Below are 144,179 nucleotides of genomic sequence, written 5' to 3'. Positions count from 1 at the left end.
GTAGTATAGTATATTGACATGGTGGTAGTATAGTATATTGACATGGTGGTAGTATAGTATATTGACATGGTGGTAGTATAGTATATTGACATGGTGGTAGTATAGTATATTGACATATATTGACATTGTGGTAGTATAGTATATTGACATGGTGGTAGTATAGTATATTGACATGGTGGTAGTATAGTATATTGACATGGTGGTAGTATAGTATATTGACATGGTGGTAGTATATAGTATATTGACATGGTGGTAGTATAGTATATTGACATGGTGGTAGTATAGTATATTGACATGGTGGTAGTATAGTATATTGACATGGTGGTAGTATAGTATATTGACATGGTGGTAGTATAGTATATTGACATGGTGGTAGTATAGTATATTGACATGGTGGTAGTATAGTATATTGACACATAGTATATTGACATGGTGGTAGTATAGTATATATTGGTAGTATACATATTGACATGGTGGTAGTATATTGACATGGTGGTAGTATATATATTGACATGGTGGTAGTATAGTATATTGACATGGTGGTAGTATAGTATATTGACATGGTGGTAGTATAGTATATTGACATGGTGGTAGTATAGTATATTGACATGGTGGTAGTATAGTATATTGACATATAGTATATTATATAGTATATTGACATGGTGGTAGTATAGTATATTGACATGGTGGTATAGTATATTGACATGGTGGTAGTATAGTATATTGACATGGTGGTAGTATAGTATATTGACATGGTGGTAGTATAGTATATTGACATGGTGGTAGTATAGTATATTATATTGACATAGTATATTGACATGGTAGTATAGTATATTGACATGGTGGTAGTATAGTATATTGACATGGTGGTAGTATAGTATATTGACATGGTGGTAGTATAGTATATTGACATGGTGGTAGTATAGTATATTGACATGGTGGTAATATAGTATATTGACATGGTGTGAGAATAGTATATTGACATGATATGTAGTATATTGACATGGTGGTAATATAGTATATTGACATGGTGGTAGTATAGTATATTGACATGGTGGTAGTATAGTATATTGACATGGTGGTAGTATAGTATATTGACATGGTGGTAGTATAGTATATTGACATGATATGTAGTATATTGACATGGTGGTAGTATAGTATATTGACATGGTGGTAGTATAGTATATTGACATGGTGGTAGTATAGTATATTGACATGGTGGTAGTATAGTATATTGACATGGTGGTAGTATAGTATATTGACATGGTGGTAGTATAGTATATTGACATGGTGGTAGTATAGTATATTGACATGGTGGTAATATAGTATATTGACATGGTGGTAGTATATTGACATGGTGGTAGTATATTGACATGGTGGTAGTATAGTATATTGACATGGTGGTAGTATAGTATATTGACATGGTGGTAGTATAGTATATTGACATGGTGGTAGTATAGTATATTGACATGGTGGTATGTAGTATATTGACATGGTGGTAGTATAGTATATTGACATGGTGGTAGTATAGTATATTGTAGTATAGTATATTGACATGGTGGTAGTATAGTATATTGACATGGTGGTAGTATAGTATATTGACATGGTGGTAGTATAGTATATTGACATGGTGGTAGTATAGTATATTGACATGGTGGTAGTATAGTATATTGACATGGTGGTAGTATAGTATATTGACATGGTGGTAGTATAGTATATTGACATGGTGGTAGTATAGTATATTGACATGGTGGTAGTATAGTATATTGACATGGTGGTAGTATAGTATATTGACATGGTGGTAGTATAGTATATTGACATGGTGGTAGTATAGTATATTGACATGGTGGTAGTATAGTATATTGACATAGGTGGTATTGTATAGTATATTGACATGGTGGTAGTATAGTATATTGACATGGTGGTATAGTATATTGACATGGTGGTAGTATAGTATATTGACATGGTGGTAGTATAGTATATTGACATGGTGGTAGTATAGTATATTGACATGGTGGTAGTATAGTATATTGACATGGTGGTAGTATAGTATATTGACATGGTGGTAGTATAGTATATTGACATGGTGGTAGTATAGTATATTGACATGGTGGTGACATGGTGGTATAGTATATTGACATGGTGGTAGTATAGTATATTGACATGGTAGTATAGTGTATAGTATATTGACATGGTGGTAGTATAGTATATTGACATGGTGGTAGTATAGTATATTGACATGATATGTAGTATATTGACATGGTGGTAGTATAGTATATTGACATGATATGTAGTATATTGACATGGTGGTAGTATAGTATATTGACATGGTGGTAGTATAGTATATTGACATGGTGGTAGTATAGTATATTGACATGGTGGTAGTATAGTATATTGACATGGTGGTAGTATAGTATATTGACATGGTGGTAGTATAGTATATTGACATGGTGGTAGTATAGTATATTGACATGGTGGTAGTATAGTATATTGACATGGTGGTATAGTATATTGAGTATATTGACATGGTGGTAGTATAGTATATTGACATGGTGGTAGTATAGTATATTGACATGGTGTATAGTATATTGACATGGTGGTATAGTATATTATATTGACATGGTGGTAGTATAGTATATTGACATGGTGGTAGTATAGTATATTGACATGGTGGTAGTATAGTATATTGACATGGTGGTAGTATAGTATATTGACATGGTGGTAGTATAGTATATTGACATGGTGGTAGTATAGTATATTGACATGGTGGTAGTATAGTATATTGACATGGTGGTAGTATAGTATATTGACATGGTGGTAGTATAGTATATTGACATGGTGGTAGTATAGTATATTGACATAGTATATTGACATGGTGGTATAGTATATTGACATGGTGGTATATAGTATATTGACATGGTGGTAGTATAGTATATTGACATGGTGGTAGTATAGTATATTGACATGGTGGTAGTATAGTATATTGACATGGTGGTAGTATAGTATATTGACATGGTGGTAGTATAGTATATTGACATGGTGGTAGTATAGTATATTGACATGGTGGTAGTATAGTATATTGACATAGTATATTGACATGGTAGTATAGTATATTGACATGGTGGTAGTATAGTATATTGACATGGTGGTAGTATAGTATATTGACATGGTGGTAGTATAGTATATATATTGACATGGTGGTAGTATAGTATATTGACATGGTGGTAGTATAGTATATTGACATGGTGGTAGTATAGTATATTGACATGGTGGTAGTATAGTATATTGACATGGTGGTAGTATAGTATATTGACATGGTGGTAGTATAGTATATTGACATGGTGGTAATATAGTATATTGACATGGTGGTAGTATAGTATATTGACATGATATGTAGTATATTGACATGGTGGTAGTATAGTATATTGACATGGTGGTAATATAGTATATTGACATGGTGGTAGTATAGTATATTGACATGGTGGTAGTATAGTATATTTACATGATATGTAGTATATTGACATGGTGGTAGTATAGTATATTGACATGGTGGTAGTATAGTATATTGACATGGTGGTAGTATATTATATTGACATGGTGGTAGTATAGTATATTGACATGGTGGTAGTATAGTATATTGACATGGTGGTAATATAGTATATTGACATGGTGGTAGTATAGTATATTGACATGGTGGTAGTATAGTATATTGACATGGTGGTAGTATAGTATATTGACATGGTGGTGTATAGTATATTGACATGGTGGTAGTATAGTATATTGACATGGTGGTAGTATAGTATATTGACATGATATATAGTATATTGACATGGTGGTAGTATAGTATATTGACATGGTGGTAGTATAGTATATTGACATGGTGGTAGTATAGTATATTGACATGGTGGTAGTATAGTATATTGACATGGTGGTAGTATAGTATATTGACATGGTGGTAGTATAGTATATTGACATGGTGGTAGTATAGTATATTGACATGGGTGGTAGTATAGTATATTGACATGGTGGTAGTATAGTATATTGACATGGTGGTAGTATAGTATATTGACATGGTGGTAGTATAGTATATTGACATGGTGGTAGTATAGTATATTGACATGGTGGTAGTATAGTATATTGACATGGTGGTAGTATAGTATATTGACATGATATGTAGTATATTGACATGGTGGTAGTATAGTATATTGACATGGTGGTAGTATAGTATATTGACATGGTGGTAATATAGTATATTGACATGGTGGTAGTATAGTATATTGACATGGTGGTAGTATAGTATATTGACATGGTGGTAGTATAGTATATTGACATGGTGGTAGTATAGTATATAGTATATTGACATGGTGGTAGTATAGTATATTGACATGGTGGTAGTATAGTATATTGACATGGTGGTAGTATAGTATATTGACATGGTGGTAGTATAGTATATTGACATGGTGGTAGTATAGTATATTGACATGGTGGTAATATAGTATATTGACATGGTGGTAGTATAGTATATTGACATGGTGGTAATATAGTATATTTACATGATATGTAGTATATTGACATGGTGGTAGTATATTGACATGGTGGTAGTATAGTATATTGACATGGTGGTAGTATAGTATATTGACATGGTGTAGTATAGTATATTGACATGGTGGTAGTATAGTATTGACATTGACATGACATGGTGGTAGTATAGTATATTGACATGGTGGTAGTATAGTATATTGACATGGTGGTAGTATAGTATATTGACATGGTGGTAGTATAGTATATTGACATGGTGGTAGTATAGTATATTGACATGGTGGTAGTATAGTATATTGACATGGTGGTAGTATAGTATATTGACATGGTGGTAGTATAGTATATTGACATGATATATAGTATATTGACATGGTGGTAGTATAGTATATTGACATGGTGGTAGTATAGTAGATATAGTATATTGACATGGTGGTAGTATAGTATATTGACATGGTGGTAGTATAGTATATTGACATGGTGGTAGTATAGTATATTGACATGGTGGTAGTATAGTATATTGACATGGTGGTAGTATAGTATATTGACATGGTGGTAGTATAGTATATTATTGTATAGTATATTGACATGGTGGTAGTATAGTATATTGACATGGTGGTAATAGTATATTGACATGGTGGTATATAGTATATTGACATGGTGGTAGTATAGTATATTGACATGGTGGTAGTATAGTATTGACAGTATATTGACATGGTGGTAGTATAGTATATTGACATGGTGGTAGTATAGTATATTGACATGGTGGTAGTATAGTATATTGACATGGTAGTATAGTGGTAGTATACGGTATATTGACATGGTGGTAATATAGTATATTGACATGGTGGTAGTATAGTATATTGACATGGTGGTAGTATAGTATATTGACATGGTGTAGTATATTGACATGGTGGTAATATAGTATATTGACATGGTGGTAGTATAGTATATTGACATGGTGGTAGTATAGTATATTGACATGGTGGTAGTATAGTATATTGGTGGTAGTATAGTATATTGACATGGTGGTAGTATAGTATATTGACATGGTGGTAGTATAGTATATTGTATATTGAGTATATGGTGGTAGTATAGTATATTGACATGGTGGTAGTATAGTATATTGACATGGTGGTAGTATAGTATATTGACATGGTGGTAGTATAGTATATTGACATGGTGGTAGTATAGTATATTGACATGGTGGTAGTATATATATTGTATATTGTATAGTATATTGACATGGTGGTAGTATATATATATTGACATGGTATATTGACATGGTGGTATATAGTATATTGACATGGTGGTAGTATAGTATATTGACATGGTGGTAGTATATTGACATGGTGGTATATAGTATATTGACATGGTGGTAGTATACATGGTGGTAGTATATTGACATGGTGGTAGTATAGTATATTGACATGGTGGTAGTATAGTATATTGACATGGTGGTAGTATAGTATATTGACATGGTGTATATTGACATGGTGGTAGTATAGTATATTGACATGGTGGTAATATAGTATATTGACATGGTGGTAGTATAGTATATTGACATGGTGGTAGTATAGTATATTGACATGGTGGTAGTATAGTATATTTACATGATATGTAGTATATTGACATGGTGGTAGTATAGTATATTGACATGGTGGTAGTATAGTATATTGACATGGTGGTAGTATAGTATATTGACATGGTGGTAGTATAGTATATTGACATGGTGGTAGTATAGTATATTGACATGGTGGTAGTATAGTATATTGACATGATATGTAGTATATTGACATGGTGGTATAGTATATTGACATGGTGGTAGTATAGTATATTGACATGGTGGTAGTATAGTATATTGACATGGTGGTAATATAGTATATTATATTGACATGGTGGTAGTATAGTATATTGACATGGTGGTAGTATAGTATATTGACATGGTGGTAGTATAGTATATTGACATGGTGGTAGTATAGTATATTGACATGGTGGTAGTATAGTATATTGACATGGTGGTAGTATATTGACATGGTGGTAGTATATTGACATGGTGGTAGTATAGTATATTGACATGGTGGTAGTATAGTATATTGACATGGTGGTAGTATATTGACATGGTGGTAGTATAGTATATTGACATGGTGGTAGTATAGTATATTGACATGGTGGTAGTATAGTATATTGACATGGTGGTAATATAGTATATTGACATGTAGTATAGTATATTGGTAGTATAGTATATTGACATGGTGGTAGTATAGTATATTGACATGGTGGTATATTGACATGGTGGTAATATAGTATATTAGTATAGTATATTGACATGGTGGTAGTATAGTATATTGACATGGTGGTAATATAGTATATTGACATGGTGGTAGTATAGTATATTGACATGGTGGTAGTATAGTATATTGACATGGTGGGTATATTGACATGGTGGTAGTATATTGACATGGTGGTAGTATAGTATATTGACATGGTGGTATATAGTATATATTGACATGGTGGTAGTATAGTATATTGACATGGTGGTAGTATAGTATATTGACATGGTAGTATAGTATATTGACATGGTGGTAGTATAGTATATTGACATGGTGGTAATATGTATATGACATGGTGGTAATATAGTATATTGACATGGTGGTAGTATAGTATATTGACATGGTGGTAGTATAGTATATTGACATGGTGGTAGTATAGTATATTGACATGGTGGTAGTATAGTATATTGACATGGTGGTAGTATAGTATATTGACATGGTGGTAATATAGTATATTGACATGGTGGTAATATAGTATATTGACATGGTGGTAGTATAGTATATTGACATGGTGGTATATAGTATATTGACATGGTGGTAGTATAGTATATTGACATGGTGGTAGTATAGTATATTGACATGGTGGTAGTATAGTATATTGACATGGTGGTAGTATAGTATATTGACATGGTGGTAGTATAGTATATTGACATGGTGGTAGTATAGTATATTGACATGGTGGTAGTATAGTATATTGACATGGTGGTAGTATAGTATATTGACATGATATGTAGTATATTGACATGGTGGTAATATAGTATATTGACATGGTGGTAGTATAGTATATTGACATGGTGGTAGTATAGTATATTGACATGGTGGTAGTATAGTATATTGACATGGTGGTAGTATAGTATATTGACATGTATAGTATAGTATATTGACATGGTGGTAGTATAGTATATTGACATGGTGATATGGTGACATGGTAGTATAGTATATTGACATGGTGGTAGTATAGTATATTGACATGGTGGTAATATAGTATATTGACATGGTGGTAGTATAGTATATTGACATGGTGGTAGTATATTGACATGGTGGTAATATAGTATATTGACATGGTGGTAGTATAGTATATTGACATGGTGGTAGTATAGTATATTGACATGGTGGTAATATAGTATATTGACATGGTGGTAGTATAGTATATTGACATGGTGGTAGTATAGTATATTGACATGGTGGTAGTATAGTATATTGACATGGTGGTAGTATAGTATATTGACATGGTGGTAGTATAGTATATTGACATGGTGGTAGTATGACATGGTATATTGACATGGTGGTAGTATAGTATATTGACATGGTGGTAGTATAGTATATTGACATGGTGGTAGTATAGTATATTGACATGGTGGTAGTATAGTATATTGACATGGTGGTAGTATAGTATATTGACATGGTAGGTAGTATAGTATATTGACATGGTGGTAGTATATATATTGACATGGTGGTAATATAGTATATTGAGTATGGTGGTAGTATATTGACATGGTGGTAGTATAGTATATTGACATGGTGGTAGTATAGTATATTGACATGGTGGTAGTATAGTATATTGACATGGTAGTATAGTATATTGACATGGTGTATAGTATATTGACATGGTATAGTATATTGACATGGTGGATAGTAGTATATTGACATGGTGGTAGTATAGTATATTGACATGGTGGTAGTATAGTATATTGACATGGTGGTAGTATAGTATATTGACATGGTGGTAGTATAGTATATTGACATGGTGGTAGTATAGTATATTGACATGGTGGTAGTATAGTATATTGACATGGTGGTAATATAGTATATTGACATGGTGGTAGTATAGTATATTGACATGGTGGTAGTATATTATATTAGATTGACATGGTGGTAGTATAGTATATTGACATGGTGGTAGTATAGTATATTGACATGGTGGTAGTATAGTATATTGACATGGTGGTAGTATAGTATATTGACATGGTGGTAGTATAGTATATTGACATGGTGGTAGTATAGTATATTGACAGTATAGTATATTGACATGGTGGTATATTGACATAGTATATTGACATGGTGGTAGTATAGTATATTGACATGGTGGTATAGTAATATAGTATATTGACATGGTGGTAGTATAGTATATTGACATGGTGGTAGTATAGTATATTGACATGGTGGTAGTATAGTATATTGAGTATATTGACATGGTGGTATATAGTATATTGACATGGTGGGTAGTATATTGACATATTGACATGGTGGTAGTATAGTATATTGACATGGTGGTAGTATAGTATATTGACATGGTGGTAATATAGTATATTGACATGGTGGTAGTATAGTATATTGACATGGTGGTAGTATAGTATATTGACATGGTGGTAGTATAGTATATTGACATGGTGGTAGGTATATTGACAGTATAGTATATTGACATGGTGGTAGTATAGTATATTGACATGGTGGTAGTATAGTATATTGACATGGTGGTAGTATAGTATATTGACATGGTGGTAGTATATTGACATGGTGGTAGTATAGTATATTGACATGGTGGTAGTATAGTATATTGACATGGTGGTAGTATAGTATATTGACATGGTGGTAGTATAGTATATTGACATGGTGGTAGTATAGTATATTGACATGGTGGTAGTATAGTATATTGACATGGTGGTAGTATAGTATATTGCATGGTGGTAATATATTGACATGGTGGTAGTATAGATTGACATGGTGGTAGTATAGTATATTGACACGGTGGTATATAGTATATTGACATGGTGGTAGTATAGTATATTGACATGGTGGTAATATAGTATATTGACATGGTGGCGGTATATTGACATGGTGGTAGTATAGTATATTGACATGGTGGTAGTATAGTATATTGACATGGTGGTATATAGTATATTGACATGGCGGTATAGTATAGCATGGTGGTAATATAGTATATTGACATGGCGTAGTATAGTATATTGACATGGTGGTAGTATAGTATATTGACATGGTGGTAGTATAGTATATTGACATGGTGGTAGTATAGTATATTGACATGGTGGTAGTATAGTATATTTCGATCACGTATATTGACATGGTGGTAATATAGTATATTGACATGGTGGTAGACATAGTATATTGACACGGCGGCAGATATAGTATATTGACACGGCGGTAGTATAGTATATTGACATCACGGCGGTAGTATAGTATATTGACATGGTGGTAGTATAGTATATTGACATGGCGGTAGTATATTGACACACGGTGGTAGTATAGTATATTGACATGGTGGTAGTATAGACGGTGGTATATTGACATGGTGGTAGTATAGTATATTGACATGATATGTAGTATATTGACATGGTGGTAATATAGTATATTGACATGATATATAGTATATTGACATGGTGGTAGTATAGTATATTGACATGGTGGTAGTATAGTATATTGACATGGTGGTAGTATAGTATATTGACATGGTGGTAGTATAGTATATTGACATGGTGGTAGTATAGTATATTGACATGGTGGTAGTATAGTATATTGACATGGTGGTAGGTATATTGACATGGTGGTATATAGTATATTGACATGGTGGTAGTATAGTATATACATGGCGGTATATAGTATATTGACATGGTGGTAGTATAGTATATTGACATGGTGGTAGTATAGTATATTGACATGGTGGTAGTATAGTATATTGACATGGTGGTAGTATAGTATATTGACATGGTGGTAATATAGTATATTGACATGGTGGTAGTATAGTATATTGACATGGTGGTAGTATAGTATATTGACATGGTGGTAGTATAGTATATTGACATGGTGGTAGTATAGTATATTGACATGGTGGTAGTATAGTATATTGACATGATATGTAGTATATTGACATGGTGGTAGTATAGTATATTGACATGGTGGTAGTATAGTATATTGACATGGTGGTAGTATAGTATATTGACACGGTGGTATAGTATATTGACATGGTGGTAGTATAGTATATTGACATGGTGGTATATAGTATATTGACATGGTGGATAGTATAGTATATTGACATGGTGGTAGTATAGTATATTGACATGGTGGCAATATAGTATATTGACACGGCGGTAGTATATTGACATGGTGGTAATATAGTATATTGACATGGTGGTAGTATAGTATATTGACAGTGGTAGTATATATATTGACACGGCGGTAGTATAGCATATAGTATATTGACACGGCGTACGATATAGCATGGTGGTAATAGTATATTGACATGGTGGTAGTATAGTATATTGACATGGTGGTAGCAGTATATTGACATGGTGGTAGTATAGTATATTGACATGGTGGTAAGTATAGTATATTGACATGGTGGTAGCATATGACGATTACGGCGTATATTGACATGGTGGTAATATAGTATATTGACACGGTGGCAGTATATTGACATGGTGGTATATAGTATATTGACATGGTGGTAATATAGTATATTGACATGGTGGTAGTATAGTATATTGACACGGTGGTAGTATAGTATATTGACATGGTGGTAGTATAGACATACTGACATGGTGGTAATGACGGTATAGTATATTGACATGGCGGTAGTATAGTATATTGACATGGTGGTAGTATAGTATATTGACACGGTGGCAGTATATTGACATGGTGGTATATTGACATGGTGGTATATTGACATATGACATGGTGGTAATATAGTATATTGCATGGTGGATATAGTATATTGACATGGTGGTAGTATAGTATATTTACTGTATATATTGACATGGTGGTAATATAGTATATTGACATGGTGGTAGTATAGTATATTGACATGGTGGTAGCATATGACGATTGACGGCGGTATATTGACATGGTGGTAATATAGTATATTGACATGGTGGTAGTATAGTATATTGACATGGTGGTAATATAGTATATTGACGGCGTATATTGCACATGGTGGTAGTATAGTATATTGACATGGTGGTAATATAGTATATTGACATGGTGGTAGTATAGTATATTGACATGGTGGTAGCATAGTATATTGACATGGTGGTAGTATAGTATATTGACACGGCGGCAGCATAGCATATCGACACGGCATGGTGGTAATATAGGACAGTATATTGACATGGTGGTAGTATAGTATATTGACACGGTGGTAGTATATTACATGGTGGTAGCATAGACACGGCGGCAGTATATTGACATGGTGGTAATATAGTATATTGACACGTAGTATAGTATATTGACATGGTGGTAGTATAGTATATTGACATGGTGGTAATATAGTATATTGACACGGTGGTAGTATAGTATATTGACGACACGGTAGGCAGTATATTATAGTATATTGACACGTATAGTATATTGACGGCAGTATATTGACATGGTGGTAGTATAGTATATTGACACGGTGGCAGTATAGTATATTGACATGGTGGTAGTATAGTATATTGACATGGTGGTAATATAGTATATTGACATGGTGGTAGTATAGTATATTGACATGGTGGTAGTATAGTATATTGACATGGTGGTAGTATAGTATATTGACATGGTGGTAGTATAGTATATTGACATGGTGGTAGTATAGTATATTGACATGGTGGTAGTATATTGACATGGTGGTATATAGTATATTGACATGGTGGTAGTATAGTATATTGACATGGTGGTAATATAGTATATTGACATGGCGGCAGTATATTGACATGGTGGTAGTATAGTATATTGACATGGCGGTATAGTATATTGACATAGTATATTGACATGGTGGCAGTATAGTATATTGACACGGTAGGACAGTAATATAGCATATTGACACGGTGGTAGTATAGTATATTGACATGGTGGTAGTATAGTATATTGACATGGCGGTATAGTATATTGCATAGTATATTGACATGGCGGTAATATAGTATATTGACATGGTAGTAGTATAGTATATTGACATGGCGGTATAGCATAATATATATTGACACGGCGGTATAGACATGGTGGTAGTATAGTATATTGACATGGCAGTATATTGACAGTAGTATATATTGACATGGTGGATAGTATACGTAGTATAGCGGTATATTGACATGGTGGTAATATAGTATATTGACATGGTGACACGGTATATTATAGCATATGACATGGTGGTAGTATAGTATATTGACATATGATAATACGGCGGTAGTATAGCATATTGACATGGTGGTAATATAGTATATTGACACGGTGGTAGTGTAGTATAGCATATTGACACGGTGGTAGTATAGCATATTGACACGGTGGTAGTATAGTATATTGACATGGTGGTAGTATAGTATATTGACACGGCGGTAGTATAGCATATTGACACGGCGGCAGTATAGTATATTGACATGGTGGTAGTATAGTATATTGACATGGTCAGTATAGTATACGGTATATTGACATGGCGGTAGCATAGTATATTGACATGGGTAGTATAGTATATTGACACGGTGGTAGCATAGCAGTATATTGACATACCGATTGACGGCGGTGTAGTATAGTATATAGCATAGCATATCGATTGACGGCGGTAGTATAGTATATTGACGGCGGCATATTGACAGCAGTATAGTATAGTATATTGACGGCGGCATATTGACATGGTGGCATTTAGCATATTGACACGGTGGTAGTATAGTATATTGACACGGCGGCAGTATAGTATATTGACATGGATACGGCGGTAGTAGCATATTGACACGGTGGTAGTATAGTATATTGACATGCATATGTAGTATATTGACGGCGGTAGTATAGTATATTGACATGGTGGTAGTATAGTATATTGACATGGTGGTAGTATAGTATAGCATATGGTAGTATAGTATATTGACATGCGGTAGTATATTGACAGTATAGTATATTGACATGGTGGCAGTATAGTATATTGACACGGTGGTAGTATAGTATATTGACATGGCGGTAGTATAGTATATTGACACGGCGGCAGTAATATTACATATGGTGGTAGTATAGTATATTGACGGTGGTAGTATAGCATATTGACATGGTGGTATATAGTATATTGACATGGTGGTAGTATAGTATATTGACATGGTGGTAGTATATATATTGACATGGTGGTAGTATAGTATATTGACATGGTGGTAGTATAGTATATTATGGTGGTAATACGGCGGTATATTGACATGGTGGTAGTATAGTATATTGACATGGCGGCAGACATAGTATATATAGTATAGTATATTGACATGGTGGTAATATAGCATATCGATATTGACATGGTGGTAGTATAGTATATTGACATGGTGGTAATATAGTATATTGATTGACATGGTGGTAATATAGTATATTGACATAGTATATTGACATGGTGGTAGTATACTATATTGACGGTAGTATAGTATATTGACGACACGGTGGTAGTATAGTATATTGACATGGTGGACACGGCGGCAGTATAGTATATTGACATATGTATATTGACATGGTGGTAGTATAGTATATTTACATGGTGGTAGTATAGTATATTGACATGGTGGTATAGTATAGTATATTGACATGGTGGTAGCATAGTATATTGACATGGTGGCAGTATAGCATATGGTTGACATTGGTGGTAGCATAGTATATTGACACGGTGGTAGTATAGTATATTGACATGGTGGTAGTATAGTATATTGACATGGGCGGTAGTATAGTATATTGACATGGCGGCATGGTGGTATATATAGACATATATGACATGGTGGTAATATAGTATATTGACATGGTGGTAGTATATTGACATGGTGGTAGTATAGTATATTGACATGGTGGTAATATAGTATATTGACATGGTGGTAGTATAGCATATTGACATGGTGGTAGTATAGTATATTGACACGGCGGCAGCATAGTATATTGACATGGTGGTAGTATAGTATATTGACATGGTGGTAACATGGTGGTAGTATAGTATATTGACATGGTGGGTATAGTATATTGACATGGTGGTAATATAGTATATTGACATGGTGGGTATAGTATATTGACATGGTGGTATATAGTATATTGACATGGTGGTAGTATAGTATATTGACATGGTGGTAGTATAGTATATTGACATGGTGGTAGTATAGTATATTGACATGGTGGTAGTATAGACATATACATGGTTGTAGTATAGTATATTGACATGGTGGTATGTAGTATATTGACATGGTGGTAGTATAGTATATTGACATGGTGGTAGTATATTATATTGTATATTGACATGGTGGTAGTATAGTATATTGACATGGTGGTAATATAGTATATTGACATGGTGGTAGTATAGTATATTGACATGGTATTGGTAATATAGTATATTGACATGGTGGTAGTAATATAGTATATTGACATGGTGGTAGTATAGTATATTGACATGGTGGTAGTATAGTATATTGACATGGTGGTAGTATAGTATATTGACATGGTGGTAGTATAGTATATATTGACATGGTGGTAGTATAGTATATTGACATGGTGGTAGTATAGTATATTGACATGGTGGTAATATAGTATATTGACATGGTGGTAGTATATTATATTGACATGGTGTAATATAGTATATTGACATGGTGGTAGTATAGTATATTGACATGGTGGTAGTATAGTATATTGACATGGTGGTAATATAGTATATTGACATGGTGGTAGTATAGTATATTGACATGGTGGTAGTATAGTATATTGACATGGTGGTAGTATAGTATATTGACATGGGTATATAGTATATTGACATGGTGGTAGTATAGTATATTGACATGGTGGTAATATAGTATATTGACATGGTGGTAGTATAGTATATTGACATGGTATATAGTATATTGACATGGTGGTAGTATAGTATATTGACATGGTGGTAGTATAGTATATTGACATGGTGGTAATATAGTATATTGACATGGTGGTAGTATAGTATATTGACATGGTGGGTATATTGACAGTAATAGTATATTGACATGGTGTATATAGTATATTGACATGGTGGTAGTATAGTATATTGACATGGTGGTAGTATAGTATATTGACATGGTGGTAGTATAGTATATTGACATGGTGCATATGACATGGTGAAGTAGTATAGTATAGTATATTGACATGGTGGTAGTATAGTATATTGACATGGTGGTAGTATATATATTGACATGGTGGTAGTATAGTATATTGACATGGTGGTAGTATAGTATATTGACATGGTGGTAGTATAGTATATTGACATGGTGGTAGTATAGTATATTGACATGGTGGTATAGACATATAGTATATTGACATGGTGGTAGTATAGTATATTGACATGGTGGTAGTATAGTATATTGACATGGTGGTAGTATAGTATATTGACATGGTGGTGACATGGTGGTAGTATAGTATATTGACATGGTGGTAGTATAGTATATTGACATGGTGGTAGTATAGTATATTGACATGGTGGTAGTATAGTATATTGACATGGTGGTAGTATAGTATATTGATATGGTGGTAGTATAGTATATTGACATGGTGGTAGTATAGTATATTGACATGGTGGTAGTATAGTATATTGACATGGTGGTAGTATAGTATATTGACATAGTATATTGACATGGTGGTAGTATAGTATATTGACATGGTGGTAGTATAGTATATTGACATGGTGGTAGTATAGTATATTGACATGGTGGTAGTATAGTATATTGACATGGTGGTAGTATAGTATATTATGGTGGTAGTATAGTATATTGACATGGTGGTAGTATAGTATATTGACATGGTGGTAATATAGTATATTGTATGGTATATGTATAGTATATTGACATGGTGGTAATATAGTATATTGACATGGTGGTAGTATAGTATATTGACATGGTAGTATAGTATATTGACATGGTGGTAGTATAGTATATTGACATGGTGGTAGTAGTATATTATATTAGTATATTGACATGGTGGTAGTATAGTATATTGACATGGTGGTAGTATAGTATATTGACATGGTGGTAGTATAGTATATTGACATGGTGGTAGTATAGTATATTGACATGGTGGTAGTATAGTATATTGACATGGTGGTAGTATAGTATATTGACATGGTGGTAGTATAGTATATTGACATGGTGGTAGTATAGTATATTGACATGGTGGTAGTATAGTATATTGACATGGTGGTATATATGGTGGTAGTATAGTATATTGACATGGTGGTAGTATAGTATATTGACATGGTGGTAGTATAGTATATTGACATGGTGGTAGTATAGTATATTGACATGGTGGTAGTATAGTATATTGACATGGTGGTAATATAGTATATTGACATGGTGGTAGTATAGTATATTGACATGGTGGTAGTATAGTATATTGACATGGTGGTAGTATAGTATATTGACATGGTGGTAATATAGTATATTGACATGGTGGTAGTATAGTATGGTGGTATAGTATATTGACATGGTGGTAGTATAGTATATTGACATGGTGGTGACAGTATAGTATATTGACATGGTGGTAATATAGTATATTGACATGGTGTATAGTATGGTGGTATATAGTATATTGACATGGTGGTAGTATAGTATATTGACATGGTGGTAGTATATTATATTGACATGGTGGTAGTATAGTATATTGACATGTGGTAATATAGTATATTGACATGGTGGTAATATAGTATATTGACATGGTGGTAGTATAGTATATTGACATGGTGGTAGTATAGTATATTGACATGGTGAATATATAGTATATTGACATGGTGGTAGTATAGTATATTGACATGGTGTTGGTATAGTATATTGTGGTATATTACTGTACATATAGAGAGATAACTTGTGAAAATCTGTCAATTACACATTATACTTATGGCTCTTCCCAAGACAGAAATAAATCACCCCTAGTCTTAAATCTTCATGGTTGAAACTTTGTCTAAAACAAGAAAATTATCTTTTGAATAGCAGCAAACAGTATCTGTTTTTGCGTGAGATTGTGCATGTTGTAAAACAGTATTCACTTCTCAACTTGACATCTGAGAAATGGGAAAACCACAGGTGAGACTTCAGCCCTGATGAGAAAGGACCAGGGATAGAGAGAGGGAGGGGGGAGATAGAGATAGAAAATTAAAGACAGAGAGAGAGGGGGATGAGAGAGAGAGAGTACAGCTGCTCAGTCAATGATAAAGAGCACCTTGAAAGCTTCATGACGAATGGCCTGTATACACTGAATATACAAACATTTAGAACACCTGCTCTTTACATGACAGACTGATCAGGTGACTCCAGATTAAAGCTATTATCCCTTATTGATGTCACTTGTTGAATGGACTTCACTCAGTGTAGATGAAGGGGAGGAGGATTTTTATGCCTTGTGACAATTGAGACATGGATTGTGTATGTGTGTCAGTCAGAGGAAAAATGATAGAAAATATTTAAGTGCCTTTGAATGGGGTATGTTAGTAGGTGCCAGGTGCGAAGGTTTGTGTCAAGAACTGCAACGCTTCTGGGTTTTTCATGCTCAACAGTTTCCCGTGTGTATCAAGAATTGTCCACCACCCGAAGAACATCCAGTCGACTTGACACAACTGTGTGACGCATTGGAGTCAACATGGGCCAGCATCCCTGTGAAATGCTTTCAACACCTAGTAGAGTCCATGCCCCTTCGAATTAAGGCTCTTCTGAGGGAAAAAGGGGAGGGAGGGGGCACAACTCAATATGAGGAAGGTGTTCCTAATGTCTGGTACAGTCAGTGGACTGACTGAAGAACCAGCTTTATGTCTGTAGAACAACACACGTAAAACTCCTCTACAAAACACATTTCCTTCATGTCTCCTCTTTTACTCATCCCATCTTTTCTCTCATCTCTCTTTATGACATTTTTATTTTTGTTCTACTGCATTTTCTCTCTCTCTCTCTCTCTCTCTCTCTCTCTCTCTCTCTCTCTCTCTCTCTCTCCTCCCTCTCTCTCTCTCTCTCTCTCTCTCTCTCTCTCTCTCTCTCTCTCGCTCTCCCTCTCTCCCCCTTCTCTCTCTCTCTCTCCCTCCCTTTCTCTCTCTCCCTCTCTCCCTCTCGCTCTCTCTCACCCTTCTCTCTCTCTCTCTCTCTCTCTCTCTCTTTCCCTCTCACTCCCTCCCTCATTTCAAATGTAATATTATGTATATATACAATGTGCAAATAATTAATGTACAAAAGGGAAAAAAAATAAACATAAATATGGGTTGTATTTACAATGGTGTTTGTACTTCACTGGTTGCCCTTTTCTTGTTGCAACAGATCACAAATTATGCTGCTGTGATGGCACACTGTGGAATTTCACCCAGTAGATATGGAAGTTTATCAAAATTGGATTTGTTTTCAAATTATTTGTGGGTCTGTGTAATCTGAGGGAAATATGTGTCTCTAATATGGTCGTATATTTGGCAGGAGGTTAGGAAGTGCAGCTCTGTTTCCACCTCATTTTGTGGGCAGTGTGCACATAGCCTGTCTTCTCTTGAGAGCCAGGTCTACCTACGGCGGCCTTTCTCAATAGCAAGGCTATGCTCACTGAGTCTGTAAATAGTCAGAGCTTTTCTTAATTGTTGGTCAGTTACAGTGGTCAGGTATTCTGCCACTGCGTACTCTCTGTTTAGGGCCAAATATCATTCTAGTTTGCTCAGTTTTTTTGTTAATTCTTTCCAATGTGTCAAGAAATTATTTTTTTGATTTCTCCTGATTTGTTTTGGTCTATTTGTGTTGCTGTCTTGGGGAGCTGTTTATATTTTTTAACAGAGCCCCAGGACCAGGGACTCTTCTCCAGGTTTATTTATCTGTAAGTGATGGCTTTGTTTAGGTGGTTGTAGAATTTAACGTCTCTTTTCTGGATTTTGATAATTAGCGGGTATCGTCCTAATTCGGCTCTGCATGCATTATTTGGTGTTTGTTTTATGTTGTACACTGAGGATCTTTTGCAGCATGCCCCCTTAGACACAACTACGACAGCATAACCAACAAAAACCTGCAGCTCTGTCGCATGCTGGGGATGTACATAGTCAATGGTAGGCTTCGAGGGGACTCCTATGGTAGGTACACCTATAGCTCATCTCTTGACAGTAGTACTGTATATTACTTTATCACTGACCTCAACCCAGAGTCTCTCAGAGCGTTCACAGTCCACTAACACCCCTATCAGATCACAGCAATATCACAGTCTACCTGAACAGAGCAATACCCAATCATGAGGCATCAAAGCCAAAGGAACTGCACAATATTTAGAAATTATATAGGTGGAAGATAAATACTGTATAAACCTATCAAAAAAACAATTAGGCAACAAAGAAATTCAATCCCTTTTAGGCAACTTCCTGGACAAAACATTCCACTGTAATAGTGAAGGTGTGAACTTGGAAGTAGAAAACTTAAACACCTTATTGGACCTATCAACATACATTTAAGTCATTTAGCAGACGCTCTTATCCAGAGCGACATACAAATTGGTGCATTCACCTTATGACATCCAGTGGAACAGTAGTGCATCTAAATCTTTTAAGGGGGGGTGAGAGGGATTACTTTATCCTATCCTAGGTATTCCTTAAAGAGGTGGGGTTTCAGGTGTCTCCGGAAGGTGGTGATTGACTCCGCTGTCCTGGCGTCGTGAGGGAGTTTGTTCCACCATTGGGGGGCCAGAGCAGCGAACAGTTTTGACTGGGCTGAGCGGGAACTGTACTTCCTCAGTGGTAGGGAGGCGAGCAGGCCAGAGGTGGATGAACGCAGTGCCCTTGTTTGGGTGTAGGGCCTGATCAGAGCCTGGAGGTACTGAGGTGCCGTTCCCCTCACAGCTCCGTAGGCAAGCACCATGGTCTTGTAGCGGATGCGAGCTTCAACTGGAAGCCAGTGGAGAGAGCGGAGGAGCGGGGTGACGTGAGAGAACTTGGGAAGGTTGAACACCAGACGGGCTGCGGTGTTCTGGATGAGTTGTAGGGGTTTAATGGCACAGGCAGGGAGCCCAGCCAACAGCGAGTTGCAGTAATCCAGACGGGAGATGACAAGTGCCTGGATTAGGACCTGCGCCGCTTCCTGTGTGAGGCAGGGTCGTACTCTGCGGATGTTGTAGAGCATGAACCTACAGGAACGGGCCACCGCCTTGATGTTAGTTGAGAACGACAGGGTGTTGTCCAGGATCACGCCAAGGTTCTTAGCGCTCTGGGAGGAGGACACAATGGAGTTGTCAACCATGATGGCGAGATCATGGAACGGGCAGTCCTTCCCGGGAGGAAGAGCAGCTCCGTCTTGCCGAGGTTCAGCTTGAGGTGGTGATCCGTCATCCACACTGATATGTCTGCCAGACATGCAGAGATGCGATTCGCCACCTGGTCATCAGAAGGGGGAAAGGAGAAGATTAATTGTGTGTCGTCTGCATAGCAATGATAGGAGAGACCATGTGAGGTTATGACAGAGCCAAGTGACTTGGTGTATAGCGAGAATAGGAGAGGGCCTAGAACAGAGCCCTGGGGGACACCAGTGGTGAGAGCACGTGGTGTGGAGACGGATTCTCGCCACGCCACCTGGTAGGAGCGACCTGTCAGGTAGGACGCAATCCAAGTGTGGGCCGCGCCGGAGATGCCCAACTCGGAGAGGGTGGAGAGGAGGATCTGATGGTTCACAGTATCGAAGGCAGCCGATAGGTCTAGAAGGATGAGAGCAGAGGAGAGAGAGTTAGCTTTAGCAGTGCGGAGCGCCTCCGTGATACAGAGAAGAGCAGTCTCAGTTGAATGGATCAAGAAGGTCATTCTGAGAGAGATAGCGGGAGAGCTGGCCAAGGACGGCACGTTCAAGAGTTTTGGAGAGAAAAGAAAGAAGGAATACTGGTCTGTAGTTGTTGACATCGGAGGGATCGAGTGTAGGTTTTTTCAGAAGGGGTGCAACTCTCGCTCTCTTGAAGACGGAAGGGACGTAGCCAGCGGTCAGGGATGAGTTTATGAGCGAGGTGAGGTAAGGGAGAAGGTCTCCGGAAATGGTCTGGAGAAGAGAGGAGGGGATAGGGTCAAGCGGGCAGGTTGTTGGGCGGCCGGCCGTCACAAGACGCGAGATTTCATCTGGAGAGAGAGGGGAGAAAGAGGTCAGAGCACAGGGTAGGGCAGTGTGAGCAGAACCAGCGGTGTCGTTTGACTTAGCAAACGAGGATCGGATGTCGTCGACCTTCTTTTCAAAATGGTTGACGAAGTCATCTGCAGAGAGGGAGGAGGGGGGAGGGGGAGGAGGATTCAGGAGGGAGGAGAAGGTGGCAAAGAGCTTCCTAGGGTTAGAGGCAGATGCTTGGAATTTAGAGTGGTAGAAAGTGGCTTTAGCAGCAGAGAGAGAAGAGGAAAATGTAGAGAGGAGGGAGTGAAAGGATGCCAGGTCCGCAGGGAGGCGTAGTTTTCCTCCATTTCCGCTCGGCTGCCCGGAGCCCTGTTCTGTGAGCTCGCAATGAGTCGTCGAGCCACGGAGCGGGAGGGGAGGACCGAGCCGGCCTGGAGGATAGGGGACATAGAGAGTCAAAGGATGCAGAAAGGGAGGAGAGGAGGGTTGAGGAGGCATAATCAGGAGATAGGTTGGAGAAGGTTTGAGCAGAGGGAAGAGATGATAGGATGGAAGAGGAGAGAGTAGCGGGGAGAGAGAGCGAAGGTTGGGACGGCGCGATACCATCCGAGTAGGGGCAGTGTGGGAAGTGTTGGATGAGAGCGAGAGGGAAAAGGATACAAGGTCGTGGTCGGAGACTTGGAGGGGAGTTGCAATGAGGTTAGTGGAAGAACAGCATCTAGTAAAGATGAGGTCGAGCGTATTTCCTGCCTTGTGAGTAGGGGGAAGGTGAGAGGGTGAGGTCAAAAGAGGAGAGGAGTGGAAAGAAGGAGGCAGAGAGGAATGAGTCAAAGGTAGACGTGGGGAGGTTAAAGTCGCCCAGAACTGTGAGAGGTGAGCCGTCCTCAGGAAAGGAGCTTATCAAGGCATCAAGCTCATTGATGAACTCTCAGAGGGAACCTGGAGGGCGATAAATGATAAGGATGTTAAGCTTGAAAGGGCTGGTAACTGTGACAGCATGGAATTCAAAGGAGGCGATAGACAGATGGGTAAGGGGAGAAAGAGAGAATGACCACTTGGGAGAGATGAGGATCCCGGTGCCACCACCCCGCTGACCAGAAGCTCTCGGGGTGTGCGAGAACACGTGGGCAGACGAAGAGAGAGCAGTAGGAGTAGCAGTGTTGTCTGTGGTGATCCATGTTTCCGTCAGTGCCAAGAAGTCGAGGGACTGGAGGGAGGCATAGGCTGAGATGAACTCTGCCTTGTTGGCCGCAGATCGGCAGTTCCAGAGGCTACCGGAGACCTGGAACTCCACGTGGGTCGTGCTCGCTGGGACCACCAGATTAGGTGGCCGCGGCCACGCGGTGTGGAGCGTTTGTATGGTCTGTGCAGAGAGGAGAGAACAGGGATAGACAGACACATAGTTGACAGGCTACACAAGAGGCTACGCTAATGCAAAGGAGATTGGAATGACAAGTGGACTACACGTCTCGAGTGTTCAGAAAGTTAAGCTTACGTAGCAAGAATCTTATTGACTAAAATGATTCAAATGATACAGTACTGCTGAAGTAGGCTAGCTGGCAGAGGCTGCGTTGTTGACTATGTAGGCTAGCTGGCAGTGGCTGCGTTGTTGACACTACACTAATCAAGTCGTTCCGTTGAGTGTAATAGTTTCTACTGTGCTGCTATTCGGGGCTAGCTGGCTAGCTAGCAGTGATGATTACGTTACGTTGCGTTAAAAGAACGACAATAGCTGGCTAGCTAACCTAGGAAATCGCTCTAGACTACACAATTATCTTTGATACAAAGACGGCTATGTAGCTAGCTATGTAGCTAGCTACGATCAAACAAATCAAGCCGTTGTACTGTAATGAAATGAAATGAAAAATGTGATACTACCTGTGGAGCGAAGCGAAATGCGACCGGGTTGTTGAGTGCGGAAGTTCTGTTCGGTAGACGTTGGCTAGCTGTTGGCTAGCTAGCAGTGTCTCCTACGTTAAGGACGACAAATAGCTGGCTAGCTAACCTCGGTAAATTAAGATAATCACTCTAAACCTACACACTCTAAACTACACAATTATCTTGGATACGAAGACAGCAAAGACAACTATGTAGCTAGCTAACACTACACTAATCAAGTCGTTCAGTTGAGTGTAATAGTTGTGCTGCTAATCGGTAGACTGTGGACGTTAGCTAGCTGGCTAGCTGCAGGGCAAATAGCAGTGTAGACTGCGTTAGGACGACGAAATACGATAATTACGCAATTATCTATGATACAAAGACGGCTATGTAGCTAGCTAAGAAGAAATTGCTAAGATTAGACAAATCAAACCGTTGTACTATAATGAAATGTAATGAAATGTAATACTACCTGCGGACCGAGTGCGGATGCGACCGCTCGACCGCTCGCTTAACCTAAGTGCATTTTAAACAATGACAAATGGTTTTGATGAAGAATCGAAAAGCCTATGAAAGAAAATGACAAACCTGTCCAACCAAAAACATAGATACCTAGAAAATCTGAGTCTAAGCCTTCACTATGGTGAATCACTAAAACTATACACTACGGAAAAAGAAGGAACAGCACATCAGATATTAGTATTGAAGAATCCATAGACTCTAACCATTTCTGGAAAAATTGGAAAACACCAAACAAACAACACAAAGAATTATCTATCCAAAATGGAGATGTATGGGTTCACCACTTCTCCAATCTTTTTGTCCCTATAACAAAGAACCACACAGCAAAACATATACATGATAAATACAAATCTTAGAATCAGCTATTAAAGACTCCCAGAACCAACTGGATTCTCCAATTACATTGACCCGAACTACAGGGCAAAATACAAACTCTGGAACCCAAAAAGGCCTGTGGTGTTGATGGTATTCTCAATGAAATTATAAAATATACAGACCACCAATTCCAATTGGCTATACTAAAACTCTTTAACATCATCCTCAGTTCTGGCATCTTCCCCAATATTTGGATCCAAGGACTGATCACCCCAATCCACAAAAGTGGAGAAAAATTTGACCCCAATAACTACCGTGGGATATGCGTCAACCTTAGGAAAATCCTTTACACTATCATTAACAGCAGACTCCATATTTCAGTGAAAACAATGTACTGAGCAAATGTCAATTTGGCTTTTTACCAGATTACCTTACGACAGACCACATAATCACCCTGCACACCCTAAATGGGAAGAATGACGAGACATGTCCGTTCATTCCAGACGGCTAAAAACATCCCCAAGAAACAGGAAAAAAAGGAAAGAAAATGAGTTGAGGAGAGGAGGATAGGATGAGAAAGTAGAGTTCATTTTTCGTCTAATAACTCCCTGACAGGAGAATGTTATCCCCGATGACAACGACAACAACAACAACAATTCCAAATCACTCAAACAATAGAAGATGGTGGAAGGAAGGAAGGAAGGGAGGGAGGGTGGGAAGGAAGGAGAGAGGGAGAGAGGAAGGGAGGGAGGGAAGGAAGGAGAGAGGAAGGGAGGGAGGGAAGGAAGGAGAGAGGGAGAGAGGAAGGGAAGGAAGGAAGGAAGGAAGGAAGGAAGGAAGGAAGGAAGGAAGGAAGGAAGGAAGGAAGGAAGGAAGGAAGGAAGGAAGGAAGGAAGGAAGGGAGGAAGGGAGGGAGGGGGGGGGGAATGGCACCTCCAGTAAATGGAGCTAAAAAGGGAAGGCTGTAAAAACGTGCTTATCCATCTTAAACACTCTCTAGAGGACAGGATGACAGACTGTGTGTGTGTGTGTGTGTGTGTGTGTGTGTGTGTGTGTGTGTGTGTGTGTGTGTGTGTGTGTGTGTGTGTGTGTGTGTGTGTGTGTGTGTGTGTGTCTGTCTGTCTGTGTCTGTGTGTGGGCTGATAAAAATGTCATTCACTGTAGAGGATTATAATAGACATTATTATTATATTATGAAATATTTGTCCACAAATACCAAGAGGACAGAGATAATATACATATCATCTGAATAGAGGGTAATGTACAGGTTATAATCTAGAGGACAGAGATAATATACATATCATCTGAATAGAGGGTAATGTACAGGTTATAATCTAGAGGACAGAGATAATATACATATCATCTGAATAGAGGGTAATGTACAGGTTATAATCTAGAGGACAGAGATAATATACATATCATCTGAATAGAGGGTAATGTACAGGTTATAATCTAGAGGACAGAGATAATATACATATCATCTGAATAGAGGGTAATGTACAGGTTATAATCTAGAGGACAGAGATAATATACATATCATCTGAATAGAGGGTAATGTACAGGTTATAATCTAGAGGACAGAGTAATGTACAGAGTCATTACAGCTGTGAGTCTTTCTGGGTAAATCTCTAAGGGTCATTACAGCTGTGAGTCTTTCTGGGTAAGTCTCTAAGAGTCATTACAGCTGTGAGTCTTTCTGGGTAAGTCTCTAAGAGTCATTACAGCTGTGAGTCTTTCTGGGTAAGTCTCTAAGAGTCATTACAGCTGTGAGTCTTTCTGGGTAAATCTCTAAGGGTCATTACAGCTGTGAGTCTTTCTGGGTAAATCTCTAAGGGTCATTACAGCTGTGAGTCTTTCTGGGTAAGTCTCTAAGAGTCATTACAGCTGTGAGTCTTTCTGGGTAAGTCTCTAAGGGTCATTACAGCTGTGAGTCTTTCTGGGTAAGTCTCTAAGAGTCATTACAGCTGTGAGTCTTTCTGGGTAAGTATCTAAGAGTCATTACAGCTGTGAGTCTTTCTGGGTAAGTCTAAGAGTCATTACAGCTGTGAGTCTTTCTGGGTAAGTCTCTAACAGCTTTCCACACCTGGATTGTGCAACATTTGCCCATTTGTCTTTTAAAAATTCTTCAAGATCTGTCAAAATAGTTGTTGATCTTTGCAAGACAACCATTTCCAGGTGTTACCATAGATGTTAAACACTATTATTATACACATAGTCAATGCAATGTTTTATGTGACTTGTTAAGCACATGTTAACTTCTGAAGGTATTTTGGCAATAACACTAAATTGTCTTCCCTTATTATTCTACAATGTAGAAAGAAGTGGAATTAGTAGGTATGTCCAAAACATTGACTGGTACCGTGTATATACATACAGTGCATTTGGAATGTATTCAGACCCCTTGACTTTTTCCACATTTTGTTACATTATTAAAGCCTTATTCTAAAATGGAATAAATGAATTTTGTTCCTCATCAATCTACACACAATACCCCATAACAATAAAGTGAACACAGGTTTTGTAATTTCTTGCAAATTTACATAAGTATTCAGATCCTTTGCTATGAGACTCGAAATTCAGCTCAGGTGCATCCTATTTCCATTGATCATCCTTGAGATGTTTCTACAACTTAATTGGAGTCCATCTGTGGTAAATTCAATTGATTGGACATGATTTGGAAAGGTACACACCTGTTTCTATAAGACCCCACAGTTGACAGTGCATGAGGTCGAAGGAATTGTCCGTAGAGCTCCAAGACAGGATTGTGTCGAGGCACAGATCTGGGGAAGGGTACCAACAAATATCTGCAGCATTGAAGGTCCCCAGAACACAGTGGCCTCCATCATTCTTAAATGGAAGAAGTTTGGAACCACCAAGACTCTTCCAAGACCCGGACAAACTGAGTAAGGGCCTTGTTCAGGGAGGTGACCAAGAACCCGATGGTCACTCTGACAGAGCTCTAGAGTTCCTCTGTGGAGATGAAAGAACCTTCCAGAAGGACAACCATCTCTGCAGCACTCCACCAATCAGGCCTTTATGGTAGAGTTGCCAGACGGAAGCCACTCCTAAGTACAAGGCACATGACAGTTTGGAGTTTGCCAAAAGGCACATAAACAAGATTCTTTGGTCTGATGAAACCAAGATTGAACTCTTAGGCCTGAATGCCAAGAGTCACTTCAGGAGGAAACTTGTCACCATCCCTACAGTGAGGCATGGTGGTGGCAGCCTAATCAGAATTGAGAGAAAGATTAACGGAGCATGGTACAGAGAGATCCTTGATGAAAACCTGCTCCATAGTTCTCAGGATTTCAGACTGGATTGAAGAGGACAACAACCTAAGCACACAGCCAAGACAACGCAGGAGTGGCTTCGCGACAAGTCCTGAATGTCCTTGAGTGGCCCAGCCAGAGCTCAGACTTGAACCCGATCCAACATTTCTGGAAAGACCTAAAAATAGCTGTACAGTGACGCTCCCTGTCCAACCTGACAGAGCTTGAGAGGATCTGCAGAGAAGAACGGGAGAAACTCCCCAAATACAGGTGCACCAAGCTTGTAGCGTCATACCCAAGAAGACTTGAGGCTGTAATCGCTGCCAAAGGTGCTTCAACAAAGTACTGAGTAAAGGGTCTGAATACTTATGTGAATTAGATTTTTCAAATTTGTAATACATTTGAAAACACTTCTAAAAACCTGTTTTTGCTTTATCATTATGGAGTATTGTGTGTAGATTGATGTGGGAATAAAATGTTTAATCCATTTTAGAATAAAGCGGGAGTATATAATAATAACGTAAGAAAATGTGTAACAACTAAATGGCTCTGAATACTTACATACAGTACCAGTCAAAAGTTTGGACACACCTACTTTTTCTTTATTTTTACTATTTTCTACATTTTATAATAATAGTGAAGACATCAAAACTATGAAATAACACATATGAAATGTATTGTTCACAATGCAAAACATGGTGGATGAGATGGGATAGTGTGGGGGTGCTTTGCTGGTGACACTGACAGCGATTTATTTTGAATTCAAGGCCCACTTAACCAGCATGGCTACCACATCATTCTGCAGCGATACGCCGTCCCATCTGGTTTGCGCTTAGTGGGACTATCATTTGTTTTTGAAAAGAACAATCACCCCAAACACTCCTCCAGGCAGTATAAGGGTTAACATTACAATTTGACCAAGAAGGAGAGTGATGGAGTGCTGTATCAGATGACCTGGCCTCCACAATCACCAGTGTGTGTGTGTTGAAGTCATAATTTTACATAGGTTAGGTTGGAGTTATTAAAACTTGTTTTTCAACCACTCCACACATTTCTTGTTAACAAACTATAGTTTTGGCAAGTCGGTTAGGACATCTACTTTGTACATGACACAAGTCATATTTCCAACAATTGTTTACAGACAGATAATTTCACTTATAATTCACTGTATCACAATTCCAGTGGGCCAGAAGTTTACACTAAGTTTACTGTGCCTTTAAACAGCTTGGACATTTTCAGAAAAGTATGGCTTTAGAAGCTCCTGATAGGCTATTTGACATAGTTTTAGTCAATTGGAGGTGTACACTTTGATTTGATGACCATATTAGAGACACAAATATCCCTCAAATTACATAGACCTACGAAAAATTTGATAACAAATCAAATTTTGATGAACTCCCATATCTACTGGGTGAAATACCACAGTGTGCATCACAGCAGCAATAATTGTAACCCGTTGCCACAAGAAAAGGGCAAACAGTGAAGAACAAACACCATATTTATGTTTATTTATTTTCTATTTGCACATCGTTATAACACTGTACATAGCCATAATATGACATTTGAAATGTCTTTATTCCTTTAAAACTTTTGTGAGTGTAATATTTACTGTTTATTTTATTTTGTTTATTTTTTTGTCTATTATCCAGTTCACTTGATTTGACAATGTAAACATGCTTACAGTCAAATGCTGAATACAACAGGTGTAGTAGACCTCAAAGTGAAATGCTGAATACAACAGGTGTAGTAGACCTTACAGTGAAATGCTGAATACAACAGGTGTAGTAGACCTTACAGTGAAATGCTGAATACAACAGGTGTAGTAGACCTTACAGTGAAATGCTGAATACAACAGGTGTAGTAGACCTCACAGTGAAATGCTGAATACAACAGGTGTAGTAGACCTCACAGTGAAATGCTGAATACAACAGGTGTAGTAGACCTTACAGTGAAATGCTGAATACAACAGGTGTAGTAGACCTTACAGTGAAATGCTGAATACAACAGGTGTAGTAGACCTCACAGTGAAATGCTGAATACAACAGGTGTAGTAGACCTCACAGTGAAATGCTGAATACAACAGGTGTAGTAGACCTCACAGTGAAATGCTGAATACAACAGGTGTAGTAGACCTCACAGTGAAATGCTGAATACAACAGGTGTAGTAGACCTCACAGTGAAATGCTGAATACAACAGGTGTAGTAGACCTTACAGTGAAATGCTGAATACAACAGGTGTAGTAGACCTTACAGTGAAATGCTGAATACAACAGGTGTAGTAGACCTTACAGTGAAATGCCGAATACAACAGGTGTAGTAGACCTCACAGTGAAATGCTGAATACAACAGGTGTAGTAGACCTCACAGTGAAATGCTGAATACAACAGGTGTAGTAGACCTTACAGTGATATGCTGAATACAACAGGTGTAGTAGACCTCACAGTCAAATGCTGAATACAACAGGTGTAGTAGACCTCACAGTGAAATGCTGAATACAACAGGTGTAGTAGACCTCACAGTGAAATGCTGAATACAACAGGTGTAGTAGACCTTACAGTGAAATGCTGAATACAACAGGTGTAGTAGACCTTACAGTGAAATGCTGAATACAACAGGTGTAGTAGACCTCACAGTGAAATGCTGAATACAACAGGTGTAGTAGACCTTACAGTGAAATGCTGAATACAACAGGTGGAGTAGACCTCACAGTGAAATGCTGAATACAACAGGTGTAGTAGACCTCACAGTGAAATGCTGAATACAACAGGTGTAGTAGACCTCACAGTGAAATGCTGAATACAACAGGTGTAGTAGACCTCACAGTGAAATGCTGAATACAACAGGTGTAGTAGACCTCACAGTGAAATGCTGAATACAACAGGTGTAGTAGACCTCACAGTGAAATGCTGAATACAACAGGTGTAGTAGACCTCACAGTGAAATGCTGAATACAACAGGTGTAGTAGACCTTACAGTGAAATGCTGAATACAACAGGTGTAGTAGACCTTACAGTGAAATGCTGAATACAACAAGTAGACCTTACCGAATACAACAGGTGTAGTAGACCTCACAGTGAAATGCCGAATACAACAGGTGTAGTAGACCTCACAGTGAAATGCCGAATACAACAGGTGTAGTAGACCTCACAGTGAAATGCTGAATACAACAGGTGTAGTAGACCTCACAGTGAAATGCTGAATACAACAGGTGTAGTAGACCTCACAGTGAAATGCTGAATACAACAGGTGTAGTAGACAGTGAAATACTGAATACAACAGGTGTAATAGACCTCACAGTGAAATGCTGAATACAACAGGTGTAGTAGACCTCACAGTGAAATGCTGAATACAACAGGTGTAGTAGACCTCACAGTGAAATGCTGAATACAACAGGTGTAGTAGACCTCACAGTGAAATGCTGAATACAACAGGTGTAGTAGACCTCACAGTGAAATGCTGAATACAACAGGTGTAGTAGACCTCACAGTGAAATGCTGAATACAACAGGTGTAGTAGACCTTACAGTGAAATGCTGAATACAACAGGTGTAGTAGACCTTACAGTGAAATGCTGAATACAACAGGTGTAGTAGACCTCACAGTGAAATGCTGAATACAACAGGTGTAGTAGACCTCACAGTGAAATGCTGAATACAACAGGTGTAGTAGACCTTACAGTGAAATGCTGAATACAACAGGTGTAGTAGACCTCACAGTCAAATGCTGAATACAACAGGTGTAGTAGACCTCACAGTGAAATGCTGAATACAACAGGTGTAGTAGACCTCACAGTGAAATGCTGAATACAACAGGTGTAGTAGACCTCACAGTGAAATGCTGAATACAACAGGTGTAGTAGACCTCACAGTGAAATGCTGAATACAACAGGTGTAGTAGACCTCACAGTGAAATGCTGAATACAACAGGTGTAGTAGACCTTACAGTAAACCAGAAATGCTGAATACAACAGGTGTAGTAGACCTTACAGTGAAATGCTGAATACAACAGGTGTAGTAGACCTTACAGTGAAATGCTGAATACAACAGGTGTAGTAGACCTTACAGTGAAATGCTGAATACAACAGGTGTAGTAGACCTTACAGTGAAATGCTGAATACAACAGGTGTAGACCTTAATGTGAAATACTTACTTACAGGCTCTAACCAATGGTGCAAAAAAGGTGTTAGGTGAACAATAGGTAAGTAAAGAAATAAAACAACATTAAAAAGACAGGCATTATACAGTAGCGAGGCCTCATACAGACACTGGTTAGTCAGGCATTTGTCATACATTTGGCAGGAGGTTAGGAGGTATCTTTCTCTCTCTCCACCTCCATCCTTATCTTCCTCCATATCTGTCCCTCACGCCCTCTCTTTATCTAAGCCTGACATTTTGGTTTTCATAGTCACATTGTTATTCAGAGCTGACTCAGAATGCTCTGCCTTATATAGCATTGGTCACTTGTCATTGTTTTGCATACAAACGCATACATACACACGCTCACACATGCACACACACATTGTTCTGAATGGTGATTGACGTCATGTTTGTTATTAATCCTGCCATGTTTGGGACAGCCGTTTGTGGCAACATAATTTCTAATACATTTGTATAACGGTTGCGTAATGTTTGGCTAAAGAGAGCTGATCCCAAACAGATGTGTGTCCCAGTCACCCCTGACACCATAGTGTGGGAGCTATGGGAGAACAGAACGCACAAACACACACACACACACACACACACACACACACACACATCTGATGCACTAGTAATATCTCTCACAAAGCTTTGGGGCACCAAGAGAAACAATGGTACAGGGTGATAACAATCTCCATCTCAATATCAATGTCAACAGTCTCAATGTCATCCAGCAATATAGGATTTAATATTGGAGACGTGATACATATATTAAACCAGAGAATCAAGGGAAACAGGGAAATCTCAATGTGGAGATGTTATATATTAAACCAGAGAATCAAGGGAAACAGGGAAATCTCAATGTGGAGATGTTATATATTAAACCAGAGAATCAAGGGAAACAGGGAAATCTCAATGTGGAGATGCTATATATTAAACCAGAGAATCAAGGGAAACAGGGAAATCTCAATGTAGAGATGCTATATATTAAACCAGAGAATCAAGGGAAACAGGGAAATCTCAATGTAGAGATGTTATATATTAAACCAGAGAATCAAGGGAAACAGGGAAATCTCAATGTGGAGATGCTATATATTAAACCAGAGAATCAAGGGAAACAGGGAAATCTCAATGTAGAGATGTTATATATTAAACCAGAGAATCAAGGGAAACAGGGAAATCTCAATGTAGAGATGTTATATATTAAACCAGAGAATCAAGGGAAACAGAGAAATCTCAATGTAGAGATGTTATATATTAAACCAGAGAATCAAGGGAAACAGGGAAATCTCAATGTAGAGATGCTATATATTAAACCAGAGAATCAAGGGAAACAGGGAAATCTCAATGTAGAGATGTTATATATTAAACCAGAGAATCAAGGGAAACAGGAAAAGGATGTTATATATTAAACCAGAGGGAAAAATCTCAATGTAGAGATGTTATATATTAAACCAGAGAATCAAGGGAAACAGGGAAATCTCAATGTAGAGATGCTATATATTAAACCAGGGAATCAAGGGAACAGGGAAATCTCAATGTAGAGATGTTATATATTAAACCAGAGAATCAAGGGAAACAGGGAAATCTCAATGTAGAGATGTTATATATTAAACCAGAGAATCAAGGGAAACAGGGAAATCTCAATGTAGAGATGTTATATATTAAACCAGAGAATCAAGGGAAACAGGGAAATCTCAATGTAGAGATGCTATATATTAAACCAGAGAATCAAGGGAAACAGGGAAATCTCAATGTAGAGATGTTATATATTAAACCAGGGAATCAAGGAAACAGGGAAATCTCAATGTGGAGATGTTATATATTAAACCAGAGAATCTAGGGAATCTAGGGAAATCTCAATGTGGAGATGCTATATATTAAACCATAGAACCAAGTTTCTCTTGAATGTAATATTCTCTGGAGAGATAGTTTAATTATAATTTGCATACTGTATATTATATTATCCTCTATCGGCAAGGCTATTCTGTACATTGACTTCAGTTTATTTACTTTACATACGGTGTGCAGAGAGAATGCTAATGATGTTATGTATTGTTTCTCTGCAGAGAAATAAATAAATGGGGGGATAATTTCAGATAATAAACGTAATTGTATTGGCTTCATCTGTAGAGGAGTAAAGAGATGTTATTATAGAGCCTGTGTCTCTCCCGTATGTGAGTGTGTGTGTGTGTGTGTGTGTGTCTGTGTGTGTGTGTGTGTGTGTGTGTGTGTGTGTGTGTGTGTGTGTGTGTGTGTGTGTGTGTGTGTGTGTGTGTGTGTGTGTGTGTTTAGGAGTTAGGTTTAGAGTTAGGAGTTAGGTTTAGGAATTAGTTTTAGAGTTAGGTGTTGGGTTAGAGTTAGGAGTTAGGTTTAGAGTTAGGGGTTAGGTTTCGGAGTTAGGGTTAGAGTTAGGTTTAGAGTTAGGCTTAGAGTTAGGTTTAAAGTTAGGTTTAGGAGTTAGGGTTAGAGTTAGGTTTAGAGTTAGGTTTAGGAGTTAGGTTTAGAGTTAGGAGTTAGGATTAGAGTTAGGTTAGAGTTAGGAGTTAGGTTTAGGTTTAGAGTTAGGAGTTAGGTTAGAGTTATGAGTTAGGTTTAGAGTTATGAGTTAGGTTTAGAGTTAGGAGTGAGGTTTAGAGTTAGGAGTTAGGTTTAGAGTTAGAAGTTAGGGTTAGAAGTTAGGGATAGGAGTTAGGAGTTGGGGTTAGAGTTAGAAGTTAGGGTTAGGAGTTAGGAGTTGGGGTTAGAGTTAAAAGTTAGGGTTAGAGTTAGAAGTTAGGAGTTGGGAGTTGGGGTTAGAGTTAGGAGTTGTGAGTTGGGGTTAGAGTTAGGGGTTAGAGTTGGGAGTTGGGTTTAGAGTTAGGGGTTAGAATTAGGGGTTAGAGTTAGGGGTTAGAGTTGGGAGTTGGGGTTAGGAGTTGGGAGTTGGGTTTAGAGTTAGGGGTTAGAGTTGGGAGTTGGGGTTAGAGTTAGGGGTTAGAGTTAGAAGTTAGGGTTAGAGTTAGGGGTTAGAGTTAGAAGTTAGGGTTAGAGTTAGGGGTTGGGAGTTAGGGGAGTTGGGAGTTGGGGTTAGAGTTGGGGTTAGGAGTTAGAGTTAGAAGTTAGAGTTGGGGTTGGAGTTAGAGTTAGAGTTGTGAGTTGGGGTTAGAGTTAGGGGTTAGAGTTGGGAGTTGGGTTTAGAGTTAGGGGTTAGAATTAGGGTTAGAGTTAGGGTTTAGAGTGGGGGTTAGGGTTAGGAGTTGGGAGTTGGGTTTAGAGTTAGGGGTTAGAGTTGGGAGTTGGGGTTAGGAGTTGGGAGTTGGGTTTAGAGTTAGGGGTTAGAGTTAGAAGTTAGGGTTAGAGTTAGGGGTTAGAGTTAGGACTTGGGAGTTTGGTTTAGAGTTAGGGGTTAGCGTTAGAAGTTAGGGTTAGAGTTGGGAGTTGGGTTTAGAGTTAGGTGTTAGAGTTAGAAGTTAGGGTTAGAATTAGGGGTTAGAGTTGGGAGTTGGGTTTAGAGTTGGGAGTTAGGTTTAGAGTTAGGGGTTAGAGTTGGGAGTTTAGAGTTAGGGGTTAGAGTTGGGAGTTTGGAGTTGGGGTTAAAGTAAGGGGTTAGAGTTGGGAGTTGGAAGTTGGGTTTAGAGTTAGGGGTTAGAGTTAGAAGTTAGGGTTAGAGTTAGGGGTTAGAGTTAGAAGTTAGGGTTAGAGTTAGGGGTTAGAGTTAAAAGTTAGGGTTAGAGTTAGGGGTTAGAGTTGGGAGTTGGGGTTAGAGTTAGAAGTTAGGGTTAGAGTTAGGAGTTAGGAGTTGGGTTTAGAGTTAGGGGTTAGAGTTGGGAGTTGGGGTTAGGAGTTGGGAGTTAGGTTTAGAGAGTTAGAAGTTAGGGTTAGGGTTAGAGTTAGGGGAGTTGGGGTTAGAGTTAGTTGGGTTTAAGTTAGGGTTAGAGTTGGGAGTTGGAGTTGGGAGTTAGGGTTAGAGTTGGGAGTTAGAGTTAGGATAGGAGTTAGGAGGAGTTAGAAGTTAGGGTTAGAGTTGGGAGTTGGGTTTAGAGTTAGGGGTTAGAGTTGGGAGTTGGGGTTAGGACTTGGGAGTTTGGTTTAGAGTTAGGGGTTAGAGTTAGAAGTTGGGAGTTGGGGTTAGAGTTAGGGGTTAGAGTTGGGAGTTGGGAGTTGGGTTTAGAGTTAGGGGTTAGAATTAGGGGTTAGAGTTAGGGGTTAGAGTTAGCGGTTAGAGTTGGGAGTTGGGGTTAGGAGTTGGGAGTTGGGTTTAGAGTTAGGGGTTAGAGTTGGGAGTTTGGAGTTGGGGTTAGAGTTAGGGGTTAGAGTTGGGAGTTGGGTTTAGGAGTTGGGAGTTAGGTTTAGAGTTAGGGGTTAGAGTTGGGAGTTTGGAGTTCGGGTTAAAGTAAGGGGTTAGAGTTGGGAGTTGGGGTTAGAGTTAGGAGTTAGAGTTAGAAGTTAGGGTTAGAGTTAGGGGTTAGAGTTAAAAGTTAGGGTTAGAGTTAGGGGTTAGAGTTGGGAGTTGGGGTTAGAGTTAGAAGTTAGGGTTAGGAGTTAGGAGTTGGGGTTAGAGTTAGAAGTTAGGGTTAGAGTTAGAAGTTAGAAGTTGGGAGTTGGGGTTAGAGTTAGGGGTTAGAGTTGGGTGTTGGGAGTTGGGGTTAGAGTTAGGGGTTAGAATTAGGGGGGTTAGAGTTAGGGGTTAGAGTTAGGGGTTAGAGTTGGGAGTTGGGGTTAGGAGTTGGGAGTTGGGTTTAGAGTTAGGGGTTAGAGTTAGAAGTTAGGGTTAGAGTTAGGGGTTAGAGTTAGGGGTTAGAGTTAGAAGTTAGGGTTAGAAGTTAGGGTTAGAGTTAGGGGTTAGAGTTAGGGGTTAGAGTTAGAAGTTAGGGTTAGAGTTAGGGGTTAGAGTTGGGAGTTGGGGTTAGGAGTTGGGAGTTTGGTTTAGAGTCAGAAGTTAGGTTTAGAAGTTAGGGATAGGAGTTAGGAGTTGGGGTTAGAGTTAGAAGTTAGGGTTAGGAGTTGGGGTTAGAGTTAGAGTTAGAGTTAGAAGTTAGGGTTAGGAGTTGGAAGTTGGGTTTAGAGTTAGGGGTTAGAGTTAGAAGTTAGGGTTAGAGTTAGGGGTTAGAGTTAGAATTTAGGGTTAGAGTTAGGGGTTAGAGTTAGGTTAGAGTTGAGGAGTTGGGGTTAGGAGTTGGGAGTTGGGTTAGAGTTAGGGGTTAGAGTTAGAAGTTTAGAGTTAGGTTAGAGTTAGGAGTTAGGAGTTGGGTTTAGAGTTAGGGGTTAGAGTTGGGAGTTGGGGTTAGAGTTGGGAGTTGGGTTTAGAGTTAGGGTTAGAGTTAAGTTGGGGTTAAGTTAGGGTTAGAGTTGGGAGTTGGGAGTTGGGAGTTAGGTTTAGAGTCAGGAGTTAGGGTTAGAGTTAGGGTTAGGATTTAGGAGTTGGTGTTAGAGTTAGGAGTTGGGAGGGTTAGGAGTTGGGGTTAGGGAGTTGGGTTAGAGTTAGAGTTAGAAGTTAGGGTTAGGAGTTAGGAGTTGGGGTTAGAGTTAGAAGTTAGAAGTTGGGAGTTGGGGTTAGAGTTAGGGGTTAGAGTTGGGAGTTGGGGGTTAGAGTTAGGTTAGAGTTGGGAGTTTTGGAGTTGGGAGGGGTTAGAGTTAGGGGTTAGAGTTGGGAGTTGGGGTTGGAGTTGGAGGGGTTAGAGTTAGGGTTAGAGTTGGGAGTTGGGGTTAGAGTTGGGAGTTGGAGTTAGAGTTGGGAGTTGGGTTAGAGTTGGGAGTTGGGAGTTTGGAGTTGGGGTTAAAGTAAGGGGTTAGAGTTGGGAGTTGGGGTTATGAGTTGGAAGTTGGGTTTAGAGTTAGGGGTTAGAGTTAGAAGTTAGGGTTAGAGTTAGGGGTTAGAGTTAGGGGTTAGAGTTAGAAGTTAGGGTTAGAGTTAGGGGTTAGAGTTAGAAGTTAGGGTTAGAGTTGGGGTTAGAGTTAGAAGTTAGGGTTAGAGTTAGAAGTTAGGGTTAGAGTTAGGGTTAGAGTTAGGAGTTAGGAGTTGGGTTTAGAGTTAGGGGTTAGAGTTGGGAGTTGGGGTTGGGAGTTGGGGTTAGAGTTAAAAGTTAGGGACAGGATTCCAGAATGGGAATCAAATGTTGGTTCCCAAAAAGTCCTCACAAGTATGGTAAGATATAACTGTGTGTGTCTAACTGGTTGTGTGACACTTCCTACTCTCAACACCAAGATCTCTTGAGTCTCATGATACAAACCTCATCTATGAGTAGGAATAATGTGCAGTTCATTTCCTGTGTGAAATTGTTGCACCAATGTCATTTGTTTCCCAACAACTCCCATGGGCTATGTGGTATAGTGTTGTTAATGCTGAGCGATTAGTGCTTTTTAAGGTAGGTTTGGTTTCGGTTCGATTGTAAAAAACATTAAAAAACATTAAAAAACATTAAAAAACATTAAAAAACATTCTCGCTTTTGATGATTTGGGTTGAAGGCTGTAACAACACAGAATAAAACAACTATTAACCGTCCCATGACGGTAGTGACTGTCCATTACTGATCACTTATTAACCATCATTTATTCACATGAAATACTTGAATAACATATTTATTTTATCTGATGACTTTATTATTACATTCCAAGTCATCGTCTCATCTCTGTAGAACGGTGCTGCCTCTGCTGTACGGCAAAGTCACTGTTTTTAGGTGTTCTTCAAATTAAATAAGAAATGCCTTTATGACAGCTGAATAACACCGATCAGTTACTTAGATTATGTCTTTTCAAGTAGAGATTCCCCACAATGCAATAGCTGCTCTCTAAAGTGCGTGAGGAAAGGATTCAGACCCTTTGACTTTTCACACATTTCTTTTTTTACATTACAGCCTTATTCTAAAATGGATTTTAAAAAAGAACAATCCTCATCCATCTACACACAATACCCCATAATGACAAAGTGAAAAAAGTTTATCTAATTTATTAAAAATTTAAAAAGAAATACCTTGACATACTGGTCCAACAGTCGACACATGCTCGGTGTGTGCCAGGTAGCGTTGTAGTGATATGGTTTTCCTGACTTTCTCTGTGTGTGTGTGTGTGTGTGTGTGTGTGTGTGTGTGTGTGTGTGTGTGTGTGTGTGTGTGTGTGTGTGTGTGTGTGTGTGTGTGTGTCTAATACAGGCTAGAGTCGTGTCGGCTACACTTGTTCCTGACAGGCAATACAGATGGTAGTGCACGCACACGCACACACACACACACACACACACACACAGCATACTGACACCCTACTTTTGACCACAGGCCGTTGCACTCCCTTCAGTAGTAGTGCTCTGTGTAGGGAATAGGGTGTCACTTGGGGATGACATGGTGAGAATGTTATTCAACGGAGTACATTATACTCACTTCCTAATACAGTACATTATACTCACTTCCTAATACAGTACATTATACTCACTTCCTAATACAGTACATTATACTCACTTCCTAATACAATACATTATACTCACTTCTCAATACAGTACATTATACTCACTTCCTAATACAGTACATTATACTCACTTCCTAATACAGTACATTATACTCACTTCCTAATACAGTACATTATACTCACTTCCTAATACAGTATATTATACTCACTTCCTAATACAGTACATTATACTCACTTCCTAATACAGTACATTATACTCACTTCCTAATACAGTACATTATACTCACTTCCTAATAAAATACATTATACTCACTTCTCAATACTATACATTATACTCACTTCCTAATACAGTACATTATACTCACTTCCTAATACAGTACATTATACTCACTTCTCAATACTATACATTATCTCAATACTATACATTATACTCACTTCCTAATACAGTACATTATACTCACTTCCTAATACAGTACATTATACTCACTTCTCAATACTATACATTATACTCACTTCTCAATACTATACATTATACTCACTTCCTAATACAGTACATTATACTCACTTCCTAATACAGTACATTATACTCACTTCTCAATACTATACAATATAGTCACTTCTCAATACTACACAATATACTCACTTCTCAATAATATACAATATACTCCCTTCTCAAAACTATACAATATAAACACTTCTCAATACTTTACAATATACACAATACACACTTCTCAATACTTTACAATATACTCACTTCTAAATCCTATGCAATATATTAACTTCCAAATAATATACAATATACACACTTCTCAATACTTTACAATATACACACTTCTAAATCCTATACAATATATTAACTTCTAAATAATATACAATATACACATTTCTCAATACTTTACAATATACACACTACACACTTCTCAATACTATACAATATGCTCACTTCTCAATACTTTACAATATACACACTTCTCAGTACTATACAATATATTCACTTCTCAATACTATACAATCTCCTCACCTCTCCTCCCCTCACCTCTCATCTCCTCTCCTCACCTGTCCTCCCCTCTCCACACCTCTCATCTCATCTTCTCTCATCTCCTCACCCCATCCCTCCTCCTCTTCCTCCTAACATAAGTTAATTGGGGGAGGCAGCCCTCTTCTCTTCTTCCTCCCTTGAGGATTCTGTCCTGCCTGATGTCCTTGGACCACAATTTACCTTCCTACCTCTCCAGACCGTACCTTACCGTACACACACACTAGGACCTTAAGTTACCTCTAATCACTTCTTATTCAGCTCACCTAAGACAAAGTGAATGTGTGGGCGTCAAACTAAAAAAGTTAACTTTGAGAGAGAAATCTTTTCAGAAGGTGAGAACTGTTACAGTCTGGATAAAGACAATTAGGGGAAATGAAACTTTGAGTTGGAGTAGGATACAGAGGAAGAGGAGCATGTATTTAAAGAAGTTAGATTAAAAGTATGAAAAACAGAGGAAGTAGTATTCTTTCTGTTTATTAAAGTTTTGTGAAGTTATGTTCCCTCAGCTGCCAACAGGAGTAGAACATCTGTCGATGTTTACTGAACAAAAATATAAACGCAACACGCAACAATTTCCAAGATTTGACTGAGTTACAGTTCATATAAGGAAATCAGTCAATTGAAATAAATTCACAAGGCCCTGATCTCTGGATTTCACATGACTGGGAATACAGATATGCATCTGTTGGTGACAGATACCTTTTAATAAAAAGGTAGGGACATGGATCAGAAAACCACAATTTGCCTCATGAGGCACAAAACATCTTCTTCGCATTGGAATTGTTCAGATTGTTGATTGTGGCCTGTGGAACGTTGTCCCTCTCCTCTTCAATGGCTGTGCGAAGTTGCTGGATATTGGTGCGAACTGGAACACACTGTCGTACACGCTGTCCAGAGCATCCCAAACATGCTCAATGGGTGACAAATCAAATCAAAGTTTATTTGTCACGTGTGCCGAATACAACAGTTGTGTAGACCTTACACTGAAATGCTTACTTACAGGCCCTAACCAACAGTGCAATTTTTAAGTAAAAAATAGGTATTAGGTGAACAATAGCTAAGTAAAGAAATAAAAACAACAGTAAAAAGACAGTGAAAAATAGCAGTAGAGAGGCTATATACAGTAGAGAGGCTATATACAGTAGAGAGCCTATAACAGTAGAGAGGCTATATACAGTAGCGAGGCTATATACAGTAGAGAGGCTATAACAGTAGCGAGGCTATAACAGCAACGAGGCTATAAAAGTAGCATGGCAATATACAGGCACCGGTTAGTCGGGCTAATTGAGGTAGTATATACATGTAGATATGGTTAAAGTGACTATGCATATATGATGAACAGAGAGTAGCAGTAGCGTAAAAGAGGGGTTGGTGGGTGGTGGGAGACAATGCAGATAGTCTGGTTAGCCAATATGCGGGGGCACCGGTTAGTCGGGCTAATTGAGGTAGTATGTACATTAATGTATATTTAAAGTGACTATGCATATAAGATAAACAGAGAGTAGCACCAGCGTAAAAGAGGGGTTGGGGAGGACAATGCAAATAGTCCAGGTAGCCATTTGATTACCTGTTCAGGAGTCTTATGACTTGGCTTTCCCGGTACCGCTTGCCATGCGGTAGCAGATAAAACTGTCTATGACTGGGGTGGCTGGGGTCTTAGACAATTTTTTGGGCCTTCCTCTGACACCGCCTGGTGTAGTGGTCCTGGATGGCAGGCAGCTTTGCCCCAGTGATGTACTGGGCCTTTCGCACTGCCCTCTGTAGTGCCTTGCGGTTGGAGGCCGAGCAATTGCCATACCAGGCAGTGATGCAACCAGTAAGGATACTCTCGATGTTGCAGTTGTCAAACCTTTTGAGGATCTGAGGACCCATGCCAAATATTTTTAGTTTCCTGAGGGGGAATAGGCTTTGTCGTGCCCTCTTCATGACTGTCATGGAGTGTTTGGACCATTCTGTTGGTGATGTGGACACCAAGGAACTTGATGATCTCAATCTGATCCACTACAGCCCCGTCAATGAGAATGGGGGTGTGCTCGGTCCTCCTTTTCCTGTAGTCCACAATCATCTCCTTTGTCTTGATTATGTTGAGGGATAGGCTGTTATTCTGGCACCTCCCTATGGTCTGTCTCGTCGTTGTCGGGGATCAGGCCTACCACTGTTGTGTCGTCTGCAAACTTAATGATTGTATTGGAGTTGTGCCTGGCCACGCAATCTCGTCACGGTATCTCTGTGCATTCAAATAGCCATCAATATAATGCAATTATGTATGTTGTCCATAGATTATGCATGCCCATATCATAACCCCACCGCCACCATGGGCCACTCAACATTGACATCAGCAAACCGCTTGTCCACACGACACCGTACACATGTTCTGTGATTGTGAGGCCGGTTGGACGTACTGCCAAATTCCCTAAAATTATGTTGGAGGCGGCTTATGGTAGAGAAATTAACATTTAATTCTCTGACAACATCTCTGGTGGACATTCCTGCAGTCAGCATGCCAGTTGCACGCTACGTCAAAAATGTAGGCATTTGTGGCGTTGTGTTGTGTGTCCCCAGCCCAAGGTGCACCTGGGTAATGATCATGCTGTTTAATGAATTTCTTGCTATGCCACACCTGTCAGGTGGATGGATTATCTGGGCAAAGGAGAAATTCTCTCTCAGAGATAGGTGAAAACTGATCCTAGACCAGCACTCCTAGATGTGTCATTTCCCCCCCCCCCCCATTTCCCTTTCCTTTTTGCTGAGAGTTTTTAGTCTGCGCTGAAATGTTTTTTTGCTTGTTGTGGGTGAAATAACAAGATTATGTTATAGTACTATTATTGCATCAAATGATTGCATCAAATGATTGCATCAACTCACATACATAATTATATGTATGTGACCCGTTTCAGGAAACTAGGCATATGTCGCAAGTCACGACTTCACAGGAGAGCAGGAGAGTTTAACATCGCCGTGCGTTGCTGCTACTATTTTTTTGTCATCCTGCTGCTCAGCCACTTTACCCCTGATTGTACGCATATAACTACCTCGTCTATCACTGATATTGGGGCGGCAGGGTAGCCTAGTGGTTAGAGCGTTGGACTAGTAACCGAAAGGTTACTGACAAGGTACAAGTCTGTCGGCAGTTAACCCACTGTTCCTAGGCCGTCATTGAAAATAAGAATTTGTTTTTAACTGACTTGCCTAGTAAAATAAAGGTAAAATTAAAAAATATATATTGTTCTTGTACATACTGCATATTGTTTTGTTTATACTGACACTATTTCTGATATTGCTACTGTGTAAGGAACCGTTTGGCTGCTCTATTCACACCTTCTGTAGAGATCCATCCACTTAGCAAAACTTAGTCAAATATTTATATATAAAAGGAATATTGTTATGTGTGGCCGTAACATGATTTTGACATACCGCAACAATATCATGTGACCGTATCATGTGACCACCACATAAATATATGGCGCATGCATCTGTTCATGTACTGTACATGTGCAGCTCACTCAGGTTTCTACTCAAGGTGCATGGTCATAACTTATGTATGGAATACTATGTGATAAGTGTGTGTGTAACAGTATATAAAGTATGTTAATGTTGTGTGAAGGCATTTGGGCAGTGGTGTAAAGTACTTCAGTAAAAATACTTTAAAATACTACTTAAGAATTTTTGGGTGGGTACATTACTTCACTATTTATATTTTTGGAAACCTTTACTTCACCACATTCTGAAAGAAAATAAATGTACTTTTTACTCCATACATTTTCCCTGACACCCAAAAGTACTTGACAGGAACATTGTCCAATTCACACACTTATCAAGAGAACATCCCTGGTCATCCCTACTGCCTCTGATCTGGCAGACTCACTAAACAGAGAACATTCCTGGTCATCCCTACTGCTTCTGATCTGGAGGACTCACTAAACAGAGAACATCCCTGGTCATCCCTACTGTCTCTGATCTGGCGGACTCACTAAACAGAGAACATCCCTGGTCCTCCCTACTGTCTCTGATCTGGCGGACTCACTAAACAGAGAACATCCCTGGTCATCCCTACTGTCTCTGATCTGGAGGACTCACTAAACAGAGAACATCCCTGGTCATCCCTACTGCCTCTGATCTGGAGGACTCACTAAACAGAGAACATCCCTGGTCATCCCGACTGTCTCTGATCTGGCGGACTCACTAAACAGAGAACATCCCTGGTCCCTACTGTCTCTGATCTGGCGGACTCACTAAACAGAGAACATCCCTGGTCATCCCTACTGTCTCTGATCTGGAGGACTCACTAAACAGAGAACATCCCTGGTCATCCCTACTGTCTCTGATCTGGAGGACTCACTAAACAGAGAACATCCCTGGTCATCCCTACTGTCTCTGATCTGGAGGACTCACTAAACAGAGAACATCCCTGGTCATCCCTACTATCTCTGATCTGGAGGACTCACTAAACAGAGAACATCCCTGGTCATCCCTACTGTCTCTGATCTGGAGGACTCACTAAACAGAGAACATCCTTGGTCATCCCTACTGCCTCTGATCTGGAGGACTCACTAAACAGAGAACATCCCTGGTCATCCCTACTGTCTCTGATCTGGAGGACTCACTAAACAGAGAACATCCCTGGTCATCCCTACTGCCTCTGATCTGGAGGACTCACTAAACAGAGAACATCCCTGGTCCCTACTGCCTCTGATCTGGAGGACTCACTAAACAGAGAACATCCCTGGTCCCTACTGTCTCTGATCTGGAGGACTCACTAAACAGAGAACATCCCTGGTCCCTACTGTCTCTGATCTGGAGGACTCACTAAACAGAGAACATCCCTGGTCCCTACTGTCTCTGATCTGGAGGACTCACTAAACAGAGAACATCCCTGGTCATCCCTACTGCCTCTGATCTGGAGGACTCACTAAACAGAGAACATCCCTGGTCATCCCTACTACCTCTGATCTGGAGGACTCACTAAACAGAGAACATCCCTGGTCCTCCCTACTACCTCTGATCTGGAGGACTCACTAAACAGAGAACATCCCTGGTCATCCCTACTGCCTCTGATCTGGAGGACTCACTAAACAGAGAACATCCCTGGTCATCCCTACTGCCTCTGATCTGGAGGACTCACTAAACAGAGAACATCCCTGGTCATCCCTACTACCTCTGATCTGGAGGACTCACTAAACAGAGAACATCCCTGGTCATCCCTACTGCCTCTGATCTGGAGGACTCACTAAACAGAGAACATCCCTGGTCATCCCTACTGTCTCTGATCTGGAGGACTCACTAAACAGAGAACATCCCTGGTCATCCCTACTGCCTCTGATCTGGATGACTCACTAAACAGAGAACATCCCTGGTCCCTACTACATCTGATCTGGAGGACTCACTAAACAGAGAACATCCCTGGTCATCCCTACTACCTCTGATCTGGCGGACTCACTAAACAGAGAACATCCCTGGTCCCTACTACATCTGATCTGGAGGACTCACTAAACAGAGAACATCCCTGGTCATCCCTACTACCTCTGATCTGGCGGACTCACTAAACAGAGAACATCCCCGGTCATCCCTACTGCCTCTGATCTGGAGGACTCACTAAACAGAGAACATCCCTGGTCATCCCTACTGCCTCTGATCTGGAGGACTCACTAAACAGAGAACATCCCTGGTCATCCCTACTACCTCTGATCTGGTGGACTCACTAAACAGAGAACATCCCTGGTCATCCCTACTGCCTCTGATCTGGAGGACTCACTAAACAGAGAACATCCCTGGTCATCCCTACTGCCTCTGATCTGGAGGACTCACTAAACAGAGAACATCCCTGGTCATCCCTACTGCCTCTGATCTGGAGGACTCACTAAACAGAGAACATCCCTGGTCATCCCTACTGCCTCTGATCTGGAGGACTCACTAAACAGAGAACATCCCTGGTCATCCCTACTGCTTCTGATCTGGAGGACTCACTAAACACAAATGATTCGTTTGTAAATGATGTCTGAGTGTTGGAGTGTGTCCCTGGCTCTCTGTAAATGATGTCTGAGTGTTGGAGAGTGTCCCTGGCTCTCTGTAAATGATGTCTGAGTGTTGGAGTGTGCCCCTGGCTCTCTGTAAATGATGTCTGAGTGTTGGAGTGTGCCCCTGGCTCTCTGTAAATGATGTCTGAGTGTTGGAGTGTGTCCCTGGCTCTCTGTAAATGATGTCTGAGTGTTGGAGTGTGTCCCTGGCTCTCTGTAAATGATGTCTGAGTGTTGGAGTGTGTCCCTGGCTCTCTGTAAATGATGTCTGAGTGTTGGAGTGTGCCCCTGGCTCTCTGTAAATGATGTCTGAGTGTTGGAGTGTGTCCCTGGCTCTCTGTAAATGATGTGTAAATGATGTCTGAGTGTTGGAGTGTGTCCCTGGCTCTCTGTAAATGATGTCTGAGTGTTGGAGTGTGTCCCTGGCTCTCTGTAAATGATGTCTGAGTGTTGGAGTGTGTCCCTGGCTCTCTGTAAATGATGTCTGAGTGTTGGAGTGTGTCCCTGGCTCTCTGTAAATGATGTCTGAGTGTTGGAGTGTGTCCCTGGCTCTCTGTAAATGATGTCTGAGTGTTGGAGTGTGTCCCTGGCTCTCTGTAAATGATGTCTGAGTGTTGGAGTGTGTCCCTGGCTCTCTGTAAATGATGTCTGAGTGTTGGAGTGTGTCCCTGGCTCTCTGTAAATGATGTCTGAGTGTTGGAGTGTGTCCCTGGCTCTCTGTAAATGATGTCTGAGTGTTGGAGTGTGTCCCTGGCTCTCTGTAAATGATGTCTGAGTGTTGGAGTGTGTCCCTGGCTCTCTGTAAATGATGTCTGAGTGTTGGAGTGTGTCCCTGGCTCTCTGTAAATGATGTCTGAGTGTTGGAGTGTGTCCCTGGCTCTCTGTAAATGATGTCTGAGTGTTGGAGTGTGTCCCTGGCTCTCTGTAAATGATGTCTGAGTGTTGGAGTGTGTCCCTGGCTCTCTGTAAATGATGTCTGAGTGTTGGAGTGTGCCCCTGGCTCTCTGTAAATGATGTCTGAGTGTTGGAGTGTGCCCCTGGCTCTCTGTAAATGATGTCTGAGTGTTGGAGTGTGTCCCTGGCTCTCTGTAAATGATGTCTGAGTGTTGGAGAGTGTCCCTGGCTCTCTGTAAATGATGTCTGAGTGTTGGAGTGTGCCCTGGCTCTCTGTAAATGATGTCTGAGTGTTGGAGTGTGTCCCTGGCTCTCTGTAAATGATGTCTGAGTGTTGGAGTGTGTCCCTGGCTCTCTGTAAATGATGTCTGAGTGTTGGAGTGTGTCCCTGGCTCTCTGTAAATGATGTCTGAGTGTTGGAGAGTGCCCCTGGCTCTCTGTAAATGATGTCTGAGTGTTGGAGTGTGTCCCTGGCTCTCTGTAAATGATGTCTGAGTGTTGGAGTGTGTCCCTGGCTCTCTGTAAATGATGTCTGAGTGTTGGAGTGTGTCCCTGGCTCTCTGTAAATGATGTCTGAGTGTTGGAGTGTGTCCCTGGCTCTCTGTAAATGATGTTGGAGTGTGTCCCTGGCTCTCTGTAAATGATGTCTGAGTGTTGGAGTGTGTCCCTGGCTCTCTGTAAATGATGTCTGAGTGTTGGAGTGTGCCCCTGGCTCTCTGTAAATGATGTCTGAGTGTTGGAGTGTGTCCCTGGCTCTCTGTAAATGATGTCTGAGTGTTGGAGTGTGCCCCTGGCTCTCTGTAAATGATGTCAGAGTGTTGGAGTGTGTCCCTGGCTCTCTGTAAATGATGTCTGAGTGTTGGAGTGTGTCCCTGGCTCTCTGCAAATGATGTCTGAGTGTTGGAGTGTGCCCCTGGCTCTCTGTAAATGATGTCTGAGTGTTGGAGTGTGTCCCTGGCTTTCTGTAAATCATGTCTGAGTGTTGGAGTGTTCCCCTGGCTATCTGTAAATCATGTCTGAGTGTTGGAGTGTTCCCCTGGCTATCTGTAAATAATGTCTGAGTGTTGGAGTGTTCCCCTGGCTATCTGTAAATCATGTCTGAGTGTTGGAGTGTTCCCCTGGCTATCTGTAAATCATGTCTGAGTGTTGGAGTGTGCCCCTGGCTCTCTGTAAATCATGTCTGAGTGTTGGAGTGTGTCCCTGGCTATCTGTAAATGATGTCTGAGTGTTGGAGTGTGTCCCTGGCTCTCTGTAAATGATGTCTGAGTGTTGGAGTGTGTCCCTGGCTCTCTGTAAATGATGTCTGAGTGTTGGAGTGTGTCCCTGGCTCTCTGTAAATGATGTCTGAGTGTTGGAGTGTGTCCCTGGCTCTCTGTAAATGATGTCTGAGTGTTGGAGTGTGTCCCTGGCTCTCTGTAAATGATGTCTGAGTGTTGGAGTGTGTCCCTGGCTCTCTGTAAATGATGTCTGAGTGTTGGAGTGTGTCCCTGGCTCTCTGTAAATGATGTCTGAGTGTTGGAGTGTGTCCCTGGCTCTCTGTAAATGATGTCTGAGTGTTGGAGTGTGTCCCTGGCTCTCTGTAAATGATGTCTGAGTGTTGAGTGTTGGATGTCTGAGTGTTGTCCCTGGCTCTCTGTAAATGATGTCTGAGTGTTGGAGTGTGTCCCTGGCTATCTGTAAATGATGTCTGAGTGTTGGAGTGTGTCCCTGGCTATCTGTAAATGATGTCTGAGTGTTGGAGTGTGTCCCTGGCTATCCGTCAATAATACATTTTTTTTATTTATTTTTTATCTGGTTTGATATAACAAATTTGAAATGATTTATACTTTTACTTTTGATACTTAAGTATTTTTAAAACCAAATACTTTTAGACTTTCACTCAAGTAAGTATTTTACTGGTTGACTTTTACTTGAGTCATTTTCTATTAAGGTATCTTTACATTTACTCTAGTATGACACTAATACGTTTTCCACTGCTGGATGTGGCTGGAGGTTACAGCATTTCTTTCACATGACCCATCAATTTAGACTGTCTGGGTAAGCATCATCTAAAAATTATTACATATTTTTATCCGGACACTTTCCGTTTTCCTGGAATTTTTCCTTACTATAGGCTACTACTTTTATGTCTCTTAGTCTTAATCTTTACTACACTACTCACTGTTTAGCACATTACCTCACATGTGAATACTTAAAGAGATGGCTCCGGTTTGACTGGAGGGTACCAGGAAGAGATGGCTCCGATTTGACTGGAGGGTACCAGGGAGAGATGGCTCCGGTTTGACTGGAAGGTACCAGGAAGAGATGGCTCCGATTTGACTGGAGGGTACCAGGGAGAGATGGCTCCGGTTTGACTGGAAGGTACCAGGGAGAGATGGCTCCGATTTGACTGGAGGGTACCAGGGAGAGATGGCTCCGGTTTGACTGGAAGGTACCAGGAAGAGATGGCTCCGGTTTGACTGGAAGGTACCAGGAAGAGATGGCTCCGGTTTGACGACTGGAGGGTACCAGGAAGAGATGGCTCCGGTTTGACTGGAGGGTACCAGGAAGAGATGGCTCCAGTTTGACTGGAAGATACCAGGGAAAGATGACTCCAGTATGGGTTTCTACAAAATGAGAACAGTCTTGAATTATTAGTATGAATTATTAATATATTTCATACAAATTGTGACCCATTCCATACATCTGTTGTTTGTCATGAACATTCAGGAGGATGTACTTGGCTATAAACTGCTGTGGCTCAAATCCACTCGTTGGACTCTCAACTAATCATCTAGGGGTGGGTCGTCAACCAGCTTCATTATTGCAATAATTAATCGATGCTATTAATATGTTGTGAATAAAGTAATATCCTGATTGGTGATTGACCTCTCCTCATTATTGATTCGAATTTCCACGACACGCTGCGGATGGCTAACACTGCACCAGTAGTATTACTAGTTCTTCATGTAGATTGTATTACTTTTCTCTCTCTGAGGAGTCCTTATCAGAGAGAGAACAACCTCTAGCACGTGTCTGTGTGTGTGTGTGTCTGTGTGTGTGTCTCTGTGTATGTGTGTCTGTGTGTGTGTCTCTGTGTATGTGTCTGTGTGTGTGTCTCTGTGTGTTGTGCTCTTCTCTTATGTACGAGACAGCATAGCAGATTAAACAATATACTATCCCTGAGGTCAACAACATTAATGGTCTCTCCATCATCTCCCTCACTCTTTCGCTCTCTCTCTCTTGCTCTCTTTTTTTGTCTCTCTCTGTTTTGTCTCTCTATTCTCTCTGTTTTGTCTCTCTCTATGTTCTCTCTCTCTGTTCTCTCTCTGTAACTCTGTTCTCTCTGTTCTTTCCCTCTCTTATTCTTCTTCCTCTCTTTTCCTCTGTTTTTTCTCTCTCTGTTCTCGCTCTCTGTTCTCTCTTCCTATATGTTCTGTCTCCCTCTATTCTCTCTGTTCTCTTCCTCTCTGTTCCTCTCTGTTCTCTCTGTTCTCTCTCTGTTCTCTTCCTCTCTTTTCCTCTCTGTTCTTTCTCTCTCTGTTCTCTCTTCCTCTCTTTTCTCTCTTCCTCTATGTTCTGTCTCCCTCTATTCTCTCTGTTCTCTCTCTGTTCCCTCTGTTCTCTCTCTGTTCTCTCTCTGCTCTATCTCTATTCTCTTTGTTCTCTTCCTCTCTGTTCTATCTGTTCTCTCTATTCCCTCTGTTCTCTTCTTCTCTCTTCCCCTCTATTCTCTCTGTTCTCTCTCTCTCTCTCTCTCTCTCTCTGTAACGGTTTTCTTGACTTGAAGGAGAGGAGGACCAAAATCCAGCGTGGTTACTATTCATGTTTTTTAATAAGACAACTAAACATGAACATAATACAAAACAACAAACGTGGAAAACCGAAACAGCCCTATCTGGTGCAACAAACACAGAGACAGGAACAATCACCCACAAACACACAGTGAAACCCAGGCTACCTAAGTATGATTCTCAATTAGAGACAACTAATGACACCTGCCTCTGATTGAGAACCATACTAGGCCGAAACATAGAAATACCCAAATCATAGAAAAACAAACATAGACTGCCCAACCCAACTCACGCCCTGACCATACTAAATAAATACAAAACAAAGGAAATAAAGGTCAGAACGTGACACTCTCTCTCTCTGTCTCTCATTCCCTCCCTCTCTCACCATAAATCCATCTATTTTATTCCTGTAAGGGTGAAAGCCATCTGTTCTCTCTCTCCATAACTCCATCTACGTTATTCCTGTAAGGGTGAAAATCATCTGTTCTAGAAATCCATTAAGCCCACAGTGTGTAAATAAAAGCATTTTTACCCCAGAGTTTATGCTGATATTAGAAGGCCTGGCTGCAGCGCTTGTAGACTCGTAAATATTCCCGACGTTCCCACAAGAATGGAAACTAACAGAAATTCCACGAACTGGGGATTATTTCTAGGAAGTTTATGGTTAGAATTAGTGTTAGGGTTAGGGGTTAAAGATTAGGTTTAGGGGTTAGGTTTAGGTTTATGGTTAGGTTTAGGAATTAGGGTTAGGGTTAGGGGTTAAAGATTAGGTTTAGGGGTTAGGTTTAGGTTTATGGTTAGGTTTAGGAGTTAGGGTTAGGGGTTAAAGATTAGGTTTAGGAGTTAGGGTTGGGTTTATGGTTAAGGTTAGGTTAGGTTTAGGAGTTAGGGTTAGGTTTATGGTTAAGATTAGGTTTAGGAGTTAGGGTTAGGTTTATGGTTAAGATTAGGTTTAGGAGTTAGGGTTAGGGGTTAAAGATTAGGTTTAGGAGTTAGGGTTGGGTTTATGGTTAAGGTTAGGTTTAGGAGTTAGGGTTAGGTTTATGGTTAAGGTGTATGTATGTGTGTGTGTGTGTGTGTGTGTGTGTGTGTGTGTGTGTGTGTGTGTGTGTGTGTGTGTGTGTGTGTGTGTGTGTGTGTGTGTATGTGTGTGTGTGTATGTGTGTGTGTATGTGTGTTTGTGTGTATGTATGTGTGTGTGCGTGTATGTGTGTATGTATGCGTGTGCCTGTGCCGGCGATCCAAATGTGGAAACAACCTAAGTGGCTTTTATTCATGTTACCATTAAACACTGATCTAGGATCAGTACCTGTCACTCAATATAACCTTGACCATTTGGGTGGGGGGGAATATAGCTGACCTGTATCAGTGGATTAGGGGGCCAACTTGTTTCTAATCAGTAGCTGAGGCTCACTCTAGATACTCACTTCACTTGATATGGATTTGTCATTGGACAACCAGTGGACAACCAATGGACAACCAATGGACAACCAGTGGACAACCAATGGACAACCAATGGACAAGCAATGGACAACCAGTGGACAACCAATGGGCAACCAGTGGACAACCAATGGACAACCAATGTACAACCAGTGGACAACCAATGGACAACCAATGGGCAACCAGTGGACAACCAATGGGCAACCAGTGGACAACCAGTGGACAACCAATGGACAACCAATGGACAACCAATGGACAACCAGTGGACAACCAGTGGACAACCAATGGACAACCAGTGGACAACCAATGGACAACCAATGGACAACCAATGGGCAACCAATGGACAACCAATGGGCAACCAATGGACAACCAGTGGACAACCAGTGGACAACCAATGGGCAACCAGTGGACAACCAATGGACAACCAATGTACAACCAATGGACAACCAATGGACAACCAGTGGTGAAGCTCAATAGGTTGTTCAGGAGACTTGGTATCGCTGAATGGAGGCATCACCACGGTCGCTACACTGTACCAACACAGTCTCATGGATGAATACCCTGTGAAGGTGGCACTTCCTCATACGTCCGAGGTCACATCCGGGGTGACGTCCGGGTTCACGTCCGGGGTCACGTCCGGGGTGACGTCCGGGGTCACGTCCGGGGTCACGTCCGGGGTCACGTCCGGGGTGACGTCCGGGGTCACGTCCGGGGTCACGTCGGGGTCACGTCCGGGGTCACGTCCGGGGTCTTATGATTATCATCAACTTCATGAAAACGTTTCAGATATAAACTTACATTCCTGTTTAGGTTTAGTCAAAATATTTGAAGCTCAAGATGTAAGACACATTACACAATTACAAAATTATATAATAATTGACTTGTTTACTGTTCTAATTACGTTGTTAACCAGTTTATAATAGCAATAAGGCATCTCGGGGTTTGTGGTGTATGACTAATATACCACGGCTAAGGGCTGTGTCCAGGCTACACTCCACTTCGCGCCGTGCCTAAGAACCACCCTTACCCGTGATATATTGGTCGTTATACAACACCCCCTCCTTATTGGTTCATGAGAACCTCCCGCCTAAATTGATTTGGTTGCTACGACGACCGTGAATCATCACTGAGACAGGAAGGATGAATGACTGTCTGTCATTATGATACAGAGATCACACACACACACACACACACACACACACACAGACACAGACACACACACACACACAGGATGAATGTGACTGACTGTCATTATGATACAGACTTCAAATTGATAGAGACATCAGACTATCAGTTTGTGATGCTGTCGCAGGAAGAGAGAGGGAGATAGAGAGGGGGGGATGGAAAGAGAGAGAGAGAGAGAGAGAGAGAGGGGGAGAGAGCGATAGAGAGGGGGGGGAGAGAGAGAGGGGGAGAGGTGGGAGAGAGAGATGGGGAGGGGGGAGGGGGGGAGATGGAGGGGGTTGGAGCGAGAGAGAAATAGACACCATGATGAATCATGGTCATCATTAAGCTACAGTATGACCCCAAGGTTGGCTCTGTATGTCTCCCTGTCTCTGTCTCTATCTCCCTCTATGGCCCTCTACCTCTCTCCCTTCTCTCCCTCTCCCTCTTTTTCTGTCTCTTTGTCTCCATATATCTCTCTCTCTCTCTCTCTCTCTCTCTCTCTCTCTCTCTCTCTTTTTTCTCTCTCTCTGTGTCTCTGTCTCTCTCTTTCTCTCTCTCTGTCTCTCTCGCTCTCGCTCTCTCTCTTTCTCTGTCTCCCTCTCTTTCTCTGTCTCTGTGTTTCTATCTCTCTCTGTCTCTGTCTCCATATCTCTCTCTCCTCCCTTTCTTTGTCTCTTTCTGTTTAGTTTTGTTCCCTTCTTATCTATTTCTTTTAATATATATCTTAAATGGCTGCATTTTCATGACTTTGACAATGCAAATTCAAGGCTTATTCTTAGCCTGTTAAACAAGGAATAGGGATGTTAAATTCACGTCACTGGCACATCGTATAACTATAATACAGCTGGTAGATCTCTTCCTCTTTAGTTGTGTGAATCTACAGTATCTCTGTCTCTCTCTCCAAGAGTGTGCAAAGCTGTCATCAAGGCAAAGGGTGGCAACTTTGAAGAATCTCAAATATAAAACATACTTTGATTTGATTAACACTTTTTTGGTTACTACATGATTCCGTATGTGTTATTCGATAGTTTTGATGTCTTCACTAATATTCTACAATATAGAAAATCGTAACAAATAAATAAAGATTAACCCTGGAATGAGTAGGTGTGTCCAGACTTTTGGTTGGCACTGTACATATTGAATAGTTTTTCTCTTGTCATCTATTTGATCCTTTCTATCCTGCTGTTTTACAGCCCTGTTTACCGCCCTGTAGGGCTCTGGCAGTCTGGGACATATTGCCTGAACAACGCCAGGGCTGCTTCTCAATATGCGCACTATTCCCTATATAGTGCACTACTTTTGACCACGGCCCATAGGGACAATGGAAAAGGTTCCATTTGGAATGCAGCCCATATAAGTGTATCTCATTACATTATTCTAAGCCTCCCGAACTGCATTAGTTTTATAGGCATTCGAGGCTGTAGGCTGTTTATCTCAAGTAAACAGATACACACACATAAACACACACAGCCTTGTATAACTTTTTAAAATGGTGTTTATTTAACCTTTATTTAACCTTTATTTAACCTTTATTTAACCTTTATTTAACCTTTATTTAACCTTTATTTAACCTTTATTTAACCTTTATTTAACCTTTATTTAACCTTTATTTAACATTTATTTAACATTTATTTAACCAGGCAAGTCAGTTAAGAACAAATTCTTATTTACAATGAGAGACCTAAGAAACAACACAGCATGGCACGGGGATTAAAAATAAATATAAAATCAAATATAAATATAGGACAAAACACACATCATGACAAGAGAGACAACACAACACTACATAAAGAGAGACCTAAGACAACAACACAGCATGGCAGCGACACATGACAACACAGCATGGTAGCAACACAACATGACCGCAACATGGTAGCAACACAACATGACAACACAGCATGGTAGCAACACAACATGACCGCAACATGGTAGCAACACAACATGACAACACAGCATGGTAGCAACACAACATGGTAGCAGCACAAAAATATGGTACAAACATTATTGGGTAAAGTCAACAGCACAACGGGCAAGAACGTAGAGACAACAATACATCACACAAAGCAGACACAACTGTCAGTAAGAGTGTCCATGATTGAGTCTTTGAATGAAGAGATTGAGATAAAACTGTCCAGTTTGAGTGTTTGTTGCAGCTCGTTCCAATCACTAGCTGCAGAGAACTGAAAAGAGGAGGGACCCAGGGATGTGTGTGCTTTGGGGACCTTTAACAGAATGTGACTGGCAGAACGGGTATTGTATGTGGAGGATGAGGGCTGCAGTAGATATCTCAGATAGAGGGGACTGAGGCCTAAGAGGGTTTTATAAATAAGCATCAACCAGTGGGTTTTGCAACAGGTATACAGAGATGACCAGTTTACAGAGGAGTATAGAGTGCAGTGATGTGTCCTATACGGAGCATTGGTGGCAAATCTGATGGCCGAATGGTAAAGAACATCTAGCCGCTAGAGAGCACCCTTACCTGCCGATCTATAAATTATGTCTCTGTAATCTAGCATGGGTAGGATGGTCATCTGAATCAGGGTTAGTTTGGCAGCTGGGGTGAAAGAGGAGCGATTACAATAGAGGAAACCAAGTCTAGATTTAACTTTAGCCTGCAGCTTTGATATGTGCTGAGAGAAGGACAGTGCACTGTCTAGCCATACTCCCAAGTACTTGTATGAGGTGACGACCTCAATCTCTAAACCCTCAGAGGTAGTAATCACACCTGTGGGGAGAGGGGCATTCTTCTTACCAAACCACATGACCTTTGTATTGGAGGTGTTCAGACCAAGGTTAAGGGTAGAGAAAGCTTGTTGGACACTAAGAAAGCTTTGTTGTAGAGCATTTAACACAAAATCCGGTTCGGGGCCAGCTGAGTATAAGACTGTATCATCTGCATGTAAATAGATGAGAGAGCTTCCTACTGCCTGAGCTATGTTGTTGATGTAAATTGAGAAGAGTGTGGGGCCTAGGATCGAGCCTTGGGGTACTCCCTTGGTGACAGGCAGTGGCTGAGACAACAGATGTTCTGACATTATACACTGCACTCTTTGAGAGAGGTAGTTAGCAAACCAGTCCAAAGACCCCTCAGAGACACCAATACTCCTTAGCCGGCCCACAAGAATGGAATGGTCTACCGTATCAAAAGCTTTGGCCAAGTCAATAAAAATTGCAGCACAACATTGCTTAGAATAAAGGGCAATGGTGACATCATTAAGGACCTTTAAGGTTGCAGTGACACACCTTGTTGGGACACACAATTCAGTACCATTCAAAATCCTATTTTCCCTAACCCCTAACCATAACCCTAAACTTAATGCTAACCTTAACACTAATTGTAACCTTAACTCCAAACCCCTTAGAAATAGCATTTGACCTTGTGGGGACTAACAACATTTTTGTTTGTTTACTATTCTTGTGGGGACATCTGGTCCCCACAAGTATAGTTAAACACGTCCACACACACATGCACACTCACACAGAAACATGCACACACAGCAGCAGGGGCAACAGGTAGCCTAGTGGTTAGAGTGTTGGACTTGTAACCGAAAGGTTGCAAGGTCAAATCCCCTAGCTGATAAGGTAAAAAACTGTCTCATTTCCCCTGAACATGCAGTTAATCCACTGTTCCTGGTCTGTCATTGAAAATAAGAATATATTCTTAACTAAATTTAAAAAATACACACAGTCCAGCTCACTGTTGTCTTTCCTTTTCTCTAGAGCTTTCTGGACATGGAGAAGAAGAACCGATGCTTCTTATCTCAAAGAGGAAAGTAACCAACAACACAAAGGTCTTCGAAAGAAGACCTTCCTGGAAAACCACAGTGGACTCTTCCTACAAGACTGTGCTGGCCTGCTGAGCTAAAGCTAGAGCTAAAGCCTACACTCAGCTTAGGGTCAGGGGCGTTGTCCCCAGAACCATTTGGTGCTCTACTTCAAAAGAACACTACAATCACCATGAGCATCAGAGGACTTCCAAGTGGACCTTAACTGGAGTCTGGACTGGTTCATTTTGTGAACGTAATGAGACAACACCAGAATACTATTTTACCCTAGAACCCAGACCAAGTCGACCCACAACTCTCTGAATGTCCCGATAGGACTTTCTAAGTGGATGAACTTGGACTATCCACAACTAGAAAACACCTTTTAACCCCCAACCAAGCCAATCCCAAGTATCCTGATGACCTGTGGGCCTCTGGGTGGGTCCACTGCCCCCCTCTGGTGGTGACTGGGGTGTAGTCCAGGTCCAGCCAGGACCTCCAGACCCCAGGGGACCATCCCAGGATGGGAACCCCAGGAGGAGTAGCCTTACTGGGGGGCTTTGGTTCTTCCACCACGCCCTCTCTGGAGATGGGGGGCTGGATGGTCTGGCCAGGGGGGAATAACTCCACCTACCGTGGACTAAACCAGAGTCTACCCTGGGGGGCCGGGACTGGGGGAGCGGACAGCAACCTGTCATTGGGATCACAGGCGGAGGCGGTGTTGAGAGCATCGCCCATGAAGGTCAGACGGTTTAACTGTTTTTTTCTATTGTTTCTATTTATCTCTGTTATTAATATTATGATTATAGATTGTTAATGCTGTTGCTACGGAAAGTGCTATATATAGAAAAACAATCACTTCAATACCAGGGTAGGTATTTTGAGTGTACCCATTAGTTTACCAGTTATCTGCCATGGTCAAAGGTTCAGATGTTCTATGACTGCTTCAGTCATCAAATCAAATCAAATCACATTTTATTTGTCACACATACACATGGTTAGCAGATGTTAATGCGAGTGTAGCGAAATGCTTGTGCTTCTAGTTCCGACAATGCAGTAATAACCAACGAGTAATCTAACCTAACAATTTCACAACAGCTACCTTATACACACAAGTGTAAAGGGATAAAGAATATGTACATAAAGATATATGAATGAGTGATGGTACAGAACGGCATAGGCAAGATGCAGTAGATGGTATAGAGTACAGTATATACATATGAGATCAGTAATGTAGGGTATGTAAACATTATATTAAGTGGCATTGTTTAAAGTGGCTAGTGATACATTTTTTACATGTATGGCAGCAGGCACTCAATGTTAGTGGTGGCTGTTTAACAGTCTGATGGCCTTGAGATAGAAGCTGTTTTTAGTCTCTCGGTCCCTGCTTTGATGCACCTGTACTGACCATTCTAGTCATTCTATTTCTATGGTGCTAGCTATACAAATCACGTTTGGTTGTATTTTGAAGGAGAAGAACTGGCCGGCGCTTCTCATCCTCGTCATCATCGCGCTGACGGTGGGCGGAAACATCCTGGTGATTCTGGCCGTCTCACTAGAGAAGAAGCTTCAGAACGCTACAAACTTCTTCCTGAGGTCGTTGGCCGTGGCCGACATGCTGGTGGGGATACTGGTGATGCCTATATCACTGATCAACATACTCTATGGTGAGTACAACTACTTCAGTCATAAACCCCTCACCTGAATTTAAAACTCATCAGCCCTTATCATGGGGAAACTACAGTACCCATAGACATGCTGGTGGGGATACTGGTGATGCCTATATCACTGATCAACATACTCTATGGTGAGTACAACTACTTCAACCCCTCACCTGACTTTAAAACCCATCAGCCCTTATCATGGGGAAACTACAGTACCCATAGACATGCTGGTGGGGATACTGGTGATGCCTATATCACTGATCAACATACTCTATGGTGAGTACAACTACTTCAGTCATAAACCCCTCACCTGACTTTAAAACCCATCAGCCCTTATCTTGGGGAAACTACAGTACCCATAGACATGCTGGTGGGGATACTGGTGATGCCTACATCACTGATCTATATACTATATCCCACATACTCACTGGTGGGGATACTAGTGATGCCTACATCACTGATCTATATACTATATCCCCCATACTCACTGGTGGGGATACTAGTGATGCCTACATCACTGATCTACATACTATATCCCCCATACTCACTGGTGGGGATACTAGTGATGCCTACATCACTGATCTATATACTATATCCCCCATACTCACTGGTGGGGATACTAGTGATGCCTACATCACTAATCTACATACTATATCCCCCATACTCACTGGTGGGGATACTAGTGATGCCTACATCACTGATCTACATACTATATCCCCCATACTCACTGGTGGGGATACTAGTGATGCCTACATCACTGATCTACATACTATATCCCCCATACTTACTGGTGGGGATACTAGTGATGCCTACATCACTGATCTACATACTATATTCCCCATACTCACTGGTGGGGATACTAGTGATGCCTACATCACTGATCTATATACTATATCCCCCATACTCACTGGTGGGGAAAGTAGTGATGCCTACATCACTGATCTACATACTATATCCCCCATACTCACTGGTGGGGATACTAGTGATGCCTACATCACTGATCTATATACTATATCCCCCATACTCACTGGTGGGCAGCGGTCCGGATCTGGACCCAGAACCCTGGTCCCAACTATTTTTTTTGTTGGGGGGGCTGGGTCTTCGTCCCCTGGCATCATATAAACACACACGTGTGTCGAACTGCAGGAAATGAGCTTTAAAACTGCAACATTTTCTCTGCGCCAACAAGTGGTGTGTGAACAGTTTGGCGTGCCATGGGTTGTGAGGTGGGGGTTTGTTACTAGGCCGTTACATGACAATATCCATCCGGACCTTGGACACCTAGGAAGTTTGTGTGACCAGACCTTCTCAAATAGTACTTGAGAATCCCTGTAATACATGGTTAGAATGACTACAATACCCATAATCCCTGTAATATATGCTTAAGGACTACAATACCCATAACCCCTGTACTATATGGTAAAGAGGACTACAATGCCTAGCACCCCTGTACTATACGGTAAATAAGGACTACGATACCCAATACCCACGTACTGTATGGTAAAGGACTACAATACCCATAACCCCTGTACTATATGGCAGAGAAGGACTACCATACCCATAACCCCTGTACTATATGGTAAAGAAGGACTACAATACCCATAACCCCCTATCTCTCTCATCTGATGGCACATTCACATTGTCCTTGGTCCATCTCGTATTTTCCAGTTGGGGGATTTGTAAATGCGAGATTGAAGTGCTTTTGAAGTTGGAACAACTCTTCAACCAATGAGATTTTAGTTGGCTAAGCTAACTAACTAAGCTAACATCGTAAGTTAGCTAGCTTGCTCTCTTTGTCAATGTGTCAAACCAACTTCCGTCAATACTTGGACGCAGTGTGGGTGAGTAAAGGCCGTTGCCCTAGCCATATCTCTTCATCTCAGCCAAAAGCATTAGGCTAAATTAGGATGTGATCCTTTGCCTAGTCAAAACAGATCAGTCTGTTGGAGGATTACCTGTGGTGGCCCTGCTAAATGTTAGACTTGGGAGTACTCTGTTGTGTGTCAACTGTCTGTCTGTGTCTCTCTCTGTAACTCTCTGACTGTCTGTGTCTCTCTCAGTATCCCCCTGTCTGTCTGTCTGTCTGTCTGTCTGTCTGTCTGTCTGTCTGTCTGTCTGTCTGTCTGTCTGTCTCCCTGTCTGTCTGTCTGTCTGTCTGTCTGTCTCTCTCTCTCTCTCTCTCTCTCTCTCTCTCTCTGTATCTCTCTGTCTCTCTCTCTCTCTCTCTCTGTATCTCTCTGTCTCTCTCTCTCTCTGTCTCTCTCTCTCTCTCTCTCTGTATCTCTCTCTCTCTCTCTCTCTCTCTCTCTCTCCCAAATTCAATTCAAGGTCTTTATTGGCATGGGAAACATCTGTTAACATTGCCAAAGCAAGTGAGGTAGATAATATATAAAGTGAAGAAAAACAATCAAAATTACAGTTTTTCTCAGTCGCTTTGGTGCATTTCTTAGATCAAAAGTGCAATTCTTGAAACTACTTGTACAAATTCCAAATCCTCTAGTCACTTGTGCACATCATTAAAGCAATTTCTTATTCCTTTAGAGCAAATTGCAATTGATAATGTACAAGTGTCAGCTTTTTTCCACATTATCAATTGCTCATGTCATGTTGATCAAAATGTAGTAGTAGTGGTTCTCTGTTGAATAGTCTTACCCCTCAAAACATCTAGGCATTAGTTCCTTGCATAAGCAATTACATGCAAAATTGTTGAACTATTTGTCATAAACTGTCAAGCATAGTTTTACACATTTCTATTAGACCTTTTGTACAAAAACGTGAATTGATGAATCGTGCAGGTGAAATTGACCCTCACTCATGAAGGAATGTAAAGTGTTAGTTCAACCAACAATCAACCAGTTGTCTAAATTTCTCAAAGTTGCATCTCATGAAGAATCAATTGGCAAGCATATATAGACAGACCAAAAACACAGAGTTGCAATTTTCCAATAATGGATGGACCAGGAAATGAACAGGGTCAACAGCCAAGAGGAGGAAGAAGAGGAGCAAGGATGCATGGTGGAAGGCAAAACAGAGGAAGAGGCAGAAGAGGACATAGGCTCCACCTGGCACAGCCAGAAGAGGACTGGCCACCCCTCATAGCCTAATTCCTCTCTAGGTTTATAATCTCCACCCGGCACAGCCAGAAGAGGACTGGCCACCCTCATAGCCTGGTGGAAGGTGGAAGGAACATGCAATATATGTACATGTTATGTCACTCTTCCTTACCAAAACAAATTCAACTGTGTGTTCTGGGATATAGCGTATAATTACATTTACATTACATTTAAGTCATTTAGCAGACGCTCTTATCCAGAGCGACTTACAAATTGGTGCATTCACCTTATGACATCCAGTGGAACAGTAGTGCATCTAAATCTTTTAAGGGGGGGGGGGGGGTGAGAGGGATTACTTTATCCTATCCTAGGTATTCCTTAAAGAGGTGGGGTTTCAGGTGTCTCCGGAAGGTGGTGATTGACTCCGCTGTCCTGGCGTCGTGAGGGAGTTTGTTCCACCATTGGGGGGCCAGAGCAGCGAACAGTTTTGACTGGGCTGAGCGGGAACTGTACTTCCTCAGTGGTAGGGAGGCGAGCAGGCCAGAGGTGGATGAACGCAGTGCCCTTGTTTGGGTGTAGGGCCTGATCAGAGCCTGGAGGTACTGAGGTTGAATGGAGTATAATGGAGTTGGAATCAAGTTAACCCTCCCACATGCAGAAGACGGGGTCGGAATATCATCGGTCACAGAGCTACTGTGGATTTGCCAGGCCAACGGGGAGGAAATATCACCATGTGTGCTGCTATTTCGGAGCATGGTGTCCTAACCCATATCCCCCTTATAGGGCCATACAACACCCAGCATCTACTCAACTTTTTAGAGACTCTCTACAGGGCTCTCATCCCTGATGATGAGAGGGGTCTGTTTAGAGAGGATTTGCCAAAGTATGTGGTCATTTGTGATAATGTGAGTTTCCATCGATCAAACATAAGGCAATGGTTTGTGACCGACCCGAGGATGCTCATAAAAGGAAGGTGTACTATCGTCAGCCACACACACAGATGACCCTGCTGGCTGCAATGGATGCAGCATGTGAGGACATCACAGTAGACGCCTGCAGAGGATGGATAAGGCATTCCAAAAGGTTTCTTTCCACGTTGCATTGGAAGGGAAAATATCCGGTGTGATGTGGATGAGAATAAGTGGGCCGACAGACAGGAACGTCTGGATGTGTAGAGACAGCACAACAGTGCTGCGGGCAAAGTTGTGCCTTAGGGGTGGTTTCCGGTGTTTCTTTATCATTGAGTTTTTTTTCCTTTGTGCCTCTTGGGTTGTCCAGTCTCTTTCAATCAATAACCCACATACAGTAATAAGTAAATAGCACTGTTAAAATTGATATATGCCATAGAAGTGCAGCCTTGTGCATTTTCAATACAGTAGCTGTCATCCAAACTGTAGCCTAAGTTTACATCAGGTAATACTGTCAAAGTACACAGTTACATTGACAACATGCCTAAACATTTTGACGACCTTGTTCGTGAACAATGACTCAATGACTTATCATTCTGATGACACTGACATGATCATTGGCATGAATATTTACTTTTGAGAGATGTACTAAGGATTTTTAGTGACTGACTAGCTTTAGGAACATATCTATTGTATATTGCAATTTGTACAAATTGTTCTGAGAAATGCACTTATTATTTTGCACATGTTAGGGATGATGTGAAAAATGCACCAAAGCGACTGAGAAAAACTGTAACAGTAAACATTACACATACAGAAGTTTCAAAACAATAAAGACATTACAAATGTCATATTATATATATACAGTGTTTTAACAATGTACAAATGGTTAAAGGACAAAAGATAAAATAAATAAGCATAAATATGGGTTGTATTTACAATGGTGTTTGTTCTTCACTGGTTGCCCTTTTCTCGTGGCAACAGGTCACAAATCTTGCTGCTGTGATGGCACACTGTGGAATTTCACCCAGTAGATATGGGAGTTTATCAAAATTGGATTTGTTTTCGAATTCTTTGTGGATCTGTGTAATCTGAGGGAAATATGTCTCTCTAATATGGTCATACATTGGACAGGAGGTTAGGAAGTGCAGCTCAGTTTCCACCTCATTTTGTGGGCAGTGAGCACATAGCCTGTCTCCTCTTGAGAGCCATGTCTGCCTACGGCGGCCTTTCTCAATAGCAAGGCTATGCTCACTGAGTCTGTACATAGTCAAAGCTTTCCTTAATTTTGGGTCAGTCACAGTGGTCAGGTATTTTGCCGCTGTGTACTCTCTGTGTAGGGCCAAATAGCATTCTAGTTTGCTCTGTTCTTTTGTTAATTCTTTCCAATGTGTCAAGTAGTTATCTTTTTGTTTTCTCATGATTTGGTTGGGTCTAATTGTGCTGCTGTCCTGGGGCTCTGTAGGGTGTGTTTGTGTTTGTGAACAGAGCCCCAGGACCAGCTTGCTTAGGGGACTCTTCTCCAGGTTCATCTCTCTGTAGGTGATGGCTTTGTTATGGAAGGTTTGGGAATCGCTTCCTTTTAGGTGGTTATAGAATTTAACGGCTCTTTTCTGGATTTTGATACCCAATTAGTGGGTATCGGCCTAATTCTGCTCTGCATGCATTATTTGGTGTTCTACGTTGTGCACGGAGGATATTTTTGCAGAATTCTGCGTGCAGAGTCTCAATTTGGTGTTTGTCCCATTTTGTGAAGTCTTGGATGGTGAGCGGACCCCAGACCTCGCAACCATAAAGGGCAATGGGCTCTATGACTGATTCAAGTATTTTTAGCCAAATCCTAATTGGTATGTTGAAATTTATGTTCCTTCATAGGATGCCCTTCTTGCCTTGTCTCTCAGATCGTTCACAGCTTTGTGGAATTTACCTGTGGCGCTGATGTTTAGGCCAAGGTATGTATAGTTTTTTGTGTGCTCTAGGACAACAGTGTCTAGATGGAATTTGTATTTGTGGTCCTGGTGACTGGACCTTTTTTGGAACACCATTATTTTGGTCTTACTGAGATTTTACTGTCAGGGCCCAGGTCTGACAGAATCTGTGCATAAGATCTAGGTGCTGCTGTAGGCCCTCCTTGGTTGGTGACAGAAGCACCAGATCATCAGCAAACAGCAGACATTTGACTTCGGATTCTAGTAGGGTGAGACCGGGTGCTGCAGACTTTTCTAGTGCCCGCGCCAATTCGTTGATATATATGTTGAAGAGGGTGGGGCTTAAGCTGCATCCCTGTCTCACCCCACAACCCTGTGTGAAGAAATGTGTGTGTTTTTTGCTAATTTTAACCGCACACTTGTTGTTTGTGTACATGGATTTTATAATGTCGTATGTTTTACCCCCCAACACCACTTTCCATCAGTTTGTATAGCAGACCCTCATGCCAAATTGAGTCGAAGGCTTTTTTTAAATCAACAAAGCATGAGAAGACGTTGCCTTTGTTTTGGTTTGTTTGGTTGTCAATTAGGGTGTGCAGGGTGAATACATGGTCTGTTGTACAGTAATTTGGTAAAAAGCCAATTTGACATTTGCTCAGTACATTGTTTTCATTGAGGAAATGTATGAGTCTGCTGTTAATGATAATGCAGAAGATTTTCCCAAGGTTACTGTTGACGCATATTCCACGGTAGTTATTGGGGTCAAATTTGTCTCCACTTTTGTGGATTGGGGTGATCAGTCCTTGGTTCCAAATAATGGGGAAGATGCCAGAGCTATGGATGATGTTAAAGACTTTTAGTGTAGCCAATTGGAATTTGTTGTCTGTATATTTGATAATTTCATTGAGGATACCATCAACACCACAGGCCTTTTTGGGTTGGAGGGTTTTTATTTTGTCCTGTAACTCATTCAATGTAATTGGAGAATCCAGTGGGTTCTGGTAGTCTTTAATAGTTGATTCTAAGATCTGTATTTGATCATGTATATGTTTTTGCTGTTTGTTATTTGTTATAGAGCCAAAAAGATTGGAGAAGTGGTTTATCCATACATCTCCATTTTGGATAGATAATTATTTGTGTTGTTGTTTGTTTAATTTTCTCTCTCTCTCTCTCTCTCTCTCTCTCTCTCTCTCTCTCTCTCTCTCTCTCTCTCTCTTTCTCTCTCTACCTCTCTCTACCTCTCTACCTCTCTCTCTCTCTCTCTCTCTCTCTCTCTCTCTCTCTCTCTCTCTCTTTCTCTCTACTCTCTCTACCTCTCTATACCTCTCTCTCTCTCTCTCTCTCTCTCTCTCTCTCCTCTCTCTCTCTCTCTCTCTCTCTCTCTCTCTCTCTCTCTCTCTCTCTCTCTCTCTCTCTCTCTCTCTCTCTCTCTCTCCTCTCTCTCTCTACCTCTCTCTCTACCTCTCTACCTCTCTCTCTCTCTACCTCTCTCTCTCTCTCTCTCTCTCTCTCTACCTCTCTCTCTCTCTCTACCTCTCTCTCTCTCTCTCTCTCTACCTCTCTACTCTCTCTCTCTACTCTCTCTACCTCTCTCTCTCTCTACCTCTCTCTCTCTCTACCTCTCTCTCTCTCTCTCTCTACCTCTCTCTACTCTCTCTCTCTCTCTCTCTCTCTCTCTACCTCTCTCTCTCTCTCTCTACCTCTCTCTCTCTCTCTCTCTCTCTCTCTCTCTCTCTCTCTACCTCTCTCTCTCTACCTCTCTCTCTCTCTCTCTCTCTCTCTCTCTCTCTACCTCTCTCTCTCTACCTCTCTCTCTCTCTCTACCTCTCTCTCTCTCTCTCTCTCTCTCTCTCTCTCTACCTCTCTCTCTCTACCTCTCTCTCTCTCTCTCTCTCTCTCTCTCTCTCTCTCTCTCTCTCTCTCTCTCTCTCTCTCTCTCTCTCTCTCTCTCCCTCTGTGTGTCTCTGTGTGTCTCTGTGTGTCTCTCTCTGTATCTCTCTGTCTGTCTGTGTCTCTTGCTGTCTGTCTCTCTGTCTTTCTCAGTATCCCCCTGTCTGTCTGTCTCTCTCTCTCTGTATTTCTCTCTGTATCTCTGTCTGTCTTTCTTTCTCTCAATTCAATTCAATAGGTTTCACTGGCATGGGAAACATATGTTAACATTGCCAAAGCAAGTGAAGTAGATACAGAGAGAGAGAGACAGAGAGATCTCTCTCTCTCCCTCTGTCTCTCTCTCTCTGTTTCTCTCTGTCTGTGTGTCTCTGTGTGTCTCTCTCTCTCTCTCCCTCTCTCTCTCCCTCTGTTTCTCTCTCTCTGTGTGTCTCTGTGTGTCTCTCTCTCTCCCTCTCTCTCTCTCCCTCTGTTTCTCTCTGTCTGTGTGTCTGTCTCTGTAGGACTATATGAGTGACATAGTACTTGTACATTTGTGTTGAAGGATTACCTGGTGGCCCAACTAGCTGCTAGACTTGGGGTGCTACAGTATGTCAGGTTGTAGTGCTCAATGGTCTATGAGTACCCTGTCTAAACATTATGTTAGTGTTATGTACCCTACCTAAACATTATGTTAGTGCTATGTACCATATCTATACATTCTGTTAGTGTTATGTACTCTGTCTAAACATTATGTTAGTGTTATGTACCCTATCTAAACATTATGTTAGTGTTATGTACTCTGTCTAAACATTATGTTAGTGTTATGTACCCTATCTAAACATGATGTTAGTGTTATGTACTCTGTAAACATTATGTTAGTGTTATGTACCCTGTCTAAACATTATGTTTGTGTTATGTACCCTGTCTAAACATTATGTTAGTGTTATGTACCCTATCTAAACATTATGTTAGTGTTATGTACCCTATCTAAACATTATGTTAGTGTTATGTACCCTGTCTAAACATTATGTTAGTGTTATGTACCCTATCTAAACATTATGTTAGTGTTATGTACCCTATCTAAACATTATGTTAGTGTTATGTACCCTATCTAAACATTATGTTAGTGTTATGTACTGTGTAAACATTATGTTAGTGTTATGTACCCTGTAAACATTCTGTTAGTGTTATGTACCCTGTAAACATTCTGTTAGTGTTATGTACCCTATCTAAACATTCTGTTAGTGATATGTACCCTATCTAAACATTCTGTTAGTGTTATGTTACTATCTAAACATTATGTTAGTGATATCTAAACATTCTGTTAGTGTTATGTACCCTGTCTAAACATTATGTTAGTGTTATGTACCCTATCTAAACATTATGTTAGTGTTATGTACCCTATCTAAACATTCTGTTAGTGATATGTACCCTGTCTAAACATTCTGTTAGTGCTATGTACCCTGTCTAAATATTCTGTTAGTGTTATGTACCCTATCTAAACATTATGTTAGTGATATGTACCCTGTCTAAACATTCTGTTAGTGCTATGTACCCTGTCTAAATATTCTGTTAGTGTTATGTACCCTATCTAAACATTATGTTAGTGATATGTACCCTGTCTAAACATTCTGTTAGTGCTATGTACCCTGTCTAAATATTCTGTTAGTGTAGTCTGTGTAAACTGTCTCTGTCTCTGTGAGTGCATTAAGGTGTTGGTGTCACTTTGGGATATAGGATCGTTATTTCTGTACTGTCTGTCTCTCTCTCTCTGTTGCTCTATTCAATTCAATTTGCTTTATTGGCATGACGTAAGAATGTACATATTGCCAAAGCGTAGATTGTCAATGGGACAGTCAGTAACAATTTTAATCAATAGTCTCTGTTCCTCTCCCTGTGTTTCTCTCTCGTTTTCTCTCCCTCTGTTTCTCTCCCTCTGTTTCTCTCTCTTGTTTTCTCTCCCTCTATTTATCTTTCTTGTTCTCTCCCTCCATTTCTCTCTCTTGTTTTCTCTCCCTCTGTTCTCTCTTGTTTTCTCTCCCTCCATTTCTCTCTCTTGTTTCTGTCTGTTTCTCTCTCTCTGTTTCTCTCTCTCTGTTTCTCTCTGTTTATGTCTGTTTCTCTCTATGTTTCTCTCTCTCTCTCGTCCCCCCCCCTCTCTCTCTCTCTGTCTGTCTATCTATCTACCTGTTGGATGGATAATGTATCCAGGATGGATAATGTACCTAAGATGGTAGTGTGGGAGCTATGGGAGAACAGAACACACACACACACACACACACACACACACACACACACACACACACACACACACACACACACACACACACACACACACACACACACACACACACACACTATGTCTTGTAACACACACACTGAAACACAGACACATATAGCATTGCAATCCACCTGCTACCACTTTAATTGAAAAACAAAACAAATTAAATTATATTTTATTTGTCACATGCACCGATACAACAGGTTCAGACCGTGAAATGCTTATTACAAACCCTTAACCAACAATTCAGTTCAAGAAATAGAGTTAATAAAATATTTATTCAATAAACTAAAGTAAATAAATCTAATCAATCAAAAAGTAAAACAATAAATGTAAATAACAATAACGAGGCTAAACTCAGGTGGGTGCTGGTACCGTGTCAATATGTGGGGGTGCAGGTTAATCGAGGTCATTTGTAAAGTGACTATGCATAGATAATAAAAAGCAAGTAGCATCAGTGTAAAAACAAAGGGGGTAGTGACCATTTGATTAGTTTAGTAATTCAGCAGTCTTATGGCCTGGGGGTAGAAGCTGTTAAGGAGTCTTTTGGTCATAGACTTGGCGCTCCGGTAGCCATAAGGGCTTCATAGCATATTGATGTTAACCACTGTACCATGTCCTGCAGACACCCCTACGCACGCACACACACACACACACACACACACACACACACACACACACACACACACACACAGCTCGTCCTGCATTGACCCAGGCAGATGTGTGTTATCCCATCATCCATATTAAATGGTCTTACATGGCTGATTACTAAAATGGCCTGTGTGTGTGTGTGTGTGTGTGTGTGTGTGTGTGTGTGTGTGTGTGTGTCTTTCTCTCTCTGCTCAGCCACTCAGCCAAAGCCTTGATTAAATAATGACTTTAATTAGGAAATTATGTTTCTGTCTGAACAAATGGAGGGACAAAGAGAGTTCACAGTGTGTGTGTGTGTGTGTGTGACAGGTGGTTGTACACACACACACACACTGTGTAGGTTAGTTTATTAGGATTCACATTGGCACATGCAGCATCTACTCTTCCTGGTGTCCAAATAAAGTATATAAACACATGACAGAGTACAGAACAGTTGTAGACGAGAACAACATCAGGTATTACATTAAATACAAATAAGAAAATGATAGTTATGTATTGGAAATACAACAAAATTATTACATACATATTCATATAGTTATATACATAGTAATGTTGTTATATTTAAATTCAATTAGAACTTTAGAGAGAGGAGAGGTGCTGTTTTTAAAGCTAAACTTGTTTTTTGCCTCTGGTGACAGAGCATTCCACGATGACATGGCTCTATACATAATTAAGCGACACATTAAGTCTGTTTTTGTTTTGGGTACCGTGAAGAAACCCATAGTGGCCTGTCTGGTGGGGTATCTATGTCTGTTTTGAATGTATGCAAATAGATTGTACAAGTCGTTAGGCATTTTTCAATACACAAATGTTTCTTAAAAAGACTAGGAGAGAAGCAGTTAGTTTCTCCTCAACCCTCAACCATGAAAGACTATCATGCACCTTCAAATCAAGTCAAACTTTATTTGTCACATGCGCTGAGAACAACCTTACTGTGAAATGCTTACTTACAAGCCCTTAACCAACAATGCAGCTCAAGGAAGACTTATTTACTAAATAAACGAAAGAAAAAAATAATCAAAATTAACACAATAAAATAACAATAATGAGGCTATATACAGGGGGTACCGGTACAGAGTCAATGTGGAGACTATATACAGGGGGTACCGGTACAGAGTCAATGTGGAGGCTATATACAGGGGGTACCGGTACAGAGTCAATGTGGAGGCTATATACAGGGGGTACCGGTACAGAGTCAATGTGGAGGCTATATACAGGGGGTACCGGTACAGAGTCAGTGTGGAGGCTATATACAGGGGGGTACAGAGTCGTGTACAGAGTCAATGTGGAGGCTATATACAGGGGGTACCGGTACAGAGTCAGTGTGGAGGCTATATACAGGGGGTACCGGTACAGAGTCAGTGTGGAGGCTATATACAGGGGGTACCGGTACAGAGTCAATGTGGAGGCTATATACAGGTATACAGGGGGTACCAGGGGTACAGAGTCAGTGTGGAGACTATATACAGAGGGTACTGGTACTGAGTCAGTGTGGAGGCTATATACAGGGGGTACCGGTACAGAGTCAATGTGGAGACTATATACAGGGGGTACCGGTACTGAGTCAATGTGGAGGCTATATACAGGGGGTACCGGTACAGAGTCAATGTGGAGACTATATACAGGGGTACCGGTACTGAGTCAATGTGGAGGCTATATACAGGGGGTACTGGTACAGAGTCAATGTGGAGACTATATACAGGGGTTCACTGAGTCAATGTGGAGGCTATATACAGGGGGGGGTTCAGAGTCATGTGGAGACTATATACAGAGGGTACTGGTACTGAGTCAGTGTGGAGGCTATATACAGGGGTACCGGTACCAGAGTCAGTGTGGAGGCTATATACAGGGGGTACCGGTACAGAGTCAGTGTGGAGGCTATATACAGGGGGTACCGGTACAGAGTCAGTGTGGAGGCTATATACAGGGGGTACCGGTACAGAGTCAATGTGGAGGCTATATACAGGGGTACCGGTACAGAGTCAGTGTGGAGGCTATATACAGGGGGTACCTGAGTCAGTGTGGAGGCAGAGTCAATGTGGAGGCTATATACAGGGGTACCGGTACAGAGTCAGTGTGGAGGCTATATACAGGGGGTACCGGTACAGAGTCAATGTGGAGACTATATACAGGGGGGTTCAGAGTCAATGTGGAGGCTATATACAGGGGGTTCAGAGTCAATGTGGAGACTATATACAGAGGGTACTGGTACTGAGTCAGTGTGGAGGCTATATACAGGGGGTACCGGTACTGAGTCAGTGTGGAGGCTATATACAGGGGTACCAGTACGAGTCAGTGTGGAGACTATATACAGGGGGTACCGGTACTGAGTCAGTGTGGAGGCTATATACAGGGGGTACCGGTACAGAGTCAGTGTGGAGACTATATACAGGGGGTACCGGTACTGAGTCAGTGTGGAGGCTATATACAGGGGGTACCAGTACAGAGTCAGTGTGGAGGCTATATGCAGGGGGTACCAGTACCGAGTCAGTGTGGAGGCTAAATACAGGGGGTACCGGTACAGAGTCAGTGTGGAGGCTATATACAGTGGGTACCAGTACCGAGTCAGTGTGGAGGCTAAATACAGGGGGTACCGGTACAGAGTCAGTGTGGAGGCTATATACAGGGGGTACCGGTACAGAGTCAATGTGGAGACTATATACAGGGGGTACCGGTACAGAGTCAGTGTGGAGGCTATATACAGGGGGTACCGGTACAGAGTCAATGTGGAGACTATATACAGGGGGTTCAGAGTCAATGTGGAGGCTATATACAGGGGGTTCAGAGTCAATGTGGAGACTATATACAGAGGGTACTGGTACTGAGTCAGTGTGGAGGCTATATACAGGGGGTACCAGTACAGAGTCAGTGTGGAGGCTATATGCAGGGGGTACCAGTACCGAGTCAGTGTGGAGGCTAAATACAGGGGGTACCGGTACAGAGTCAGTGTGGAGGCTATATACAGTGGGTACCAGTACCGAGTCAGTGTGGAGGCTAAATACAGGGGGTACCGGTACAGAGTCAGTGTGGAGGCTATATACAGGGGGTACCGGTACAGAGTCAATGTGGAGACTATATACAGGGGGTACCGGTACAGAGTCAGTGTGGAGGCTATATACAGGGGGTACCGGTACAGAGTCAATGTGGAGACTATATACAGGGGGTTCAGAGTCAATGTGGAGGCTATATACAGGGGGTTCAGAGTCAATGTGGAGACTATATACAGAGGGTACTGGTACTGAGTCAGTGTGGAGGCTATATACAGGGGGTACCGGTACTGAGTCAGTGTGGAGGCTATATACAGGGGGTACCGGTACCGAGTCAGTGTGGAGACTATATACAGGGGGTACCGGTACTGAGTCAATGTGGAGGCTATATACAGGGGGTACCGGTACAGAGTTAAGGTGGAGACTATATACAGGGGGTACCGGTACTGAGTCAGTGTGGAGGCTATATACAGGGGGTACCGGTACAGAGTCAGTGTGGAGGCTATATACAGGGGGTACCGGTACCGAGTCAGTGTGGAGGCTATATACAGGGGGTAAGCGGGTACCGAGTCAGTGTGGAGGCTATATACAGGGGTACGAGTCAGTGTGGAGGCTATACCGGGTACTGAGTCAGTGTGGAGGCTATATACAGGGGGTACCGGTACTGAGTCAGTGTGGAGGCTATATACAGGGGGTACCGGTACTGAGTCAGTGTGGAGACTATATACAGGGGGTACCGGTACCGAGTCAGTGTGGAGGCTATATACAGGGGGTAAGCGGGTACTGAGTCAGTGTGGAGGCTATATACAGGGGGTACCGGTACTGAGTCAGTGTGGAGGCTATATACAGGGGGTACCGGTACTGAGTCAGTGTGGAGACTATATACAGGGGGTACCGGTACCGAGTCAGTGTGGAGGCTATATACAGGGGGTACCGGTACTGAGTCAGTGTGGAGGCTATATACAGGGGGTGGTGGTACAGGGGGGTACTGAGTCAGTGTGGAGTCAGTGTGGAGGCTATATACAGGGGGTACCGGAACTGAGTCAGTGTGGAGACTATATACAGGGGGTACCGGTACTGAGTCAGTGTGGAGGCTATATACAGGGGGTACCGGTACTGAGTCAGTGTGGAGGCTATATACAGGGGGTACCGGAACTGAGTCAGTGTGGAGACTATATACAGGGGGTACCGGTACTGAGTCAGTGTGGAGACTATATACAGGGGGTACCGGTACCGAGTCAGTGTGGAGGCTATATACAGGGGGTACCGGTACCGAGTCAGTGTGGAGGCTATATACAGGGGGTACCGGTACTGAGTCAATGTGGAGGCTATATACAGGGGGTACCAGTACTGAGTCAGTGTGGAGGCTATATACAGGGGGTACCGGTCCTGAGTCAGTGTGGAGACTATATACAGGGGGTACCGGTACCGAGTCAGTGTGGAGGCTATATACAGGGGGTACCGGTACCGAGTCAGTGTGGAGGCTATATACAGGGGGTACCGGTACCGAGTCAGTGTGGAGGCTATATACAGGGGGTACCGGTACTGAGTCAGTGTGGAGGCTATATACAGGGGGTACCGGTACCGAGTCAGTGTGGAGGCTATATACGGTGCCGAGTCAGTGGGGTATAGCAGGGGTACTGAGTCAGTGTGGAGGCTATATACAGGGGGTACCGGTACCGAGTCAGTGTGGAGGCTATATACAGGGGGTACCGGTACCGAGTCAGTGTGGAGGCTATATACAGGGGGTAAGCGGGTACTGAGTCAGTGTGGAGGCTATATACAGGGGGTACCGGTACTGAGTCAGTGTGGAGGCTATATACAGGGGGTACCGGTACTGAGTCAGTGTGGAGGCTATATACAGGGGGTACCGGTACTGAGTCAGTGTGGAGGCTATATACAGGGGGTACCGGTACCGAGTCAGTGTGGAGGCTATATACAGGGGGTACCGGTACTGAGTCAGTGTGGAGGCTATATACAGGGGGTACCAGTACAGAGTCAGTGTGGAGGCTATATACAGGGGTACCAGTACAGAGTCAGTGTGGAGGCTAAATACAGGGGTACCAGTACAGAGTCAGTGTGGAGGCTATATACAGGGGGTACCGGTACTGAGTCAGTGTGGAGGCTATATACAGGGGGTACCAGTACAGAGTCAGTGTGGAGACTATATACAGGGGGTACCAGTACAGAGTCAGTGTGGAGACTATATACAGGGGGTACCGGTACCGAGTCAGTGTGGAGGCTATATACAGGGGGTACCGGTACTGAGTCAGTGTGGAGGCTATATACAGGGGGTACCAGTACAGAGTCAGTGTGGAGGCTATATGCAGGGGGTACCAGTACCGAGTCAGTGTGGAGGCTAAATACAGGGGGTACCGGTACAGAGTCAGTGTGGAGGCTATATACAGGGGGTACCGGTACTGAGTCAGTGTGGAGGCTATATACAGGGGGTACCAGTACAGAGTCAGTGTGGAGACTATATACAGGGGGTACCGGTACTGAGTCAATGTGGAGGCTATCAAAGTCATTTGTACTTGTAGTTATGGGTGAAGTGACAATGCATAGACATCAAACAGTGAGTAGCAGCCGTGTAAAAACAAATGTAAATAGTCTGGGTGGCCATTTGATTAATTGTTCAGCAGTCGAATGGCTTGGGGCTAGAAGCTGTTAAGGAGCCTTTTGGCCCTAGACTTGGCGTTCCGGTACCGCCTGTCGTGTGTTAACAGAGAGAACAGTCTATGACTTGGGTGACTGGAGACAAATTTTGGGTGTTTCTTCTGACACCGTCTAGTGTATAGGTTCTGGGTGGCAGGAAGCTTGGCCCCAGTAATGTACTGGGCCGTGCGCACAACCCTCTGTAGCGCCAAGCAGTTGTCATACCAGGCAGTAATGCAACCGGTCAGGATGCTCTCGATGGTGCAGCTGTAGAACCTTTTGAGGATCTGGGGACCCATGCCAAATCTTTTCAGTCTCCTGAGGGGGGAAAAGTGTTGTCGTGCTCCTCTTCACGACTGTCTTGGTGTGTTTGGACCATGAAAGTTTCTTGGTGATGTGGACACCAAGGATGATGTGCTTGCTGTTAAGGGCAAAGCATGCTGCTTGGTTTTGAGCCAGCTGCACCTTTACAAGGTCTTTCTTTGTTGCACCTGACCATATTACTGGACAGATGATGGGACAAGATCCTGAACAACTGTTGATCTTTGTGTCAAAAAACACAGAATATATTTTTGTTACAGACATACCTCTCCCCGTCTTCACAACATCTTTGTCAATATGACTTGACCATGATAACTCACCATCCAATGTTACTCCTGTGAGTTCAGCTTCTTCAACTTGTTCAATGGTCACACTCTTTTATGTACAACTCCAGTTGAGGTTTAGGTCTTAGGTTTAGGTCTTAGAGAATGTTTTGAACCAATCACAATACAATTCACAATACAATTCTCTCAATTCTCTCAGTCAAGTTTACTAAGAACAGGCAGGAAACTGATTGGTCGGTTGTAAGAGCCAACAAAGGGGGCTTTACTATGTTTAGGTAGTGGAATTACTTTAGCTTCCTTCCCCACCTGTGGACACACTCCTTTCAGGCTTTAGTTAAAGACATGGTGGCAATACAGTCTGCTACCATTCTCAATAGTTGCTCATCTATGTTGTCTATATCAGGTGGCATAACATTATTGAAGGATAACAATAGGTTCTCATCTATGTTGTCTATATCAGGTGGCTGATCATTATTGAAGGATAACACTAGTTTCTCTTCTATGTTGTCTATATCAGGTGGTTGATCATTATTGATGAATAACAATAGGTTCTCATCTATGTTGTCTATATCAGGTGGCTGATCATTATTGAAGGATAACACTAGTTTCTCTTCTATGTTGTCTATATCAGGTGGTTGATCATTATTGATGAATAACAATAGGTTCTCATCTATGTTGTCTATATCAGGTGGCTGATCATTATTGAAGGATAACACTAGTTTCTCATCTATGTTGTCTATATCAGGTGGCTGATCGTTATTGATGGATAACAATAGTTTTTCCACCTCTTCCACACAAACTTGACCGAATTCAAAACGGCAATTCTTATCTTTCATTATCAGATCTTCAATACACAAATGTGATGATTCACTGTTCAGTGTCATTCCACTTTACCAGTGAAATGATCATTAAAATGATTGTAAACAAGTTGTGTTAACTTCAATGAACGATGGAGTTGGATTTCCAGCCCATAATATCATTAATATATAATAATATATATAATATCATTAGCACTCTAAAGTATTTTCCCAGTGGTTTTCTTCTGTCATTTATCTTGTTAACTGGTAATATATTACACACAAGGTAGCGGAAGAGCAGTAATATTGATTATATTGATACTCTTAGAGACACACTACAGGCTGATATGCATCCACAGACACAGGGGGAGGGAGGGAGGGAGGGAGGGAGAGAGGAGAGGGAGAGAGAGAGAGACAGAGAGATGACAACATCACGCTTTAAATGGAGGCTGAACTTCCTGATTTAGCCTTGGTTTCAATTCTCTTCATTAGGCAATGCCACTGAGAACGATATTTGGATCTTTGGGGGCGTGCTTTGATGTCGTGTCTCTTGTGTGTGTGTTTGAACGTGGGAAACGTTTGGACATTCACACTGCCAAAACAGTACACAGTTATAGTCACTTTCCCTTCTAGATAATTTGTAACAGTGTAGCAAGCTAGCCAACTTCTTTAGCCAATTAGCTTCAGCCGGCCGGTGTGCAACCGTGGCAAAATTGGTTTAACTTTGGATAGCCCATCTGCGGGACTAGTAAAGGACCCTCAATAAATTATACAGTACAAATGGTACAATATCTTCATGTTGTACATGTTTTAATGTTCTCATTTAATGCTTTCAATTCATTTCGATCATTTATACACTGAGTATACAAAACATAAAGGACAGCTGCTCTTTCCATGACATAGACGGACCATGTGAATCCAGGTGAAAGCTATGATCCCTTATTGATGTCACTTGTTAAATCCACTTCAATCAGTGTAGATGAAGGGGAGGAGACAGGTCTCTAGGGTATGTGGGACACTAGCGTACCATCTAGCCAACATCCAGTGAGATTGCAGAGCGCCAAATTCAAATACAGAAATACTCATTATAGAAATTCAGAAAAGATACAACTATTAAACATAGGTCTAAAGATGATCTTCTTGTGAATCCAACCACAGTGTCAGATTACAAAAAGGCTTTACGGCGAAAGCATACCTTACAATTAGTTGAGAACATAGCCCAGCAGACAAATCATTACAAACAGTAACCAGTCAAGTAGAAGAGTTACACAAGTCAGAAATAGAGATAAAATAAATCACTTACCTTTGATGATCTTCATATGGTTGCACTCAGAAGACATTCATTTATTCAATAAATGTTCCTTTTGTTCGATAAAGTCTGTCTTTATATCCGAAAACCTCCGTTTTGTTCACGCATTTTCTTCAGTAATCCACAGACTCAAACGCAGTCACAGCAGGCAGACAAAAAGTCCAAATTGTATCCATAAAGTTCATAGGAACATGTCAAACGATGTTTATATTCAATCCTCAGGTTGTTTTTGGCCTAAATAATATTAGATAATATTTCAACCAGACAATAACTGCTTATTGTAGGCTTGATATATTATTATATATATTTTCAAAGAAGCTTGGATCATCATTTTTTGGACTGTATAGATTAACCTGTCTAGGACTGGTAACCCCGTTCCGCTAGCGGAACCCCCCCACAACAGCCAGTGAAAATGCAGGGCGCCAAATTCAAAACAACAAAAATCTCATAATTAAAATTCCTCAAGCATACAAGTATTTTATACCATTTTAAGGATAATATTCTCATTAATACAGCCACATTGTCTGATTTCAAAAAGGATTTACAGCGAAAGCACCACAAATGATTATGTTAGGTCACCACCAAGCCACAGAAAAACACAGCCATTTTGCCAGCCAAAGAGTCACAAAAAGCAGAAATAGAGATTAAATTCATCACTAAACTTTGATGATCTTCATCAGATGACACTCATAGGACTTCATGTTATGTTTTGTTTGATAAAGTTCATATTTATATAAAAAAATCTGAGTTTACATTGGCTCGTTACGTTCAGTAGTTCTAAAACATGTGGTGATTGTGCAGAGAGCCACATCAAATTACAGAAATAGTCATAATAAACATTGATAAAGATACGACTATTATACATGGAACTTTAGATAAACTTCTCCTTAATACAACCGCTGTGTCAGATTTCAAAAAAACTTTACGGAGAAAGCAAACCATGCAATAATCTGAGTACAGCCTTTAGACAACAAAAGCAGCCAAAAAGATACCTGCCATATTGGGTAGTCAACATTACTCAGAAATAGCATTTTAAATATTCACTTACCTTTGATGATCATCATCAGAATGCACTCCCAGGAATCCCAGTTCCACCATAAATGTTTGATTTGTTCGATAATGTCCATCAGTTATGTCCAAATATCTTCTTTTGTTAGGGCGTTTGGTAAACAAATCCAAAAGCACGTTCAGGTTGCGCCGAACGTCGGACGAAAAGTTCAAAAAGGTCCGTTACAGCCCGTAGAAACATGCCAAACTAAGAATCAATCTTTAGGATGTTTTTAACATAAAACTTAACATTAATGTACCAACCGGACAATTCCTTTGTCTCTACAAATGAAGTGGAACGTAGCTACCTTTCAAGTGAGCGCGCCAGACCGAGGCTGTGGCACTCTGCCAGACCGCTCACTCAAAGAGCCCTTATGAGCCCCTCCTTTAGAGGGGAATCCTCAAAACAGGTTCTAAACACTGTTGACATCTAGTTGAAGCCTTGAGAAGTGAAACATAACTAATATCCCACAGTATCTTCAATGGGGGCTGAGTTGAAAAACTAGAAACCTCAGATTTCCCACTTCCTGGTTGTTTTTTTTCTCAGGTTTTTGCCTGCCATATGAGTGCTGTTAAACTCACAGACAACATTCAAACAGTTTTAGAATCTTCAGAGTGTTTTATATCCAAATGTACTAATTATATGCATATTCTAGCTTTTACGGCTGAGTAGCAGGCAGCTTAATTTGGGCACGTTTTTCATCCATACCCAATACTGCTCCCTTCCCGAAAGAAGTTAGTGAGACAAATCTGTTTATGGTCCAATAACGTATTTAAAATCATCCATCTACCTTGAGGATCTGTTTGAACAATTTGCAAATTCGGATCAAAATTACTGTTAATTAATTTCATCACCCCTCTTGAGTTTCTTTGCTCATGGGAGAAGTATCTCCCCCCCCCCCCCCCCCCCGCCGCAGTCCTTTCTCCACACAACTTCATTAAATAGTTGAATGAGTTTTCTGTAAATAATATATATTAGAATAAATGTTTCTGACTCTTATCGATGCCACATAAGCCGTTTTCAAAAGGATCAATTGCTTATTATCTTCACTTGCACTTTAAGGAAAATTGGAAAGATGCTTTTACACACAGACACACACACACAGGCACACACACACACAGGCACACACACCCACACACACACACACACACACAGGCACACACACACACACACACACACACACACAGGCACACACACACACAGGCACACACATACACGGACGCACACACACACACACACACACATCATCAAACAGTGTGACCTTGGAGACCAACTCAATCAACACTATCCCCGCCTCTAAACACCGCCTTGGTGACACACAAACACACACACACACACACACACTTAGGAACACAAACACACATCTACACACACAAACAGTGTGACCTTGGAGGCCGACTCAATCAACCCTATTGGCCGATTATCTCCGCCTGGAAAACACCAAAACCCACATTGGACACACACACACACTGCTGGACATCTCCCATTGTGTCAGATATAGTTGAAGCTTGGCGCTTGATAATAATAAATAATAAAACCTTTCATTTACACACGGCTCTGGAACTGTGTATATTACAGACATAGAAACGCAAAGATATCCCATGTTAAAGAGGAACTGACACTGTTTTAACTACTAAGCAGGTATGAAACAAACCGACAGTCAGAATATCAGTCCAAAATATCAAATTTACAGTTTTTGCCTCAAAACCAACTCCATAAGAGGTTTAAAAATGTTCTGTTTGACTCAAAATTCCATTATGTTTAGTGCGGTATTGTTGGCAGAATAGATGGATGCAGTCAATGTATGATTAATATAATTCACCAATACTATGCTTGGTTAAACGTTATCAGCTCCTCTGTGAACCCTGCTATTGTTTCCAACCGGATCAATCTATTATCTGGAAGGAAATGTGTGTGTGTGTGTGTGTGTGTGTGTGTGTGTGTGTGTGTGTGTGTGTGTGTGTGTGTGTGTGTGTGTGTGTGTGTGTGTGTGTGTGTGTGTGTGTGTCTCAGTCACCAAATCTCAACGTAGTTGAACACCAAATGATAGAATTTCTCATGGAAGAACGGTGTTGCATCCCTCCTATACAGTTCCAGACACTTGTAGAATCTATGCCAAGGTGCACCGAAGTTGTTCTGGCCCAACGCCCTATTAACTTCTTGGATATAGGGGGCTCTCTTTTAATTTATGGATAAAAAAACGTTCCTGTTTTAAACAAGATATTTTGTCACGAAAAGATGCTCGACTATGCATATAATTGACAGCTTTGGAAAGAAAACACTCTGACGTTTCCAAAACTGCAAAGATATTATCTGTGAGTGCCACAGAACTCATGCTACAGGTGAAACCAAGATGAAACCTCAAACAGGAAATGAGCTGAATTTTTGAGGCTCTGTTTCCCATCGTCTCCTTATATGGCTGTGAATGTGCCATGAACGAGCATAAGCTCTCTGCCGTTCGTCCAAGGTGTCTGCAGCATTGTGACGTATTTGTAGGCAAACGTCAGAGTGTTTTCTTTCCAAAGCTGCCAATTATACGCATAGTCGAGCATCTTTTCGTGACAAAATATTGCGCTTAAAATGGGCACGTTTTTTTATCCAATAATGACATAGCGTCCCCATAGGTTGAAGAGGTTAAGATGCTGGGGTTTCCTTCGTTTTGGCAGTTATCTACTGTATTAAGATGCTGGGGTTTCCTTCATTTTGGAAGTTACCTACTGTATTAAGATGCTGGGGGTTTCCTTCATTTTGGCAGTTACCTACTGTATTAAGATGCTGGGGTTTCCTTCATTTTGGCAGTTATTTACTGTATTAGGATGTGGGGGTTTCCTACATTTTGGCAGTTACTTACTGTATTACGATGCTGGGGTTTCCTTCATTTTGATAGTTATCTGTATGTCACAGTCCCTCCAGGATTTCTCTGAGTTGCTAGGTTTTTTCTATCAGACATTTGCAGTCAAAAACACTTGCTCTAATTCTGGCATTTTGCATGGCAATATGCACTGATGTCCTATTTGTCACGAAAACGGGCTGACAAGGTTATGTTGTGAAGGTGCGGTGATTGGTCAGTTTAATGCGGTAATCATGCGGTGATTGGTCAAATTTGCCCTGGCATAAAATGGAAGGGACTGGTCAGAGGGAGAGGGATGAACTGGAGGCAAAATGTATATTTTAGAGGAATAAATTAGTGAGGAAGGCAGACAGAGAGAGAGACAAAGAGGGATGAGAGAGAGGTAGGTGATTAAGTACATCGGTAACATGTTTCATCATGCATGAACCTTTTAAATGCAATTAAATAAATATTGTATGTTGTTTTTATTTAAATGTACTTAAACAGGGATATCCCATTATACAGGTGTTTATTTGAGAACTCGGGCATGTACAGTATATTCATTTATATTTGTGTGTGCGTGTGTGTTCTCATACCATAATCTGTCCCTTGTCATCTCTAGCACAGTGTGTCCATGTCTCTCTCTCTCTCTCGCAATTCAATTCAATTTACGGGGCTTTATTTCTCCCCCTCTGTGTGGTTTATCTCAAACAACAGCTGTGCATTATAATCCAGAGAATAGAAGATCATCACCTCTTATCCCCATAATCCCACTCAGAACTCACACACACACACACACACACACACACACACACACACAGAGGCCTTTAGCATTTTGGTTGAACTAAGCGAGATTTGGTTGGTATGTGAATGAGAGGTGAGAGGTCAGGGCCCCTGGAGGTCAGGGCCCCTGGGCACGTGCCTTTGCCTGCCCGATGAGTAATTCAGCCATTAATGTTACAAGGTTTATATGCTAGACTATTTTACCTAGCAATCTATAAAATGTTACAAGGTTTATATGCTAGACTATTAAATGTTACAAGGTTTATATGCTAGACTATTAAATGTTACAAGTTTTTTTTTCCTAGACTATTAAATATTACAAGGTTTATATGCTAGACTATTACATGTTACAAGGTTTATATGCTAGACTATTAAATGTTACAAGGTTTATATGCTAGACTATTAAATGTTACAAGGTTTATATGCTAGACTATAACATGTTACAAGGTTTATATGCTAGACTATAACATGTTACAATGTTTATATGCTAGACTATAACATGTTACAAGGTTTATATGCTAGACTATAACATGTTACAAGGTTTATATGCTAGACTATAACATGTTACAAGGTTTATATGCTAGACTATAACATGTTACAAGGTTTATATGCTAGACTATAACATGTTACAAGGTTTATATGCTAGACTATTACATGTTACAAGGTTTATATGCTAGACTATAACATGTTACAAGGTTTATATGCTAGACTATAACATGTTACAAGGTTTATATGCTAGACTATTACATGTTGGCTGATTGATCGACTGTCAGTGACTGACGTAAAATAAGTAAAACTGCTGATGTGCTTCAAAATTTCCAAATTGCACATTGTGTATTCCAATATCCTATCTCACAACAGTAAGTTGAGACTATTGAGGGCACCATAGTGGTCAGGTATAGGCACAGGCACCACTGCACAGTCTCACACACACTTGTCACACCATTAGGTTCTCATTGATTCCCATTCAGCTGTAAAGACTGAATTGGAATGCTTGAGCTCTGAAACCAGGAATGAATGAAAGAAAGAGTGATGATGGGAGGAGAGGAAGAGAGGGGGAGCGTAGGAGGAGAGGAAGAGAGGGGGAGCGTAGGAGGAGAGGAAGAGAGGGGAGCGTAGGGAGGAGAGGAAGAGAGGGGGAGCTTAGGAGGAGAGGAAGAGAGGGGGAGCGTAGGAGGAGAGGAAGAGAGGGGGAGCGTAGGAGGAGAGGAAGAGAGGGGGAGCTTAGGAGGAGAGGAAGAGAGGGGGAGCGTAGGAGGAGAGGAAGAGAGGGGGAGCGTAGGAGGAGAGGAAGAGAGGGGGGCGTAGGAGGAGAGGAAGAGAGGGGGAGCGTAGGAGGAGAGGAAGAGAGGGGGCGTAGGGAGGAGAGGAAGAGAGGGGGAGCGTAGGAGGAGAGGAAGAGAGGGGGCGTAGGAGGAGAGGAAGAGAGGGGAGCTTAGGAGGAGAGGAAGAGAGGGGGAGCGTAGGAGGAGAGGAAGAGAGGGGGAGCGTAGGAGGAGAGGAAGAGAGGGGGAGCTTAGGAGGAGAGGAAGAGAGGGGGAGCGTAGGAGGAGAGGAAGAGAGGGGGAGCTTAGGAGGAGAGGAAGAGAGGGGGAGCGTAGGAGGGAGGAAGAGAGGAAGAGAAGAGAGGGGAGCTTAGGAGGAGAGGAAGAGGGGGCGTAGGAGGAGAGGAAGAGAGGGGGAGCGTAGGAGGAGAGGAAGAGGGGGGGCATAGGAGGAGAGGAAGAGAGGGGGAGCTTAGGAGGAGAGGAAGAGAGGGGGAGCGTAGGAGGAGAGGAAGAGAGGGGGAGCTTAGGAGGAGAGGAAGAGAGGGGGAGCATAGGAGGAGAGGAAGAGAGGGGGAGCGTAGGAGGAGAGGAAGAGAGGGGGAGCGTAGGAGGAGAGGAAGAGAGGGGGAGCGTAGGAGGAGAGGAAGAGAGGGGGAGCTTAGGAGGAGAGGAAGAGAGGGGGAGCGTAGGAGGAGAGGAAGAGAGGGGGAGCTTAGGAGGAGAGGAAGAGAGGGGGAGCGTAGGAGGAGAGGAAAGAGGGGGAGCGTAGGAGGAGAGGAAGAGAGGGGGAGCGTAGGAGGAGAGGAAGAGAGGGGGAGCGTAGGAGGAGAGGAAGAGAGGGGAGCGTAGGAGGAGAGGAAGAGAGGGGAGTGTAGGAGGAGAGGAAGAGAGGGGGAGCGTAGGAGGAGAGGAAGAGAGGGGGGCGTAGGAGGAGAGGAAGAGAGGGGGAGCTTAGGAGGAGAGGAAGAGAGGGGGAGCGTAGGAGGAGAGGAAGAGAGGGGGGCGTAGGGAGGAGAGAAAGAGAGGGGGAGCTTAGGAGGAGAGGAAGAGAGGGGAGCGTAGGAGGAGAGGAAGAGAGGGGAGCGTAGGAGGAGAGGAAGAGAGGGGAGCGTAGGAGGAGAGGAAGAGAGGGGGAGCGTAGGAGGAGAGGAAGAGAGGGGGAGCGTAGGAGGAGAAAATGGGAAAGTCCCTTGAGGCCATCTGTATCTAAAAGAAGTTATCTTTGTGTCTCAGCTATCCCTCCTGCTCTCTCTCTTTCACCTTTCTGCCTAGTGCTCGGTGTCCTATCCAGATATACCTGTATATATCTAACCTGCCCTTCAACCTCTCTCTCCCTCCTCTTCCTTTCTCTCTCCCCCTCTTCCTCTCTCTCTCCCCTCTCCCCCCTCTCTCCCCCATCCCTCCCTCTCTCTCCCCTCCTCTCCCCCCCTCTCTCTCTCGCTCTCTCCCTCCTATCCCTCTTTCTCTCTCCCCCTCTCCCTCTCCCTCTCCCCCCCTCCCCCTCTTCTCTCTCTCTCTCTCTCTCTCTCTCTCTCTCCCCCTCTCTCTCCCCATCCCTTCCTCTGTCTCCCGTCCTCTCCCCCTCTCTCTCCCCTCTCCCTCTGTCTCTGTCCCTCTCTCTCTCTCTCCCAATTCCTCTCCCCCTCTCCCGCTTTCTCTGTCCCTCTCTCGCTCTCTCTCCCCTCCTCTCCCCCTCTCTCTCTCCCCTCCTCTCCCCCTCTGTCTTCTCCCTCCTCTCCCCTCTCACTCCCCACTCCTCTCCCTCTCTCTCTCTCTCCCTCTCTCTCTCTCCCCTCTCTCCCTCTCTCTCTCTCTCTCCCTCCTCTCTCTCTCTCTCTCCCTCCTCTCCCCCTCTCTCTCTCCCCTCCTCTCTCTCTCCCCTCCTCTCCCCCTCTTTCTCTCCCCTCCTCCTCTCTCTCTCCCTCCTCTCCTCTCTCTCTCTCCCCTCCTCTCCCTCTCTCCCTCTCCCCCCCTCTCCCTATCTCTCTCCCCCCCCTCTCCCCTCTCCCCTCCCATCCTCTCCCTCTCTCTCTCTCCTCTCCCTCTCTCTCCCCCCTCTCTCTCCCTCTCCCCCCCTCCCTCCCTCTCTCTCCCTCCTCTCCCTCTCTCTCTCTCCCATCCTCTCCCTCCTCTCTCCCCTCCTCTCCCCCTCTTTCTCTCCCCCCTCTCTCCCTCTCCCTCTCCCTCCTCTCTCTCTCCCCCTCCTCTCCCTCTCTCCCTCTCCCCTCCCTCTCCCTATCTCTCTCCCCTCCTCTCCCTCTCTCTCTCTCCCTCTCTCCCCTCCTCTCCCCCTCTCCCCCTCTCTCCCTCTCTCTCCTCTCCCCCCTCCTCTCTCCCCTCCTCCCCCTCTCTCTCTCCCCTCTTTCTCTCCCCCCTCTCTCTTTCTCTCCCCTCCTCTCCCCCTCTCTCTCCCCTCCTCTCCCCTCCTCTCCCCTCCCTCCCTCTCTCCCTCTCCCCCTCCCTCTCCCTATCTCTCTCCCCTCCTCTCCCTCTCTCCCTCTCCCATCCTCTCCCTCTCTCCTCTCCCCCCTCTCCCTCTCTCTCTCCCCTCCTCTCTCCCTCTCCCCTCCCTCTCCTTATCTCTCTCCCCTCCTCTCCCTCTCTCTCTCTCCCATCCTCTCCCCTCTCTCTCCCCTCCTCTCCCCCTCTTTCTCTCCCCTCCTCTCCCTCTCTATCTCTCCCCTCCTCTCCCCTCTCTCTCTCCCCTCCTCTCCCTCTCCCCTCCCTCTCCCTATCTCTCTCCCCTCCTCTCTCTATCTCTCTCCCCTCCTCTCCCCCTCTCTCTCTCCCCTCCTCTCCCACTCTCTCTCTCCCCTCCTCTCCCTCTCTCTCTCCATCCAGACTATGCGTGGCCCCTGCCCAGTGCTCTGTGTCCTATCTGGATCTACCTGGACGTCCTCTTCTCCACATCGTCTATTATGCATCTGTGTGCCATATCTCTGGATCGATATGTGGCTATAAGGAATCCCATTGAACACAGCCGCTTCAACTCTAGAACCAAGGCCATGATGAAGATAGCAGCTGTATGGACCATATCAATAGGTATGTACAGTACATTGGGAAAAAAGTATTCTTGACTTTTTCCAAATTTTGCTACCTAACAGCCTTATTATAAAATATATAAAATAATTTAATTTATCCTCATCAGTCTACAAACAATACTCGAAAACAGTTTTTTAAAAACATTTTTGCGAATGTATATCAAATAAACACAGAAATACTTTATTTACATAAGTATTCAGACCGTTTGCTATGAGAATCGAAATGGTAAATTCAATTGATTGGACATGATTCTGAAAAGCACACACCTGTCTATATAAGGTCCCACAGTTAACAGTGAATGTCAGAGAAAAAAATCAAGCCATGAGGTTGAAGGAATGATCTGTAGAGCTGCGAGACAGGATTGTGTCGAGGCACAGATCTGGGGAAGGGGACCAAAACATAATTCTGCAGCATTGAAGGTCCCCAAGAACACAGTGGCCTCCATCATTCTTAAATGGAAGAAGTTTGGAACCACCAAGACTCTTCCTGAGTGTTGGCCACCTGGCCAAACTGAGCAATCAGGGAGAAGGGCCTTGGACAGGGAGGTGACCAAGATCCAGATGGTCACTCTGACAGAGCTCTAGAGTTCCTCTGTGGAGATGAAAGAACCTTCCAGAAAGACAACTATCTCTGCAGCACTCCACCAATCAGGCCTTTATGGTAGAGTGGCCAGACAGAAGCCACTCCTCAGTGGCCCAAGTCTGACAGAATCCATGTACACACGCTGGCAGAGGTTGTATCAGTTTCCTGGTATTCTGAGTTTCCACCCTGGACCAATACCCTCTCTCTTTACAGAGAGCTAGTATGCTCTTATCGTCCTGTGCCATGCCAGGGGATGGTCTGTGTGGACCAATACCCTCTCTCTTTACAGAGAGCTAGTATGCTCTTATCGTCCTGTGCCGTGCCAGGGGATGGTCTGTGTGGACCAATACCCTCTCTCTTTACAGAGAGCTAGTATGCTCTTATCGTCCTGTGCCGTGCCAGGGGATGGTCTGTGTGGACCAATACCCTCTCTCTTTACAGAGAGCTAGGATGGTCTGTGCCGTGGATGGTCTGTGTGGACCAATACCCTCTCTCTTTACAGAGAGCTAGTATGCTCTTATCGTCCTGTGCCGTCCAGGGGATGGTCTGTGTGGACCAATACCCTCTCTCTTTACAGAGAGCTAGTATGCTCTTATCGTCCTGTGCCATGCCAGGGGATGGTCTGTGTGGAATAGTAAGTTGTTTATGTTCCCCTCTTTATAGCAGTCAGCAAATAGTGATGTAATGACCTCTACACAGAGGAAAGCCCTGGGACAGGGGGTGGGGGAGACTGTGATGACCTCTACACAGAGGAAAGCCCTGTGGCAGGGAGTGGGGGAGACTGTGATGACCTCTACACAGAGGAAAGCCCTGGGGCAGGGGAGACTGTAATGACCTCTACACAAAGGAAAGCCCTGGGGCAGGGGGTGGGGGAGACTGTGATGACCTCTACACAGAGGAAAGCCCTGGGGCAGGGGAGACTGTAATGACCTCTACACAGAGGAAAGCCCTGGGGCAGGGGGTGGGGGAGACTGTGATGACCTCTACACAGAGGAAAGCCCTGGGGCAGGGGGTGGGGGAGACTGTGATGACCTCTACACAGAGGAAAGCCCTGGGGCAGGGGTGGGGAGACTGTAATGACCTCTACACAGAGGAAAGCCCTGGGGCAGGGGGTGGGGAGACTGTAATGACCTCTACACAGAGGAAAGCCCTGGGGCAGGGGGTGGGGGAGACTGTGATGACCTCTACACAGAGAAAGCCCTGGGGCAGGGGGTGGGGGAGACTGTGATGACCTCTACACAGAGGAAAGCCCTGGGGCAGGGGTGGGGAGACTGTAATGACCTCTACACAGAGGAAAGCCCTGGGGCAGGGGGTGGGGAGACTGTGATGACCTCTACACAGAGGAAAGCCCTGGGGCAGGGGTGGGGGAGACTGTGATGACCTCTACACAGAGGAAAGCCCTGGGGCAGGGGTGGGGGAGACTGTGATGTGATGACCTCTACACAGAGGAAAGCCCTGGGGCAGGGGGTGGGGGAGACTGTGATAACCTCTACACAGAGGAAAGCCCTGGGGCAGGGGGTGGGGGAGACTGTGATGACCTCTACACAGAGGAAAGCCCTGGGACAGGGGTGGGGAGACTGTGATGACCTCTACACAGAGGAAAGCCCTGGGGCAGGGGGGGGGAGACTGTGATGACCTCTACACAGAGGAAAGCCCTGGGACAGGGGTGGGGAGACTGTGATGACCTCTACACAGAGGAAAGCCCTGGGGCAGGGGGTGGGGGAGACTGTGATGACCTCTACACAGAGTAAAGCCCTGGGGCAGGGGTGAGGGTGGGGGAGACTGTGATGACCTCTACACAGAGGAAAGCCCTGGGACAGGGGGGTGGGGGAGACTGTGATGTGATGACCTCTACACAGAGGAAAGCCCTGGGGCAGAGGGTGGGGGAGACTGTGATGACCTCTACACAGAGTAAAGCCATGGGGCAGGGGGTGGGGAGACTGTGATGACCTCTACACAGAGGAAAGCCCTGGGACAGGGGGTGGGGAGACTGTGATGTGATGACCTCTACACAGAGGAAAGCCCTGGGACAGGAGGTGGGGGAGACTGTGATGTGATGACCTCTACACAGAGGAAAGCCCTGGGGCAGGGGGTGGGGGAGACTGTGATGACCTCTACACAGAGTAAAGCCCTGTGGCAGGGGGTGGGGGAGACTGTAATGACCTCTACACAGAGGAAAGCCCTGGGGCAGGGGGTGGGGAGACTGTGATGACCTCTACACAGAGGAAAGCCCTGGGACAGGGGTGGGGAGACTGTGATGACCTCTACACAGAGGAAAGCCATGGGGCAGGGGGTGGGGGAGACTGTGATGCCTACACAGAGGAAAGCCATGGGGCAGGGGGTGGGGAGACTGTGATGTGATGACCTCTACACAGAGTAAAGCCCTGGGGCAGGGGGTGAGGGTGGGGAGACTGTGATGACCTCTACACAGAGGAAAGCCATGGGACAGGGGGTGGGGGAGACTGTGATGTGATGACCTCTACACAGAGGAAAGCCCTGGGGCAGAGGGTGGGGAGACTGTGATGACCTCTACACAGGTAAAGCCATGGGGCAGGGGTGGGGGAGACTGTGATGACCTCTACACAGAGGAAAGCCCTGGGACAGGGGTGGGGGAGACTGTGATGTGATGACCTCTACACAGAGGAAAGCCCTGGGACAGGAGGTGGGGAGACTGTGATGTGATGACCTCTACACAGAGGAAAGCCCTGGGGCAGGGGGTGGGGGAGACTGTGATGACCTCTACACAGAGTAAAGCCCTGTGGCAGGGGGTGGGGAGACTGTAATGACCTCTACACAGAGGAAAGCCCTGGGGCATGGGGTGGGGGAGACTGTAATGACCTCTACACAGAGGAAAGCCCTGGGGCAGGGGGTGGGGAGACTGTGATGACCTCTACACAGAGGAAAGCCCTGGGGCAGGGGGTGGGGAGACTGTGATGACCTCTACACAGAGGAAAGCCCTGGGGCAGGGGGTGGGGGAGACTGTGATGTGATGACCTCTACACAGAGGAAAGCCCTGGGGCAGGGGGTGGAGGAGACTGTAATGACCTCTACACAGAGGAAAGCCCTGGGGCAGGGGTGGGGAGACTGTGATGACCTCTACACAGAGGAAAGCCCTGGGGCAGGGGGTGGGGAGACTGTGATGACCTCTACACAGAGGAAAGCCCTGGGGCAGGGGGTGGGGGAGACTGTGATGACCTCTACACAGAGGAAAGCCCTGGGACAGGGGGTGGGGAGACTGTGATGACCTCTACACAGAGGAAAGCCATGGGGCAGGGGGTGGGGGAGACTGTGATGACCTCTACACAGAGTAAAGCCCTGGGGCAGGGGGTTGGGGTGGGGGAGACTGTGATGACCTCTACACAGAGTAAAGCCCTGGGGCAGGGGGTGGGGGAGACTGTGATGTGATGACCTCTACACAGAGGAAAGCCCTGGGGAAGGGGGTGAAAATTCTCCTCTGCCATTGTTGGGCTCAAGGGTTTTTACACATCTCACTTCAGTGCTAATTGAAGTTGATGCCAGGTCTGTTCTGTCCTAGCAGCTTGGTAACTTAGTAGCCTTATTTACTTAGGTTTATAACACAATTACCTAGAGATTGCTATATTCTTCAGACTGAACATTACTCAGTTCTTCTGATGGTACAGTATTTCCAGGTTTTTGCTGTGTTTCTTCTGCAGGTTTTGGTGTCTTATAAGTTTTGTCTTGATAGTCCTTGGTCGAAAAAATCCTTCCAGATAATTTTGTCCAAAATCAAGGTTGTAATTTTGATTTGGAGTGAAAGTTTTGATGTAGAGAGTAGAGTATATGTATGTATGTATGTAGAGTATCCTTTATAAGTCCTTGCAAAACAATCCAAGTTTATCTACGATTATCCAGGAGCTCATGACCTCTCTTTCTCTCTCTATCTCTATCCATCTCTTTCTCTCTCTATCTCTATCCATCTCTTTCTCTCTCTATCTCTGTCTATCTATCTATATCTCTTTCTCTCTCTATATCTCTATCTATCTATATCTCTTTCTCTCTCTATCTCTATCCATCTCTTTCTCTCTCTATCTCTGTCTATCTATCTATATCTCTTTCTCTCTCTTTCTCTCTATCTCTGTCTATCTATCTATATCTATTTCTCTCTCTATCTCTTTCTCTCTCTATCTCTATCCATCTCTTACTCTCTCTATCTCTGTCTATCTATCTATATCTCTTTCTCTCTCTCTCTCTATCCATCTCTTTCTCTCTCTATCTCTGTCTATCTATCTATATCTCTTTCTCTCTCTATCTCTATCCATCTCTTTCTCTCTCTATCTCTGTCTATCTATCTATATCTCTTTCTCTCTCTATCTCTATCCATCTCTTTCTCTCTCTATCTCTATCCATCTCTTTCTCTCTCTATCTCTGTCTATCTATCTATATCTCTTTCTCTCTCTATCTCTGTCTATCTATCTATATCTCTTTCTCTCTCTATCTCTATCCATCTCTTTCTCTCTCTATCTCTGTCTATCTATCTATATCTCTTTCTCTCTCTATCTCTATCCATCTCTTTCTCTCTCTATCTCTGTCTATCTATCTATATCTCTTTCTCTCTCTATCTCTGTCTATCTATCTATATCTCTTTCTCTCTCTATCTCTGTCTATCTATCTATATCTATTTCTCTCTCTATCTCTATCTATCTCTTTCTCTCTCTATCTCTATCCATCTCTTTCTCTCTCTATCTCTGTCTATCTATCTATATCTCTTTCTCTCTCTATCTCTATCTATCTATATCTCTTTCTATCCATCTCTCTTATCTCTATCCATCTCTGTCTATCTATCTCTGTCTATCTATCTATATCTCTTTCTCTCTCTATCTCTATCCATCTCTTTCTCTCTCTATCTCTGTCTATCTATCTATATCTCTTTCTCTCTCTATCTCTATCCATCTCTTTCTCTCTCTATCTCTATCCATCTCTTTCTCTCTCTATCTCTGTCTATCTATCTATATCTCTTTCTCTCTCTATCTCTATCCATCTCTTTCTCTCTATATCTCTGTCTATCTATCTATATCTCTTTCTCTCTCTATCTCTGTCTATCTATCTATATCTCTTTCTCTCTCTATCTCTATCCATCTCTTTCTCTCTCTATCTCTGTCTATCTATCTATATCCCTTTCTCTCTCTATCTCTGTCTATCTATCTATATCTCTTTCTCTCTCTATCTCTATCCATCTCTTTCTCTCTCTATCTCTGTCTATCTCTTTCTATATCTCCATCTTCTCTCTATCTCTCTATCCATCTCTTTCTCTCTCTATCTCTGTCTATCTATCTATATCTCTTTCTCTCTCTATCTCTGTCTATCTATCTATATCTATTTCTCTCTCTATCTCTATCTATCTCTTTCTCTCTCTATCTCTATCCATCTCTTTCTCTCTCTATCTCTGTCTATCTATCTATATCTCTTTCTCTCTCTATCTCTATCTATCTATATCTCTTTCTCTCTCTATCTCTCTCTATCTCTATCCATCTCTTTCTCTCTCTATCTCTGTCTATCTATCTATATCTCTTTCTCTCTCTATCTCTGTCTATCTATCTATATCTCTTTCTCTCTCTATCTCTGTCTATCTATCTATATCTCTTTCTCTCTCTATATATCTCTATATCTATCTATCTATCTATCTATCTATCTATCTATCTATCTATCTATCTAGTAAACATTACACTCACAATAGTTTCAAAATAACGTACATTTCAAATGTTATATTATTGTGTATGTACAGTGTTGTAACAATGAGCACATAGTTGAAGTATGAGAGGGAAGATAAATAGACTGATACATATATGTTGTATTTACAATGTTGTTTGTGCTCCTCTGGTTGACCCTTTCTCATGGCAACGGGACACACACCTGGCTGCTGTGATGCACACTGTGGTATTTCTCCTAATAGTTGGAGTTTATCAAAATTGGGTTTGTTTTCAAATTATTTTTGGATCTGTGTAATCTGAGGGAAATATGGTCGTACATTTGGCAGGAGGTTAGGAAGTGCAGCTCAGTTTCCACCTCATTTTGTGGGCAGTGAGCACGTAGCCTGTCTTCTCTCCAGAGCCAGGTCTGCCTAAGGCGGCCTTTCTCAATAGCAAGGCTATGCTCACTGAGTCTGTACATAGTCAAAGCTTTCTTTAATTTTGGGTCACTCAATGTCGTCAGGTATTCTGTCACTGTGTACTCTATGTTTAGGGCCAAATAGCATTCTAGTTTACTCAGTTTTCTTGTTAATTCTTTCCTATGTTTCAAGTAATCACCTTATTTTTGTTTTCTCATCATTTTTTGGGGTCTGATTGTGCTGCTGTCCTGGGGCTCTGTGGGGTCTGTTTGTGTTTGTCAACAGAGTACCAGCTTGCTTAGGGGACTCTTTTCCAGGTGAATCTCATTATCTTTCACTCAATTCAATTCATTTCAAGAGGGGCTTTATATGTTTACATTTAAATAAACAATTAACAAAAGTGACGAACCAAATCCATGAGGACTAGATAATAACAACAAGAAAAGCAATACTCAGTGACATTACAGTACTAATTCTATCATGATAGAGACATAGGTTCTAATGTTATTGGTCTGATTGGTCGTTCCCTGGCTGTACCTGCTGGTGTGGCAGGAAGCTATGTACATAGGTTCTAATGTTATTGGTCTGATTGGTCGTTCCCTGGCTGTACCTGCTGGTGTGGCAGGAAGCTATGTACATAGGTTCTAATGTTATTGGTCTGATTGGTCGTTCCCTGGCTGTACCTGCTGGTGTGGCAGGAAGCTATGTACATAGGTTCTAATGTTATTGGTCTGATTGGTCGTTCCCTGGCTGTACCTGCTGGTGTGGCAGGAAGCTATGTACATAGGTTCTAATGTTATTGGTCTGATTGGTCGTTCCCTGGCTGTACCTGCTGGTGTGGCAGGAAGCTATGTACTTTGCTGCAAATGTTCCATAAAAGGGTTTTCTCCCAATAGATATGGGATTTTCTCCTTTCTCTCACTCATACAGATAAGTAATGTGAATAGGACAGCCAGGTAAGAGGGTGACAGGTCAGGTTGTGTGTCCAGTGTGTGTGTGTCCAGTGTGTGCATGTCCAGTGTGTGTGTGTGTGTGTCCAGTGTGTGTGTGTCCAGTTTGTGTGTGTCCAGTGTGTGTGTGTGTCCAGTGTGTGTGTGTGTCCAGTGTGTGTGTGTGTGTGTGTCCAGTGTGTGTGTGTGTCCAGTGTGTGTGTGTGTGTGTGTCCAGTGTGTGTGTGTCCAGTTTGTGTGTGTCCAGTGTGTGTGTGTGTCCAGTGTGTGCATGTCCAGTGTGTGTGTGTGTGTGTGTCCAGTGTGTGTGTGTCCAGTTTGTGTGTGTCCAGTGTGTGTGTGTGTCCAGTGTGTGTGTGTGTGTGTGTCCAGTGTGTGTGTGTGTCCAGTGTGTGTGTGTGTGTGTGTCCAGTGTGTGTGTGTCCAGTTTGTGTGTGTCCAGTGTGTGTGTGTGTCCAGTGTGTGTGTGTCCAGTGTGTGTGTGTGTGTGTGTCCAGTGTGTGTGTGTGTCCAGTGTGTGTGTGTACAGTGTGTGTGTGTCCAGTGTGTGTGTGTCCAGTGTGTGTGTGTGTGTGTGTCCAGTGTGTGTGTGTGTCCAGTGTGTGTGTGTACAGTGTGTGTGTGTCCAGTGTGTGTGTGTGGGTGTGTCCAGTGTGTGTGTGTCCAGTGTGTGTGTGTGGGTGTGTCCAGTGTATGTGTGTGTGTGTGTGTGTGTGTGTGTCCAGTGTTTGTGGGTGTGTGTGGGTGTGTCCAGTGTGTGTATGTGGGTGTGTTTGTGTATGTGGGTGTGTCCAGTGTGTGTGTGTGTGTGTGTGTGTGTGTGTGTGTCCAGTGTTTGTGTGTGTGTGTGTGTGTGTGTCCAGTGTTTGTGTGTGTTTTGTGTGTGTGTGTGTGTGTGTGTGTGTGTGTGTGTGTGTCCAGTGTGTGTGTGTGTGTGTGTGTGTGTGTGTGTGTGTGTGTGTGTGTGTGTGTGTGTGTGTGTGTGTGTGTGTGTGTGTCCAGTGTTTGTGTGTGTGTGTGTGTGTGTGTGTGTGTGTGTGTCCAGTGTTTGTGTGTGTGTGTGTGTGTGTGTGTGTGTGTGTAGGCAGATAACAAGGTAACAGGTCATGTTGTGGTTTCAGAACAATCAGAGGATCCGATCACATCAGATGAAAGATTAATTAGAGATTATTTAGATAAGAGATTAGAGTAAATGAAGTAATCTATTCCCTATCTCTGTCTGTCTGTTGACCGGTCTCTCTCTCGCTTTCTCGCTCACTGCGTACCAGAGGAGGCTGGTGGGAGGAGATATAGGAGGACAGGCTCATTGTAATGCCTGGAATGGAATCAATTGAATGTTACCAAACACATCAAACACATGGAAACGTGTTTGACTCCATTCCAGCCATTAGAAAGCTCCTCCCACCAGCCTCCTCTGCTACATACCCCTCTCTCTCTCTCTTTTCTTTCGGGTTTTCCCCTCCCCCCTCTCTCCCTCTTTTCTCTACTCCCCTCTCTATATTCTTCTCTTGTCCTTTTCCCTAGATTTATTGATGGCTATTTGGGCTGCACAACAAGGACAAACACTTCATCACTCTCCTCCCTCCAATCATTCTCTTTTTCTCTCCTTCTCTTTCTGTCTCTGGCTCTCTCCACATTGTGTCCACGCATTTCCCAGTCATTAGCCTCCACAGTGTACATCTGTCTCTCTCCCCTCTCCCTCCTTCCCTCCCTTTGTTCTCTCCTTCTCTCATCCCTCTCTTTTGTTCTGTGGTATCGTTAGCCTCCACAACAAGGACAAAATGTTAATCTCTCTCTTCCCCCAGCTCCTTACCATCCTCTCTTCCCCCTCTCTTCCCCCAGCTTCTTACCATCCTCTCTTCCCCCAGCTTCTACCATCCTCTCTTCCCCCCTCTCTTCCCCCAGCTTCTTACCATCCTCTTCCCCCAGCTTCTTACCATCCTCTCTTCCCCAGCTTCTACCATCCTCTCTTCCCCCTCTCTTCCCCCAGCTTCTTACCATCCTCTCTTCCCCAGCTTCTACCATCATCTCTTCCCCCAGCTTCTTACCATCCTCTCTCATTGCAGCCCTTTTTTCTCACTCCAAAAGTCCTCCATAACAACAATGACTCATCCATCTGTCTCTCTCCTTCTCTCTGTCTCTCTCTCCTTCTCTCTGTCTCTCTCTCTCTCTCTCTCTCCTTATCTCTCTCTCTCCTTATCTCTCTCTGTCTCTCTCTCTCTCCACTCTGTCTCTCTCTCTCTACTCTGCCTCTCTGTCTCTCTTCTTCTCTCATTCTCTCTCTCTCTCCTTCTCTTGTCCCTCTTTCATCTCCATCTGTCTCTCTCTCCTTCTGTCATCCCTCTCTCTTTCTCTCATCTCTCTATCTCGCTCCTCTCTCTCTCTGTCTCTCTCTTCTCCTACGAGTGTCCATCCCCATGCCGGTCATTGGCCTTCACAACAAGGTCTTCATCCCTCCTTCCCTCCCTCTCTAATCCCACCTCCTTCTCTAATGATTACTTATCTTCTCATCCCCCTCTCTTTCTCTCTCTCCTTCTCTTCCTTTCTCTCTCTCTCCCTCTCCCTCTATTCTAGGTGTGTCCATGCCTATCCCGGTGACTGACCTTCACAACAAGGACAAGGTGTTCATGCCTCTCTAATCACTTTCTCTCTATTTTCATCCATCTCTCCTATAGGTGTGTCCATGCCTATCCCGGTGATCGGCCTTCACAACAAAGACAAGGTGTTTGTCAACGGCAGCTGTGTTCTGAACGAGGAGCGCTTCATGCTGGTTGGCTCCTTCGTGGCTTTCTTCATCCCATTGGTCATCATGGTTGTGTCCTACTGCCTCACCATACAGGTCAGAGAGTGTTTTGATTGGCTAGTTATTTGATGTTCTGTCATTTGATTGGCTAACCAATGAATTCCTCCAGCCTCTAATTGAATTCCATTGGTCATCATGTTAGTTTTGTAGTGCCTTACTATACAGGTCTGTCAGACAGGAAATATAACACAGACCCACTTTGTTGGTGACAACCCCAGTAGAGTCTGTGTTTTGATTAACTAGCGATGGTCCATGTATTTGTCAGAAACAACTGGTCATAGGGCAGACAGGCTGGTCCATCTTTAGTTGTTGCAGAGAATGATTATTATTTGACTAATAATGGTATGTCTGTCAGTGGTCCATCATGACATCACATCGTGTCTTCCCTCCCAGGTCCTCCAACGCCAGGAGACCGTCTTCCTCTACGAGAGGAAAACTTCCTCCCAGCAGCCACTGCAGCCTCAGGCCACTCCCTCAAACCACCAGTCCCCGCCTCCAAATTTCCTAGGCCTGCCCATAAACATTGAGGCTCTTCCTCCTAGCAGACAAGGAAGTCTGAGCTGCCTGAAAGGGGCGGAGCCTGACCGGCAGACCGGCCTCTTAAGCAGTTCCCCCTCGGAGAGCATCAGTATGATTCCGAGTTCGGGGGTGGCGTCCCAGCTGAGCTCTCCGGCAGGGCGTGATGCACGGGACAGTCACGGGAGGCGGGGGATGATGCAGGCGATCAAGAATGAGAGGCGGGCCTCCAAGGTGAGGATCAACTGTAGACATCTAGCAGCTTCTCCTCTTAATGTCTCTTCTCTTCCGTTTCTTTCCATTCTGTCCTATTGCATTCCATCGCCTCTCATACGCCACTCTGATCTACTCTGTTCTAGTGTGGTCTCTGTTCTCCAATCTCCTCTGTTCTAGTGTGGTCTCTGTTCTCCAATCTCCTCTGTTCTAGTGTGGTCTCTGTTCTCCAATCTACTCTGTTCTAGTGTGGTCTCTGTTCTCCAATCTCCTCTGTTCTAGTGTGGTCTCTGTTCTCCAATCTCCTCTGTTCTAGTGTGGTCTCTGTTCTCCAATCTCCTCTGTTCTAGTGTGGTCTCTGTTCTCTAATCTCCTCTGTTCTAGTGTGGTCTCTGTTCTCTAATCTCCTCTGTTCTAGTGTGGTCTCTGTTCTCCAATCTCCTCTGTTCTAGTGTGGTCTCTGTTCTCCAATCTCCTCTGTTCTAGTGTGGTCTCTGTTCTCCAATCTCCTCTGTTCTAGTGTGGTCTCTGTTCTCCAATCTACTCTGTTCTAGTGTGGTCTCTGTTCTCCAATCTCCTCTGTTCTAGTGTGGTCTCTGTTCTCCAATCTCCTCTGTTCTAGTGTGGTCTCTGTTCTCCAATCTTCTCTGTTCTAGTGTGGTCTCTGTTCTCCAATCTTCTCTGTTCTAGTGTGGTCTCTGTTCTCCAATCTACTCTGTTTTAGGTTCTGAGGATCTTGTTCTCCAATCTACTCTGTTCTAGTGTGGTCTCTGTTCTCCAATCTCCTCTGTTCTAGTGTGGTCTCTGTTCTCCAATCTCCTCTGTTCTAGTGTGGTCTCTGTTCTCCAATCTACTCTGTTCTAGTGTGGTCCATGTTCTCTGTTCTGTGTTGTAGGTGCTGGGGATCGTGTTCTTCCTGTTTCTGATCATGTGGTGCCCCTTCTTCATCACCAATGTCACTTACGTCCTCTGTCAGGGTTCCTGCAACGAGCCTTTATTGGCTGAGCTCCTCAACGTCTTTGTGTGGGTGGGATACATCTCCTCTGGAGTCAACCCATTGGTCTATACGTTGTTTAACAAGACATACAGAAGGGCCTTTTCCAGCTATATACGTTGTCAGTATAACACAGGGCCGATGGCAGGGGTTAGTAGTAGATCGCTAGCTGTTCCCACCATCCAGTGTCCGTCTCATGCGGTCACGCCCATATTTGGACATCATGGAGGGAATGGGAAGAAGGGAAGTGTGGACCGGAATAGCAACTGTCGGAATGGTGGTGGTGGGGCCGACGGTAACGGGATGATCAGAGGGGTGGAGCCTGACGATCCTACAGATGACGGGATGAGGATGGATATGGAATGCCCCGGGATGATGTCGGAATTGGAACCCAGAATGTCGGAGCTGAAGCTATCTGTCGACAGCTTCTGCCACGCTCACTTGGAGCGCACAAGCAGCGTCTGATTGGTTGATTGGATAATTGGATTACGCCAGCTCTGCGGCTCATTGGCTGATGATGAACGGGCGGACTTGAAGTAATGTGAGGGAGGGAAGGACTGTAGTGGGCATGTATCAAATAACACCCTATTCACTGTGTAGGGCACTACCCTGAACAAAACTCCCTATTCAGGCAGCTCTCTGTAGGGCTATGGTCAACACTCGTGCATTACATGGGGAATAGGGTCAAATTTGAGACACAGCCACAGTGGGTGGTGTGGACACTTCTGGAAGAATGTATCATGGAAGGACTTACCTTGATTCTTAACCCTTGACCTGGGTGTCATGGACTTGTACAATTTAGAACCCCACAGAAGGAGAAGGAGAAGAAGGAGGAGGAAGAGACGAAGGAGGAGAAGGAGGAGAAGAAGGAGGAGGAAGAGAAGAAGGAGAAGGAGGAGAAGAAGAAGGAGGAGAAGGAGGAGGAGAAGAAGGAGGAGAAGGAGGAGAGGAGGGAGGAGGAGAAGGAGGAGGAGAAGAAGGAGATGGAGAAGGAGGAGAAGAAGGAGGAGGAGAAGGAGATGGAGAAAGAGGAGGAAAAGGAGATGAAGGAGGAGGAGAAGGAGATGAATGAGGAGGAGGAGAAGGAGATGAATGAGGAGAAGGGAGGGAGGAGATGGAGATGAAAGAGGAGGAGGAGGAGGAGATGAAGACATGATTCAAGGCTGAACAGAGAGAAACTCGAGACTTCATAGTGTATGTCCCGAATGGCACCCTAATCCCTACACAGTGCACTACGTTTGATCCACTACATAGGGAATAGGGTTCCATGTCAGACGCTGCCATAGTCAAATGCAGTCTAACTTATTGTGTAATGGATCTTAGTAACAATTCAGCACCATGGACACGACATAACAATACAACAGGTCTGAATGGAGCTTTTTCCAGTGTGTATAAAACAAGTCTATAATGGTTACTAGGGAGACTGGTAATGATGACTGGAGAAAGGAAACTATAGCCCCAATGACCGTCACAGTGTCACCTTGTGGTGAGACAGGGGGTAGCACCAAGAACCCACCTCATTAAAATGAGTAGACTGTGTAGGTAGAAGTCAATGGCCCTGACCACTGATACAGGGTCAAATTATTGGGTGTTGGGTAACCTGATCCCAGATCTGAGGTTAGGATTGACTTATTTGAATGCTTATATGAGGGTGGATGAAGGGGTTGGAAACACTGGTCTCAGTACAATGGATCTCTCTCACACATCATAATGTATTACCTCATACTGATGGCCACGGCAGGCAGTCCATGAGAAGACGGATCAAACCCAGTCCAGTTAAGGATGATCAGCACTCATACTCTGAGAGGCTTTCTGAATACAGGTCTCAGAGGGATTGTTTTGGTCCCTCACCGCCAGCCTAACTCCAGGCCTTGACCAGAACATAACCCCAACACTGCCATTTGCACAACCATACAGATGCAGGATCTTAATTTGAGCACTCTTTTGTTGCTGATCATTTTCCTGCTCAAGGTTTAAAAAATGCTTCTAAAGTTTGTAATGTCCACTTTAAAATGTCCAGATTTGATTTGCCCTAACAAAAAAATGATTGTTTCTTACAAAAAGAATTCCATTAATTATAATCCATATAATAATTCACATTTGCTATTGCTGCAGGATTATTTTCCTGCTCTGTCAAACTGGCTCAAATTAAGATCCTACATGTGTAGCTGTGATCACAACTCAACTATAAGCATAGGCTATAACCCTATCATAGAGCAAACCTCACCATAACCCAATCTACATTATATGAGTAACCCTATGGGCCTATATAACCCACATAGACCCTGACAGTTGTCCCTACAACTCATACTCAACGCTGCCACAACCACAACCAAAACACCAGAGCACCTGACTGAATGTACTACCTATGACAACCTCTGACCCCTCTACACAGGTCACACACAGGTCAATTTTTTTTATTTTAACACACTCTGTCTACGCCTTAAATGGCACCCTATTCCCTATATAGTGCACTACTTTTCACCAGGGACCATAGGGCTCTGATAAAAGTAGTGCCCCATGTAGGGAATAGGGTACCATTTAAGATGCACACTGTCTAGCTCCTAAGGAAGGAAGATGGAACAGTAGGCCTAACCGATCACTAGGAACGTTGGAGCTTTTTCCAGACAAAAGACAGAGGTCAATAGGACTACAGGCCCTTTGCCACGTTTGACATGAAGAACAAAAAAAAGGAAACTAAACCTAATAAAGAGGAGTGCAGAGAGAAGGGGACGCCGAGAGAAAACCCCCTTGAAAGAATCGGGTTTTGGTTTGATCCGAAATCAGTTTGCGAAACCAGTTTGCTTAAACAATGTATTTTAAGCTGTGTATGTGATCCGTAACCGTGTGTGTAGGATAGAGCTCTGGTCCAGGGCATTAGAGCTTCCTCTTCTCAGTGTTGCCAAACTAACGCTGCGCTCATGAAATCTCTCAAATTCGTAACTAAGGGCATACGACTGGGAAAAATCCAGTTTGAACGGCCTTCTAACTGGTATTACTAGTGGGAAACTCATCCATCATCCCTGAGCTACGACTTCTCCCACATGCTGACCTTGGACCTCACCTACTAAGGAAATGACCTAAATTACAGCATTTTCAGCAGCTAAATGCAACAACAAAGCATCATTTAATTTAACTAATTAAAAAAATGTCTTGATATGTTTGTTGAACATTGTAATTTGTTGACGAGCATGATGGCTGTACTTTTAGTCTACGGTTGATGCAACTTGTTTGCCATTAGCCGATTGGCTAATAACTAGCTCAAAGCATGTGAACACACACTACTGGTTGCTCCCAGTTTACAAGTAGTGTTTTCAGAGTTTACCACTTGTTATGAAACCAGCATAATGCCCCGGGCCAGAGTTAGAGATCTTTTATGTGTCAACCCCTTACGTTACAATCAAATCAATCGCCATTTTTTTATACCATTTACTTGTGAATATCCGTCAATGACACCTCTCGTGTTTTTACTACTTTAGTCATCCACACGACAATGTTTTTTATTTCATTTCTGTGTGATGCTGCTATTTATTTATTATTAAAATATCATTCTAATGTGTGCACAAAGTCTCCCTTCAGCTTGATGGATGGATGGATGAATGGAGGGAGGGAGGGAGGGAGGGAGGGAGATACTCTGAGGACTGCTGTTAGTTTGTCAAATGTTAATATATGGTAATTTTGTATGTCCAACTATGAATATTCAATTACATTGAAATTAATGAGTTTTCAGGTGGTGTATAGTGCAATGTCCCTGAAAATGGTTCTCTTACATTTTAAGTGATCCAGGTTCTTCCACCATGTTTCCCACATGTTCAGAATACACTTTTAGATAATATATGACAAATTGCGGGTATTATCATGACAAATTATGGGTAATATTTTATAGACCACCATAAGTCTGAATATTGATTAATTGACCCCAATGGGTCATGAAATTTTGTTTAACCAATTAATGTTGCCTAATATGGTGTGTTGTCAACAATTCAATCATATTTTTCACCAAAATAAGTATTTTTCTAAAATAATAAATGTACTCTATTTTTAGTGCACCATACTTTTTACTGACATATCAACTGCCTGGTTGAGCACATTATTTAAAAACGTATTGATTTTTAGCCTTTTTAACAAAACAATCTGTGACTGGTTTTCTTACAGCCGTCTCAGTGGGCAAAGTTAGAGTGCCACAACACTGAACTACAGCAACCCAAAAGGATCAAATTATGTGAATTCATGCAGGAGGGCTGGGGAAGTTGAACTGAATATTTTGAAATCCATTGTCTAACCGGCTGCTCTACCAGACGGTTGAGAATAGGGTTCAATTACAGCATAGTTATAGGCCATATGTATGCTATTATAAAGTTTGTCTAGTTATTGAGTGAAAGCCTCCCGTTTAAAGTATTGTTTGATTGATTCCCGGCTATGTGTTGAATGTAAGCCTATGTATTCCGGGCTTGACTGATTCCCGGATATGTGTTGAATGTAAGCCTATGTATTCTGGGCTTGACTGGACCCCGAACCATGGACAGCGACGCAAAAATGCTCAGGAGATCTGAGCATAAACAATGTGTTAAATGATGGTTATAGACAGGAACGTGCACCGATAGGGCTCAACCGGTGCCCAAGCACCTACTTTTTTGCCCTCCTATGAAAAGGTGTCGTCGCAGCCCGGTGGATGGAAGTAATTGTATTATTTACTTTTAAATGTTATTTTGATTATCTTTTAATTATTTGATTTAATTTTAAATGTAACAAATTGCGCATCAAACTAGCTAATTTCACAATCTGTTGAATCTCTGAATTCAACAGAATTCCCACACCCCGCCCCAATTGCGCCTCCTCCTTCTCTGGTTGCGGGCGCTGTGCTGGGAGACATGAATACTGGTAGGTGGCTACTTCTGAGTTTCATCTGTCATTCACTGTTAAGTCTTTCACTGTTAAGTCTTTCACTGTTAAGTCTTTCACTGTTAAGTCATTCACTGTTAAGTCATTCACTGTTCAGTATTTCACTGTTCAGTATTTCACTGTTAACAGTCTTTCACTGTTAAGTCATTCACTGTTAAGTATTTCACTGTTAAGTCTCACTGTTAAGTCATTCACTGTTAAGGATAAATAATTATACTGCTTCTTAACAACAGGCAGATGTTAGCAGATGAACAAAATCAAATCAGGTAAGAAATAGTTTGTTTCAAGAGCATATCTAACTATTTAAATCATGTATATTAGGAGTCACTAGCATCAGCTTGCTTACAATGTGTGATTGTGGCTGTGGTTGTAGAAAATAAATAGGCGTATACATTTTGACACTTTGGCTACAGAGGCAGTTGGTATGTTATATAAAATAAAATAAAAATCTATTTATTTTGAGCACCTTGACGCCTCTGTGATTGCCTGTTCTCAGTATGTAATGTGCGAATGAGTGATTTAATAAGCACCATGGACAGAGACGGACAGGCACGCGGTAGGTCTGGAAGAAAACAAGTGTTTGTGAAAGTTAACTACAATGCGTCACACAACAACAGTGAGTCTGTTTTCCTACAGAATGAGTTATTAGTGCTTTGATTCAGTATCAGCGTGACAAAAGCATCGGAACTCAGCAGACATGTATCCTAAATGTCACCAGCACTTCGTTGTCAGAGCCAGGAGAGAGCAGCATCGTTCCAATTCCAATCCTTTACAGTCCAGCCTACCGGTATGTTACAAATATGTGGCAGTAGTACGAGTATGTGAATAAGTAAAGAAAGGAACAACGACCTATAGCACCAAGCCGATGCTGAAGCTTATAAGAGTCGTCTAGATAGGCTGCTGTCTTCAGCCCTACACAGTGAAGCGTGTGCATGCGGCTTGCTCTACATGCTTCCTCCTAAATAAACCTACGTAAGAACACACACATATTTAGCCTATTCCTCATCACTGTACAGTAAAACAAAACGGCGAGAGAGGCAGGGAGCGCGTGAAACATCTTGCTTATTTCGATCGAGGTTATTATAACGTGTGGTCGGTCTAGTCTTGCCGTTTTTTCGGTGAAGCGCATGCGCACTAACATGTCTGGAATCTGCTGCAGCTCGCACTACAGGGCTGAAGGGTCGACGCTGCCTTGGTAACGTAACAACACACCGACTGGGCAAGAGTTGGGGACCCAGATATCCTTACATCAAAGGCTCCTTCCTCCTCATTTCCTCTCCATCCATCCCTCCGTCCCTGTTTCTCCCATCAGCCGAATCTGGACGGCTGTTCCTTCCGCTGTTATGGACCCGTGGATATGAAATCCAGACAGGACAGAAATATCTACAAAAATAAGAAAGAGAAGCTACATTGGTGAGTTAAATCCCGCTTTGCCTGTCATTTGTAACGGACGGGGGGAAATAGTGAGTTTAACGTTAGCAGCAGCAACAACAGGGGAATAGCACGTTGTTATTATGGTCGTCATGCATTAGTAAGCGTGGATGTATCAGTCGCTTTGCCATGGAGCAGTAGCACTTCCCGCGAGAAAATGTATACATTTGGTTACAGATTCATCATGCAATGAACTCAAACAAGCATAATCCGAAACCGATTATCGTTTGATTGACACGTTCTGTTTCGCCTATTTACACTGATTGATATTTTAATGTAAATCGACACGAAAGCTCTGTTCGGGTTATCTTCCTATCTAAATTGATGTATTGATCGTGGCTGCCAATATAGATAGATAGCTCTAGGATATTTTTGTAGTATGTGGAATTGACAGTTTGCCTATGCGAAACAACTGGCCATCGTTTTAGCCTAGAACAGACTAGTAATGTAACGGCTGGTTGTGATACAGCCTGGAATCGTACCCGTGTCTGGTGTGACGCCTCTAACGCTGAGATGCAGTGCCTTAGACCACTGCGCCTCTCAGGGAGCCACTCAGGAACTAGGCTTGTGTCCCAAATGGAACCCTATTCACTATATAGTACACTACTTTTAACCAGGAAGCATAGGGCTCTTGTCAAAAGTAGAACACTATATAGGGAATAGGATTCCATTTGGAACTTAGACAAGCAGTGACTATCAGTGTTTCACCACCCACTGAGCACAGACATCAATACAACTTCTATTCCATGTTGGTTCAATGTCATTTGTGGAAACAACATTGATTGAACCAGTGTGTGCCCAGTTGGCGACTTGGTTCTAGGGTTTAGTCCAATGATATATATATAAACCCTGGATTGCTGATGCTAGTATTGACCATTGGGAGGCTTTGAAGACACTGGTTGGCCATATTGGCTCTCCCCAGTTGGAGCAGTCCTCCATGCATTACAGTGTAGTCATTTAGCAGATGCTCTCATCCAGAGCTACTTACAGGACCAATTACGGTTAAGTGCCTTGCTCAAGGGCACATTGACAGATTTTTCTCATCAAGTCAGCTCTGGGATTTGAACCAGCAACCTTTGGTTACTGGCCCAACACTCTTAACCACTAGGCTACCTACAGTGAAAACAGAATTCTACAATATTTCACTAACATATGTACATTTTACATTTACATTTAAGTCATTTAGCAGACGCTCTTATCCAGAGCGACTTACAAATTGGTGCATTCATACATATGTATGTATGTATTTATTTTGTAGTGGGGACAGTAACATTAGTACACTGAAAAAATATTCTTTAAGGAAAATGTTTTTCTATATTATTGAATTGTTTTGTTGTTTATCTCACTTAATATAATTGAACCGTATTAACAGCATTAAGGTGTTTGTAATAGAACAAATGTGGCAAAAATGAACGTAGACATTTTTGATTTTTTTATTTTATTTTTTTAACAATGGAGGAGTACCAAGATGGCTGCATGGTGGCTTCAATGCAATGCCCCTGGGTTTATCTAGGGTTTATATACTGGACATCATTGGTTTAGTCTAGTGTAACAGATTATTCTTGCTAGTGTCAGGCCCATAGACAATGAGTCAACAACCATTTACCGGTCACCACTGCTGTTGTTATCTCGCACTGTCAAAGTCACGTTCTCACAACAGTGTCAAACTTTCTGTTGTAGAATGATGTTTTCTGTGCTGTACGTTGTACTTTTCTTTTCAATGTTGCTATTGTGTTACCAGTGTATTGAAATATTTGGCTTGGAGTTTTTGTTGGTTGCTTCTCTTGAAAAAACGTTGAATAACCTTTTTCAAGATCTTGTATATTATGTGTGTAAATTAATGCCATGTTGTCATTTTGTTATTACAGGTTTGTTACAATAAACTTTGCTTGAGTGAAAGGACATTCAAACGGCTTGATATTATCTCAGTCGTTTTGTAGGCTGCCGAGACAGCACTTAAACTTGACTTGGAGCTTAAAGATCTGGATTAGTGGATAGTCTAGGAAGTACAAGAGGTTGAAAAGATGTCTTTGGTTACAGTATTAAACTTGGAACAGTTGAAGACAGTGATCAAACAGTCGTGTCATTATTGATTGGAGGACATTTCTCATTTTAAATGGATGAACTGAATGTTTTATGATGTTAGGCCTTTGTAGAACTGTATACACAGAGAGAGAGGGATGAGAGAGAGAGAGAGAGAGAGAGAGAGAGAAAGATGAAGAGAGACAGAGGGAGTGGGATGAGAGAGAGAGAGAGAGAGAGAGAGAGAGAGAAAGATGAAGAGAGACAGAGGGAGAGAGAGACAGAGAGGGACAGAGAGAGAGAGAGACAGAGAGACAGAGAGAAAGATGAAGAGAGAGAGAGAAGAGTAGTAGTAGGCAGTCTGAATCCAATCATATTGTATTTGTCACATGCTTTGTAAATAACAGATGTAGGCTCACAGTGAAATGCTTTACTTATGTGTCCTTTTCCAACAATGCAGAGTTAAAGATTATATATAAAACATTTCAATAGTGACATGAGGGATAAATACACATTGAATAATGAATAGTAAAAAAATAACATGGTTATATCCAGGTTTTGCAGGGGTAGGGGTACGAGGTAGTTGTGGTACCTACAGTATGTGTAGGTAGGGTACGAGGTAGTTGTGGTAGTTACAGTATGTGTAGGTAGGGTACGAGGTAGTTGTGGTAGTTACAGTATGTGTAGGTAGGGTACGAGGTAGTTGTGGTACCTACAGTATGTGTAGGTAGGGTACGAGGTAGTTGTGGTAGTTACAGTATGTGTAGGTAGGGTAAAAGGTAGTTGTGGTACCTACAGTATGTGTAGGTAGGGTACGAGGTAGTTGTGGTAGTTACAGTATGTGTAGGTAGGGGTACGAGGTAGTTGTGGTACCTACAGTATGTGTAGGTAGGGGTACGAGGTAGTTGTGGTACCTACAGTATGTGTAGGTAGGGGTACGAGGTAGTTGTGGTAGTTACAGTATGTGTAGGTAGGGGTACGAGGTAGTTGTGGTACCTACAGTATGTGTAGGTAGGGTACGAGGTAGTTGTGGTACCTACAGTATGTGTAGGTAGGGTACGAGGTAGTTGTGGTAGTTACAGTATGTGCAGGTAGGGGTACGAGGTAGTTGTGGTACCTACAGTATGTGCAGGTAGGGTATGAGGTAGTTGTGGTAGTTACAGTATGTGTAGGTAGGGTACGAGGTAGTTGTGGTAGTTACAGTATGTGTAGGTAGGGTACGAGGTAGTTGTGGTAGTTACAGTATGTGCAGGTAGGGTACGAGGTAGTTGTGGTAGTTACAGTATGTGTAGGTAGGGTACGAGGTAGTTGTGGTACCTACAGTATGTGTAGGTAGGGGTACGAGGTAGTTGTGGTACCTACAGTATGTGTAGGTAGGGGTACGAGGTAGTTGTGGTACCTACAGTATGTGCAGGTAGGGGTACGAGGTAGTTGTGGTAGTTACAGTATGTGTAGGTAGGGTACGAGGTAGTTGTGGTACCTACAGTATGTGTAGGTAGGGTACGAGGTAGTTGTGGTAGTTACAGTATGTGTAGGTAGGGTACGAGGTAGTTGTGGTACCTACAGTATGTGTAGGTAGGGTACGAGGTAGTTGTGGTAGTTACAGTATGTGCAGGTAGGGTACGAGGTAGTTGTGGTAGTTACAGTATGTGTAGGTAGGGTACGAGGTAGTTGTGGTAGTTACAGTATGTGTAGGTAGGGTACGAGGTAGTTGTGGTACCTACAGTATGTGTAGGTAGGGTACGAGGTAGTTGTGGTACCTACAGTATGTGTAGGTAGGGTACGAGGTAGTTGTGGTAGTTACAGTATGTGCAGGTAGGGGTACGAGGTAGTTGTGGTAGTTACAGTATGTGCAGGTAGGGTACGAGGTAGTTGTGGTAGTTACAGTATGTGTAGGTAGGGTACGAGGTAGTTGTGGTACCTACAGTATGTGTAGGTAGGGTACGAGGTAGTTGTGGTACCTACAGTATGTGCAGGTAGGGCACGAGGTAGTTGTGGTAGTTACAGTATGTGCAGGTAGGGTGCGAGGTAGTTGTGGTAGTTACAGTATGTGCAGGTAGGGCTGAGGTGGTTGTGGTACCTACAGCATGTGTAGGGGTAGATGTGGGGCACGAGGTAGTTGTGGTACCTACAGTATGTGTAGGTAGGGGTACAGAGGTAGTTGTGGTACCTACAGTATGTGTAGGTAGGGCACGAGAGGTAGTTGTGGTACCTACAGTATGTGTAGGTAGGGTGCACGAGGTAGTTGTGGTACCTACAGTATGTGTAGGTAGGGCACGAGGTAGTTAGTGGTACCTACAGTATGTGTAGGTAGGGCAGTTTACAGAGGTAGTTGTGGTACCTACAGTATGTGTAGGTAGGGGTCGAGGTAGTTGTGGTAGTTACAGTATGTGTAGGCAGGTAGTTACAGAGGTGGTTGTGGTAGTTACAGTATGTGCAGGTAGGGTACGAGGTAGTTGTGGTAGTTACAGTATGTGCAGGTAGGGCAGGAGGTGGTTGTGGTAGTTACAGTATGTGCAGGTAGGGTTACGAGGTAGTTGTGGTAGTTACAGTATGTGCAGGTAGGGTACGAGGTAGTTGTGGTAGTTACAGTATGTGTAGGTAGGGTACGAGGTAGTTGTGGTAGTTACAGTATGTGCAGGTAGGGGCGAGGTAGTTGTGGTAGTTACAGTATGTGCAGGTAGGGTGCGAGGTAGTTGTGGTAGTTACAGTATGTGTAGGTAGGGTCTGGTGGTTGTGGTACCTACAGTATGTGTAGGTAGGGGCACGAGGTGGTTGTGGTACCTACAGTATGTGTAGGTAGGGTACGAGGTAGTTGTGGTACCTACAGTATGTGCAGGTAGGGGTACGAGGTAGTTGTGGTAGTTACAGTATGTGTAGGTAGGGTACGAGGTAGTTGTGGTACCTACAGTATGTGTAGGGCACGAGGTAGTTGTGGTAGTTACAGTATGTGTAGGTAGGGTACGAGGTAGTTGTGGTACCTACAGTATGTGTAGGTAGGGTACGAGGTAGTTGTGGTAGTTACAGTATGTGCAGGTAGGGTACGAGGTAGTTGTGGTAGTTACAGTATGTGTAGGTAGGGTACGAGGTAGTTGTGGTAGTTACAGTATGTGTAGGTAGGGTACGAGGTAGTTGTGGTACCTACAGTATGTGTAGGTAGGGTACGAGGTAGTTGTGGTACCTACAGTATGTGCAGGTAGGGCAAGGTGAGGTAGTTGTGGTAGTTACAGTATGTGCAGGTAGGGCACGAGGTAGTTGTGGTACCTACAGTATGTGCAGGTAGGGTGCGAGGCAGTTGTGGTAGTTACAGTATGTGTATGTGCAGGTGGGGTGCAGATGTGTAGTTGTGGTAGTTACAGTATGTGTAGGTAGGGCACGATTGGTTGTGGGTAGTTGTGGTAGTTACAGTATGTGTAGGTAGGGTACGAGGTAGTTGTGGTACCTACAGTATGTGCAGGTAGGGGTACGAGGTAGTTGTGGTACCTACAGTATGTGTAGGTAGGGTACGAGGTAGTTGTGGTACCTACAGTATGTGCAGGTAGGGTACGAGGTAGTTGTGGTAGTTACAGTATGTGCAGGTAGGGGTACGAGGTAGTTGTGGTAGTTACAGTATGTGTAGGTAGGGTACGAGGTAGTTGTGGTAGTTACAGTATGTGTAGGTAGGGTACGAGGTAGTTGTGGTACCTACAGTATGTGCAGGTAGGGGTACGAGGTAGTTGTGGTACCTACAGTATGTGCAGGTAGGGGTACGAGGTAGTTGTGGTACCTACAGTATGTGTAGGTAGGGTACGAGGTAGTTGTGGTAGTTACAGTATGTGTAGGTAGGGTACGAGGTAGTTGTGGTAGTTACAGTATGTGCAGGTAGGGTACGAGGTAGTTGTGGTAGTTACAGTATGTGCAGGTAGGGTGGGGCAGTGTGTGGGTAGTTGTGGTAGTTACAGTATGTGTAGGTAGGGTACAAGGTGGTTGTGGTACCTACAGTATGTGCAGGTAGGGTGCTGAGGTAGTTGTGGTAGTTACAGTATGTGTAGGTAGGGTACCTGCAGAGGTAGTTGTGGTAGTTAGGTAGGGTATGTGTAGGTAGGGTCTGAGGTGGTTGTGGTACCTACAGTATGTGCAGGTAGGGGTACGAGGTAGTTGTGGTACCTACAGTATGTGCAGGTAAGTGCGAGGGTAGTTGTGGTACCTACAGTATGTGCAGGTAGGGTGCAGGGTGGTTGTGGTACCTACAGTATGTGCAGGTAGGGGTACGAGGTAGTTGTGGTACCTACAGTATGTGTAGGTAGGGTACAAGGTAGTTGTGGTACCTACAGTATGTGTAGGTAGGGTACGAGGTAGTTGTGGTACCTACAGTATGTGTAGGTAGGGTACAAGGTAGTTGTGGTACCTACAGTATGTGTAGGTAGGGTACGAGGTAGTTGTGGTACCTACAGTATGTGCAGGTAGGGGTACGAGGTAGTTGTGGTACCTACAGTATGTGTAGGTAGGGTACGAGGTAGTTGTGGTAGTTACAGTATGTGCAGGTAGGGTACGAGGTAGTTGTGGTCATTACAGTATGTGCAGGTAGGGTACGTGGTAGTTGTGGTAGTTACAGTATGTGCAGGTAGGGGTACGAGTTAGTTGTGGTAGTTACAGTATGTGTAGGTAGGGTACGAGGTAGTTGTGGTAGCTACAGTATGTGTAGGTAGGGTCGAGGTGGTTGTGGTACCTACAGTATATGTGCAGGTAGGGCACGAGGTGGTTGTGGTACCTACAGTATGTGTGCAGGTAGGGCACGCAGGTAGTTGTGGTAGTTACAGTATGTGTAGGTAGGGCACGAGGTGGTTGTGGTACCTACAGTATGTGCAGGTAGGGTGCACGAGGTAGTTGTGGTCATTACAGTATGTGCAGGTAGGGTCGAGGTGGTTGTGGTACCTACAGTATGTGTAGGTAGGGCACGAGGTAGTTGTGGTAGTTACAGTATGTGCAGGTAGGGTAGTTGTGGAGTTAGTTGTGGTAGTTACAGTATGTGTAGGTAGGGTCTGAGGTAGTTGTGGTAGCTACAGTATGTGTAGGTAGGGTAACGAGGTAGTTGTGGTAGTTACAGTATGTGTAGGTAGGGTACGAGGTAGTTGTGGTAGTTACAGTATGTGTAGGTAGGGTACGAGGTAGTTGTGGTACCTACAGTATGTGCAGGTAGGGGTACGAGGTAGTTGTGGTAGTTACAGTATGTGCAGGTAGGGCAGAGGTAGTTGTGGTAGCTACAGTATGTGCAGGTAGGGCACAGTATGTGAGGTAGTTGTGGTACCTACAGTATGTGTAGGTAGGGTACGAGGTGGTTGTGGTACCTACAGTATGTGTAGGTAGGGTACGAGGTAGTTGTGGTACCTACAGTATGTGCAGGTAGGGTACGAGGTAGTTGTGGTAGTTACAGTATGTGCAGGTAGGGCACGAGGTAGTTGTGGTACCTACAGTATGTGCAGGTAGGGTGCGGGTAGTTGTGGTCATTACAGTATGTGCAGGTAGGGGCACGAGGTAGTTGTGGTACCTACAGCATGTGTAGGTAGGGCACGAGGTAGTTGTGGTAGTTACAGTATGTGCAGGTAGGGGTACGAGTTAGTTGTGGTAGTTACAGTATGTGTAGGTAGGGTACGAGGTAGTTGTGGTAGCTACAGTATGTGTAGGTAGGGTACGAGGTAGTTGTGGTAGTTACAGTATGTGTAGGTAGGGTACGAGGTAGTTGTGGTAGTTACAGTATGTGTAGGTAGGGTACGAGGTAGTTGTGGTACCTACAGTATGTGCAGGTAGGGTACGAGGTAGTTGTGGTAGTTACAGTATGTGTAGGTAGGGTACGAGGTAGTTGTGGTAGCTACAGTATGTGCAGGTAGGGCAGGAGGTAGTTTGGGTACCTACAGCATGTGTAGGTAGGGGCAAGGTAGTTGTGGTACCTACAGTATGTGTAGGTAGGGTGCGGGGTGGTTAGGTAGTTGTGGTAGTTACAGTATGTGTAGGTAGGGTACGAGGTAGTTGTGGTACCTACAGTATGTGCAGGTAGGGGTACGAGGTAGTTGTGGTAGTTACAGTATGTGTAGGTAGGGTACGAGGTAGTTGTGGTAGCTACAGTATGTGTAGGTAGGGTACGAGGTAGTTGTGGTACCTACAGTATGTGCAGGTAGGGGTACGAGGTAGTTGTGGTACCTACAGTATGTGTAGGTAGGGTACGAGGTAGTTGTGGTAGTTACAGTATGTGTAGGTAGGGCACGAGGTGTAGTTGTGGTACCTACAGTATGTGCAGGTAGGGTCTGAGGTAGTTGTGGTCATTACAGTATGTGCAGGTAGGGCACGAGGTAGTTGTGGTACCTACAGTATGTGCAGGTAGGGTACGAGGTAGTTGTGGTAGTTACAGTATGTGCAGGTAGGGTACGAGGTAGTTGTGGTAGTTACAGTATGTGTAGGTAGGGTACGAGGTAGTTGTGGTAGCTACAGTATGTGCAGGTAGGGTACCTACAGTATGGTAGTTGTGGTAGTTACAGTATGTGCAGGTAGGGTACGAGGTAGTTGTGGTAGTTACAGTATGTGTAGGTAGGGTACGAGGTAGTTGTGGTACCTACAGTATGTGTAGGTAGGGTACGAGGTAGTTGTGGTACCTACAGTATGTGTAGGTAGGGTACGAGGTAGTTGTGGTAGTTACAGTATGTGCAGGTAGGGGTACGAGGTAGTTGTGGTACCTACAGTATGTGCAGGTAGGGTATGAGGTAGTTGTGGTAGTTACAGTATGTGTAGGTAGGGTACGAGGTAGTTGTGGTAGTTACAGTATGTGTAGGTAGGGGCAGAGGTGGTTGTGGTACCTACAGCATGTGTGTAGGGTACAGTGCGTGTAGGGTGAGGTAGTTGTGGTACCTACAGTATGTGTAGGTAGGGTACGAGGTAGCGAGGTAGTTGTGGTAGTTACAGTATGTGCAGGTAGGGCACGAGGTGGTTGTGGTAGTTACAGTATGTGCAGGTAGGGTACGAGGTAGTTGTGGTAGTTACAGTATGTGCAGGTAGGGTCGAGGTAGTTGTGGTAGTTACAGTATGTGTAGGTAGGGTACGAGGTAGTTGTGCAGTACCTACAGTATGTGTAGGTAGGCAACTGAGGTAGTTGTGGTAGTTACAGTATGTGTAGGTAGGGTACAGTATGGTAGTTGTGGTAGTTGTTACAGTATGTGTAGGTAGGGTACAGAGGTAGTTGTGGTAGTTACAGTATGTGTAGGTCTGAGGTGGTTGGGTACGAGGTAGTTGTGGTACCTACAGTATGTGTAGGTAGGGTACGAGGTAGTTGTGGTAGTTACAGTATGTGTAGGTAGGGTACGAGGTAGTTGTGGTAGTTACAGTATGTGTAGGTAGGGTACGAGGTAGTTGTGGTAGTTACAGTATGTGTAGGGTGCGGGGTGGTTGTGGTACCTACAGTGTGTGTGGGGGTGCGAGGTGGTTGTGGTAGTTACAGTATGTGTAGGTAGGGTACGAGGTAGTTGTGGTAGTTACAGTATGTGCAGGTAGGGTACGAGGTAGTTGTGGTCATTACAGTATGTGCAGGTAGGGTACGAGGTAGTTGTGTTCATTACAGTATGTGCAGGTAGGGTACGAGGTAGTTGTGGTAGTTACAGTCTGTGCAGGTAGGGGTACGAGTTAGTTGTGGTAGTTACAGTATGTGTAGGTAGGGTACGAGGTAGTTGTGGTAGCTACAGTATGTGTAGGTAGGGTACGAGGTAGTTGTGGTACCTACAGTATGTGTAGGTAGGGTACGAGGTAGTTGTGGTACCTACAGTATGTGTAGGTAGGGTACGAGGTAGTTGTGGTAGTTACAGTATGTGTAGGTAGGGTACGAGGTAGTTGTGGTACCTACAGTATGTGTAGGTAGGGTACGAGGTAGTTGTGGTCATTACAGCATGTGCAGGTAGGGTACGAGGTAGTTGTGGTACCTACAGTATGTGTAGGTAGGGTACGAGGTAGTTGTGGTAGTTACAGTATGTGCAGGTAGGGGTACGAGTTAGTTGTGGTAGTTACAGTATGTGTAGGTAGGGTACGAGGTAGTTGTGGTAGCTACAGTATGTGTAGGTAGGGTACGAGGTAGTTGTGGTAGTTACAGTATGTGCAGGTAGGGGTACGAGTTAGTTGTGGTAGTTACAGTATGTGCAGGTAGGGTACGAGTTAGTTGTGGTAGTTACAGTATGTGCAGGTAGGGTACGAGGTAGTTGTGGTAGTTACAGTATGTGCAGGTAGGGTACGAGGTAGTTGTGGTCCTTACAGTATGTGCAGGTAGGGTACGAGGTAGTTGTGGTAGTTACAGTATGTGCAGGTAGGGTACGAGGTAGTTGTGGTCATTACAGTATGTGTAGGTAGGGTACGAGGTAGTTGTGGTAGTTACAGTATGTGCAGGTAGGGTGCAGTTAGTTTGTGAGGTAGTTGTGGTAGTTACAGTATGTGTAGGTAGGGTACGAGGTAGTTGTGGTAGCTACAGTATGTGTAGGTAGGGTACGAGGTAGTTGTGGTAGTTACAGTATGTGTAGGTAGGGTACGAGGTAGTTGTGGTAGCTACAGTATGTGCAGGTAGGGGTACGAGGTAGTTGTGGTAGTTACAGTATGTGTAGGTAGGGGTACGAGGTAGTTGTGGTAGTTACAGTATGTGCAGGTAGGGGTACGAGGTAGTTGTGGTAGTTACAGTATGTGCAGGTAGGGGTACGAGGTAGTTGTGGTAGTTACAGTATGTGGAGGTAGGGTACGAGGGAGTTGTGGTAGTTACAGTATGTGCAGGTAGGGGTACGAGGGAGTTGTGGTAGTTACAGTATGTGCAGGTAGGGTACGAGGTAGTTGTGGTCATTACAGTATGTGCAGGTAGGGGTACTAGGTATTTGTGGTCATTACAGTATGTGCAGGTAGGGTACGAGGTAGTTGTGGTAGTTACAGTATGTAAAGGTAGGGGTATGAGGTAGTTGTGGTAGTTACAGTATGTGTAGGTAGGGTACGAGGTAGTTGTGGTCATTACAGTATGTGCAGGTAGGGTACAAGGGAGTTGTGGTAGTTACAGTATGTGTAGGTAGGGTACGAGGTAGTTGTGGTAGCTACAGTATGTGTAGGTAGGGTACGAGGTAGTTGTGGTAGCTACAGTATGTGTAGGTAGGGTACAAGTTAGTTGTGGTAGTTACAGTAGTATGTGTAGGTAGGGTATGAGGTGGTTGTGGTAGTTACAGTATCTGTAGGTAGGGTACGAGGGAGTTGTGGTAGTTACAGTATGTGCAGGTAGAGGTACGAGGGAGTTGTGGTAGTTACAGTATGTGTAGGTAGGGTACGAGGTAGTTGTGGTCATTACAGTATGTAAAGGTAGGGGTACGAGGTAGTTGTGGTCATTACAGTATGTGCAGGTAGGGTACGAGGTAGTTGTGGTAGTTACAGTATGTGTAGGTAGGGTACGAGGGAGTTGTGGTCATTACAGTATGTGTAGGTAGGGTATGAGGTAGTTGTGGTCATTACAGTATGTGCAGGTAGGGTACTAGGGAGTTGTGGTAGTTACAGTATGTGTAGGTAGGGGTACGAGGTAGCTGTGGTAGTTACAGTATTTGTGGGTAGGTGTACGAGGTAGTTGTGGTAGTTACATTATGTGTAGGTAGGGTACGAGGTAGTTGTGGTAGTGACAGTATGTGTAGGTAGGGTACGAGGGAGTTGTGGTAGTGACAGTATGTGTAGGTAGGGTACGAGGGAGTTGTGGTAGTGACAGTATGTGTAGGTAGGGTACGAGGGAGTTGTGGTAGTTACAGTCGGTACCTAATGGCAGTCAGGCTACCTCTGGCGAGCACATGGAGGGCTGTGCGGCCCCCCAAAGAAATGCCACCCCACACCATGACTGACCCACCGCCAAAACGGTCATGCTGGAGGATGTTGCAGGCAGCAGGACGTTCTCCACGGCGTCTCCAGACTCTGTCACGTCTGTCACATGTGCTCAGTGTGAACCTGCTTTCATCTGTGAAGAGCACAGGGCGCCAGTGGCGAATTTGCCAATCTTGGTGTTCTCTGGCAAATGCCAAAAGTCCTGCACGGTGTTGGGTTGTAAGCACAATCCCCACCTGTGGACGTCGGGCCCTCATACCACCCTCATAGAGTCTGTTCCTGACCGTTTGAGCAGACACATGCATATGTGTGTCCTGCTGGAGGTCATTTTGCAGGGCTCTGGAAGTGCTCCTCCTGCTCCTCCTTGCACAAAGGCTGAGGTAGCGGTCCTGCTGCTGGGTTGTTGCCCTCCTACGGCCTCCTCCACGTCTCCTGATGTACTGGCCTGTCTCGTGGTAGCGCCTCCATGCTCTGGACACTACGCTGACAGACACAGCAAACCTTCTTGCCACAGCTCGCATTGATGTGCTATCCTGGATGAGCTGCACTACCTGAGCCACTTGTGTGGGTTGTAGACTCCGTCTCATGCTACCACTAGAGTGAAAGCACCGCCAGCATTCAAAAGTGACCAAAACATCAGCCAGGAAGCATAGGAACTGAGAAGTGGTCTGTGGTCCCACCCGCAGAACCACTCCTTTATTGGGGGTGTCTTGCTAATTGCCTATAATTTCCACCTGTTGTCTATTCCATTTGCACAACAGCATGTGAAATGTATTGTCAATCAGTGTTGCTTCCTAAGTGGACAGTTTGATTTCACAGAAGTGTGATTGACTTGGAGTTACATTGTGTTGTGTAAGTGTTCCCTTTATTTGTTTGAGCAGTGTATATCAGCAGTCCTTCCTCCAATGGACTGTTCTATGGATTACACTTCATGTCAATCCCCAAAACCATGGTCATGTTTGGTCTGGGTTTCGTGAGGAATCACTCTAAGGTGAGTGACACCTGTCTGTGTGAAGGTAGACTACTTTATCCTGTCTGTGTGAAGGTAGACTACTTTATAGTCATGCACCGATTTGTTTTAGTGCATGAGAGGCATACAGGCAAAGGTGGACACATACATACACACACACATACACACACATACACACATATACACACACACATATATACACACACACACACACACACACACATACACACCCACACACATACACACCCACACACATACAAACACACACACACAAAAACGTACACACAAAAACACAAACACACAAATGTACACACAAAAACACACACATACACACACACACACACATACAAACATAAGGACGCCTGAAGCAGTCATATGTTTACTCTGCGATATTCACACTTTGTCCGTCGTCACGTTGATCGATAAGGCTAGGTGTTGGTCCAATGTGATTATAGATCTATCAATCAGAGTCATTGATCTGCTGCAGATTTCTGTCATCTATCTGTCCATTTACGGACAGCATCTGTTCAGCTGATCAACCTCCAATCTGAACTTTTACCATTATGGAGAAATACTCTAGACCCCTGAAACTCAACTCTGGACCTGGAAGCCAGATCCACTTTGTGTTTTCATTGTTCCCCTCTAATCAGGGACTAGTTTAGATCTAGGACACCAGGTGGGTGCAATTAATGATCAGGTAGAACAGAAAACCAGCAGGCTCTGGACCTCGTAGGGTCAGAGTTGAATACCCCTGCTCTAGACTGACCTTGGATCGTAGTCTAAGACTGACTTCATCAGTCCACATTACCTTTTATGGTCATCATATGGCTGATCTAGGATCATTTTACCCACTTCCTACACTAAGTAATTATTATGGAGAGAAACCCAAACCGTAATTGACTCTTTATGGTGCACATCTGGCCCACTATCCTCAAAGTGTCTTAAAGTGAGCGTGCTGGTCTAGGATCAGTTTAGCCTTTTAGATAATAATGACTAGGTAGTGAGGAGACTGTGTAGTGGGTAGTGTGTAGTAAGGAGACTGTGTAGTGGGTAGTGTGTAGTAAGGAGACTGGGTAGTGTATAGTAAGGAGACTGGGTAGTGTGTAGTGAGGAGACTGTGTAATGGGTAGTGTGTAGTGAGGAGACTAGGTAGTGTGTAGTGAGGAGACTGGGTAGTGTGTAGCAAGGAGACTGGGTAGTGTGTAGTGAGGAGATTGGGTAGTGCGTAGTGAGGAGACCGGGTAGTGTGTAGTGAGGAGACTGGGAAGTGTGTAGTGAGGAGACTGGGTAGTGTGTAGTGAGGAGACTGGGTAGTGTGTAGTGAGGAGACTGGGTAGTGTGTAGTGAGGAGACTGGGTAGTGTGTAGTGAGGAGACTGGGTAGTGTATAGTAAGGAGACTGGGTAGTGTGTAGTGAGGAGACTGGGTAGTGTGTAGTGAGGAGACTGGGTAGTGTATAGTGAGGAGACTGGGTAGTGTATAGTGAGGAGACTGGGTAGTGTATAGTGTGTAGTAAGGAGACTGGGTAGTGTATAGTGAGGAGACTGGGTAGTGTGTAGTGAGGAGACTGGGTAGTGTGTAGTGAGGAGACTGGGTAGTGTATAGTGAGGAGACTGGATAGTGTGTAGTGTGTAGTAAGGAGACTGGGTAGTGTATAGTGAGGAGACTGGGTAGTGTGTAGTGAGGAGACTGGGTAGTGTATAGTGAGGAGACTGGGTAGTGTATAGTAAGGAGACTGGGTAGTGTGTAGTGAGGAGACTTGGTAGTGTGTAGTGTGTAGTAAGGAGACTGGGTAGTGTGTAGTGAGGAGACTGGGTAGTGTATAGTGAGGAGACTGGGTAGTGTATAGTAAGGAGACTGGGTAGTGTGTAGTGAGGAGACTGGGTAGTGTGTAGTGAGGAGACTGGGTAGTGTGTAGTGAGGAGACTGGGTAGTGTGTAGTGAGGAGACTGGGTAGTGTGTAGTGAGGAGACTGGGTAGTGTGTAGTAAGGAGACTGGGTAGTGTATAGTAAGGAGACTGGGTAGTGTGTAGTGAGGAGACTGGGTAGTGTGTAGTAAGGAGACTGGGTAGTGTGTAGTGAGGAGACTGGGTAGTGTGTAGTGAGGAGACTGGGTAGTGTGTAGTGTGTAGTGAGGAGACTGGGTAGTGTGTAGTGAGGAGACTGGGTAGTGTGTAGTGTGTAGTGAGGAGACTGGGTAGTGTGTGTGAGGGGACTGTAGTGTGTAGTGAGGAGACTGGGTAGTGTGTGTGAGGGGACTGGTCTGGATGTGATGAGGGGAGGCAGGAGATTTCCTGAGCTCTCACAACTTAACTGGGCTACCTGCTTTCCTGCCTTTCTACCTTCCTTCTCATTGGACTTCTGAGAGAGGCAAACAAATAGACTGTACGATTCTGTAATGCTTTGCTTGTAACTACATCCTACTCATACTGAGAGGTATCAGGGTGCCTTACAGTCTGTGGTGTATCCATCTAGGTCAGAGTTTCATGACTTGTCTCCAAACCTGCTACAACCCTTCAGTCTGCTTCCTAAGCACTCAGATCTACACCTTGCTCTAGCTACAGTCCCTTGCCTTTGCCACTAGCTCCTACCGCAGCTCTTACCCCTCTTTCTTTCTCTTTCTCTAACCTAGTTCTTGTCCTAGCCCCATTTCCCAGCACTGGGCAAATACCCATGTCCCAGTCTGAGTCCCATTCCCCAGCCAGGCCTTCACTCTACAGATTGTGCCGATAGACATGGCAGCTCAGTTTCTAGCTCCTAAGCAACTTAAAGCAACTAAGAACGGTTGGATATCAGAGTGGCGGAAACTCACCAGCATTTCGATTAGAAATAAGACTTTGCTGAATTGGATCCTTTGTTCGTACCCCCCAAGGGGATTGAATTTATTCCAGAGGCTCCTCCAAAAGGCCATCGGCGGAGAAGAGCTATTCAGAGTGGACTTTTAGTCTGACCTAAAAGTCCACTCTGAGTACCTCTTCTCCGCCATCCACCCCTAGTGTATTACTCACTAATGTTCAGTCCCTGGACGATAAAGTAGATGAGCTCAGGGCGAGGATCTCCTTCCAGAGAGACATCATGGACTGTAACATACTCTGTTTCACGGAATCATGGTTTTCTCCGGATATACTGTCCCTGTCCATACAGCCAGCTGGGTTCTCAGTACATTGTGCAGACAGGAATAAATAACTCTCTGGGAAGGAGAAAGGCAGAGGTGTATATTTCATTATTAACTAATCATGGTGTGATTGTGGTAAAAAACAGGATCTCAAGTCCTTTTGTTCACCGGACCTAGAATACATCACAATCAAATGCTGACCACATTACCTCCCTAGAGAATTCGCTTTGGTTATTGTCACAGCCGTGCATATTCCCGCTCAAGGCGATACCACGACGTCTCTCAAGGAACTATACTGGACATTGTGCAAACTAGAAACCGCATACCCTCAGGCTGCATTTATTGTACCTGGAGACTTTATCAAAGTAAATCTGAGGAAGACGCTACCAAAGTTCTATCAACACATTACCTGTAGTACTCACGTTTCAAAACTCTCGACCATTGTTACCCGCCCTTCCGGGATGGTTACAAGGCCCTCCCCTGCGCCCCCTTCGGCAAACAGATCAGGACTCCATTCTGCTCCTCCCTCCCTTAGGCAGAAATTCAAAACAGGAAGTACCTGTGCTAAGGTCTAGTCAGCGCCTGACCAATCGGAATCAATGCCCACCACTGTTCCTGTACCCAAGAAAGCGACGGTAACTGAACTAAATGACCAGGACTGACTTCTGTCATCATGAAGTGCTATGAGAGGTTACTTAAGGATCATATAACATCCACCTTAGCCGACATCCTAGACCCACTTCAATTTGTATACCGCCACAATAGATCCACAGACGATGCAATCTCCATCGCACTGCACACTGCTCTCTCCCATCTGGACAAGATGAATACCTATGTAATAATACTGTTTGTATTTATTATGGATCATCCAGCAAAATTAAAGCAGTTATACATTTTTTCAAACATTACAATATATTCATATAGAGATTTCACAACATATTATGTGTGTGCTCTCAGGCCCCTACTCTACTACCGCATATCTACAACACAAAATTCATTTGTAAGTTATTGTGTGTTTGTAGGCATTTTTTTTTTGTTGACCTTTATTTAACTAGGCAAGTCAGTTAAGAACAAATTCTTATTTTCAATGACAGCCTAGGAACAGTGGGTTAACTGCCTGTTCAGGGGAAGAATGACATATTTGTAACTTTCAGCTCAGGGATTTGAACTTGCAACCTTCCGGTTACTAGTCCAACACTAACCACTAGGCTACCCTGCCGCCCCGTCTGTGCCTATGTTGGTATTGCTTCACAGTTCCCACAGTTCCATAAGGTGTATTTTTTATCCGTTTTTTTTTTAATCGAATTTGACTTCTTGCATGAGTTACTTGATGTGGAATAGAGTTCAATGTAGTCAAGGCTCTATGTAGTACTGTGCGACTCCCATAGTCTGTTCTGGACTTGGGGATTGTGAAGAGACCTCTGGTGGCATGTCTTGTGGGGTATGCATGGGTGTCCAAGCTGTGTGCCAGTAGTTCAGACAGCTCGCTGCTTACAACATATCAATACCTCTCACAAATGAAGTCAATCTCTCCTCCACTTTGAGATTGACATGCATATTATTCATGTTAGCTCAGTGTCCATCCAAGGGCCAGCCGTGCTGCCCTGTTCTGAGCCAATTGTAATTTTCCTAAGTCCCTTTTTATGGCATCTGACCACATGACTGGACAGTAGTCGAGGTGCGACAAAACTAGGGCCTGTAATACTCAAAAAGCCAATGGCATGACATTAGTAAAGATTGAAAAACGTAAAAAGCCTGAGGAATTCCTGATTCTACCTGGATTTTTTGGGGAGAGGCTTCCATTAAAGAACACCCTCTGTGTTCTGTTAGACAGGTAACTCTTTATCCACATTTATAGCACCTCTGTTTTCTGGGACAGGTAACTCTTTGCCACATTATAGCCATAACACCCTCTGTTTTCTGTTAGACAGGTAACTCTTTAGCCACATTATAGCAGGGGGTGTAAAGCCATAACACCCTCTGTGTTCTGTTAGACAGGTAACTCTTTATCCACAATATAGCAGGGGATGTAAAGCCATAACACCCTCTGTGTTCTGTTAGACAGGTAACACTTTATCCACAATATAGCAGGGGGTGTAAAGCCATAACACCCTCTGTGTTCTGTTAGACAGGTAACTCTTTTATCCACATTATAGCAGGGGGTGTAAAGCCATAACACCCTCTGTGTTCTGTTAGACAGGTAACTCTTTATGCACATTATAGCAGGGGGTGTAAAGCCATAACACATACGTTTTTCCAGCAACAGACTATGATCGATAATGTCAAAAGCCGCACTGAAGTCTAACAAAACAGCCCACATAACAGCGTAACAGCATTATTATTCTAAAATTGATTATTTATATATTTTTCTCGTCATTCTACAGTCCAGGTGTGCCTGATTGGGCACAGGTGTGCATAATGAGGTGTGCGTAATGAGGGTTGCCAGGTGTGTGTAATGAGGGTTGCTGTGTGTTCTTAATGAGGGTTGCCGTGTGTGCTTAATGAGGTTTGCCAGGTGTGCGTAATGAGGTTTGCCAGGTGTGCGTAATGATGTGTTGCCAGGTGTGCGTAATGAGGGTTGCCAGGTGTGCGTAATGAGGGTTGCCAGGTGTGCGTAATGATGTGTTGCCAGGTGTGCGTAATGAGGGTTGCCAGGTTGCGTAAGGAGGTTTGCCAGGTGTGCGTAATGAGGGTTGCCAGCTGTGCGTAATGAGGGTTGCCAGGTGTGCGTAATGATGTGTTGCCAGGTGTGCGTAATGAGGGTTGCCAGGTGTGCATAATGAGGGTTGCCAGGTGTGCGTAATGATGTGTTGCCAGGTGTGCGTAATGAGGATTGCCAGGTGTGCGTAATGAGGGTTGCCAGGTGTGCGTAATGATGTGTTGCCAGGTGTGCATAATGAGGGTTGCCAGGTGTGCATAATGATGTGTTGCCAGGTGTGCGTAATGAGGGTTGCCAGGTGTGCGTAATGATGTGTTGCCAGGTGTGCGTAATGAGGGTTGCCAGGTGTGCGTAATGAGGGTTGCCAGGTGTGCGTAATGATGTGTTGCCAGGAACGGTGGTTAGTAGACTGTCGACGTCAAGCCCCTGAGAGGTGGAGCAGGACTAGACGTGACACAATAACTGGTTATACCACCTTTAGCTGCAATGACTGCAACCAAATGCTTTCAGTGTTTTAACTCCGCTACATTTGTGGGTTTTCAAGCATGAACTTCTCGTTTCAAGTGCTGCCACAACATCTCAATTGGGATTAGTTCTGACTTTGACTAGGCCATCCCAAATCTTCAAATGTATTGCCTTTTAGCCATTTTTATGTAGAACTGATTTTGTGTTTTGGTGCATGACCCAGCTAAGCTTCAGCCTCAGCTCACAGACAGATGGAATGTGGAATGCAGTGTTTGGTTTTTGCCAGGAATACTGGGACCCATGTCATCCAAAAAGTTGGACTGAAGTTTGCCAAAAAAGCACATAGATGATCATCAAGTATCTATGAAGAATGTTCTATGGACAGATGAGTCAAAAGTTATAACTTTTTTGGACGACATGGGTTCCACTATGCCTGGCGAAAACCAAACACTATTGTGTTATTTGGAAACTCAGGTTCACTTTATCTAATATTAAGATTTGGTTGAAGATCTGATAACATTCAGTATCGGAAAATATGCAAATGTGGAGAAAATCAGAAAGAGGGCAAATACTTTTCACTGTAGATATTTATACTCCGGACTCCTACATTGCTTGTCCAAATATTTATTTGACTTTTTAGGTTTGTGTATATTGTTAGATATTACTGCACAGTTGGAGCTAGGAACACATGCATTTCGCTTACACCCACAATAACATCTGCTAAACAACATTTGATTTGAGTAAAGGCTCATACCCATCTCTGTAACCCAGAGAGCTCCGTGCTGTGTGAGCGGAAAGAATGCCAGCCCAGTGTGTATGGATGACTTGTTGCGATTGTGCTGAGGGCAACACATTTATTTGTCTCTGACAAACGGGGTCAGAGAGGGAGGGGGAGTTCACACACAAAGCACACTGGCATACTATCTATCTATCTATCTCTCTCTCTCTCTCTCTCTCTCTCTCTCTCTCTCTCTCTCTCTCTCTCTTTCTCTCTCTCAATTAAATTAAATTCAATGGGCTTTATTGGCATGGGAAACATGTGTTAACATTGCCAAAGCAAGTGAGGTAGATAATATACAAAAGTGAAATAAACAATACAAATTAACAGTAAACACATACACATACAGAAGTTTCAAAACAATAAAGACATTACAAATGTCATATTATATATATATATATACAGTGTTGTATGATGTACAAATGGTTAAAGTACAAAAGGGAAAATAAATGAGCATAAATATGGGTTGTATTTACAATAGTGTTTGTTCTTCACTGGTTGACCTTTTCTTGTGGCAACAGATCACAAATCTTGCTGCTGTGATGGCACACTGTAGTATTTCACCCAGTAGATATGGGAGTCTATCAAAATTGGGTTTGTTTTCGAATTCTTTGTGGATCTGTGTAATCTGAGGGAAATATGTGTCTCTAATATGGTCATACATTGGGCAGGAGGTTAGGAAGTGCAGCTCAGTTTCCACCTCATTTTGTGGGCAGTGAGCACATAGCCTGTCTTCTCTTGAGAGCCATGTCTGCATATGGCGGTCTTTCTCAATAGCAAGGCTATGCTCACTGAGTCTGTACATGGTCAAAGCTTTCCTTAAGTTTGTGTCAGTCACAGTGGTCAGGTATTCTGCCGCTGTGTACTCTCTGTTTAGGGCCAAATATAATTCTAGTTTGCTCAGTTTTTTTGTTAATGCTTTCCAATGTGTCAAGTAATTATCCTTTGGTTATCTCATGATTTGGTTGAGTCTAATTGTGCTGCTGTCCTGGGGCTCTGTGGGGTCTGTATGTGTTTGTGAACAGAGCCCCAGGACCAGCTTGCTTAGGGGGCTCTTCTCCAGGTTCATCTCTCTGTAGGTGATGGCTTTGTTATGGAAGGTTTGGGAATCGCTTCCTTTTAGGTGGTTGTAGAATTGAACGGCTCTTTTCTGGATTTTGATCATTAGCGGGTATCGGCCTAATTCTGCTCTGCATGCATTATTTGGTTTTCGACTTTGTACACAGGGGATATTTTTGCAGAATTCTGCATGCAGTCTCAATTTGTTTGTTTTTTGTCCCATTTTGTGAATTCTTGGTTGGTCAGTGGACCTCACAACCATAAAGGGCAACGGGTTCTATAACTGAGTATTTTTAGCCAATCACGTTCGGCGTAAAGATCGAGGCGCAGCGTGGTATGCGTACGTTCTCTTTTAATGAATGAAACACTTAAGAAAACCAACAAACAAACGGTGAAGCTATACAGCCAGGCAACTAAACATCGTCAAGATCCCACAACACAAATGAGGAAAATGGCTACCTAAATATGATCCCCAATCAGAGACAACAATAAACAGCTGTCTCTGATTGGGAACCATATCAGGCCAACATAGACATACAAAAACCCTAGACATACAAAAACTAGAGTACCCACCCTAGTCACACCCTGACCTAACCAAAATATATAGAAAAACAGATATATCTAAGGTCAGGGCGTGACACATATCCAAATTGGTATGTAAAATTTGATGTTCATTTTGATGGCATAGAATGCCCTTCTTGCTTTGTCTCTCAGATTGTTCACAGCTTTGTGGAAGTTACCTGTGGCGCTGATGTTTAGGCCGAGTCTAGATGAAATTAGTATTTGTGGTCCTGGCAACTGGACCTTTTTTGGAACACCATTATTTTGGTCTTACTGAGATTTACTGACAGGGCCCAGATCTGACAGAATCTGTGCAGAAGATCTAGGTGCTGCTGTAGGCCCTCCTTAGTTGGGGACAGAAGCTCCAGTTCATCAGCAAACAGTAGACATTTGACTTCCCATTCTAGTAGGGTGAGACCGGGTGCTGCAGACTGTTCTGTTTCCCAATTCGTTTGTTTATACACCACTTGACCGAAAGTATGTGGACACGTGCTCGTCAGACATCTACTTCCAAATCATGGGCATTCATATGGAGTTGGTCCCCTCTTTGTTGCTATAACAACATCCACTCTTCTGGGAAGGCTTTCCACTAGATGCTGTAGGGATTTGCTTCCATTCAGCCACAAGAGCATTAGTGAAGTCGGGCACTGATGCTGGGCGATTAGGCCTGGCTCGCAGTCGGCATTCCAATTCCTCCCAAAGGTGTTCGATGGGGTTTAGGTGCACAGGGCTCTGTTCTTCCACATCAATCTCGACAAACCTTTGTGTATGGACCTGGCATTGTGCACGGGGGCATTGTTATTCTGAAACAGGAAAGGGCCTTCCCCAAATTGATGCCATAAAGTTCAAATCAAATCAAATAAAATGTATTTATATAGCCCTTCGTACATCAGCTGATATCTCAAAGTGCTTTACAGAAACCCAGCCTAAAACCCCAAACAGCAAGCAATGCAGGTGTAGAAGCACGGTGGCTAGGAAAAACTCCCTAGAAAGGCCAAAACCTAGGAAGAAACCTAGAGAGGAACCAGGCTATGTGGGGTGGCCAGTCCTCTTCTGGCTGCGCCGGGTGGAGATTATAACAGAACATGGCCAAGATGTTAAAATGTTCATAAATGACCAGCATGGTCGAATAATAATAAGGCAGAACAGTTGAAACTGGAGCAGCAGCACGGCCAGGTGGACTGGGGACAGCAAGGAGTCATCATGTCAGGTAGTCCTGGGGCATGGTCCTAGGGCTCAGGTCCTCCGAGAGAGAGAAAGAAAGAGAGAAGGAGAGAATTAGAGAACGCACACTTAGATTCACACAGGACACCGAATAGGACAGGAGAAGTACTCCAGACATAACAAACTAACCCTAGCCCCCCGACACATAAACTACTGCAGCATAAATACTGGAGGCTGAGACAGGAGGGGTCAGGAGACACTGTGGCCCCATCCGAGGACACCCCCGGACAGGGCCAAACAGGAAGGATATAACGCCACCCACTTTGCCAAAGCACAGCCCCCACACCACTAGAGGGATATCTTCAACCACCAACTTACCATCCTGAGACAAGTTGGAAGCACGTCATCGACTAGAATGTCATTGTATGCTGTAGCGTTAAGATTTCCCTTCACTAGAACTAAGGGGCCTAACCCGAACCATAAAAAACATTCCTCCTCCACCAAACTTGATAGTTGGCACTATGCATTGGGACAGGTAGAGTTCTCCTGGCATCCACCAAACCCAAATTAGTTTGTCGGATTTGCGTGATTCCTAACTCGAGAGAATGCGTTTCCACTGCTCCAGAGTCCAATGGCGGCGAGCTTTACAGCACTCCAGGCGACGCTTGGCATTGTGTAATGGTGATTTTGGGCTTGCTGCTCGGCCATGGAAACCCATTTCATGAAGCTCCCGACAAACAGTTATTGTGCTGACGTTGCTTCCAGAGGCAGTTTGGAACTCGGTAGTGAGTGTTGCAACCGATGACAGACGCGCTTCAGCACTCAGCGGTCCCGTTCTGTGAGCTTGCGTGACCTACCAGTTCGCGGCCGAGCTGTTGTTGCTCATAGACATTTCCACTTCACCACAACAGCACTTACAGTTGACCATGGCAGCTCTAGCAAGGCAGATATTTGACAAACTGACTTGTTGTGAAGGTGACATCCTATGACGGTGCCACGTTGAAAGTCGCTGAGCTCTTCAGTAAGGCCTCTCTAATGCCAATGTTTGTCTATGGAGATTGCATGGCTGTGTGCTCGATGTTATACACCTGTCAGCAACTGGTGAGGTTTGTTAGTTTGTAGATTAGGGTGTGCAGGGTGAATACGTGGTTGGTCGTACGGACATTTGGTAAAAATACAATTTGACATTTGCTCAGTACATTGTTTTTACTGAGGAAATGTACAAGTCTGCTGTTAATGATAATGCAGAGGATTTTCCTTAGGTTGCTGTTTGACGCATATCCCACGGTAGTTATTGGGGTCAAATTTGTCTCCACTTTTGTCGATTGGGGTGATCAGTCCTTGGTTCCAAATATTGGGGAAGATGCCATAGATAACTCTTCGTGTTGTTGTTTGTTTAGTGTGTTCCAATTTTTGCAGAAGTGGTTCGATTCTATGGATTCTTCAATTACATTGTGTTGATTTCTGACCTGCTGTTCCTTCTTTTTCCATAGCGTATTTCTGTATTGTTTTAGTGATTCACTATAGTGAAGCCTCTGGTTTTCTGTCTCTGTTTTTGGTTCAATAGGTTTCTCAGTTCCTTTCTTAGGTTTATGCATTCTTCATAAATACCAAATCAAATCACATTTTATTGGTCACATATTCACATGTTATTGTAAGTGTAGTGAAATGCTTGTGCTTCTAGTTCTGACAGTGCAGCAATATCTAACAGTGAATATCTAACAATCACATTTGCTAACCATTTGTCATTGTTGCTACCTTTCTTTGGTTGTCTGCTTGAAATGTTTATATTTGATAGGAAAGCTAAAAGGTCAAATATACTGTTTATGCCAAGTTTACACCTTCAACATTACAGTGGTGCGTTCTTAGCCCCCTCCTGTACTCCCTGTTCACCCACGACTGCGTGGTCGAGCACAACTCCAACACCATCATTACGTTTGCTGATGACACAACAGTGGTAGGCCTGACAACGATGAGACAGCCTATGTGGAGGAGGTCAGAGACCTGGCCATGTGGTGCTGGGACAACAACCTCTCCCTCAACGTGAGCAAGACAAAAGAGATGATTGTGGACTACAGAAAAAGGAGGGCCGAAAAGGCCCCCCATTCACATCAACAGGGCTGCAGTGGAGAGGGTCGAGAGTTTCAACTTTCTTGGTCCACATCACCAACGATCTATCATGGTTCAAACACACCAAGACAGTTGTGAAGAGGAGCACGACAACAGCTTTCCCCCCTCAGGTTACTGAAAAGATTTGGCATGGGTCCCCAGATCCTCAAAAACTTCTACAGCTGCACCTGGCCGGTTGCATCATCGCCTGGTATGGCAACAGCTCGGCATCCGGCCATAAGACGCTACAGAGGGTAATTCCCAGTACATCACTGGGGCCAAGCTTCCTGAAATCCAGGACCTATATAATAGGCAGTGGCAGAGGAAGGCCCAAAAAATTGTCAAAGACTTCAGTCACCCAAGACCCAGACTGTTCTCTCTGCTACCACACGGTAAGCGGTACCGGGAACACCAAGTCTAGGTCCAAAAGTCTCCTTAACAGCTTCTACCCCCAAGCAGCTTCTACCCCCAAGCCATAAGACTGCTGAACAAAGAATTACATTGACCCCCACATTGTTTTTTACACTGCTGCTACTCTCTGTTTATTATCTATCATAGTCACTTCACCCCTACCTACATGTACTCTCTGTTTATTATCTATACATAGTCACTTCACCCCTATCTACATGTACTCTCTGTTTATTATCTATACATAGTCACTTTACCCCTACCTACATGTACATATTACCTCAACTACCCTGTTTATTATCTATACATAGTCACTTCACCCCTATCTACATGTCCTCTCTGTTTATTATCTATACATAGTCACTTCACCCCTACCTACATGTCCTCTCTGTGTATTATCTATACATAGTCACTTCACCCCTACCTACATGTCCTCTCTGTTTATTATCTATACATAGTCACTTTACCCCTACCTACATGTACATATTACCTCAACTACCTCCACTAACCTGTTTATTATCTATACATAGTCACTTTACCCCTACCTATATGTACTCTCTGTTTATTATCTATACATAGTCACTTCACCCCTACCTACATGTACTCTCTGTTTATTATCTATACATAGTCACTTCACCCCTACCTACATGTACATATTACCTCAACTAACCTGTTTATTATCTATACATAGTCACTTTACCCCTACCTACATGTACATATTACCTCCACTAACCTGTTTATTATCTATACATAGTCACTTTACCCCTACCTACATGTACATATTACCTCCACTAACCTGTTTATTATCTATACATAGTCACTTCACCCCTACCTACATGTACATATTACCTCAACTACCTCCACTAACCTGTTTATTATCTATACATAGTCACTTTACCCCTACCTACATGTACATATTACCTCAACTAACCTGTTTATTATCTATACATAGTCACTTCACCCCTACCTACATGTACTCTCTGTTTATTATCTATACATAGTCACTTTACCCCTACCTACATGTACATATTACCTCCACTAACATGTTTATTATCTATACATAGTCACTTTACCCCTACCTACATGTACTCTCTGTTTATTATCTATACATAGTCACTTCACCCCTACCTACATGTACTCTCTGTTTATTATCTATACATAGTCACTTTACCCCTACCTACATGTACATATTACCTCAACTACCTCCACTAACCTGTTTATTATCTATACATAGTCACTTTACCCCTACCTACATGTACATATTACCTCAACTACCTCCACTAACCTGTTTATTATCTATACATAATCACTTCACCCCTACCTACATGTACATATTACCTCCACTAACCTGTTTATTATCTATACATAGTCACTTCACCCCTACCTACATGTACATATTACCTCCACTAACCTGTTTGTTATCTATACATAGTCACTTCACCCCTACCTACATGTACATATTACCTCAACTAACCTGTTTATTATCTATACATAGTCACTTTACCCCTACCTACATGTACATATTACCTCAACTAACCTGTTTATTATCTATACATAGTTACTTTACCCCTACCTACATGTACTCTCTGTTTATTATCTATACATAGTCACTTTACCCCTACCTACATGTACATATTACCTCCACTAACCTGTTTATTATCTATACATAGTCACTTTACCCCTACCTACATGTACATATTACCTCCACTAACCTGTTTATTATCTATACATAGTCACTTTACCCCTACCTACATGTACATATTACCTCCACTAACCTGTTTATTATCTATACATAGTCACTTTACCCCTACCTACATGTACATATTACCTCAACTACCTCCACTAACCTGTTTATTATCTATACATAGTTACTTTACCCCTACCTACATGTACTCTCTGTTTATTATCTATACATAGTCACTTTACCCCTACCTACATGTACATATTACCTCCACTAACCTGTTTATTATCTATACATAGTCACTTTACCCCTACCTACATGTACATATTACCTCCACTAACCTGTTTATTATCTATACATAGTCACTTTACCCCTACCTACATGTACATATTACCTCCACTAACCTGTTTATTATCTATACATAGTCACTTTACCCCTACCTACATGTACATATTACCTCAACTACCTCCACTACCCTGTTTATTATCTATACATAGTCACTTTACCCCTACCTACATGTACATATTACCTCAACTACCTCCACTACCCTGTTTATTATCTATACATAGTCACTTTACCCCTACCTACATGTACATATTACCTCAACTACCTCCACTACCCTGTTTATTATCTATACATAGTCACTTTACCCCTACCTACATGTACTCTCTGTTTATTATCTATACATAGTCACTTCACCCCTACCTACATGTACATATTACCTCAACTACCCTGTTTATTATCTATACATAGTCACTTTACCCCTATCTACATGTACTCTCTGTTTATTATCTATACATAGTCACTTCACCCCTACCTACATGTACATATTACCTCAACTACCCTGTTTATTATCTATACATAGTCACTTTACCCCTACCTACATGTACTCTCTGTTTATTATCTATACATAGTCACTTTACCCCTACCTACATGTACATATTACCTCAACTACCTCCACTAACCTGTTTATTATCTATACATAGTCACTTTACCCCTACCTACATGTACATATTACCTCAACTACCTCCACTAACCTGTTTATTATCTATACATAGTCACTTTACCCCTACCTACATGTACATATTATCCTCAACTACCTCCACTAACCTGTTTATTATCTATACATAGTCACTTTACCCCTACCTACATGTACTCTCTGTTTATTATCTATACATAGTCACCTTTACCCCTACCTACATGTACATATTACCTCAACTACCTCCACTAACCTGTTTATTATCTATACATAGTCACTTTACCCCTACCTACATGTACATATTACCTCAACTACCTCCACTAACCTGTTTATTATCTATACATAGTCACTTTACCCCTACCTACATGTACTCTCTGTTTATTATCTATACATAGTCACTTTACCCCTACCTACATGTACTCTCTGTTTATTATCTATACATAGTCACTTTACCCCTACCTACATGTACATATTACCTCAACTACCTCCACTAACCTGTTTATTATCTATACATAGTCACTTTACCCCTACCTACATATTACCTCGACTACCCTGTTTATTATCTATACATAGTCACTTTACCCCTACCTACATATTACCTCGACTACCCTGTTTATTATCTATACATAGTCACTTTACCCCTACCTACATATTACCTCGACTACCCTGTTTATTATCTATACATAGTCACTTTACCCCTACCTACATATTACCTCGACTACCCTGTTTATTATCTATACATAGTCACTTTACCCCTACCTACATATTACCTCGACTACCCTGTTTATTATCTATACATAGTCACTTTACCCCTACCTACATGTACATATTACCTCAACTACCTCCACTAACCTGTTTATTATCTATACATAGTTACTTTACCCCTACCTACATGTACTCTCTGTTTATTATCTATACATAGTCACTTTACCCCTACCTACATGTACATATTACCTCCACTAACCTGTTTATTATCTATACATAGTCACTTTACCCCTACCTACATGTACATATTACCTCCACTAACCTGTTTATTATCTATACATAGTCACTTTACCCCTACCTACATGTACATATTACCTCCACTAACCTGTTTATTATCTATACATAGTCACTTTACCCCTACCTACATGTACATATTACCTCAACTACCTCCACTAACCTGTTTATTATCTATACATAGTCACTTTACCCCTACCTACATGTACATATTACCTCAACTACCTCCACTACCCTGTTTATTATCTATACATAGTCACTTTACCCCTACCTACATGTACATATTACCTCAACTACCTCCACTAACCTGTTTATTATCTATACATAGTCACTTCACCCCTACCTACATGTACTCTCTGTTTATTATCTATACATAGTCACTTCACCCCTACCTACATGTACATATTACCTCAACTACCCTGTTTATTATCTATACATAGTCACTTCACCCCTATCTACATGTACTCTCTGTTTATTATCTATACATAGTCACTTTACCCCTACCTACATGTACATATTACCTCAACTACCCTGTTTATTATCTATACATAGTCACTTTACCCCTACCTACATGTACTCTCTGTTTATTATCTATACATAGTCACTTTACCCCTACCTACATGTACATATTACCTCAACTACCTCCACTAACCTGTTTATTATCTATACATAGTCACTTTACCCCTACCTACATGTACATATTACCTCAACTACCTCCACTAACCTGTTTATTATCTATACATAGTCACTTTACCCCTACCTACATGTACATATTACCTCAACTACCTCCACTAACCTGTTTATTATCTATACATAGTCACTTTACCCCTACCTACATGTACTCTCTGTTTATTATCTATACATAGTCACTTTACCCCTACCTACATGTACATATTACCTCAACTACCTCCACTAACCTGTTTATTATCTATACATAGTCACTTTACCCCTACCTACATGTACATATTACCTCAACTACCTCCACTAACCTGTTTATTATCTATACATAGTCACTTTACCCCTACCTACATGTACTCTCTGTTTATTATCTATACATAGTCACTTTACCCCTACCTACATGTACATATGTTTATTACCTCAACTACCTCCACTAACCTGTTTATTATCTATACATAGTCACTTTACCCCTAACCTGTTTATTATCTATACTACATATTACCTCGACTACCCTGTTTATTATCTATACATAGTCACTTTACCCCTACCTACATATTACCTCGACTACCCTGTTTATTATCTATACATAGTCACTTTACCCCTACCTACATATTACCTCGACTACCCTGTTTATTATCTATACATAGTCACTTTACCCCTACCTACATGTACATATTACCTCGACTACCCTGTTTATTATCTATACATAGTCACTTTTACCCCTACCTACATATTACCTCGACTACCCTGTTTATTATCTATACATAGTCACTTCACCCCTACCTACATATTACCTCAACTACCCTGTTTATTATCTATACATAGTCACTTCACCCCTACCTACATATTACCTCGACTACCCTGTTTATTATCTATACATAGTCACTTCACCCCTACCTACATATTACCTCGACTACCCCTGCACACTGACTCGGTATATAGCCTCGCTAATGTTATTTTGTTGTTTTTATTTTACTTTAGTTTATTTAGTAAATATTTTATTTCTTGAACTGCATTGTTGGTTAAAAGGGCTTGTAAATAAGTGTTTCACTGTAAGGTCTATATCTGTTGTATATACATTTGGAATTGATTTGATTATCTCGGGGGGGATGTCCTTCGGGAAGGGGTCTCGCAGGTCTGGGAGGGTGTCCGTTACTCTGTTGCTCCTGTGTGAGGTGCTGGGGTTACGTTTCAGGGTCTCGCAGGTCTGGGAGGGTGTCCGTTACTCTGTTGCTCCTGTGTGAGGTGCTGGGGTTACGTTTCAGGGTCTCGCAGGTCTGGGAGGGTGTCCGTTACTCTGTTGCTCCTGTGTGAGGTGCTGGGGTTACGTTTCAGGGTCTCGCAGGTCTGGGAGGGTGTCCGTTACTCTGTTGCTCCTGTGTGAGGTGCTGGGGTTACGTTTCAGGGTGTCTCTGGTCTGGGAGGGTGTCCGTTACTCTGTTGCTCCTGTGTGAGGTGCTGGGGTTACGTTTCAGGGTCTCGCAGGTCTGGGAGGGTGTCCGTTACTCTGTTGCTCCTGTGTGAGGTGCTGGGGTTACGTTTCAGGGTGTCTCAGGTCTGGGAGGGTGTCCGTTACTCTGTTGCTCCTGTGTGAGGTGCTGGGGTTACGTTTCAGGGTCTCGCAGGTCTGGGAGGGTGTCCGTTACTCTGTTGCTCCTGTGTGAGGTGCTGGGGCTACGTTTCAGGGTGTCTCAGGTCTGGGAGGGTGTCCGTTACTCTGTTGCTCCTGTGTGAGGTGCTGGGGCTGCAGTTGAGGGTGTCTCAGGTCTGGGAGGGTGTCCGTTACTCTGTTGCTCCTGTGTGAGGTGCTGGGGCTGCAGTTGAGGGTGTCTCAGGTCTGGGAGGGTGTCCGTTACTCTGTTGCTCCTGTGTGAGGTGCTGGGGCTGCAGTTGAGGGTGTCTCAGGTCTGGGAGGGTGTCCGTTACTCTGTTGCTCCTGTGTGAGGTGCTGGGGCTGCAGTTGAGGGTGTCTCTGGTCTGGGAGGGTATCCGTTACTCTGATGCTCCTGTGTGAGGTGCTGGGGCTGCAGTTGAGGGTGACGTCCTTCAGGGTCCAGGCAAAAGTTGGGATTGCTGCCTTGTAGAGGTGGACCTGATCATAAAGGCTGTTCAAGTCCAGGGTGGAGTGGTGGGTCAGGTAGACATTAGGTTTTGGGGCACAGTCCTGGGAAATGTGTTCATTCAGCTGCTGTGTGGTGGCAGGGGGAAAGTATTTTCCTGGTACCAGGGTGGAGAACCACTTGTGCGTTGGGCAATCACTCCCTTTCCTGCTGTGCCCTCAGGTTGTTTGTGCCAGTGTGAATTATGATGTGGCTGGGGGACCCTAGTCTGTCCTCTGACAACAGCTCCAGGGCATGCTTAGTGTTTGGGCACCAGAGCTTAGCCACTTTGTGTTTGGGGAAAATGTTTATTCTCTTGAATGTATTTCCCATTTGAGTCATTGAAGAGCACAATCTCTGGCTTTTGTGTGTCCTCAGTGGATGTGGGGTGGTTGTCAGGAGGGCTGTTAGGAGGGGGTGGGGTCTGTTAGGAGGGGGTGGGGTCTGTTGGGAAGGGGTGGGGTCTGTTAGGAGGGGTGGGGTCTGTTAGGAGGGGTGGGGTCTGTTGGGAAGGGGTAGGGTCTGTTAGGAGGGGGTGGGGTCTGTTAGGAGGGGTGGGGTCTGTTGGGAGGGGTGGGGTCTGTTAGGAGGGGTGGGGTCTGTTGGGAGGGGGTGGGGTCTGTTGGGAGGGGGTGGGGTCTGTTAGGAGGGGGTGGGGTCTGTTGGGAGGGGTGGGGTCTGTTGGGTTCGTGGGTCCTGTGTTGTCTGTCCCATTGTGGTGTTGAGTTTGTGGTTCTCTCCCTCCTCCTTCACTGCTGTTAGCTGTTCCATGTGTTCCCCTCCCTCCCTCCTCCTTCACTGCTGTTAGCTGTTCCATGTGTTCCTCTCCCCCCTCCTCCACTGCTGTTAGCTGTTCCATGTGTTCCTCTCCCTCCTCCTTCACTGCTGTTAGCTGTTCCATGTGTTCCTCTCCCTCCTCCTTCACTGCTGTTAGCTGTTCCATTTGTTCCTCTCCCCCCTCCTCCACTGCTGTTAGCTGTTCCATGTGTTCCTCTCCCCCCTCCTCCACTGCTGTTAGCTGTTCCATGTGTTCCCCTCCCTCCCTCCTCCTTCACTGCTGTTAGCTGTTCCATGTGTTCCTCTCCCCCCTCCTCCACTGCTGTTAGCTGTTCCATGTGTTCCTCTCCCTCCTCCTCCACTGCTGTTAGCTGTTCCATGTGTTCCTCTCCCTCCTCCTTCACTGCTGTTAGCTGTTCCATGTGTTCCTCTCCCCCCTCCTCCACTGCTGTTAGCTGTTCCATGTGTTCCTCTCCCTCCTCCTCCACTGCTGTTAGCTGTTCCATGTGTTCCCCTCCCTCCCTCCTCCTTCACTGCTGTTAGCTGTTTCATGTGTTCCTCTCCCCCCTCCTCCACTGCTGTTAGCTGTTCCATGTGTTCCTCTCCCCCCTCCTCCACTGCTGTTAGCTGTTCCATGTGTTCCTCTCCCTCCTCCTCCACTGCTGTTAGCTGTTCCATGTGTTCCTCTCCCTCCTCCTTCACTGCTGTTAGCTGTTCCATGTGTTCCTCTCCCTCCTCCTCCACTGCTGTTAGCTGTTCCATGTGTCCCTCTCCCTCCTCCTTCACTGCTGTTAGCTGTTCCATGTGTTCCTCTCCCTCCTCCTTCAGTGTTGTTAGCTGGTCTGTGTTCCTCTCCCTCCTCCTTCACTGCTGTTAGCTGTTCCATGTGTTCCTCTCCCTCCTCCTTCACTGCTGTTAGCTGTTCCATTTGTTCCTCTCCCCCCTCCTCCACTGCTGTTAGCTGTTCCATGTGTTCCTCCTCCTCCTCCTTCACTGCTGTTAGCTGTTCCATGTGTTTCTCTCCCTCCTCCTTCACTGCTGTTAGCTGTTCCATGTGTTCCTCTACCTCCCCCTCCACTGCTGTTAGCTGTTCCATGTGTTCCTCTCCCTCCTCCTTCAGTGTTGTTAGATGTTCCATGTGTTCATCTCCCTCCTCCTTCACTGCTGTTAGCTGTTCCATGTGTTCCTCTACCTCCCCCTTCACTGTTGTTAGCTGTTCCATGTGTTTCTCTTCCTCCTCCTTCACTGCTGTTAGCTGTGCTGTGTTTTTCTCTCTCCTTAAGTTGTCTCATCTCAGTCCGGTGTGTAACCAGCTCTCTCAGAAAGCTGTCTATCTCCACCTTCAGCCATCTGGGTCTTGTTGGAGGGGTGTTGTTGTGCCGGTCTATTTTGTGGGTGTGTGCTGAGTGGAGTGTATGGACTAGCTGTCTGAGCTCCACCATGTCTCTCTCCAGCTCTGTGAATGTGTCTCTCTCAACAATGGAGGAGCAGTGCAGTTGTGTGACCTGGGTCTGTTTAGTGCTGGGGGGCTGACTCTCCTCCCGGGGCTGCTGGTCTGCCGGACAGTTTGTAGAGGTGTGATCAGACTCACTCAGGATGGGGGAGTCGTCACAGAGACAGAGAGAGCTTTTCCTGCAGGAACTGTACGAGGAGGCCCTGCACCATTACTGTCCCAGACTTGTACGTGTTGACAGAGTTGGTTTCAATTTCCTCAATGTCTAGTTTCCACCCTGGGCCAATACCCTCTCTCTTGACAGTAGTGTGCTGTTATAGCACTGTGCCGTGCCAGAGGGCGGTCTGTTATTGGTTCATTCGTTTTGTCATTCTATACTGGATGTCACTCATTCTCTTTCTCTTTTCCACCCTCTCCATTTCTGTCCCTCTCTGTGCCCCTCTCTTTTCCACCCTCTCTGCTGTTCCTCTCCATTTCTGTCCCTCTCTGCTGACCCTCTCTGCTGCCCCTCTCTGCTGTCCCTCTCTTTTCCACCCTCTCTGCTGCCCCTCTCTTTTCCACCCTCTCTGCTGCCCCTCTCTTTTCCACCCTCTCTGCTGCCCCTCTCTTTTCCACCCTCTCTGCTGCCCCTCTCCATTTCTGACCCTCTCTGATGTCCCTCTCTGCTGCCCCTCTCTGCTGTCCCTCTCTGCTGTCCCTCTCCATTTCTGCCCCTCTCTGCTGCCCCTCTCTTTTCCACCCTCTCTGCTGCCCCTCTCTGCTGCCCCTCTCTGCTGTCCCTCTCTGCTGCCCCTCTCTTTTCCACCCTCTCCATTTCTCTCCCTCTCTGGTGCCCCTCTCTTTTCCACCCTCTCCATTTCTGCCCCTCTCTTTTCCACCGTCTCCATTTCTCTCCCTCTCTGGTGCCCCTCTCTTTTCCACCCTCTCCATTTCTGCCCCTCTCTTTTCCACCCTCTCCATTTCTGTCCCTCTCTTTTCCACCCTCTCCATTTCTGCCCCTCTCTTTTTCATATCAAGACAACATTGGAAGACTTCAAAGGAAACCATGGCAACGTCTCCCCGAAAACATTAAGGGGTGGGGGTGGGGGAAATGACAGTTGCTTTGCTTTCCCTGCCATTCCCTTCAGTCAGGGTAGTATTTTGCATAATTTGGGTTTAGGATTAGCGGTTTGAAGTGCAGTCGTAATTCCATGTCTGTGTAATTACTCCTACAATGGAACTCTTCCCCAGAGCATCAACAAACACACATCAAAGAGTTGGGAGGGAGGAGGTCTACTCATAACTGTGGAATCAGGGCACTTCAAATTCAAATGTAACTGTCTGCCTGTAGTCTACTTCTCGGTTCTCTGTCTCGTTTGTATTTTGGCAAAATATTGTCGAAAATATGGACTAAATCATGTGATTTATTTAATTCCTTTTAACCCTGCCAATTCAGACGAGTCAGATCTATTTATATATTCTGGCTAATCAACCCGTGTGTTAGGCTAGTTGGGGCTAGACGCAGGCTGTTTGACCATGTATAGCTAGCAGACACATGCCCTGTCTCTCTCTGTAATAGCAACTATCTGTATTCAGAGGCTAGTCAGCTAATAAACTTGTGATTAAACTAATGTTAGACTAGCGACCTCCAGACTGTGTAGCAGACTGCTCCACCACGTCTCTCACAGTAGGAGGTTAGGGTAAACTCCTGCCCTGTCTCTCTCTCTCTCTGCATGTAATCCATGTGACCTAGCTGCATTCATTCATTTCTGTTCATTCAGAGGCTAACTAGCTAATTAGCCTAAGCGTTACCGTAGCGACCTCTAGACTGTGTAGCAGACTGGTGTCACAGTAGGTGGGTGGAGCGATGATGATGTTTATAACATTAGCTCTGGGACTTTAACATACATTCCTACAGGGAGGGAGGGAGGGAGGGAGGGAGGGAGGGAGGGAAGGAGGAGGAGGAAGAGAGGGAGGGAGGAAGAGAGGAGGGAGGGGGAGGGAGGGAGGGAGGGAGGGAGGGAAAGAGAGGGAGGGAGGGAGGGGTAGAGAAAGAGAGGGAGGGAGAGAAAGAGAGGGAGGGAGGAAGGGAGGGAGAGAAAGAGATGGAGGGAGACACCAGAGCTCAATGATACCACTTAGTCAGCCTTCTGTTTATCCCTTCATCCTTCCCCTTCTTCTCTCACTCGCTGCATTTCCTCACCCCTCCTTCCTCCCGATTCTCACCCCATAACCTGCTCTTCCTTATGGCCGTGCCCTTCTTTCTTCCTCTCCTCACCCCACCCCACCACGTCCCTGTTGAACCTGCTCTTGTCTCAGCCTCCTCCCCCCTCTCCTCACCCCACCCCACCCCACCACGTCCCTGTTGAACCTGCTCTTGTCTCAGCCTCCTCCCCCTCTCCTCACCCCCCCCACCCCACCACGTCCCTGTTGAACCTGCTCTTGTCTCAGCCTCCTCCCCCTCTCCTCACCCCACCCCACCCCACCACGTCCCTGTTGAACCTGCTCTTGTCTCAGCCTCCTCCCCCTCTCCTCCCCACCCCACCCCACCACGTCCCTGTTGAACCTGCTCTTGTCTCATCCTCCTCCCCCTCCCCTTCCCCACCCCACCCCACCACGTCCCTGTTGAACCTGCTCTTGTCTCAGCCTCCTCCCCCTCTCCTCACCCCACCCCACCCCACCACGTCCCTGTTGAACCTGCTCTTGTCTCACCTCCTCCCCCCTCTCCTCACCCCACCCCCACCCCACCACGTCCTGTTGAACCTGCTCTTGTCTCGGCCTCCTCCCCCTCTCCTCACCCCACCACACCCCACCACGTCCCTGTTGAACCTGCTCTTGTCTCAGCCTCCTCCCCCTCCCCTCCTCACCCCACCCCACCACGTCCCTGTTGAACCTGCTCTTGTCTCAGCCTCCTCCTCCTCCCCTCTCCTCACCCCACCCCACCCCACCACGTCCCTGTTGAACCTGCTCTTGTCTCAGCCTCCTCCCCCTCTCCTCACCCCACCCCACCACGTCCCTGTTGAACCTGCTCTTGTCTCATCCTCCTCCCCCTCTCCTCACCCCACCCCACCACGTCCCTGTTGAACCTGCTCTTGTCTCAGCCTCCTCCCCCCCTCTCCTCACCCCACCCCACCCCACCCCACGTCCCTGTTGAACCTGCTCTTGTCTCAGCCTCCTCCCCCTCCCCTTCCCCACCCCACCCACCACGTCCCTGTTGAACCTGCTCTTGTCTCAGCCTCCTCCCCCTCTCCTCACCCCACCCCACCCCACCACGTCCCTGTTGAACCTGCTCTTGTCTCAGCCTCCTCCCCCTCTCCTCACCCCACCCCACCCTCACCCCACCCCACCCCACGTCCCTGTTGAACCTGCTCTTGTCTCAGCCTCCTCCACCCCTCCCTTCCCCACCCCACCCCACCACGTCCCTGTTGAACCTGCTCTTGTCTCAGCCTCCTCCCCTCTCCCTTCCCCACCCCACCCCACCACGTCCCTGTTGAACCTGCTCTTGTCTCAGCCTCCTCCCCCCTCTCCTCACCCCACCCCACCACGTCCCTGTTGAACTTGCTCTTGTCTCAGCCTCCTCCCCCTCTCCTCACCCCACCCCACCACGTCCCTGTTGAACCTGCTCTTGTCTCAGCCTCCTCCCCCTCTCCTCACCCCACCCCACCCCACCACGTCCCTGTTGAACCTGCTCTTGTCTCAGCCTCCTCCCCCTCCCCACCCCACCCCCCCTCCCACCTGCTCTTGTCCAGCCTCCTCCCCCCCTCCCAACCCCACCCCACCACGTCCCTGTTGAACCTGCTCTTGTCTCAGCCTCCTCCCCCTCTCCTCCTCACCCCCCCCCACCACGTCCCTGTTGAACCTGCTCTTGTCTCAGCCTCCTCCCCCCTCCCCCCCACCCCACCCCACCACGTCCCTGTTGAACCTGCTCTTGTCTCAGCCTCCTCCTCCCCCCTCCTCCCCCTCCCCTCACTCCTCCTCCCCACCCAACCCCACCCCACCACGTCCCTGTTGAACCTGCTCTTGTCTCAGCCTCCTCCCCCTCTCCTCACCCCACCCCCCACCACGTCCCTGTTGAACCTGCTCTTGTCTCAGCCTCCTCCCCCTCCCCTCACCCCACCCCACCCCACCACGTCCCTGTTGAACCTGCTCTTGTCTCAGCCTCCTCCCCCTCTCCTCACCCCACCCCACCACGTCCCTGTTGAACCTGCTCTTGTCTCAGCCTCCTCCCCTTCCCCACCCCACCACGTCCCTGTTGAACCTGCTCTTGTCTGAGCCTCCTCCCCCCTCTCCTCACCCCACCCCACCACGTCCCTGTTGAACCTGCTCTTGTCTCAGCCTCCTCCCCCTCCCCTTCCCCACCCCACCCCACCACGTCCCTGTTGAACCTGAATTTAGTTCTTGTCTCAGCCTCCCCCCTTCCCCACCCCACCACGTCCCTGTTGAACCTGCTCTTGTCTGAGCCTCCTCCCCATTTAGTTAACCTGCTCTTGTCTCTCAGCCTCCTCCCCCTCCCTTCCCCACCCCACCACGTCCCTGTTGGAATTTAGTTAAGGAAAGCCACCCAGGGCATTTAGTTAAGGAAAGCCACCCAGGGCATTTAGTTAAAAGGAAAGCCACCCAGGGCATTTAGTTAAGGAAAGCCATCCAGGGCATTTAGTTAAGGAAAGCCACCCAGGGCATTTAGTTAAGGAAAGCCACCGTGGGCATTTAGTTAAGGAAAGCCACCCAGGGCATTTAGTTAAGGAAAGCCATCCAGGGCA

General features: G+C 43.5%; 1 protein-coding gene across 1 annotated transcript; it reads left to right on the top strand.

The window, feature by feature from the left end:
• The first annotated feature begins 58,963 nt into the window (after nucleotides 1–58,963).
• On the top strand, nucleotides 58,964–100,110 carry LOC115122392 (5-hydroxytryptamine receptor 2A-like). Its single transcript, XM_065026021.1, has 5 exons — nucleotides 58,964–59,153; nucleotides 86,964–87,164; nucleotides 97,439–97,626; nucleotides 97,960–98,316; nucleotides 99,191–100,110. Exons 1-5 carry the CDS (start codon nucleotides 59,102–59,104, stop codon nucleotides 99,752–99,754), a joined length of 1,362 nt encoding a protein of 453 aa, XP_064882093.1. The 5' UTR covers nucleotides 58,964–59,101; the 3' UTR covers nucleotides 99,755–100,110.
• The last annotated feature ends 44,069 nt before the right edge of the window (nucleotides 100,111–144,179 follow it).

Source organism: Oncorhynchus nerka, linkage group LG12 (assembly GCF_034236695.1).
Source record: "Oncorhynchus nerka isolate Pitt River linkage group LG12, Oner_Uvic_2.0, whole genome shotgun sequence".
In the NCBI taxonomy this organism is placed as follows: Eukaryota; Metazoa; Chordata; class Actinopteri; order Salmoniformes; family Salmonidae; genus Oncorhynchus; species Oncorhynchus nerka.
The sequence above is the reverse complement of the archived record's forward strand: the minus strand, read 5'-3'. Positions and strand labels throughout refer to the sequence as shown.

Excerpts from the sequence above, each read along its gene's own strand:
- LOC115122392 (XM_065026021.1), top strand. The coding sequence starts at position 59,102 with ATGCTGGTGGGGATACTGGTGATGCCTATATCACTGATCAACATACTC. Across the intron at positions 59,154-86,963 it reads ACTGATCAACATACTCTATG|ACTATGCGTGGCCCCTGCCC; the intron begins GTGAGTACAACT and ends CTCTCCATCCAG. Across the intron at positions 87,165-97,438 it reads TGTATGGACCATATCAATAG|GTGTGTCCATGCCTATCCCG; the intron begins GTATGTACAGTA and ends TCTCTCCTATAG.